The sequence below is a fragment of the Ahaetulla prasina genome, chromosome 8 (genome assembly GCF_028640845.1).
Source record: "Ahaetulla prasina isolate Xishuangbanna chromosome 8, ASM2864084v1, whole genome shotgun sequence".
NCBI lineage: Eukaryota > Metazoa > Chordata > Lepidosauria > Squamata > Colubridae > Ahaetulla > Ahaetulla prasina.
In genome coordinates this window covers 27,755,188-27,899,366 of record NC_080546.1, presented here as the reverse complement: position 1 = coordinate 27,899,366, position 144,179 = coordinate 27,755,188, and the positions used below count along the sequence as shown (strand labels likewise).

At 37.7% G+C, this 144,179-nt stretch overlaps 1 protein-coding gene and 1 pseudogene across 1 annotated transcript; one reads left to right on the top strand and one right to left on the bottom strand.

Moving 5' to 3' along the window:
* The first annotated feature begins 72,224 nt into the window (after positions 1-72,224).
* Positions 72,225-133,662, top strand: DKK2 (dickkopf WNT signaling pathway inhibitor 2). Its single transcript, XM_058193348.1, has 4 exons — positions 72,225-73,430; positions 124,495-124,645; positions 128,703-128,852; positions 130,228-133,662. Exons 1-4 carry the CDS (start codon positions 73,182-73,184, stop codon positions 130,476-130,478), a joined length of 801 nt encoding a protein of 266 aa, XP_058049331.1. The 5' UTR covers positions 72,225-73,181; the 3' UTR covers positions 130,479-133,662.
* On the bottom strand, positions 97,323-97,634 carry LOC131203299 (large ribosomal subunit protein eL36-like; annotated as a pseudogene).
* Positions 133,663-144,179: the final 10,517 nt, after the last annotated feature.

Genomic DNA, 144,179 nt, shown 5'->3' with positions numbered 1-144,179 from the left:
AAAATACAGGTCAGATATAAGCAATGGTGGGATTCAAGTAATTTAACAACCGGTTCTCTGCCCTAATGATTTCTTCCAACAACCAGTTTGCTAAACTGCTCAGAAAGTTAACAACCGGTTCTCCCGAAGTGGTGCGAACTGGCTGAATCCCACCACTGGATATATGGACACAATTCATGTCATATATATATTAGTTCTATTTGAATTTTCACTCCATGATTCTATTTGTCCATGAATACCTGTTATTTTATAAATCAGTACCCTAAATCTTACACATTGAAATTATGAATCTTGATACAAAATAAAAGTGAGAACGTGATCCGTATGGAAACTGAGTTACTATCCAGAGCCTTGAGATGGCACAGAGTATATAGAACATCTAAAATGCATGAATCTGAAAACAGTTCTAATTTAAGCTCCCTTACTTAATCAACATGTTGTTTAAATAAAAATAAAAAAGAATGAGAGTGTGAAATTACAGTTGTTCTAGAAAGAACTATTAGATTAAATAACTACACATATTTTAATGGGTAGTTTTGCCTGCCTTAATATGCCTTTGAATTAAAATCTAAGGAAATTGTTTCTTAAAATGAAGATCTCTGAAAAAGAGAAAATGTATTTAAAATTCACAGAACACTTGCTTTTAAGAAAAAAGCTGCATCCAGAATGCTTGAATTTTAAATTCTTTCTTAATGGAAGACAAATCGCCTGTAAAGTGAACAAAAAAATGGTATTAAAAAAGAGGACAATAGTTCCAAATATCAGTTTTTCCAAACATCTATTCTTGTTTTATAGTTTTACTGCAGATGCACAGTAAGAATGCCAGAAATATTTTTTTAAAATATATTTTGGAACGTTGGTTCGTTGTAACCAGTTTTACTGTAGCTTGCTGGCAGTTTTGAACTTTGAAGAAAAATATAATAACTTTTGGTCATTATAATCCCAACTTTTGGTCAAAGCTAATAAAAGGAAGATATTCTCCTGCCTTTGGGAAGTTTTCAAATTGAAAGTCCAAAAGGTACATTTTGAAAATTGTTTTTTCAAAAAATCAAAAATCAAAATCAAACAAGAAAACACACATACATACTATACAAACACACACACACACACACACACACACACCTATTGCATTTTCTTCTATCTCTTTTAGTGTTTATTTTTAAATTTGTTTATCATGGCATTTTCAGCATAGCTGTAAAGCACTTTTTTCTTTTAGCATTATTATTTTTTAATTATACTGCTACAGAGTCAGTTGTGTGGTTACAACTCAAACAAATTTTTAGTAATATTTGCTATAACACAGAACATTTGTGTTTATTTTTGTTTATTTCATAGAAAATAGAAGAATTGTGAGTAACATATAAAGGTGCATTCTTATACAACTGCAAATACTAATACAAATAAAAAGATAAAAGAATAGAAAGAAAAACTAGAAAATAAAAAAAGAAGGAAAAAAGAAAAAAAGAAAAAATATAGAAAAAAAAGGAATATATAGTAAAGGACTTTCAACCTTCATCCTATCAAGTATAAACAATTTTAGTAACTTATCACCTCATCTTAAAATATAATAAACAATCTCTTCTTCCTATCGTGCCAGGGTGGGTGGGCGAGGCCAGCCCCAGTCAGAACTACCAGTTTGCCCGAACTGGTCCGAACTGGCAGCAGTCCACCACTGTGTATGTATATGTATATATATATATTTATATGTATATATCTTCATTCAATCCTGGCATCAGCAAAAGTCTATTAAGAGATACCAGCAAAGGATTTGACCAGAAGTGCCACAGCGATACAGTCAGGAATAGAGGGGTGACAAACCACTGTTGGGGGGTCTTCAGACCAGATCTGTCCTGTAGGGATGGAGAAGAAGGAGAGGCACCTCAGACGACCAAGAGGAACAGGCAAGTTCCTCAGAGGTCGGAGGAAACTCTTCAACTTAGTGGCTGGGGCCATTGTGGCTGTCACTAAGCTGGGGAAACTGGACTAAAGTTTTGAGCAGGAGCGGTGATTTGGATAGAGTACAGGTACCGGGTGAGTGATTGGCCAGCTCACAGTAAAAAAGAAACATTTTAAAATTGCTAAAAGATGCCCCAGTGAAGAAACAGCAGCTAATGGGTGGTGGGGAATTTTAATGGAGAGACAAGAACAAAGTGGAAGGTTTTTTGTTTTTTTTTGCATTTATATCCCGCCCTTCTCCGAAGACTCAGGACGGCTTACACTATGTTAGCAATAGTCTTCATCCTATTTGTATATTTATATACAAAGTCAACTTATTGCCCCCAAAAATCTGGGTCCTCATTTTACCTACCTTATAAAGGATGGAAGGCTGACGGAAGGCTAAAATTTAAAGTGTCACAGCCGAAACAGAACTTGAATTTTGGTTTAGAATTTGTCTGGAGATATTTAAAGTATTAGAAGAAGAAACCCGAAATAGCTGTGAAAAGGATTGGAAATAACTTTAAAACTTTTGAATATTGAAGGAAGGACAAAGAAAAGTTTAAAATTAAAAGCCCTGCAACAGAGTTTTTTTAAAACTGGATTTGGATCTGGATTTTAAAATTGGAACTTGGGGAATATTAAAATAAGAAGAAGAAGATTGAAATTGGGAAATATTGGCCATGTGGATTTAATAAATAAATTGGATATTTCTTTTTAAACGTGTTGATTGGAAGTGTGGACTGGAAAGAAACATCTACAGGTAGAAAGAAACATTACAACAGTTAACTTCTATTTTGGATTTTTTTTTCTTAAACTGATAAGAGCGGTGGGAACTTTTGAGGAGGATTTTTTTGTTTGTTTAAGCTGTTTGATCTCGATATTCAAAGAAAGTGGAATATAATAAAACTTAAAAAATTGGAATAAAGACAACTCAGAAACAACAAAATGATGCAGGAACTAATTGAAATGATTAAAACGATGCGCATATCATTCAAATTGGAAATAAATGAAATTATTACAATGATGCATAGAAAACCTAAACCGGATGAACTAGAGACAGTGCTGGAACATATCCAAGTGGAAGAAACCAGTAATGAGAAGCAAGAAAGTAGAATTAAAATAAAGATATTGATTATGAAAAATTAAATGATTATGGTGGGAATAATAATGAAAAAAAGAGAGTATTTAGGAGAAAATTAATGGGAAAAAGGAAACAAATAAAAGGAAGATAAGGAAAGGGAAAAAGGTTAGAAATGGAGATGAACTTTAAAGATTACATTGGAATTAACAATGACAAAAATAGAGGGATTGGAAAGAGACAAGGAGAGAAAGAAGAGAGGAAGAGACAAAATATAAAATATTCAAATGATTACACTGGGATTAACAATGGTAAAATGAGAAAGGTGAATGGGGAAAAAGGAGGAGAGCAGTTGGAAATACAGGGCAAACTAGGAGAGCAAGAGACTTTAAAATTAGGGAAAAAAGGGAAAAAGAAGAAAATAAGAGGATGGGATAAAGGATAGTAAGATTTATAATTATAAATGAATGGTGGTAAGTTTAATAGATGTGCTTAAAATACTTGGAATGTTTTTAATTGTAATGCAATTTAGCTAAAGCATTTGAAATTATATTGTATTGAGAGAATGAAAATTGAGTTTGTTTAGTGTATAAAGAGATTAAGACATTGTTAGTAATAATTGAAATTAATTATTAGAGGAATGATGTAGAAATGAATGACTTTAAAATTAATTGTAGTTATATATTTGAATGCAATTCTTGGATAAATTGGGGAACAAAAGAAACGGAAAAGAGGGAAGGAAGTGGGTTATACATGTAAAAGGGTATGAATATTAAGATTTATAATTGGAATATTGGTATTTAGGGAAAATATGTGAACATTTATTAAAAAAGGAATGAAAATTGGGTTTATATACTTAAGTAAATTGTATATTGTATTATTTGGTTAATCTTATAAAAAAGACATGGAAAAGAGAGAAGGAAATGGGTTATATAGGTATAATTGTATGAATATTAAATATTTATAATTGGAATAATGGAATTTAGGGAAAATACTTGAAATTATATTATGGTTAAATTGGAAAAAAAGAAATGGAAAAGAGGGAAAGAAATGGGTTACACATGTAAAAGTGCACGAAAATTAAGATTTATAATTGGAATAATGGAATCTAGGGGAAATATGTGGAATTATATAAAAAAGGAATGGAAAACTGGATTGATATACATAAGCGAATTGTAGTATTGTACCATTTGGCTAAACTAAAAAAAAAAGAAATGGAAAAGAGTGATATAGGTAAAACTGTTGAATACTAAATATTTATAATTGGAATAAGGGAATATAAGCAAAATATTTGAAATTATATTATATTGTGAAAAGGGAATAATGGAAGAACATTTGAATAAGATAATTTAGAGTTAGGTTTATATTTTAGAAAAATGACTGATTTCAATTTAAAAGGTTTCAATTTGAAAAAAGTAAAGAGGGGGTTGAAAAAAGAAAAATCGATTTAAGATTAGAGATTAGGGCAAATGGTAATATTATTTATACACTAGAAGAAATAGAAGGAAAATAAATAAAAAAATTAGAGAGAAAGAATTTTATGGCAAAAAGCGAAATATATAAAATGGTGTTGGAGAAAACTAAGAGGTACAAATTTTGACTCGGCCAATATTCTGTTCAGAAAAAATGTATTGTTTGTTTGTATGTGTGTTTGAAAAAAATAAAAAACTTTTATACATATATAAAAAAGAGGTACCAACAATAACAACATATCTATTTTAATCTTGAACAAACTTTCATTGTATTTCTAACGATCTTAATCTTTAGTCCATTTAAACAATGTCATAGAACTTGATTCCTCCCTCCATTTTTTTCTTTGTCCCTTCCTTTTCGGGAGATTTTTTTAAAATTTTTTTTAGCAAGCCTCTTTTTTAAATCCAATATAGAAAATTATCCAAGTTACATATTTGGTTTATTGTTTGGGTAGCTCTTGTCACTATTAAAACAGCAGCTGGTTTCATTCTTGTAGCGTTTCATTTGTAAATCCACTTTTAACTCAACCCCTGTCTTGTCAGGCATAACACATATATCTATCTATATGTTAGATTTTTTAATGCACTTTTTTCTTTTTTAATGTCTTTTTTTATTTATATACTACTGTATTACTTTGTATTATTACTAAACCTCTCACCAGGAGGTCTCTTACAAGGAACAGCTGTCTGGAGCATTATTCGCAATCTGAAATATACGGTGAAGATTTGAAGAACCAGTCTATTTGCCATCTCCTAATTCTGCCATGCTCGTCCTTCATTTCTTTCTCTGAAAGATTGAAGTTGCTTATTTAAGCTCCTGAAATTATTTCAAATATCCATTTCTTATTCCAGGACTGCAAGTTGGCCTTTCCTGATTTAAAGGTAATTTAAAATCTTTAAACATTATACAATTTCTTCTTTATCCATTGTTGAGATAAATGTGTTGCCATGTTAACTTAACTTTTTTGTAAACTTGAAAATAAATTTACAATCTAAATTGGTATTCTAAAACAGCGAAGAACTGAATATAAAAGAACAGACTTGAATCTTACTAAGATTGGTCATTGAGAATAAGCCTGAACTTGGAGAAAATGTTGAACAAGTCATGCAAGGAGTCACGTTTTTCAGACTTCAGGTCTTCTGTTTCAGGATATCAATGTTGTTGCTCAATCCATATTTTACCTTCTGCAGCAACTGTCCAGTTATGTTTTTTTTATCAGTCAGTGTAACTTGACCTTAATTCAGACCTGAATTAAAACATGAGCCAGCAGTGTGCAGCAGCTGCCAAAAAAGCCAACATAGTTCTGGGCTGCATAAACAGAGGGAGAGAATCAAGATCACGTGAAGTGTTAATACCACTTTATAATGCCTTGGTAAGGCCACACTTGGAATACTGCATTCAGTTTTGGTCGCCATGATGTAAAAAGGATGTTGAGACTCTAGAAAGAGTGCAGAGAAGAGAAACAAAGGTGATTAGGGGACTGGAGGCTAAAACATATGAAGAACAGTTGCAGGAATTCGGTATGCCTAGTTTAATGAAAAGAAGGACTAAGGGAGACATGATAGCAGTGTTCCAATATCTCAGGGGTTGCCACAAAGAAGAGGGAGTCAAGCTATTCTCCAATGCACCTGAGGGTAGAACAAGAAACATGACGGCCGTCGCCAGGGGAGCTGTTGTGTCTTGCCCGCTCTCACCGCAGCCGGGGCCTTTTTATCTGCTTCCGAACGCTGAGGAATGTCCTAGTATGCCTCCCGGCCCCAGCCCTGGCTCCATGCCCAGACAGGCTGAGGAGGAGGAAGCACCTCCCGGCCCCAGCCCTGGCTCCATGCCCAGACAGGCTGAGGAGGAGGAAGCACCTCCCGGCCCCAGCCCTGGCTCCATGCCCAGGCAAACGGAGCAACTAGACCCCTCCCCCTCCCCCACAGCATGTGAGCCTGAGGGAGGCCAATTACCAACAGCTGCCGACTGGAGTGACCCTCGCTTCAGAAGAATTGATAGGCGGCAGCATCAGAAGGAAGGGAGGGGCAGGCCTGGATAAGTGCTGAGTCATGGAGCCACACCCCATGGCCTATATAAAGGATCTGCTTTCTGGCATTCTCTGAGTCAGGCAAAGTCGAACATATCTTGCTGAAGTCACTTTCTGGTCTCCTGCCTGCCTTGAGGACTTTGCTAGGACTTTGGCAGAGCTGCAGAGGCACACCTGATTCGGATTTCCCTGACCCGGCCGTCAGCGGAAGAGTGGGACACGACAGGAGCTTTTTATCAGGTTCGCCTGATATGCCAGGTTCGCCTGATATGCCAGTTGCGTCCCTTCCTAGACCGGGATTCCCTATGCACGGTCACTCATGCCCTTGTCACTTCCCACCTGGACTACTGCAATGCTCTCTACATGGGGCTCCCCTTGAAGAGCACCAGGAGGCTCCAGCTGGTCCAGAATGTGGCTGCGCGGGTAATAGAGGGAGCAACACGATGCTTATGTAACACCTCTCCTGCGCAAGCTGCACTGGTTGCCGGTGGTCTTCCGGGTGCAATTCAAGGTGTTGGTTATCACCTTTAAAGCGCTCCATGGCATAGGACCGGGTTATCTATGGGACCGCCTACTGCCACCAATAGCCTCCGACCTACCTGTGCGCTCCCATAGGCAGGGCCTACTCAGGGTGCCGTCAGTCAAACAATGTCGACCGGCGGCCCCCAGGGGGAGGGCCTTCTCTGTGGGAGCTCCTGCTCTTTGGAATGAGCTGCGTCCGGGGTTGCGTCAACTCCCTGACCTCCGGACCTTCAAATGCGAGCTTAAGACCTTTTTGTTCTATCGTGCGGGGCTGGCCTAACGCAATTTTAATGTGGGGGTTTTATTAGGGTTTTATGACAGTTTTAACTTATTTTGGCCAAATTAGAATCAGATTTTTAAAATGTTTTAAACTTTGTTTATATTGCTTTATTCTGGCTGTAAGCCGCCCTGAGTCCTTCGGGAGAAGGGCAGTATAGAAATTAAATAAATAAATAAATAAATAAAAATAAATAAAGCAATGGGTAGAAACTAATCAAGGAGAGAAGCAACTTTCCTGACAGTTAGAACAATTAATCAGTGGAACAACTTGCCTGAAGAAGTTGTAAATGCTCCAACACTGGAAATTTTTAAGAAAATGCTGGATAGCCATTTGTCTGAAATGGTGTAGGGTTTCCTGCCTGGGCAGGGGGCTGGACTAGAAGACCTCCAAGGTCCCTTCCAATTCTGATATTATTATTATTATTATTATTATTATTATTATTATTATTATTATTATTATTATTATTATTATTATTATTATTATTATAATATTAAAAATGAATTAAAAAATAAAAAATGAATGTCTGCCCATGTATACAAGTTCTGCATATTTAGTTGTGCCTTCAGTGCAGTGGTGGGATTCAAGTAATTTAACAACAGGTTCTCTGCCCTAATGATTTTTCCCAACAACCAGTTTATCAAACTGCTCAGAAAGTTAACAACCGGTTCTCCCAAAGTGGTGCAAACTGGCTGAATCCTACTACTGCTTCAATGTCATGATGTATTTAGAAAAACCGCCAAAACTGTTCCCAACTGGTTGTTGGGAAAAATCATTAGGGCAGAGAACCTGTTGTTAAATTACTTGATCCTCTTTTCCCCCCCACTGCAGCTCCAGGTACCACTGAGTAACAACTTTAAATGCTGAATGATTCATCCCAGTTTATTATTTTTGGCTGAATAAAGCATTTTGTAAAAAAAGAAATACAACTAAATAATAACTTTTTAGGGAAATGATGAGAGTCAGCATGCAAGTGATCATAAATTCATGGGTATGAAGAATAAAGCTAGGGCTGACGAAGACAAAGATTCTGTGTTTTCATAATAATTTTAGTTTACCTGGAAACAAGAAGCTTTACAGATTTACCATTGTGTACTTTTCACAATGAGAGATTTGGTTGAGTGTTGAGTACAGTACTTCTAATACTACACTGGCATTTTTAGAAAATATTTTCTATCTTCTATTCATGCTGTTATGGAGTCTGCTTTGTGAAAGGCAGTCAGTATAACCTTTCCTCTAGCCTACTATCCTTTCTCAACATGTCATTGTATTAGTATCATTAATATATATTTGTGGAATGGGGATTCTGAGGAGCTGTTCAAAACCTGGTTGGGGAGAATACAAATGCAAAAAGACTCCAGGAAGATGGAATTCTGATCTCTCCAGGAGGCAGGAGTGGAATTTTATTTGTACCACTTTTCATTCTGTCAGTCCTATCCCATCTGCTAGCATTTTGTCACCCAATATTAAATCATTTGTTCCTAACCACAGGCCAGGGGGATATTTTTTTGAATGACCTTGGGGGTGAAATAGTATTGGAAAGATGACATCAGCAATAGAGTTTGTTTTGTTTCTGGGGAGTTAGAAAAGACATTCAGAGACGGTATTGTTCAAAGGAACTGCTTGAAATTCTTTGGAAATATTTAGCTTCTGCTGCTGCTAATACTAGCTGCTAACATTGAAACAATTGCATTTGAAATGTAGGTAGAACAAAATTTTTCTGTCTTTTAATTGGTATTAAATAGATATGTAGGTTTGTTTGTTGTGTCCATGCAAGCCAAGTAAAGAGAATGCAAATTATTTACAGATAATTATTTTTTTACCAAATCTTTAATTCAGCTTTATTATTAAAGCTATACAACGGGTAAACTATAGAAATGCAATATTTGTATTCAGATTATTTTGAAGCTATAAATATTTAAACTAAAATTTTGAAGCACAGAATTCTGATTGGAAGGTCCTGTGACAGCATCAAAAGGATTCATCCATCCATAATCTCAACAACAGTATTTTGGTTTATAATAAGTAAATAGTTTTTTTAAAAAAACAAGAAGATCACAAGAAAGTTCTGGTAGCTTTTTTAAAAAGCAAAACACTCAGAGAACTCTGATATTCAGGGGCAAAGCAAGGTTGTAGCAAGAGTGTCAGCATTCCAGAAAAAAAACAACACCAACTTCAAGTAAAAACTCTGAAGCAAACATTTTTCAAAGTTCTATTTACTAGAATAGGTAAACTGACACATCTGGGAAAACCTGAATCTGAGAGGTCCAGGTTTTCCCTCAGTAAATTAAAACCCCCCAAACCATCCCCTCACTCCTCAGTCAATCACATGCTCCAATCAGCATCGCTCCCATCTTGAGACAGCACTCGGACTGCTCCTTCTCCAGGTGCAGAATTGGCCTGACCTTGACCAACAGAAAGAATGCTATTATGTCTAAAGACAAGCCCTCTACTAAATCCCCCCTCCTACTTTCCCACACATGAGAAAGTGGCAGCATGGAAGCTTCCGGCCTAATATGGCTTCCAAAGCTGACAAAGAGAATGAAAAGATGCCTCGTCCTTCCAAACTGGCTTCACCCAGTCCATTGTGCAGAAGACACTTCGGCTTCTGCTACTCGGATATGGTTCTTGCTTTCTCGTTGAAATGTTCTATTAAGAACAAGCAACCTGGATTTTTCCTGTGACAAATGACCTGGGCAAGTAAACAGTGAGAAGAAGTGGAAATGGCCATTAGAAGGGAGAATGGCCCAGAAACTGAGCATGTAGCATCCTTTCCTTATTTTATTTGTTCATATTAGAAAATTTAGATGGCTGCCCATCTTACATATTGAACTCTGAGAGGCTAACACCAATCAACAGCAGCAACAATATATTAAAATCAAGTACACACACAAATTAAAATAATCATAATACAATAATTAAAACACTCTTATATCAAAGCCAACTATACAAACCATGGGCTAATCTAAGATTTTGAGCCAGTTCGTGGAAAAAATCTAGATCTTCACAGCCTTCTGGAGGCCTGAGAGGATCTGGAAAACCAGGACAATCTTTGTCAACTTTTATCTTAATCTACTCTGACTAAAATTACAGAATCATGTGGAAGAAAAAGGTTTTACAGCATCAGCTCCAAAATTGTTCAGTATAAGAATCCAAAAATAGAAAATGTCTATTCAGCTTCTGGTGTGAAAAAATCAGCAAAAATAAAACCACTACCAGAAAGGTAATTTATTCCAGTCTCAAATTGCTCTTATTCTTCAAGGTCATGCCTCCAAACATTCAACAGGAACCTGCCTTCCTGAAACTAAAACCCATTATTCCCTGCCCTGCACTTTTGGATGATATAAAACAGGTCTTGATCTTCTTTTGACAACCCTTCAAAAACGTTAAAACCATTATCATATCCCCTCCCAGTCATAGTCATTTCTTCAGCTAAGCATATACAACTTCTTCTTGAAGGACTTAATTCCCAGTCCTGTTCTCATCTGTTTTTGCTCTTCCTTGGAGTTCTTCCAGTTTGTCTGAGAAGGAATTTCAATTGATCATTTATCTAAAACATGCATTAAGGTCTACTTTATAGGTGATCATTATGCAACTTTTTTGATTTGAGGGCTGCACTTGGCACTTGAGTGACCTGCCGGTATATGTTAAAAAGAACCAAACTAGCTTTCATGTATCTTAACTCAATTCTATATTAAATCACTAAGATTAAGAGATTGATATAGTTAATTACAAATTAAGACTTTACCTTTTGACCAGAGTAAAAAAATAAAAGGACAACAAGCATAAATGTGGGGCAAGAAGAGTAATGCTAACTGATTGAGTACCAGAGAAGCTAGAGTAAGAAATAAAAAACCAGCATTGAGAGGAGGCAAAAAAGAAGTATTTTACCAAGAACTGTCTGATAACAAGATTTAGAGAAGATGTAATGTTATTTTGATAATCTGGGGAGACCAGGAGGGTGGTGCTGCCTAGGGAATGGCCAAATAATGCATAGCCCACAGCTACCCAGTGGGCACAGCAATAATCTCAGGAAGGACACTGCCTCATATAAGGGATTGTAAAAATGATGGTGAGAGAATTGCACTTTCAGATTCATAAAATTATGTTAATGTAATTTTACAGTAAAGTAGAACTACATTATCTGGTCATATTTCCTGTCTCATTACCTGGTAAGGCTGGCAGAAGCTCAAAGGAATCTCTATTGGGAATCTCCTAGTTTCTTATTCTGATATTTAACAATTCTTTCTTTTTCTTTTTTTTAGAAAAATAATTTTTATTGAGTATTTTACATTTTTAAAACCAAACACACAATAACAAAAGAAAAGAGAAAACAAAGCAAAAACACATACACCAAATGCTAAACTACAATATTAACAACAGATATATAAATTTTACGACTTTCAACACCAACTTTGTCTTTACTCTTAACTTTATCTTCCTGCTCCTTCTCTTTATTTTTAAATATTCATATTTAACTTTTTTGTAAGCAGGGCCATTATTTACATTTATATCCAGTGTATTAATATCAAATTTCACTTTATATTCTTATTTCTTAATTTGATTTCTGTTTCCTAACCATGTATAAAACCTGTTCCACACTTTGTAATAATACAAATCATCTCTTTCTTTGATTTCCATCATTAATTTGTCCATTTCAGTGCATTCAAGGATTTTTTTAAATTATTATTTCTTCCGATGGTGTATTAGTCAACTTCCACATTTGCGCTAGAGTGATTCTTGCCGCCATTAGAATATGCAATATAATATAATATAGACTTTTTTCCATTTTTCTATCAATCATTACTAGGAGGAATATGTCTGGTTTAAAATCCATCCTTTGAAGTGTAATCTCTTCCAACCACCCTTTAATTTTATACCAAAATTTCCTCACCTTAGGGCACATCCATGTCCTAGTTTTTAACCACATCTCCAACATAGATGTTGGATAGATGCAATCTACATAGACTTCTGCAAAGCTTTTGACTCACACAATTTTTCCCATTTATCCAGTTCTATGGTATGTCCAAAATTCCTAGCCCAACTTATCATCATTTCCTTTACTGTTTCTTCTTCCAATTTGTATCCTAATAGGTAATTATAGATATTTGTAATCATTTTTCATCCCGGTCCTAATATTAATTTATCTAATTCCAATTGTTTCCTGTTTATGTCAAATTGTTCCTTATCTTTTTTAAATATAGTTTTGATTTGTAAATATGGCCACCATTCCAAATTTATTCCTTGTTTTTTCAGATCTTGTACTGATTTCAATTCTCCTTTTGTGTCTGATAAATCTGCGTATCTCACCATTTTATCTAGGTCTGTGGTATTTGGATATATCATTGTTTCCATTGTAGACAACCAAACTGGGACTTTCATATGATTCTTTTTAATCTTTTCCCATACTTACAGTGCATCCCTTACCTTATAATGTTGAAAATAAGTGTGTGATTTATTTTCCCCATCCCATAGAAAGCCATGCCAACCAAGTTGGAGGTCATGACTTTCTATCATTAATATCTGCTTGTTTTTAAGTTGTATCCAATCTTTAAGCCATGTTAGGGATGCCACTTGATAGTTCCCATTCTGGTAAACCGAAACCTCCTTTTTTTCTGCTCTCTTGAGGTAATTTGAATATAGTGCACAGTTTTTTCTCTGACCATATGAGTTTTGATGTTAATTTGTTCAGTTGTTCAAAAAAATTTTTTCCCTAATGTCATTGCTACTGTTTGGAATAAATATAATAACTTGGGCAATATGTTCATTTTTATCATCAAAATTCTGCCAATTAATGATATTGGTAATTTAGTCCAGTAATCCAGATCTTTTTGAATTTGTAATAGAAGTGTATTGTAATTGTCCCTCTTTATGGTAGTAAATCTTTCTAATAGCCAAATTCCTAAATATTTAATTTTCTTTGTTCTCAAAATTCCCAGCTCCTCCTCTAGTTGTTCACTCTGTCTGTTGTTTAAATTCTTAGTCAATATTTTAGTTTGTCTTTATTCATTTTAAATCCTGCTACTGCACCAAATTGGTCTATGTCTTGTAATAAAATAGGTCCAGATTCTAAAGGTTCCTCAATAATAAATGCCAAATCATCTGCAAATGCTTGGACCTTATATTCTTGTGACTTAATTTTTAATCCCTTTATTTCCAAATTATCTCTAATTTGGGACATTAATGTCTCCACAGACAGAATGAACAACAAAGGGGACAGCCGGCAGCCCTGTCTTATTCCTTATTTCAAAACTTTCTGTTTGTTACCCATTAATTATTATTTTTGTCCTCTGTGTAGTCTATAGGGCTCTAATTGTATCTACAAATTTTTCTCCAAAATTCATTCTTATTAACTGGTTTATCATAAAGTCCCAGTTTAAGTTTAACAATTCTTTCAAATATACTAACATGGCAAGAGGCACAAGATATCGGTTTTCCTAAGTTAGTACTAGTGTTAACATAGCAAAAATGATAACTATATAATTTATGGGCAGCACTGACATGATCAGAGTTGAAATCTGGTGAAATAGAGACTTCCGTTGGCGCCACCTTCTTCGCTGAGCTCCTAATTAAGGAGCTCCATACTGAACTTCGTAAAAGCCAGGAAAACGCCAGCTTTAATCTCTTTCTCTGGATGAAAGAGAAAGATAAGAGCTGCGGGGGTGTGGTAGACCTCCCCAGGAGCTTTGTTTTTAATTAAGCAGAGCCCTGTGGGTCGAGAGTCCCATAAATATTCCTGCCATAAGCTCCGACTTCAGTGCGCTCCTGCAAAAGCAGGAAAAGAAGAAAGTGTCCATCTCTGCTAATTGTCTTATCTTTATGGATCTCTTTAAGCAGACGGAATGAGTGCGAGCGAACAATTACTGGATTGCAAGTATTTTTGATTTCCTGACTTCTACCCTTTTAAAAAGAGAAACTTTTTTTTTCTTTGTTTCAACTGACTCTTTAAGATGGCGCCTGAAAGGGAGTGAAAGTGACGAATGGAATTCTAAACAGCCTGTGTAACTAAGAAGCTAAGAAATGTTATGTGTGGATTTTACTTAAAGGAATGGAAAAAATGGATTGACTATATTCAACGTAGATATCAGACTAAGAGTTATCAGACTGTTTTTGAATGATTATGATATATTATTTTTGATTGTTTTCGGGGGAAGTTAGGAATTGATGATTGTAGGGGTATAATTAAGTTGGGATGAAAAATTTTTTAGCATATGTTTGTTTTATTTTTAACTATACCTTGTGCTTGTTCCGGGAAGTCGGGGGGGAAGGGGGTTGTGAAGGGAGGGGGGAGGGGAGGTGGGGGAAAGGGGGAAAAATTTTCTGTAAAACTTTTTGAATTAAAAAAAAAAAGAAATCTGGTGAAATAGAGAGGAATAGTGTTTTATCTGAAATAAAACACTAAAACAAGACTAAGGGAGAGTATTTTAATAGAGCATCAATATACTAACTTGAAAAAAATCTTTTCTTCAGGATGATATGGCAACAGCACTATTTAAAAGTGTTATGCACTACAATTCCTTTGTTTCTCTGGACAATTGACTGTTGTGGTATAACAAATTATGACTTTTTTGAATATACAAGATGACTTTACTCTGCTGGCTACGGAAAAGTGTATGCAGCAAAATAAGTGAATACGTGGTTTAGGAAAAGTGTGCATAGTTACAGCTTTATCTAATAAAGACATTGTCTGGATATAATTTGAACAATAAAATTTGTGCATTTGTGATATTAGTCTCCTGATATTCTGACCCACAAAGCAAGGCACATTTGAATCCAAACTTTATGGTGTGTCAGCCACCTTGACTAGTATATTGTGCAAACACAATAATCTAATTATCATATAATGATGATAATTATGTGCTGAGAGTCAGTTTGGTCTAGTGGTTAAGCCATCAGGATAGAAACCAGGAAACTCTGAATTCTAGCTCTGGCTTAGGCATGAAAGCCAGCTGGGTAACTTTGGCCCAGTCACTCATCATTCATCACAGCCTACCTCATAGGGTGTGGCTGTGGGGAAAAATAGGAGGAGAAAGAAGTATTTATTGCTTTAAATTTACATATGAAGTAATAGAGGCAAGATAAAAAATTAATAAGTAATTATCATAGTTTGGGTTGTATAGATACATACTGTATTGCCCTAGTCGTATTTGGAAAAAAAATGTGAACAAAATCCTGTTTCTATCAAGGCAAAGCGGGCACATTTCTGTGACAGGGGAATAGCAGTACTGAAGCATAAATAAAATAAAACAGATTTAGCTTTATTTTCTGGAGTTTGTCCTTATTGTAAATGTCAATGGCTCCTTGCCCAGTTTAACTTCTGAACTACTTCTAAGAGTAGTACTGACGTCAATAATATATTTAATTAAAAGTAGAAAAGAGCAAAGAATTAAAAATGACTGTTAATACTTTTTCTGTCAACCAGTAGTAAAAGTCTTGCCTGAAACCCTATATAGTTAGGTAAGTGAATGAATTATCATTAATAATTGCCATTTATTTGTTGCTGGCTATGTGCTTAGTTGTGACCTAACATTTGGTATTATTTATAAACATGTCTAGTCTTACCATTTTATTACTGATCACTTCCAGTTGGGTCTAAACCAGTGGTGGAATTCAAAATTTTTACTAATGGTTCTGTGGGCGTGGCTTGGTGGGCATGGTGTGACTTGGTTGGCGTGGCTTGGTGGGCATGGCAGGGGAAGGATACTGTAAAATCTCCATTTCCACCCCGCTACAGGGGAAGGATACTGCAAAATCCCCATTTCCTCCCCACTCCTGGGGAAAGGATATTGCAAAAGCTCCATTCCCACCCCACTCTGAGACCAGCCAGAGGTGATATTAAGTGGTTCTCCAAACTACTCAAAATTTCCGCTACCAGTTCTCCAGAACCTGTCAGAACTTGTTGAATAGCACCCTTGGTCTAAACCCAGATTAGTCAATTTGGGGCTTGAGGAAACAAAAATGGACATGTCTAAACGTTTGGGCCAACTGGAATTCCATACCCTAGTCAGCCCCCCTTCCCCCCCAAAAAAGCTAGAGAGTTGTTTAGCAAAAAAGCATGCATACCTGCCTAGAAAAAAAAGTTAAAACGATCTGGGTGATAAACATTTTAGACGATTAAATGGCTGTCAGGAAATTAATTCTTCAGGTTTTTCCTGAGTAAATGACTAGCTCTATCCATCATGGCAGGAATGTAACAATATGATCTCAAAATTATAAAAGTCCTAACTGGTCCATAACAATGTTGCTCACTATTATTCATTTGCTGTATGATACTTTGATTAATACAAATGTTCAATCATGAATTAAATCTAGGGTTTTCATAGTTGGCCAAAGTTAAGTAGACTTTAGTTCAGCTCCTTGATAATGGCAAGAGATGAAACTTCAGAATGGCAGGAAATTTAACATGTGTGTGTGTGTGTGTGTGCACTGTAGCTTTTATGATGTTCAGTTACTAAGGACTTGCCGCAATCTACCTATACATAGGATTAAAAATATCTTGTCCATTAGTAGCTGATTATAATTAACATTCACTAAATGCACTACATAGGGATACAGTGGCTTAGTGGCTAAGTTGCTGAGCTTGTCAATCGAAAGGTCGGCAGTTCAGCGGTTCGAATCCCTAGTGCCACGTAATGGGGTGAGCTCCCGTTACTTGTCCCAGCTTCTGCCAACCTAGCAGTTCGAAAGCACGTAAAAAATGCAAGTAGAAAAATAGGGACCACCTTTGGTGGGAAGGTAATAGTGTTCTGTGCACCTTTGGCATTTAGTTATGCCAGCCACATGACCACAGAGATGTCTTTGGGCAACGCTGGCTCTTCGGCTTTGAATCGGAGATGACCACTGACCCCTAGAGACAGGAACAACTAGCACGTATGTGCGAGGGGAACCTTTACCTTTACCATAAATGTACTACAAAATGGTGGTAGATCAATCTTTAATACCCCAATTTCTGACCATCAGTACCATGATTTCATGGTTCTTTGTAAAATGATAGAAATGGAGTAGGCCATATATCTGTCGTAAGATTTTTTTTCTCAGACAAAAATATTTAATTGTGTTCTGTGAATATATAGCATAGTAATTCATATCAGTTATGGAATTAATAGAAGCCTACCAATTCTAGACATACTGGTGTGGACTAGACTGGATTCCTATTGGTTGTGGCTTTGTTTTAAACCTGTTATATTCATGCATGAACACATAGATCGAGAATTTATAAGAGAATGAAGAGTTACTGCGGGTCTTCTGAAAATAACTATTATTTTCAGTCCTGCATCAGTTGTTGGCTGTCTGAATTTGGTTTTTTTCTGAAGCTACGGAAGTTTTTTCAAAGTTCTACAAGTTATGGATGTTTCTTTAGTTTTATTTCAGTGTTTAGCTATCTGTCACCAGAAGTGCAATGTTTACTTAAACACTACAAGTTCAGTGTAGCAAATTAACAAGCCCTGTTGTAAATTAGAAGCTTTGGCCTTAACTGGTTGTGTTGAATGTTATAATTGAAAACAGCTCCACAAATGTTTTGCTCTTTGGGACCAGATTTGCAGAAATATCTGTTTTAAAAAACATCACTGTCCCCAAAGAAATAGTAGATGTGTACTACATTAAACCATAAGATGCATTTCCAAAAAGAATATTATTATTAGACAAAGGCAAGAAATGGTGTAAAGCTTGACATGCTTGAAAACAAAATTCAAGATTTGTTACTCTGAATTCTCTTTGGATTTTTGAGAAATAGGGCAACCTGATTATGTGATTAAACAATTAATTATTGAAAATGATAAGCATGTTCTGTATACTGAATTGGACTGTTCAGTACTGTATAGCAGGGTTTTCCAACCTTAGCAACTTTAAGACTTGTGGACTTCAACTCCCAGAGTTCCTCAGCCAGCTTAGCTTATTGATTGATTGATTAAGTGATTCTGGTGGCTTACAATAAAATAGATAAAATCAATAGCAGCTATGCTTCATAAATAGCCATTCACAAATTTGGAAGTCCAAGCCTGGACACTATGAGATGAGAATATACCCTTCTATCATTTAATATTTGGTTTAGTATCAAGTACAGTATCTAGATGTTTTTTCTCTTGCCATCCCATAATACATTTGTAATCAATAATTTAATTTGAAGTTGATGTTTTGAGCTTCAGTTTTTGAAATTTTTTGCATAGACAGTCTTCTTTTCTTTCCTGGTGGACTGCATGGGTTCAATTTACACATACATACTCCAGAGCAGGGGTCTCCAACCTTGCAACTTTAAGACTTGTGAACTTCAACTCCCAGAATTGCTTTGCTGGCTGAGGAATTCTGGGAGTTGAAGACCACAAGTCTTAAAGTTGCCAAGGTTGGAGACCCCTGCTCCAGAGAAATGAAAAGAAAGTATTTCTTCAAGTGGTGCAGATACTGCCTGGTCTCTGTGTCTCCCATGTAGATTCCTTGGAGATCCAGACAATCTCAAGGCCAGAGTGGAGAAATTGTTGGCAAAAGCCTTCTAAGCAGATGGGAAGATACCAAATACCAAGGGCTCTGCCTTTCAAAAAAGTTGTGACACAATTACTGAAATGTTTAATTGTAATCAATGCACCACATTGATGAGGTCTGCTGAGAGCACTCCATAATAGCCCAGATAGTCTTCATTATTAAGACACTCATTGTGGTCACAACTGAGTGGTACACAATATGTCTCATATTCATATACAATGAATATTAGCTTTGATGGGTTATGTATTCCATTGAAACATCTGTATTTGCAATGCAATGTCTTTGAGGGCTACTCTAGGTTTGGAAGAGATAGTCCTATAGAGCTATATTTTCTCAAAATATCATGAAAGCCTCTGCAGTTTGTGGACACGGTTGCCTTTTGATCATGTCCATTCTTACCATGCATATAAAGTACTGCTGGACTATTAGGGTTGGTTATCTGGTGAGCTGTGCTGAAACTGAAATCCTGCCTCTACGATCACTGCAAGTACAGTAAGAAAGCAAACTGGGAACTTATAGCAAACTGTAGTGACTTTCAATGACTACACTAGATTGGCACATGCTTGACTGTACGCAGGCCTTCTTCTATCCATTTATGTGTTCTGCTTCTACATAATGATTAAGACAGCTTTCTTCAACTTGGATGCCCTCCAAATGAACTCTGAAAATTCTCCAGTATGATCATTGTTGAGAGTTCTGGAAGTTGAGGTCCACACATCTGGAAGATGCCCAGGTTTGGGAAGACTGGATTAAAATTTCATAACTATTTAATTCAGGGGCAGTAAGCCTGGTGCCCTCCAGATGTTTCGGATTTCAGCTAATCAACCCTAGCAGCATGGCCAATGGCAAGACTTTATTGATGTTGTAGTTTGAAACATCTGGAGGGCACTAGATTGCCTGCCCTTCATCCAATTAACATGATTAAATCGTCAAATGTGGCTAACTGCAGGACAATATGGAGTGATTTACAGTTGCTTCCACACATGGCAAATATCAGATGTAGGCAGCTCAGTATCACTACAAGCTAATATACAATGTCAGCTTTAAATATTGTGCATATTTCATTTAAAATTTCCTTCCACAGGGTGAGTTCAGGCATTTGCCAGGGTAGATCAAAGCCACGTTTTTAGTATTTTAGCCTAGTGTTTTAGGTGGCAGCTCTTACATTTAAATGAAAGATGTATGACATAACTTTACCTTTAAGGCATAATTGTGACTAATATCTCAATTGGGAGGAAGGGAGGATTAGCAATGACATTTAGCAAACATTTACAGTACAACCAAGAGCCAATTGCATATGATATGCTTATTCCAATGGTATTTTGTCTAACTAGTTGAAAAGTTCACGCTGATGCACAAGAAATAACTGGTATTAACATAGAAGAATGTTATTAAAGATAACATATATTAACATATAATATAATATAACATATATTATAATACATAACATATAATATATATTATATGATAACAGGATGTTAAAGAATAATGGCATAAAAATTTGCTCACCTGTAAAATCTGATGAATGTCTTAAATGCAAATTTACAATTTATATGACTAATTGTGAACAAAGTACAGTTATGAAGCTTATATCAAATCATATAACTGTTCTTCATGACTGAGTATTCTCTAATTAAATTTCCCTGAAGGTACTGCTCATACCATTTGATCAGAGGGGTGAGCATGCTCCAGGCCCTCTCCCTTAAATGCTGCCATCTAGTGGGATCAAGGCACCATATTTCTTGGTAGTGACTTTTTGTCCTTTGGAACAGGGGTCTCCAATCTTGGTCCCTTTAAGACTTGTGGACTTCAACTCTGGGAGGAACTCTGGGAGTTGAAGTCCACAATCTTAAAGGGATCAAGGTTGGAGACCCCTGCTTTGGAATATTACTTGCTCTGAGATTTGACAGAGCCCTACACCCTAGTCTTCTGAAAGGCATTGAAAAACTACTGCTGAAATACATATCAATCAATCAATCAATCAATCAATCAATCAATCACAATAGAGCTGGAGGGCACCTTGGAGGTCTTCTAATCCAACCCCCTGCTCAAGCAGGTGGCCCTATACTATTTCAAACAAGTGACTGTCCAGTCTCCTCTTAAAAACCTCCAGTGATGAAGCACCTACAACTTTTGACAGCAAGCTGTATATCAACACTGGAATACACAATATTTTAGTTCATTCTAGGTTTTTTTAATGATAAGTTAAAGGATATATCTATTATGTGCCCCCGTGCTAAAATTTTTTGGCATAAGATCAGAAGATGGTTAGAAAAGATTACACTCCAAAAGACTGATTTTAAACCAGAGGTGTTTCTTCTAGGAATGATTGATAAGAAAACTGAAAAAAGTCTCTACTATATAACATTGCTCATATTAACAGCAGCCAGAATTGCTCTGGTGCAAACGTGCAAACAGATTAACACACCACCGGAAAAAATAGTAATTAAAAAAATCCTCGAATGTGCTACAATGGAAAAAATGACAATGGAGATTAAAGAAAAAGATGATTCAGATTACTACAAAGTGTGGAACTGATTCTATGTGTGCCTAGAAAATAGAAATCAAAATGAGTAATAAGAATGTAAATTTTGACTAACTGAAATCTAAGAGTATTGAATATTGGTAAGGATAAAAAACTGACTATGTCAATATACAGGATGTAAGTATATATAACAAAATTGTATATAAGAATGCTCAATATGGTTATACAAGAATAAGGGATTATTTAGAAAGACTGAATTTAATAGCAAGGAAACTGTCGATGCAGAAGGTTGTGATATATTGTATAATGTTGTTATATTTGTTTTGTATTTTAATGTTTGATGTATGTGTATGTCTTCCTCTTTCCTTTCTTTTTCTTTTTTCTTTTCTTTTTTCGGTTTTTGCCTTTTTTATTATGTTTTTGGTTTTAAAAATGTAAAATAATAAAAACTATTTTTTAAAAAAATAAAAAATAAAAGGTATATCTATTAATTATTCACTTGGAACCCTGGAATAAATAATTTGAATATCAATATTACCATATTAATATCCACATATTAATATTAATTATGCTTGGTGGTGACGGAAAACTTAATTGTACAATATGAACTTATGCCATGATACTTTTTAAAATGTAATATCCTTCCTTTCTGCCTCTCTACTTACTTACTTACTTATTTCAGATACCCATCATATCTTTGGTCAACTGCGGTTTGCATATAATTTTTTTTAATAAGGTAAAGTACAGACTTGATAACACATGCCATAATCTCTGCTAATGATGTTAGTCAGTTTAGGCACAGTTTGGACAACATGCTCCAAATGCAATGAAATTTTAGTTTTAATCCAAACAGGAACATGAGGGAAGAGAAATAAAAATGAGAGCAGGCCAAAGACATCATCAATAATGGTTGAGGAAGGCAGGGAACGGAGAAGAAGGCACTGGGAAGATTATAGAGTTGGTTTTATATGCCTTGCTGGGAGAAACTCAGGAAGGAAAGAATGAAGAGGGCAAGGCTACTATACATGCCAGGATTATCCTATTTGCCTTATTAAAATCATTCCAGGATCCATCCAAATCCCAGAGTAATCAGTGTTCCGGGTTTTATTTCAGTTGATCTGTAACTGATCTGAAAATGTTTAGCAAAATTTCTGGAACACAATGGGTTGATCTGGATTTGAAATAAAACATATTTTCTGTTTTGTGAACATCCCTAGTCAATACTTTAGAATTACAATTGTAATTGTATTACAACATCATGTTACAACCGTAAGCCACACAGAAATGCAATATAGGTTTCTGTTGATTCCATTTTCCTTACCACTGGGAACAGTTCCTGTCAAAATGCATTATTCTCCTTAATGGCTGTGAGAGAATCTTCTGTTCTTCCAGTCTGGTGTTTGATACACCTTATCATTTTTTCTAAACTTTCCCATTGTCTGCCACCCAATCGTTTCTGCATTAAAGAGAATGCTTAAAATTTTGGTATAGGTGAATTAATGCAGAGAAAAAACAACAACACATAGATGTCTAAGTTTTTGAGAAGCACATTTATCATATAAATTCTGTTGTATCATTTTTGTCAATACATTCTAGAAAATGTTATCTAACAGTCAGCATTGAAGAAATATTTTTACTAAGTTATTTTGTTCTTACAAAATGTACCAGTGGAATAATTTGTTCCATAAAGCCTATGCCAAGTGTGCAGCTTTGAATATTTGAATATCATTTTCCCACAATTTTGCTGCCAACAACTTCATCTTCTCATTTGAAGTATTTTCCAAGATGGCACTGAAGTATAACTTTCTTGGTGGTAACTATCGTTAGATGCTTCTGGATAGTGCATTAAGCTTAGCTATTAGTGCTAACTTTTAAAGGAAATTTTTAATGTTGGCACATAAAGCTGGTCTGAAGTGCCATGTACTAATTTTGCGGGTATCAAACATTTTCACAATAGCAGAAACCCCTTTTTCAGAATCTTTTCTCACCATCTTTTGATCCTGATTTTCTATGGTTTTCTTTTCCTCAGTCTTAAGCTCTTTCACCTCAAGCTCTTTCACCTGTGGAATCTGATTTTCTCTCTTATGGAATGCCAGATTCTAGCCTGAATTTTCCAGGTCTCTGTTGTTCTACAGCTAAGGTTGTTCTACAACTAGTTCATTAGATTGGAGGAATAGAAGCTATTGCAGCAAAGATAATATACAGCAGTCTTGGGTTTGGGGCTTATAGACCACATGGCCTCTCCCCTTTGTAACCCTTTTGGTTTTTTTATCAAATACATAGAAATGGATAGAAAATTTGTTTTCATTTTCTTGGGGGAACATGGAGAATCCTTCTGCTTACCATTCAAGTTGTCAATGGAGTTGGAAGACTCATTTGAATTTATGTATCTGATGGATAGGACTATGCACATAAGATTCCTGCTTTGGTCAGGGGATCAGACTAGAAGACCTTCAAGGCAGTGGTGAAATACAATTTTTCTAATACTGGTTCTGTGGGCATGGCTGGGTGGGCATGGTCTGGTGTGGTGGGTGTGGCTTGGTGGGTGTGGCAGGGGAAGGTTACTGCAAAATCCCCATTTCCTCCCCATCAGCTGGGACTTGGGAGGCAGAGAATAGATGGGGGTGAGGCCAGTCAGAATTTTTACTACCGGTTCTCCAAACTACTCAAAATTTCCGCTACCGGTTCTCCAGAAATGGTCAGAATCTGCTGAAACCCACTTCTGCCATAGTCTCGCACCGGAGGTACCTCCTTTAGTTTACTTCAAAGTAAAATTAGCTCAGATGTAGCTCCTGAATGCAGATCATGCAATTGCCTGGAGTATCATTCAGGTTTAGGAGGCTATTTTATTCAGAGACACAACTTTGTATCTTTGAATCTAAAGCATAGTACAGGCCTAATAAGCACTTTACTATTATTTATGCTATTCCTCTAAAGAAACTGTAGCAAGGCAGTGAATGGCCCAGCTATAGAACTTAAAAAAATGTACCAGACAACAAGTACCAAGCAGATAAACGATTTGTATAAAAATGACCAGCAATGCAGGACAAAATATCTTCCTGCATCACTAATTTTGCTTGTGCAGTGGAGTGGGGGGGGGAAATCACATTTTTCAGTCATTTTCATGAAAGGGACTGTGTTTTTACACATTTCCTTTGAATTCAATAAAATTTTCGTGGCAGGGCATGACATCTTTCCACATTTAATGACAAGATGGTCAAATGGCATCTTTGTTCACAGTACATTTATGGAGAGCAGCTGTACAAACCTGAGAGAAAGCTGTTGCTATAAAGAACTAAAGGCCAATTTAACATCCTTTTGCTTTTGAATCCAAAGCATTGTTCAAGCCTACTAATCCTTTTGATATAACTCATCATGAAGTCTCCCTCACTAGAGAAAAACTGATTAAAGAAGACTGACAGAGAAAAAATAATTGTGTCTATTATAGAACATGTCCCTTATGCTTATCAATACCAGCCTGATTGAAGACACTCAACAAATGAGAAACATGTTTGCTATGTTGTGATGCAAATTAAAATGTCATCCTTTGTGACTTCAAAGATAACAATCTGTTCCCACCCCACAAAAGACTTCTTAGAAAGCAGAAGTGATATATTAGGCAGCCATTTTCTTGCTTCAGAGGCCAAAACCATGGCATATAACATGGCTGCTATAAAAAAAGGCTTCTCTGCTTCTGATCTTTTGTTCACAAGCCAGTTTCAAATGACTTGTGATCCTTTTGCCATTAAGGGTGGGGATTCAACAACCTGAATGAAATTTTCACCCAGCCTAATAACCACACACAGATTTCTTGGGCCTCCCTTGGTGCTATGAATAAATTGGAAGTCTTCAATTAAACATAATTTTTGAATCAATAAACTATCAAAGCCAGTTTTTGAAGCAGTTGAAGATATAAAAACCTAATCTGAAATGTTTGTTATGTATCTGGTAACTATTAAAACTGTAAAAAGCTTGAAAGATTAATTCAGTTTAAAGGAGATTTTGATTGAATCACTCCTTTATTGAACTAAATTCTTGAATATAATCTCCAGGGTGATCTTGATTCACATTAGATGCTTTCAGTTTGCTTTGGATTAATATGGCATTTTATATATGGAAGGAGGAGGGAGGGTGAGAGAGTCCTGAGAAATGTTATGGGGTCTTTGATAACCAGTGTGATCATCATTTCCCAAATTCCATCTCCTGAAGGAGAGTTGCTTGGTCCTTGGTTTCTCATTCTTCTGCTAGAATTTGTTTAGGCAGATTATTTTGTAAATTGACAGAGAAAGAACAACATTAAGATTGATTCTGATGCAGAAATTAAAATCCATTTTTTGTATGAAGTTATACTTTTGCAATCAACCCATACTTTTTCTATCCCTATTTCTATAACCTCCTGTGCAATTCTTAAGTTATTTCAACCTCCTTTTAATTTCTTTTTTTATCATCATTTCTTTAGAATTATGTTTTTTTATTTGTGTTACTTGTTTGTCTTTGTCTTATTTCCATTCATACTGCCTGTTTCTTTGTAAATATGCAATGCAAGGTATAACTATAAATGTACAGTAAATATAATAATGTGTACAATTTGTTATAGTCTGTTAAATGCATCATAAGAATAACATATGCACTTCTTAGATATTTCATAGGTAGGTCTTTTGAGTTCTTTAAACTGGAGACCACTAAACCTTCACTGAACACAAATTGGTTTATTAATCGGTATTCAAGACTAACATAAGCCTCCGGAGAAGAGGGTAATGGTATCTTTTTATATGTTTATATAAATGTAAATGTATGCATTTAATTTTCTAATTTATTCATTGGAGAAAAGGATATGAATATTAGTTCAATAATAAAGTGAGGTAAATGGTCCAAATATAATGGCACCACTGAGCTATAGAAACCATACCTGAGACAATTATAGTCCTCAGGCCACTCTTGAAAAGTTTGGAGTTAGTGCTTTGTGTTATTCCCCAACTGCCCTACTGTTTTTTGCAGGTTAACACCTTTGCTACTGCTTGCAAATTCTTTGTGCATCAGTGTTCTCTCATCTAAGTGATTAGAGTGAATCTTACTTTTGTTTCTCCAGATGTATCTAGATTAGGTGCTCTTTAGCCCTGCATGCCAAGGATGTTTATTGGATATGTGGCCATTTATTTGGAGACTGTTTTAGAGTGAGGCTTCCACTGCATCTTGTTTATCTCTGAAGGACATGCAGATCAGGGGTGTCAAACTCAAGGCCCACAGGCCAGATCTGGCCCATGGGATGCTTAAATCTGGTCCATGGGGCCAGCCTAGAAATATCAAAGTACCTCTGCTGGCCAAAAATGGCCTATTTTCAGCTGGCAGAGTGCTGCAGGAGGCCATGGAGGTGCAGGGAAGCCATGTGCACCCCCCATGCCAGATTTGGCTGGCAGGGTGCTGCAGGAAGCATCCATCCTGCCTTCCCCTTGCCCCCGCCCTCCCACTGCTGGCCCACAGAGAACTACAATGCTGATCCAGCTCTCAAAGAAATCCAGTTTGACACCCCTGATGTAGATTATTTAGAATCTTCTGTGTCCAAATATCAAAATAAATATTTAAAACTGGAAAATGAATAATCAGTGTACAAAAGAACAATGGATTTCTAGCAATTGCCAGACTATATTTAAGAATGCATATGTGCACATATGTCTGTCTACCAACCTACCTATGAATAACCACTTGCCTCTGGAACTGAAATTAAAATTGAATAAACAGAGTAAAGGATAATTGCTTTGAAAACAACTCTGGAAAAATTAGATCACAAAAATATCAGAGTTCAATAACACTAGCAGAAGCACTGGATAATGGAAGAACTTGTGTTCTCTTTTCAGAACTTGAACATGTGTGGCAGAGTGCGGTTAGAGCTTTTAAGAAAAGCAGAGAAGTCTTTCCAAGTAATCTTTCTTTCATAAAAGACAGTCACATGACATTGATTCTGAAGAAACCCAGACATGTTGGGGTCAAACTACATGTGATATTCAGCTGCATGTAGTTCCCAGCTTCAACTCATGTTAATGCACTTTCTCCCTCCCTCCCTCTCTCTCCCTTTTTCTCTAAAATGCATTTGCAAAGGCTTCAATTTGAAAAAGAAGTAAATGCTCTGTCTGTCTGTCTGTCTGTCTGTCTGACTATCTATCTATCTATCTATCTATCTATCTATCTATCTATCTATCTATCTATCCATCCACATATCTATAAAAAGAGAGAGAGAGAAAGAGAGAGAGAAAGAGATTTGAATCACAGAATACTATATATAATATTTGAATAACAGAATAACAGAACAACAGAGCTAGAATGTTGAAGGTCTTCTAGTCCAACCACCTGCACAGGCAGGAAACTACACCATTTCAGACAAATGGTTGTCTAGTCTCTTCTTAAAAACTTCCTGTGTTAGAGCACCCAGAACTTCTAGAGGCAAGTCATTCCACTGATTAATTGTTATTGTTGTTTTGCTTTGTTTTATTCTGACCATTTTTCTTTGATCTAATTTTTCTTTAAAAAATTTTTTTACAAATAACATTTCCTTCTTCCACTCAAATATAAAAAATATATTGGCACCCATTATCTTCTCTTGATTCAGTATATGGAGCTATCAAATGGGTCAATTTCTTTTTTTACTGAAAACAATCGAACTCGTCATTCTGGAAAGCCATGAAACACGTCTTTTCGTGGAAGAATTATTGCTAGAAAACTGCCAGTACCATTGGATATGATTTGTTCAGAAGAATAAAGAAATGTTTCAGAATTCCCCAGAACATTTTACTTCCAGAATGAATCTTCTGCACATACTTATTTTCCCACCATTCTCATCTTTTTCTGAACCATTGATTATAGTGGAAAGAATTGAAAAAAACACAAAACAATTGTCCAAACTGGATACAATGAGAAGTAGTAATGGGGTCTCATGTGTAAAAGGAAAAATAACCGCAGGAGAACTTTTATTTTCCTGTGTCAGGATGAAAAATAAAATCAAAACTGTTTCCTCAATTTGTACTTCTGGAGATCTTCCATGGAGACCTTCAAGGAAAAGAAAGGATGCTGGTGCTGGTTACTACCTTTAAAGTGCTCCATGGCTTAGGACCGGCTTACTTACGGGACCGCCTACTGCCATCAACTACCTCTCACCGACCCGTGTGCTTTCACAGAGAGGGACTCCTTAGGGTGCCGTCCGCCAAACAATGTTGGTTGGCGGCCCCCAGAGGAAGGCCTTCTCTGTGGGGGCCCCCACCCTTTGGAATGAACTTTCCCCAGGACTTCACCAACTTCCTGACCTTCGAACCTTCCGTCGTGAGCTGAAGACATATTTATTCATCCGCGCAGGACTGGCATAGGGTTTTAGATTTTATTTGGTTTTAATTTTTAATCGATGTTTAAAAGCGATCACGTGCTCCGGCCCCCCAGTCCTCACTCGTTCCCCGGATGGTCAAGACCCTCAGAGCTTGGGTCTTCGGCTGATGTTCTGCAATGCCCGGTCCATGGTCAACAAGGCTCCCCTGATTTGTGACCTTATTCAGAGGGAGTCCGCGGACTTTATGGGCATTACGGAGACCTGGTTGGGCACAGAAGGGGGTGTACCCCTGGTTGAACTGTGCCCTCCGGGTTTCCGTGCATTCCATCAGCCGAGGGCCCAAGGTAGGGGTGGGGGGGTGGCGGTTGTGATCAAAGAAAGTCTGGAGCCGAGGGAGTCCACTGTTCCTCAGATAGCTGGCTGTGAATCCCTCCTTGTGAAGTGGGGCCATCGGAATCAGATGGGGCTGTTGATCACGTACCTGGCTCCTTGCTGCGTGACTACAGCCCTACCTGAGCTACTAGAGGTGCTTGCTGGCGTGGCGGTTGAGATTCCCAGACTTCTAGTCTTGGGGGATTTCAACTTGCCATCGGCCGGCTTGTCATCAACGGTGGTTCAGGAGTTCCAGGCCTCCATGACGGCCTTGGACCTGATTCAAGTAACTGATGGCCCTACACACATTGGGGGAGGCGCGCTAGACTTGATTTTTATCTCTGGTCAGTGGGTAAATGATCTGGATTTAGGAGATGTAGTGAAAGAACCGGTGTCATTTTCTTCTTCGCCTAGACTTTCGGACCACCGCTCACCACCGCAGGGAGACGGAGCCAACACGTTGGTTCCGTCCCAGGCGCCTGATGGACCCGGAGAGGTTCCTGACGGAGCTTGGGCCGTTCCCTGAGGATCTTGCCCACGGCACGACTGAAGAACTGGTTGCGGCTTGGGAACAGGCCGCGGCTGGGGCTTTGGACCGTGTCGTGCCTTTGCGGCCTCTGACCCAGCGTAGATCTCAATTGGCTCCCTGGTTCTCCGAGGAGCTAAGAGAGATGAAACGCCGGAGAAGACGCCTAGAGAGTACCTGGAGGTCCAGCCGTTCCGAGGCTGATCGGACACTAGTGAGGTCTTTTACTAAGACCTACCTAGTGGCAATGAGGGAGGCGAAACGTTCCGACATTTCCACCCTCGTTGCATTGGCAGATAACCGCCCGGCCGCCCTGTTTCGGGTGACCCGTTCCCTCCTTCATCAGGAGGGACGGGATGACCCCCTACAGGGACGGGCTGAGGAGTTTAACGGTTATCTATACGATAAAATCGGTCAGCTTCGGGATAGCTTGGACCAAGATTGCGATGATCCAGCCGAGATGGCGGAGACACGTCTTGTTGAGGTTATTTGGGATGAGTTTGACTCTGTGGCTCTCGAGGACGTGGACAGGTTGCTGGGGAGGTTGCATGCAACTACATGTTTACTGGACCCATGTCCTTCCTGGCTAGTGCTGGCTGCTCAGGAAGTGACGGGAGGCTGGCTCCAGGGGATTATAAACGCTTCTTTGGTTGAAGGGGTTTTCCCCGCCGCCTTGAAAGAGGCGGTGGTGAGATCTCTCCTGAAGAAGCCTTCCCTGGACCCAGCTATTTTGGGAAACTACCGTCCAGTCTCCAACCTTCGCTTTGTGGCGAAGGTTGTAGAGAGTGTGGTTGCATGGCAGCTCCCCCGGCACCTGGAGGAAGCTGTCTATCTAGACCCGTTCCAGTCTGGCTTCCGACCCGGTTACAGCACAGAGACGGCTTTGGTCGCGTTGGTGGATGACCTCTGGAGGGCCAGGGACAGGGGTTGTTCCTCTGCCTTGGTCCTATTAGATCTCTCAGCAGCTTTTGATACCATCGACCATGGTATCTTGCTGCGCCGGTTGGAGGGATTGGGAGTGGGAGGCACCGTTTATCGGTGGTTCTCCTCCTATCTCTCCGACCGGTCGCAGACGGTGTTGACAGGGGGGCAGAGGTCGTCCGCGAGGCGCCTCACTTGTGGGGTGCCTCAGGGGTCGATCCTCTCGCCTACCCTGTTCAACATCTATATGAAGCCGCTGGGTGAGGTCATCAGTGGTTTCGGGGTGAGTTATCATCTGTACGCTGATGATACTCAGCTGTACTTTTCCACCCCGGACCACCCCAACGAAGCAGTCGAAGTGCTGTCCCGGTGCCTGGAAGCTGTACGGGTCTGGATGGGGAGAAACAGACTCAAGCTCAATCCCTCCAAGACGGAGTGGCTGTGGATGCCGGCACCCCGGTACAGTCAGCTGCATCCGCAGCTGACTGTTGGGGGCGAGTTAGTGGCCCCAAAGGAAGTGGTTCGCAACTTGGGCGTCCTCCTGGATGGACGGCTGTCCTTTGATGAACATCTGGCGGCCGTCTCCAGGAGGGCTTTTTACCAAGTCTGCTTGGTCCGCCAGTTGCGTCCCTTCCTTGACCGGGATGCCTTATGCACAGTCACTCACGCTCTGGTTACATCTCGGTTGGATTATTGCAATGCTCTCTACATGGGGCTGCCCTTGAGGTGCACCCGGAGGCTGCAGTTAGTCCAGAATGCGGCTGCGCGAGTAGTAACGGGAGCCGCTCATGGCTCCCACGTAACACCACTGCTCCGTAGTCTTCACTGGCTTCCTGTGGTCTTTCGGGTGCGCTTCAAGATTTTGGTTACCACCTTTAAAGCGCTCCATGGCTTAGGACCCGGGTACTTACGAGACCGCCTGCTGGTACCCTATGCCTCCCACCGACCCGTATGCTCTCATAGAGAGGGTCTCCTCAGGGTGCCGTCCGCCAAACAGTGTCGGCTGGCGGCCCCCAGGGGTAGGGCCTTCTCTGTGGGAGCATCAACGCTCTGGAATGAACTCCCCCCTGGCCTACGTCAAGTGCCTGATCTTCGGACCTTCCGTCGTGAGCTAAAAACATACTTATTTATTCAAGCGGGACTGGCATAATAATTTTGATTTTAAATTGGGGTTTTATTAATATTTTTAAATATTTTAAATTTAATTTTAATCATTAGCCGTTTTGTAATTTTGTTATGTCTTAATTTGTTTTTAATTGTATATATTTTGTATTTTATTTCCGGCTGTACACCGCCCTGAGTCCTTCGGGAGAAGGGCGGTATAAAAATTCAATAAATAATAAATAATAATAATAATAAATAATAATAATAATAATTTTAGTGGATTTTATCGTTTTAAAGATATTTTAATTCGTGCCAAATTGAATAAGTTTTTTAAATATTATTTTATTCTGTATTTATATTGTTGTCTTTTTATCTGGCTGTAAACCACCCTGAGTCCTTCGGGAGAAGGGCGGTATAAAAATTTGATTAAATAAATAAAAATAAATAAATAAATAAATAAATAAGGATAGGAAACTTCTGCAAGTTTTTGGAGATGTTGAGCGTAGAGTCTGGGAACTTCACACTACTGATACATTCATGACTTTATTCACACATATGGTGATGCTGAGCCTTAAAGGAAGCCTGTGCATTACCATTAATCTGGCTTCTGGTAAATAAACTAACAGTGATTCTTAAAGTGACAAACCAGCAATAAGGCAATTAGGAATATTCCATACCCTGAACAGATAGGTTGACAAGGAAATTCTAGTTCAGCAATGCCAATAATAATAAGCTCAGATACTGTTAGATATATATGTCAATTTTAATAGTTAATCGGTAGTTCACGTATTAAAACACATATTTGTTAGTTTATTTATTCAATTTTTACAGCCGCCCATCACAGTCAATGATTCTGGGCAGCTTACAATTTTATTGTGAGCTATATATTGTAAACTTAATTTTCATTATGTCAGGTTACTCATGATTTCAAAGTTAATTTAGTGCTTCATAGCTTTTTTGCTACACAGTTATATATATATAGTATATATATATATATATATATATATATATACTATATATAGTATATAAATATATATATATATATATATATATATATATATATATATATATATATATATATATATATATATATATATATATTTGTTTTCTGAGGTTTTCACGGGTGTTTGTATATAGGTCTTTGGTTGTTCGGGTTTTCTCCCGTGTAAAATTGGAAGTGTCTTGGCGACGTTTCGACGAAGTCTCATTCGTCATCTTCAGGCTTCAGCTTTGTGCTTCTGAGTATATATATATATATATATATACTATATATATATTGAGTATATATATATATATATATACTATATATATATATATACTATATATATGTAGGTCTTTGGTTATTCGGGTTTTCTCCCGCGTAAAATTGGAAGTGTCTTGGCGACGTTTCGACGAAGTCTCATTCATCATCTTCAGGCTTCAGCTTTGTGCTTCTGGGAGCAATGTGTGATTGCAGCTGTTTCTTCCTTTTTAACTGCTAGTGGGGTTTCTTCCTTTTTAACTGCAGCTGTTTCTTCCTTTTTAACTGCTAACCCCCACTATATATATATATAGTATATATATATAGCTGTATAGCAAAAAAGCTATGAAGCACTAAGTTAACTTTGACTTGAAATCCTGGGATTAGAGAATTTAAACTCTGCCGACTCCGACAAGACCTGTGTTTAGCACACAGAATCATCTATTGCAAGGTCCTTCCTGTTAAAGACTTCTTCAGCTTCAATAGCAATAATACAAGAGCAAACAACAGATTCAAACTTAATGTCAACCACTTCAATCTTGATTGCAGAAAATATGACTCCAGTAACAGAGTTGTTAATGCTTGGAATACACTACCTGACTCTGTGGTCTCTTCTCAAATTCCCAAAAGCTTTAACAAAAACTGTCTATCATTGACCTCACCCCATTCCTAAGAGGACTATAAGGGGCGTGCATAAATGCACAAAAGTGCCTACCGTTCCTGTCCTATTGTTTCCTTTCAATATATGTTCCTGTATATAATGTTGTGACAAAATAAAAAATAAAAATATAATTCCTATGATCCCAGGAAAACATCCAGTTTCTAATCCAATATTAGGGCCAAAAGAGGGAAGAGGAAAATTTTTAGATGGTGCCAATGACACTTAATGCAAATCTTCAAATAGCCATAAATAAGAAGATTGCAAAAAGATGTTCTTAGAGATAGTGCCAACATCAGACAGCCAACAGAGCAAATGAATGCAATAACTTTGACACAAGAGCATCATGATTCACCAATCAAGGAAAAGGAAGGATAGGAAACTTCTGCAAGTTTTTGGAGACGTTCGGTGTAGAGTCTGGGAACCTCACGCTACTGACATGTTCATGACTCTTTATTCACACATATGGTGATGCTGAACCTTAAAGGAAGCCTGTGCATTACCATTAATCTGCTTCTGGTAAATAAACAAACAGTAATTCTTACAGTTTAATCCCTTTGCTGTGGTCCATGGAGGCAGGGTCAATCTAACCAACTTTTATTGGTTCAGTAATAAATGTGTGGTTTTTCCCAATCATGCTGAGCTATAAACAAGAAAACCACATTGAGGCTTACCACTAAACTTTTAACATGGTGCTTGGGACTTCCACCTCTTCAATTCCTGACCGAAAGGGATTTAGTGAAATTGGCCCCTATATAGTTGGAAAGTAGCAGATTGGGGAAGAGCAGCAAAATGCAATGTCTTACCTTAATTTTCCTCTATCACACACCGGGAAATTTGATTCTTCAGACTAAATATTTTTCCAAGAATTATGCCTACTTGGAAATCAACTAAAACATACATAATGAAAATAACATGACTTATTTTTGAAGTTATTTTTAAAGGCTTCCTTGGGGAAAGGATGTTGGCTGAAATTGCCAGCTCTCTGGCTTGCCAGGTCAGGAAAAAGATGCCATAATAGCTATTGGAATTCTACTTTATTGCTGTGGAGTAATATGACAGGATATTGAAAGAGTGACAAATCTTCTCTTTCCTCTTGTCAGAGAGAACAATGCAATCTGGAGTTCAGTTGCTCTCCTTCTTCTCTTTCAGGGCTAAGCTGCAATTTAGGTAAAGGTAAAGGTTCCCTCGTACATACCTGCTAGTCGTTGCCGACTCTAGGGGGTGGTGCTCATCTCCGTTTCAAAGCCGAAGAGCCAGCGCTGTCCAAAGACGTCTCTATGGTCATGTGGCCAGCATGACTCAATACCAAAGGCGCACGGAATGCTGTTACCTTCCCACCAAAGGTGGTCCCTATTTTTTCTACTTGCATTTTTACGTGCTTTCGAAACTGCTAGGTTGGCGGAAGCTGGGACAAGTAACGGGAGCTCACCCCGTTACACGGCAGCACTAGGGATTCGAACCGCTGAGCTGCCGACCTTTCGATCGACAAGCTCAATGTCCTAGCCCCTGAGCCACCGCATCCCTTTTAAGCTGCAATTTACATAATGGCTATTAAATATCCTCTTCAAGTTCATCTGTGTACAGAACGAGCAGGAACATTTTCAAAGGTGAAATAACAATGCTAGTTTAGTTCGTTCATAAATTGTTTCAAAAATACAGCTCTGTAGGGGGTTCTTTTTCTTTAAATTCTACTTTTGAAAGTAATTCTTTTAACAATCAGAATATTCTATACCTGGCTGATAACTGCAGCATTTTTTTTCAAACTTGTGATGAAAAGAAGGTTTGAATAAGTGATTTGTGCCATGATTTGTGGATAATCGTGGATAATCATAATTATAGGTTGTTGGAAGTTGGAAAAGTCAAGGTTGCCTGGTTCTCATGTAATACTAAACTGCAATAATGATTTACGAACTACAGCTTAGTAACTACAACTTCATAAGTTATGTTAAATTACTTACTTAAATTAGTAACAATACTGTGGTTTGGACTGAATTATGTTACCATTTAAAAAAAAAACATTCATTAAAACATCCTTACAAAACATCCCATATCAGCATATTGGACAGAAATGGATGAATAAATAAATAGAAGAGACATTATAAGACTTCATAAAACAATTGTGAACCATTATTTTAAAAAGTTGCTAGACATTAATTGTTTCATTCTAGAAAAAACTTCCCACATGTAATTTTTTCTCTAAGGCAGTTAAATGCTCTAGAAATGACATAAAGTACAAGATAAAGCTGTACCTCTGCAATCTCTTGGGATAGCAAGATGAACAAACTGTTTCCACAATGCATTCTTTATTTCTTCTAGTGGTTCCCTAAAGACCAAAATCCACCCAAGACTGCTTCTTCTAACAACTCCTTGCTTCTTGAAACCTACAGCATTCTGCTGTAAATTTGGCCAGAAGGACTTCAGAAGAAGCAACTTCAGATTCTTTTTTTTCCTGGCTAGGTCTCATATATTCTGCATTCAGTGGTTTTGTCTTTCTCTTATTTCCCTAATACTTCCATTGACCAGCATACCATTGTATTCAAACTTCTTAATAATTTGGAACTGTGAACAATGCTTTATAAATTTATAAGGATCGGTTCTGCACATGCGCAAGATGGCGGCGCCCTGAGGATCGGCGTCGGCGATTTTGCGGCTCCGTCGAGACGGCAGCGCCCCTGGTCGCCTGCTTAGCTGCCCATACCCCCAATCTGCTGTTTCTATCTTTCGGGCAGCCGTGGGAGAGGTCTTCAGATCTCTTAAGCCCCACAGTTGCCGGGAACGGATCTGGGAAGGTGAGCGGCAGATGGCGGCGGCCATGTTTGTGGCGCCAGCGGGGGTGGTGAGCCGGCCTGTTTTTACTCCGGTCGTGCTGTTTTGGGCCCTTTCCCTCGGCTGCGAATTCGAACTGCATCGGGGGGAAGTGGTGAATTGGAGCAGCAGCAGTTTTGGTGTTTTGGACAGCTTTTGCCACCTTTTCCACCTTCTGCTTCTGCCGTTTCCATCATGTGGCTTTGGCCACGAAGGTTTCTTCGACTTACCCTTCTGCGGCCTTTGTTTATCCTGGCGGCCTATTGCGGCCTATTGTGGCCTGCTACGGCCTGTTGCGGCCTCTACTCCTTCTTAGGCATCCCTGTTTCCTCCTGTCCTTCGGCCCCTCGGGGGAGGCCTGGCCTTTCTGTGAGGCCCCTTGGAGGGTTTTGGAGAGACTTGGAGAGACCTGGTCTCTGGATCGATCCGGACCCGGACATTCCAGGGGTTTGGTGGTAGAGATGGAGCGACCCCTGGCTGGCATGGACTGGACGAATTTGGAGCCGGTTATCGGAGGACTGCCTGAGGCCGGCGGAGAGTAAGACAACACTTCTATCATTCAAAACGACCTTGACCATCTAACCGCTTGGTCTAAAAATTGGCAGCTCCAAATTTCAACCAGCAAATGCTCAGTCTTACATATAGGAAAAAAGAACTCTAAAACTAAGTACATACTAGATGGACATTACCTTACAGACGACCCCCATCCCGTTAAAGACCTTGGAGTTTTCATGTCAAATGATCTAAGTGCCAAAGCCCACTGCAACTACATAGCAAAAAAAGCTCTAAGAGTTGTAAACCTAATTTTGCGTAGCTTCTTTTCCAAAAACACCACACTACTAACCAGAGCATATAAAACATTTGCTAGACCAATTCTAGAATACAGCTCACCTGTTTGGAACCCTCACCACATCTCTGACATCAATACAATTGAACGTGTCCAGAAATATTTTACAAGAAGAGTTCTCCATTCCTCTGAAAACAACAAAATACCTTATCCCACCAGACTTGAAATCCTAGGCTTAGAAAACCTGGAACTCCGTCGCCTTGGAGAAGACCTAAGTTTAACTCACAGAATCATCTATTGTAATGTCCTTCCTGTCAAAGACTACTTCAGCTTTAATTGCAATAATACAAGGGCAACCAATAGATTTAAACTTAATGTAAACCGCTTTAATCTAGATTGCAGAAAATATGACTTCTGCAACAGAATCATCAGTGCTTGGAATACTTTACCTGACTCTGTGGTCTCTTCCCATAATCCTAATAGCTTTAACCAAAAACTTTCTACTATTGACCTCACCCCATTCCTAAGAGGACCATAAGGGGCGTGCATAAGCGCACAAACGTGCCTACCGTTCCTGTCCTATTGTTTTTCTTTTCTTCTTCCTATATATGTTTATATGTGTATATACTATATAATCTTTTTGTATGATGTTGTGACAAAATAAATAAATAAATAAATAAATGGAGGTACCCTGGTCTGTTTCCGGCCTGTTCTTTTTCCTGTCACTGTGATATCATCGACAGTTTCCTGGCCTTTTGTGATTCTTATGGCCATATTTTACTCCTTTGTGGGTCATCAGGAACTGAGGGGAGACTTGTCCGGGAGACAGCAAATTACATCGATGGTGGAAACGAAACACCAACCCCACCCTTTCTCTCATCTTTAGGACTTGGCTTTGGACTCTCTTATACTATTTCATCCTGGACTTAAGAGCTCATATTCATTGGACCGAATTAAGATCTTTGTCCGGATATTGACCAGGAGATACCATCATGACTGTCCATTGTTTGTATTATTATATGCCCATCCTTAAATGAGAACTAATTTTATATTACCATTCTAGCCAATTTCGAGATGGAGCCATCGTTTCACCGATTTTTATTATGCGGTATTCCTCAATTGAACTCTTGCGCCTGCGAGGTGCCCCCGCCTCACAGGAATGGCCCCCTACATTATCGAGGGCCGGCCTCAATGACGGGTCTTGGGACCCACAGAGGTGGCATGTGCGTAGAAAGAACCTGTGGGGATTTTTAGATAGGGAATTTTTAAGGGGAGGGAGGGTAAGGGCGGGTGCTGGGGGTAGCCCGCCGAGGGAGGGGCCAGTCACTGCGCGTGCTCGCGGCAGGGTTTTAATAGGTCCAAAGGTTCTTGGGGAGGATGATGTTCCTGATGATGAGGGTGGTTCCATCTGTTTGGTTAGTGGGAGAGGCAGATATGGCGGAAGTGAGGGACTATATCGATCTTTGGGGGCGCGTGCTCGCTGTTTAAAAGCGATCAAATGCCCCAGCCTCTCAGACTTTTCCCGTTCCCCAGGCGGCCAGGATCCTCAGAGCTTGGGCCTCCGGTTGATGCTGTGCAATGAACGGTCCATGGTCAATAAAGCCCCCCTGCTTTGCGATCTTATGCAGGGGGGATCTGCGGACCTTATGGGCATTACGGAGACCTGGTTGGGCACAGAAGGGGGAACTCCCCTTGTCGAAATGTGCCCACAGGGTTTCCGAGCATTCCATCAACCGAGGGCCCAAGGTAGGGGTGGGGCGGTGGCGGTTGTGATTAAGGAAGGTCTAGAACCAAGGGAGACCACTGTACCTCAAATAGCCGGTTGTGAATCCCTCTTTGTGAAATGGGGTCATAGGGTGCAGGTGGGCTTGTTGATCATGTACCTGGCTCCTTGCTACGTGACTACAGCCCTGCCCGAGCTGCTGGAGGTGCTTGCCGGGGTGGTCGTGGAGACCCCCCAGACTTATAGTCATGGGGGACTTTAACTTACCATCAACCGGCTTGTCATCAACAGCGGCTCGGGAGTTCATGGCCTCCATGACGGCCCTGGACCTGACACAAATAGTTGATGGCCCTACTCACATTGGGGGAGGCACACTGGATCTGATTTTTATCTCTGGACAGTGGTTAAATGATCTGGATTTAGGAGATTTAATTACTGAGCCATTGTCATGGTCAGATCATTTTCTCCTTCGTCTAGACTTTCGGACCGCTGCTCAACACTGCAGGGAGACGGAACCAACACGCTGGTTCCGTCCCAGGCGCCTGATGGATCCGGAGAGGTTCCTGATGGAGCTTGGGCCACTTCCTGAGGATCTGGCCTACGGCACGGCTGAGGAGTTAGTTGCAGCCTGGGAATGGGCTGCGACTGGCGCTTTAGACTGTGTCGTGCCTTTGCAGCCTCTGACCTGGTGCAGATCTCAACCAGCCCCTTGGTTCTCTGAGGGGCTGAGGGAGATGAAACGCCGGAGAAGACGCCTAGAGAGTGCCTGGAGATCCAGCCTCAGTCCGAGGCTGACCGGACACTAGTTAGGTCCTATAGTAGGACTTATCTAGTGGCACTGAGGGAAGCAAAGTGTTCTTACATTTCCTCCCTCATTGCGTCAGCAGATAACCGCCCGGCGGCCCTGTTTCGGGTGACCCGCTCCCTCCTTCATCAGGAGGTGCGGGATGACCCCTTACAGGGCCGTGCCGAGGAGTTTAGTGGTTATCTATACGATAAAATCGTTCAGCTTCGGGACGGATTGGATCAACAGTGGGTAGATCCAGGTGAGGGGCTGGAGACACATCTTGCTGAGACTATTTGGGATGGATTTGACCCTGTGACTCCTGAGGAAATGGACAGGTTGTTGGGGCGGTTGAATGCCACCACATGTTTATTGGACCCGTGCCCCTCCTGGTTGGTGCTGGCCACACAGGAGGTGACACGAGGCTGGCTCCAGGGGATTATAAATGCTCTTTGATGGAGGGTGTTTTCCTCGCCGCCTTGAAAGAGGCGGTGGTGAGGCCCCTCCTCAAGAAGCCCTCCCTGGACCCGGCTGTTTTAGGAAATTATCATCCTGTCTCCAACTTCGCTTGTGGCGAAGGTTGTTGAGAGTGTGGTGGCACATCAATTACCCCAATACCTGGAGGAATCTGTCTATCTAGACCCGTTCCAGTCTGGCTTCCGACCCGGGTACAGTACGGAGACGGCTTTGGTCGCGTTGGTTGATGATCTCTGGAGAGCCAGGGATAGGGGTTGTTCCTCTGCCCTGGTCCTATTAGATCTCTCAGCGGCTTTTGATAAAATCGACCATGGTATCCTGCTGCACCGGTTGGGGAGTTTGGGAGTGGGAGGCACCATTTACCGGTGGTTCTCCTCCAATTTCTCTGACCGGTCGCAGGCGGTGTTGGCAGGAGGGCAGAGATCGATCGCGAGGCCCCTCACATGTGGGGTGCCGCAGGGGTCGATTCTCTCGCCTCTCCTGTTCAACATCTATGTGAAGCCGCTGGGTGAGATGATCAATGGCTTTGGGGTGAGGTACCAACTGTACACTGACGATACGCAGCTGTACTTTTCCACCCCAGGCCATCCCAACGAAGCCATCGAAGTACTGTCCCAGTGTTTGGAAGCTGTACGGGTCTGGATGGGGAGAAACAGGCTCAAACTCAATCCCTCCAAGACGGAGTGGCTGTGGATGCTGGCACCCCGGTACAGTCAGCTGCAGCCGTGGCTGACTTTTGGGGGCGAATCATTGGCCCCAGTGGAAAGGGTGTGCAACTTGGGCATCCTCCTGGATGGACGGTTGTCTTTTGAAGATCATTTGACGACAGTCGCCAGGAGGGCTTTTTACCAGGTCCGCCTGGTCCGCCAGTTGCGCCCCTTCCTTGACCGGGATGCCTTATGCACGGTCACTCATGCTCTGGTTACCTCTCGCTTGGACTACTGTAATGCTCTCTACATGGGGCTCCCCTTGAAGAGTACCCGGAGGTTCCAGTTGGTTCAGAATGCAGCTGCGCAGGTGATAGTGGGAGCCACACGTTGCTCCCATGTAACACCTCTCCTGCGCAGTCTGCACTGGCTACCTGTGGTCTTTCGGGTGCACTTCAAGGTGTTGGTGACTACCTTTAAAGCGCTCCATGGCTTAGGGCCAGGGTACTTACGGGACCGCATGCTGTTACTGAATACCTCCCACCGACCTGTATGCTTGCACAGAGAGGGACTCCTTAGGGTGCCGTCCGCCAAGCAATGTCAGCTGGCGGCCCCCAGGGAGAGGGCCTTCTCTGTGGGGGCTCCCACCCTTTGGAACGAACTTCCCCCTGGACTTCGGCAACTGCCGGACCTTCGGACTTTCCGCCGAGAGCTGAAGACCTATTTGTTTGTTCGTGCAGGACCGGCATAGGATTTTAATAGGACTTTAATTAGTTTTAATATTTTAACATTCTATAATTCGGGGTTTAAATGTTTTAATTCGGCCATTTTTATAATAAGTTTTTTAATTATGGTTTTATGTGTATATTGCTGTTGTTTTTTATTATGGCTGTAAACCGTCCTGAGTCCTTCGGGAGAAGGGCAGTATAAAAATTTAATAAATAAATAATAAATAAAACAAATAAATAAATTTAGTATCTGCAAGCTAATTTGCCTATAAAGGAGAAAGGAAAAATGGTATAATAGACATACCAAAATTTGTGGTTTTTTTTTTTAAAAAAAACAACTTTAAAACATGAATCACTAGAAAAAAAGATACCTTTGTTAATGGTAATAGTAGTTTTACTAATGACTGATAGACTACTTCAAAATACTATCATCAGTAACCTCAGTTAGAATTACTATTACTCAGAAAGTACTATTCACTTAGTACTTTATAAATCTTACGACTGCATTTTCAAAAACTTCTAACATGAAGTCTTCAAGCTCCTGAATAGTCCAACTGTATTAAAAGATCTTTGGTATTTTTATACATTTATATAAATGTACATGAATCAATTTGGACTTGTACTGGATTATCAAGCTCTCAAGAAAAATTTCCTGATCCTATAATTTCATGTCCTTTTATTGAATTAACTTCAGATGTTCAGGGCGCAAATGCAGTCATCTATAGTTGAGATATGGAACCACATGCTACTGGGCCACTATTTGGATTTTTAGATAGTATTCTACTGACAATTTGTGGGTCAAGATAGACACCAGAGGCCAAGATCTTGACTGAACTCAGAAAGCTATATAGAGGTAGTCCTTGCTTGATTGGTACAAATTAATATCTGATTAGTACTTACTAATCAGTACTAATAAGTATTTACTTATGGGAAAAAAATTAGGGTTGTATATTAGTCTGGGAATTTGAAAAACATTCTGGAGGAAGCAGTGATGAAATTATTATTTTTTACTACCGGTTTGGTGGGCGTGGCTTGGTGGGCATGGCAGGGGAAGGATACTGCAAACTCTCCATTCCTACCACACTCCAGGGAAAGGATACTGCAAAATCTTCATTCCCACCTCACTCTGGGGCCAGCCAGGGGTGGTATTTGCCAGTTCTCCGAACTACTCAAAATTTCTGCTACCAGTTCTCCAGAACCTGTCAGAACCTGCTGGATTTCACCCCAGGAGGAAGGTGAGAGCATATCATGAAACCCATCAAGAGCTGGCTGCAGGTGAGCCAGAAGTTATCTTTGTGTGCAACAAAGCAATAGATGTAAACAATAGACGAAATTTCAAATGTTAACTCAGAGCTCTTTAAGGTGCATTAAAAAGTTATAGATTTAAATTTTGTTCACTAAAAAATTGCCTTTAGGTACCTTTCTTATTGGGAAATTAGTTTACAGTAGCATGGGAAACTTGAGTCTAGGAAACATGTATTTTCTGCTGGAAATGTGATGTTTGACATGTAAAAGAAATGCACATGGAAAACAAATGTTCAAAGCCCAGACATATGCAATACTGATTATTATCATATTGGAATAGTCATCTACAGTTTGTTTGCTTTAGGGGGAAGGTACAGGGATTCAGTCACATGTTATTGTTGCATAGGGAAGCCAGAGCAGAATAAATTCAATGTGTCTAAAATTGAGTGAAAACCACATTAGCCAACAATAACAGCAGAAAAGAATTAAAATTGAGCTGAGGAAGCAGGAGAATGGAACAAATAGCTTTGCAAGTATACCTTAATTGTGACTTCATAAGAAGGGCACAGAGGTTCTAAAGGGAAAACTGTTGTGGTCTATCAGCAGCCTACAGAGCTGGCAACGGAATTGGACAGCGATGAGGCTGAAGTGAGGCCAGGGCCATCGGGAAGTGAGGTGCGGAGTCCAGAGGCTCCAGAGACTGATAGTAGTGAAGCAGAGGAACAGGAGGAGCCTGTTCCTAACGCACACATAAGAAGAGCTGCCAGAAAGCAAGAGCAGCTCAAGCAGAGAGGACAACTTGGGAGTAGGGCCAAGAGATGATTGGCCGCTCCCATAAGGCTTAGAGCAGACCAGCAATGGTGTTTGGCCTTTGCTGGAAAATAACATCGTAGCTGCGTCTTCTGCTTCGTCTTCTGCTTCGTGTACGTCTTTGTTTTTGTGGCTTCTGGACGTTTGCCAGTAAGGGCCTTTGGCAGTTTGCCTAATTGGACCAAGGTTTGCCAGTTAACTGAAGAATTTGTGTTGGGAGGCATTTGTTTTACTTTGAGTTGAACGACGCTGGGAATGAAGTAATTCCCAGCTGTTCGAATAAAGTTTTTTGTTTTTTCACGGACTGAGTTTATTACTACCTACTTGGGCCTGGGTCACAACAAAAACATCCATATAAATACAAAGGTTGGAGTCAGGAGTGGGCTGCTGGGGGTTCGCAGGGGTTCGGGAGAACCTCTAGCTAAGATTCTGTGCAGTTTGGAGAACCCCCAAATCCTACTCCTGGCTGGCACCACCCACCCTCCCCTCCCTTCCCAGGAGTCCCCACATGGCCTGTTTGGATGCAGTTAAATGCAGGGTGCGGGCAGAGGCTTGGGGAGGGCGAAAAATGGGTCTACTGGAAGTTCGGGAAAGCCTGCCTCCAGAGGGCCTCTGGAGCCTGGGGAGGCTGTGTTGCCCTCCCAGAGGCTTGAGGAAATATCCCCCCCCCTGTCATGATGCAGAAGGCTGACTAGGCCATGCCCACCATGGCCATGTCCACCTAGCAACCAGGCAGAGAACCCCTTACTAAAATTTTTGAAGCCCACCCCTGGTTTTAGTGTAGTGTATAAAGCTTCTATTTTAATATTAATAAAATATGTATTCTGCCTGACTCCCAACAACTCTCAGAGGCTAGCAATCACAAAAACAAGAAAAGTACAATAATAACTGTTATGTATTCATGTTTGTACCTTTAAATATTTGAGCGGGAAATCAGCACGTTGCTGATTGGACGAAGCCTTCAGTAGAACTGTATAAAAGGAGAGGTTTTTCCCCCAGCCTGTCGCTGGGTTCACCCTATATTAAAGAGCTGTTGTCACTACCCTGGTCTCCAGCCTCGTTACTTCCAGAACCTAACATTGGCGACGAGGATGGGATACCGAGGCTAAGGAGAACCAGAACCGAGCTGAAGCACGATAGACCCGAACCCAGCAAACCCAGGGCAGAAAAGCGGAGATGGCCAGTTACACTCCGCCCGCACCGTTTGACCCGGCTAAAGAGAAATGGGGAACGTATATGACCCGTTTCGAAAGCTTTCTAGAAGCCAACGAACTGCAAGGAGTTCCAGATAACCGAAAAAGGGCTTACTTCTTAAGCCATTGTGGTCCGGAGGTCATTGATATCGCGGAAGCCCTGGCAGAGCCAACGCCGTTGCAGTCGGTGTCGTGGCCAACTTTACAGACTTTATTAAAAAACCACTTCGCACCAACGCCGTCCAAATACGTGCGGCGGTTTGAATTCGGAGAGCGAAGGCAGATGGAGGGCGAATCCATCGGTGACTACATGGCCGCCCTAAGAAAAGCATCCAAGGACTGCGGATACCGTGACCTAGACGAGGTGCTCCTCGAGCAACTCATCCGAGGGGTCAAAGACATCCGTTTGCGGCGACGGCTGCTAGCAAAGAGCAACCTGACGCTGGCCAACGCTCTGGACGAAGCCAGAGCACATGAAATGTCCTCCCAAGCGGCAGAGACACTGCAAAAGCCGGTCCCACAGAAGGCGAGCGCGAAGGCAACTCCGGTGCACCAGGAGGAGGTTCAGACCGAATCCGACGGTGAAGATGAGGAAGGGGTCTGCCGCACCGAGAAACGCGACAAAGGGGACCGAGACGAGTGCGGAAGCTGCGGGGGTCAACACCAGCGCCAACGCTGCAAGTTTAAGGACGCGATATGTCGGCGGTGTGGGAAGAAAGGGCACCTAGCCCAAGTTTGTCGAGCGGCCCAACCTTCCCGCCGAAAATTCAAATCGGCCAATCAGAGTGCGGAATCGGCAAGGCGACCCGCGATTGGCTCAAACAAAAAAGGCGCGGATTCCAACCAAACAACGGTGGTCATAGGCCGCGCCTCGACCCAAGTGGAGAAGAAGATCTTCACTAAGCCAAAAATAGAGGGAGTACGGTGCCGGCTTGAAGTGGACACGGGATCAGCGATCACCATCATGTCCTGGGACACTTTGGCGAAGTCGCTGCCGTCCGTCGCAAAGCGCCACCTGCAAGCACAACGGCTACGAGTCCACGACTACCAGGGGAATCGCATCCCTGTTCGAGGGACCACCTCCGTCCGAGTCGAGTACGGTCCATATAAGAAGACCCTGCCCATCACGATCGTCGAAGGAACTCTGCCCAGTCTGTTGGGACTAGACTGGTTTCGTGCCCTGGGCATAGGAGTGACTGGCATCTACAAAAGTGACTGTAACCTGAAAGACATTCTCTTTAACGAGTTCGAAGATGTCTTCAAGGACTGCCTGGGCAAGTACAAGGGGACCCCTATTTCCTTCAACTTAGACCCCCAGGTAGCCCCCATTAGGCTTAAAGCGAGGAGAGTCCCTTTTGCCCTAAAACTGAAAATCGATAAGGAGCTGGACAAGCTCATAAATCAGGGGATTTTGGTGCCAGTCGATCACACAAAGTGGGAGACGCCAATCGTCACCCCAATTAAGTCGGACGGGTCAATTAGAATTTGCGCTGACTACAAGGCGACGCTTAACAAAGCCTTACAGAAAAGCGCTTACCCGGTTCCCGTGGTGCAACACTTATTGCACTCTTTGGGGCAAGGACAAGTCTTTGCGAAGTTAGACTTAGCCCAAGCCTACCAGCAACTGCCCGTAGACGCCCGCACAGCCGAAGCCCAAACGATTGTAACGCACAGGGGGGCATTCAAGTGCACCCGATTGCAATTTGGGGTCAGTGTGGCACCAGGGTTGTTCCAAAACCTAATGGAACGACTACTGCAGGGGCTCCCAGGGGTAGTTCCCTACTTTGATGACGTCCTCATTTCAGGGGAAAACATGGAGGAATTGGGGGAACGTTTAAGAAAGGTTTTGGGGATTTTCCGGACAGCCGGATTAAAAGTCAAGGCAAACAAATGCCAGATAGGGGTCGAATCCGTCGATTTCTTGGGCTACCGGATAGACAAGAAAGGAATTCACCCTACTGAGAGCAAGGTCAAGGCAATTAGGAAGACTCCAGCGCCTAAAAATAAAGCAGAGCTGCAGGCATTCCTGGGGTTGGTGAATTTCTATGCGGTCTTTTTAAAGAACAAAGCAACTGCTATGGAACCGCTGCATAGGCTCTTAGGAAAAAATACTGTTTGGTCTTGGGGAAAGACAGAAAATAGGGCTTTCGAAGCAGTAAAGAACCTGCTCTCAAGTGATAGCCTGCTCATACAATATCACAACTCATTACCCCTAGTGTTGGTTTGCGATGCCTCCCCTTATGGGGTGGGGGCTGTACTCAGCCATAGACTTCCAAACGGCACAGAAGCCCCTATAGCTTTTTACTCTAGAACGATGTCCTCCCCAGAGAGAAACTACAGCCAATTAGATAAAGAAGCACTAGCCATTGTGTCAGGGGTTAAAAAATTCCACGAATATGTCTTTGGGCGGAATTTTGAAATCGTGACTGACCACAGACCGTTACTAGGAATACTGGCTGGCGACCGCCCAACGCCTGTGGCACTTTCGCCACGCTTGACCCGATGGACTATATTCTTAGCCGCTTATTCGTACAAGCTGCAGCATCGACCAGGAAAAGAAGTGGGGCATGCAGACGCGTTAAGCCGATGCCCACTACCAGGGGCGATCAAGACCCCACTCCGGGACGCCCATCCTACTTATTGACTCTTTGGACTCTGGCCCAGTCACATCTAAGGAAGTGGCTCGGCATCATACCGACATTGTGTTAAGAACTGTACTCGGTTGGGTACAGAGAGGGTGGCCGCTGCGCCGGGCAACGGTTCAAAGAATTTGTTAAAAACGAGATGAGCTCTCGGCTCAAGGGGGTTGCCTGTTATGGGGTGATCGTGTAATAATTCCTGATAAATTAAGGGGAAAGGTATTGGACCTCCTCCACGAGGGTCACCCAGGGATCGTAAGGATGAAGGGGTTGGCTAGAAGCTATGTGTGGTGGCCACTCATGGACGCAGAGATTGCTGAGAGGGTAGGGAAATGCCAGGCTTGCCAAGAGTCCAGACCTCTACCCCCAACGGCCCCAGTCAGGGAATGGGAAAAGCCCCAAGGGCCCTGGTCAAGAATCCACATTGATTTTGCTGGCCCTTTCCACGGCCAAACGTTCCTAGTGGTTGTTGATGCATTCTCTAAATGGTTGGAGATCATACTCATGAAATCCACTACGGCCGAAGCAGTAATCGCAGCCCTGCGCCACCTATTCGCAACTCACGGGTTGCGGACACTCTGGTGTCCGACAATGAGCCGCAATTCACGGCAGCCCAGTTTGAAGAATACCTGGCAGAGGAGGGCATCCGACATGCCCTCTCTGCGCCTTTCCACCCTGCGCCGAATGGCCTTGCAGAGCGTTCCGTCCGGGCGCTAAGGAGGCATTGTCCAGGCTCAAGCCAGGTGACTGGCAAACAAAGATAGACTTTTCCTAGCCGTCCAGCACAGAACCCCAAGCACGGCCACGGAAAAGCCCAGCCGAATTACTAATGGGACGGAAACTCCGGTGCCCACTTGACCGTTTGAATCCCCATTACACACCAGAGGGTTACAAGGGGGAACTAGAAAAGACAAGGGAAATGAGCATAGGCGACCGGGTGTGGGCCCGAAACTATGGGGACGGCCCTAGTTGGTTCGCAGGCCAAATAATAAAGATAACCGGGCCAAAATCGTACGTGGTAGAGCTACCAGACAACCGAGTGTGGTGGCGCCACATAGATCAGTTAAGGAAACGAATAACTGATCAAACCGAACCAAATGAAACAAATCATGACCAATACCAATTTGAATTCACAGCTGACAATGACCCGGGGGAGGCGCAAGACTTAGCTGAGGTCCCAGAGTTCCAGCGACGCCATCAGGTTCCCGAGGGAAACATCTGGGAAAGTTTCAGAAGTAATCCAAGGCCGGATGGCCAAGAAAAAGAGTCAGCCAATAATCCAGAGCCCGTTGGCTCAGAGAAAGAGATGGGAGGAGAAAACAGCCCCTCCGACCAGCTCAAAACACCACCCAGAACTGAACCGCGCAGGTCAGAAAGAACTAGGAGACGCCCAGGTTATTTGCGTGACTACGTCGAAAAATAACATGTAAATAAATATGTAAATAGAGGCAAAGTGTTTTCTGGGAGGGGAGGAGTGTTATGTATTCATGTTTGTACCTTTAAATATTTGAGCGGGAAATCAGCACGTTGCTGATTGGACGAAGCCTTCAGTAGAACTGTATAAAAGGAGAGGTTTTTCCCCCAGCCTGTCGCTGGGTTCACCCTATATTAAAGAGCTGTTGTCACTACCCTGGTCTCCAGCCTCGTTACTTCCAGAACCTAACAATAACCAAACAGTAATAATATTTCTTTGCAGAGATGGCATTTGCTATCTGTTGCTGTCTTCTCAATTCTGAATTTATATAGGTCGTCCACCATTGGTCATTTAACAATCATTCAAAGTTATGATGGATTCACAACTTGTACAGCACTTCCGGCAATCATAAAGCCATCTGGCCTACAGTCATGTGTTCACAACCTGGATGAATGGCAGCCTGCTCACACTTACAACCTGTGATTGAGTGATTGCCATTTGCAATCTTTTCTGCTGGCTTCCCCAAAAAATCAATGGGGAAACCATCAGGAAAAGATATAATTTGCTGCTGCCTGCTGAGAGGACTCCCTCTCATTGCTAGGGCTTGCTGAAAGAGCTTCCTGGCACTCTGTGTGGAGGAGATATTGCCTTCTGCTGGAGAAATTGTTCGAGAGCAACAGGATTGCCTGCCAGGAGGGAATTTCAGGTCCATGTGGAGCTGAGTTCATCTCCCCAGAGGGGAAACTTTCAGCCTGATAAAGAATTTCCAGTCCTCTCCATCTACTGGGATGGGGGGAGCCTATATTGGGCTGAAAAAACAGAGTTAAATTACGGAAGATTTAGCTGCATTCCTGCAGTTGAGTGAAGAATTTTCCCCCAGTGAGAGATTTCCTCTTTTCTCCATCCTTTGAAGGGAAATTGGACTGCAGGGATAGAAGTAAAATGTAAAGCAGGAGATACCTCTCATTGGGCTGCTCCCCTCTCATGGCCCCTCCCAGAGCAGTGTGAGTCCAAGACAGTCACATTTCTTAACTGAGGCTCCATCTGCTTAACAACCAGGGTGATTACTGAATGACCACAACTGGAAGCTCCAGGACTGCTGTCATTGAGCAAAGTGAGCAGATGGGTTTCTTGCTTAACAACCATTTTGCTCAGTGAGCCCAATTGTGATCATAGGTTGAGGACTTTCTGTATGCATTAGCTTTATGCAGACAGAATTAGCTCCTCTGTCTCTTTCTTCAACTTTTCTGCTTTAGACATTGCCAGGTCTTGTTATCCACTTTGCCTGCTAGATTTTTTTTTGTATTGGACATGTAATACTTGGCCTTACTATGTCTATTTTTTTACTCTTCATTTAGTCTTCCTTATAAGCCAATTTCCACTCTATGGTACTCAGTAATTCTTTATGGCGTACTAGCTTCAATGTACCTAAATCAATGACCTTCAGATATTCTTCCAATGTCCTTTTTCCATTTTCAAATGTTTGGTGTGCTTGCAACATTCCATGCCCATCCAGGACCTCGACTCCTTGTTATATAGGGTTTGACAATGTTGCTGCCTGGCTGAAGCTCATGATTCATTGTCATTATTTTATTGGTTTTCCCATCCAGGGCTTTTAGTTCAGTGGACTACCTAACTAAATGCTGCAAGATCATACAGACTGACTACAAACAACAGCATGACAAAGTAGCAACAATGGTGCATTTGAATATCAACAAGACATACCATTTGCCTGCAAGCAATAATTGGTGAGATTACAAAACAGAAAAAGTAACAGAAAATAAAGAAGCTAAGAACTCTGGTATTTCATAATTCAAACAGACAAGCACTTGACACATAGCACACCCCAGAATTGATTGTCGATAAGGGGGGGGGAAGTCTGGATAGTACATGTTGCAATAGAATAGAATAGAATAGAATAGAATAGAATAGAATAGAATAGAATTTTTTTTATTGGCCAAGTGTGATTTGACACACAAGGAATTTGTAGACAGTAGAAGAGAAGAGAAAGAACTAGAGAAAATCACAAAATAGAAAGACCTGCAAATAGAAGTAGAATGACTATATCAACAGGAAACAAAAATAGGCACTATTATAATAGGCATCTTATAATAGGCATCTTGTGTGCAATCCCATAACATCTGGAGCACCATTTGAACACTGTTGGCATTGACCAAATCATTCTCATCATTTGCAAAAGACAGCTTTACTTGGAGCAGCTTACATTTTGTGACAATACCTTTAACACCACCAAACAACACAATCTGTGTATCTCAGGTCCTTGGGAAGAACTTGATAGGCAGATAAAAATACCAAATGCAAACTAATCATCTGGCCTACTGTGCAACTTGTCGTAATAACAATTTTGCAAAGATTGTGCAAAGAAGCAAAAGAAACAATAAAACATATTCAACTCATGCAGAAAAAATGCACAATCCAATTATAAAAAACAATGTAACCATCACCAAAATGATTCACTGGAATATCCATAAAAATAATCATGTGCCAATAATGAAAAATTATTGGGAACATCTGGTTGAAAAAGTAATAAAAAATGAGCAGTCAAAAATATTGTGGGATTTCCAAATTTTGGAATCATTTCAAATCATGGATCCTAAGCACTAGATATAACTGGTAGTTAGTGTAGATATAAATGTAGATAACTGGTAATACCAGGGCATATTACCGTGTTTCCCTGAAAATACAACCTACTCAAAAAGTAAGTCCTAGCTTGATTTTTACACGTGCACCCAATATAAGCCCTGTCCCCAAAATAAGCCCTAATTAAGACCCCACCCACTCCAGGGTGCACAGCTAAAAATTAAGCTAGGATGGGGATGGGGCGATGGAGCTGCCCTACTACTTACCTTTGGATAATTGCAGCCAGGCCTCGCACACCTTGGCCCATTTCTTCTGCAGCTGGCAAGGCTTTCCTGAAGGCTCCTGTAGCCGATAACAGAGTTCTGAATTGATCTGGAGCTCTGTTATTGGCTGCAGAGGCCTTCAGGAAAGCCTTGCTGCCTTTACTGGCTGAAGAAGTTCCTGAAGGCCTCTGACAGTGAAAAGGGGACTGGGGGAAACATGCGCAAGTGAGGAAATAAGACCTGGTGCCATTTATGGTGGCGAAAAAAATATAAGACAGGGTCTTATTCTCGGGGAAACATGGTAAAATAGACAAAGAATTGGAGAAGATCACAGAGTATCAAGATCTAAAAACTGAAATGGAAATATTATGACATAAACCAGCTGTTCTCAGTGGCTATTGGCACAAAATTTTTGGCTGGCACTTAGAAAATTTACACATTGATATAATTTCCATCTCTCATTTTCTAAAGGCCACACTGCTTGATCCACACATATACTGTGATGATACATTATTATATCCTGGGTTTTTGAGAAGAAATTGAAGCATATGAAGGCCAACACTAGTTAAAAAACTGGCAACTGTGGTTTCTCATTGTTGTGAGATAGTAATGAAAAAATAAAATATGGTGAATACAACAGACTTTATAAGGACAAAGTGAAGGGTCTTCTGCTCTTCCTCACCAAAGATCTGGGTAAAAAGCCAGACCTTCAAAGGCCCTTCTATACAACAGCAGGCTGAGGACCTCATTCCAAAGGTTATGTACTGCTACTTTGCCTAGGCTATGTTGTGTTCTAAATCTCTACAAAGATAGTTTCCTAGAAAAAAATATGCAATATTTTTCTCTAATCCTCATGACTTTAGAGAAACACTAAATGCATGATTTGCCATCTTCTCATATTCCTGAAGAATATCCAAACATTTTGAACGTCAGGAAACAGCTGGAGTAGCTTTACCGTCCTGGCATTTTTTCAAAAACAATTTTTTTTTCTAAAAATGAACTAAAAATGACTCAGAAAAAAATATTCCCTTGTGAAAAGGGCTGTGAGCAGTTAACACGGTGGGCTTGTTGACTGGAAGGTTGGCAATTTGAGATCTAAGTACTGCATGACGAAGTGAGCTTCTGTTACTTGCCCCCTCTCCTACCAACCAAGCAGTTCGAAAGCATGTCAATGGAAGTAGATAAACAGGTACCACTTTGGTGGGAAAGTAAGAGTGTTTCGTGAACCTTCAGCATATAGTCATGCTGGCCACACGATTGCGGGAGTGTCTTCAGATAAAGTTGGCTCTTCAGCTGTGAATCAGAGATGAGCACTGCTGCCTAGACTCAGACACAACTGGCAGGAAAAATCTGTACCTTTTTTTTTTTTTGCCTTTATTTCTTTAAGACATTGAACTGCTTGATCAATAGGTAGTGAAAGGGGTATGAGGGAGAGAACTACAGAATCTTCCCCATTACTGTGGATAAACTTTCTATAGCTCCTTTTGGTTTATTGACACTGTCTTTATGTTTTACATGGGAACTCAACTCTCCTGCTTCCCAAGATGAGCAAAGGCTTATATTTATTCATAAGATCCTACCCGTATTCATTTACTCTAATATAAACCTATGTCACAGAAATGTGACCTGTTTTCAATAATCTCCTAGGAAACTGATCATTGGATAAGCATCAACAATATAGAAAATTTTACTGCATAAGAAGTAGTATGTATATGGTAGCAATATTCTAATAAGCATATACTTATTAAATAAATGCTATTAAGTAAATTAGCATTAAGTAAATGCTATTATTTGTTTACTTAATTAATTGATTAGTACAATGGCAGATATTTCCATTTCATTATGTCTTTAATTCCTTTCTATGATGTGCACTTCTCCGGGTTAAATTTAGTTGGACTAAATTTGGCAAAGATAGCTAGTTTGGTGTACTGGTTAATGCACCAGGCTAAAAATTGGAAAACTATGAATTTTAGTACTGCCTTAGGCACAAAGCCAGCTGTGTGACCTTGGGCCAATCAGTCCGAGGAAAAAAGGAAAGGAAAACCACTTTCCAAATTTTGCCACAAATCTGTGGGACTTTTCCAGGCAGAACTGACTCAAAGGCCCCCACAAAATATACTGATAATACATTTATGATTAATATCGCATAGGACAAAATTATTGCTATGGTATCTATGAAAAGGTATGGCTTTTTTTGTAGAAGGTTCTTGTAATCTTCTTAAAAGCAAGAAAGCACTTAGTTTTCAGGATGACGTAGAGCTAAGCCAATTTTTCAGGCCAAATGAAAAGGTTCCCTAAATGCAGAAGGGCTAACTTGAGGTAAAGCTATTTGTATACCCACACATCATCATTCATGACATCATTTCACAGAAAACAAGCTAAGCTAAAATTCCAGGATATCAGCGTGGCAACATATATTATTATTGGTTTTATTATTGGGGTTTTTATTATTTTTATTTTTGGGCAATCCTACTCTTCCTCCTTCCTGAGCTTCTTCATGATACACCTTTAAAAATAATACAAACACCTAAAGCATCAGAATATTAAGGACAACAAGCAGGTACAATTTGTAATTTAAGCAACAAGAAAATTACAAAAACATAACAATTAATAAGAACACCACTACCATGTAACAACAAAACCAATTAAATGTAATCCTATACACTATTATTTAGTTAGTTATCAAATTTTAAAACCATCCATCTCCCTCAATAAAATTATGAATAAGAGATTTTAATTAAAAAAAGAATCCACAAAAACCACAACGCAATTGCTGCCAAGTTACCTTCCTACAAATGAGAATTTGCAGTATTGACTAGTCCAGGGGTCTGCAAACTTGGCTCTTTTAAGACTTGTGGACTTCAACTCCCTTCAACTCTGGGAGTTGAAGTCCACAAGTCCTAAAAGAGCCAAGTTTGCAGACCCCTGGACTAGTCTGTAGTCAATTTTTGGATTAAACTGCTGATTGATTATGTGCCAACAAGTCATTGTCAACTCATACCAACCACACATATTATCTCGATGATGATCTGTCCATAGCCTGGTCTTTCATGTCCTCTGACATTCATCATAATTGTAACAGAGTCCATCTACCTTGCTATAGATCCTCTTCTCTTTCCTTCTATCTTTCCCAGCATTATAACCTCCTCTAGACAACTAGGTCTTTGCATAAGGTGTCCAAAGCAGGATAATTGACTCAAGTCATTTGTGACTCTAGTGAGAATTCTGGATTGATTTTTTTCAATGATCCATTTGTTTCTTTTCTTGGCTGCCTATGGTATTTTCAGAACTCTCCTGCCAGACCAAAGTATTAATACTCTTTCTGTCCTCTGTCCTGCTTCCTGCTTCTCCAACACCCGCTGACTGAATTAAATCCTTCTTAAATAAGTTTTAAAAGAGAGGTTAATCTATAGCCTAAGGATCATATGCTAAAAAAAGCTTTAAACACAAAGAGATCGAGGGAAAAGGTGCTAATAGAAGTGAACGTGATGCTGCATGAGTCACCTGAAGGAGTATGCCAAAAACGAAGAGAGAAAGATAGGGTAGAGATCATTGGACTCCAGGGCCCTATAGATTAAAACCAAGCATTTCTGTTAAAGTATAGGGAGCCAGTAAAGGATCCTGCATGAAGAGCCTTTTCTGGATTAGATTAAAGAGAAAATTATCATTGAGTGAAGACTTGCCAGATGAAGAAACTTTCCAAGATGTTGAAAGAAAGGGAAAATGTACTGTTCTTTGTTTTATCACTTTATTGTTCCCTTTTAAATATAATATTCTATTTATTATTATTATTATTCTGGAGAATTGTTTTTATTAAATGACTGAAATACAAGCACATGTAAATGTTTATTAGTTCATTTATTACCTTTATATCCCCTGTTTCCAAGAGCTGAAGGCACTTTATACAGAGATCTCCCATATTATCCCCAGAGAAAAACCCCATGAGATAGGTTGAGCTGAAAGGGAGCAATTGAACCAAAGGTAATTTCCAGAGCTGAGATTGACCCTGAATCTGGGCCTCTATAGTCTTAATTCAAGATCTTACTACTTCACCACACTGACTCAGAAAATATGTGTTAACTTTTCTTCACAATGGTTTTTCATTTGTTGATTTGTTTGTTTCAATAAAATAGAATAGAATAGAATAGAATAGAATAGAATAGAATAGAATAGAATAGAATAGAATAGAATAGAATAGAATTTTTTATTGGCCAAGTGTGATTGGACACACAAGGAATTTGTCTTGGTGCATATGCTCCCAATGTACATAAAAGAAAAGATACCTTCATCAAGTTACAACACTTACAACACTTAGTGATAGTCATAAAGTACAAATTTAACACTTAATGTTACAACACTTAATGATAGACATAGGCTACAATTAAGCAATCCAGGAAACAGTCAATTACAGTATAAATTGTAAGGATACAAGCAACAAAGTTACAGTCTTTTTTTTTTTTTTTTTTTAATCAAATGCTAAGTCTTTTTATTCAAAAAGTTTTACAAAAATTTTTTCCCCCCTTTCCCCCCCTCCCCTCCCTTCGCAACCCCTCCCCCGACTTCCCGGAACGAGCACAAGGTATAGTTAAAAGTAAAACAAACATATGCTAAAAAGTTTTCGTCCCAACTTAATTATACCCCTACAATCATCAATTCCTAACTTCCCCCAAAAGCTATCAAAAATAATACATCATAATCATTCAAAAACAGTCTGATAACTCTTAGTCTGATATCTACGTTGAATATAGTCAATCCATTTTTTCCATTCCTTTAAGTATCTTTCTTGCGTATTGTCTTTCAAAAAGGCTGATATCTTCGCCATCTCAGCCAAATTGGCAACTTTCAATATCCATTCTTGTATTGTTGGTACTTCTTTTTTCTTCCAATATTGTCCTATTAGTAATCTTGCTGCAGTTATTAGATTTAAAATCAATTTAGTCTCAATTACTGTACAATCCGTAATAATTCCCAACAAGAAAAATTGCGGCAGGAACTTTATCTTCTTTTTCAGAACATTTTGTAAAATCCACCAAATTTTTATCCAAAAGGCCTTTATGTCCTTACAAGTCCACCAAATGTGAAACAAAGTTACAGTCTTAAGTGGCAGGAGATGGGTGATGGGAATGATGAGAAGATTAATAGTAGTGCGGATTTAGTAAATAGTTTAACATTGTTGAGGGAATTATTTGTTTAGCAGAGTGATGGTGTTTGGGAAAAAACTGTTATAGTTGTATAAGGTAAAGGTAAAGGTTCTTTTCACTCATATGTACTAGTCATTCCCGATTCTCGGGGACGGTGCTCATCTCCGTTTCAAAGCCAAAGAGCCAGCGGAAGGATACTTCCACTGATCCTAATTGTCTTTATTTCTTCCATCTTGAAATGCTTAAAAGGTGCTCTGTGGTCATGTGGCTGGCATGACTAAATGCCAAAGGCACACGGAACAACGTTACTTTCCCACCAAAGGTGGTCCCTATTTTTTCTACTTGCATTTTTTACATGCTTTAGAATTGCTAGGTTGGCAGAAGCTGGGACAAGTAACCGGAGCTCACCCCATTACACGGCACTAGGGCTTCGAACTGCTGAACTGCCAACCTTTCAACCAACAAGCTCAGCATCTTAGCCACTGAGCCACCACATCCCTTTTTATCCTTATAGTTGTATACTGTTACAGAAATAGAATGAGCAAATCATAATATTAGAAACTGATAAATCCTTCTATCCTTATGAGCAGCTGAACTAGTGTTACAGATTTTTGCAGAATGTAAAGAGGCTGGATAATTTTCAGTTACATGATTTCAGGTATTTTTAATTATTTATTAATGAAAGATTCTAATACTTTCCATTAGGCATGTTCTATTTGCTGGTAAATAATTTCGAACTCTTTTAAACTTAACTTCAATCTATAAATGAATACTTTTGACAAGTATATTATCCAACCCAAATCAAGTATGGCCATCTAGTGGTCAGTGGGTCATATATGTCTCCTTAAAATAATGTTTACATGGACCGTGAAGAGCCTGGTGTGTTCCTCTGAGCACAGTTATAATGTTGTGGTATGAAAATCATTTCTATTTTCTATTCTATAAGAGCTTTTTATAATCTGGTAACCTCCAAGGTTATGGAGTTCAGTTTCTATAATTCACATCCAATATAGCTGAGTGCTTTGGGAAACTATTTCCTAATTGGATTATCAACATTTAAAAGGAACTATCTATGCTGTAGTTGTCACTTATTTGAGCTTTAAATCTGAAGGCACTTGAAATAGAGTGTTAGGGAGCAGGCAGTCATAACTGTAAAGAGTTTCTCATTGCCAACCATAAACAGTATATTACATTATCATATTATCACCAAGGGAAAAAAGGAAGCAATAAAGATTCTTCAATATTGAGAAGCGATTGAGCACCGGTGCAAGGATCCTTCCACTGCTCCTAATTGTCTTTATTTCTTCCATCTTGAAATGCTTAAAAGAACTTGTGAGGAAACTCTAGCTGTCTGTGCTATTGATGGAACAAAAATCTCTTAAGTCTTACTCAACATAAAAGGAAAGAAAGAAAAGTTGGAATGGGAGGAACCAAGCATCTCCTCTTGGGTTTAATAGAAGTGGGACACATATCCAACTCTGAGAATGGAAATATCAGCCTTGACAGCTTTGCAGACCCATTGAGAAGTCCAGATAGGAGAAGAAATGCTGAAATTGACAACAACATTGCTTCTCCTACTGGAACTTCTCAACAGATTGCAAAGCTGTTAAGGCTAATGCTTTCATTACGGGTCCTGAAGACCAAAGCCTGAAGGAGTGAGATTCACCATAATATTGTCTATGTTGTCAGAACAACATTGGGCCAAGAACAGCTTTTAGACTACTGCTGTCATATTGTGAAGTGACAGAAACTGATATGGATGTTCTAGGTGGTGAAATAGAATGCATATTTATATACCACTTCATAGTGCTTTTACAGCCCTCTCTAAGTGGTTTACAGAGTCAGCATATTGCCCCCAACAACATGGGTCCTCATTTTAACCACCTCCAAAGGATGGAATGCTAAATCAACACTGAACCTGGTGAGATTTGAACTGCCAAATTGCAGGCAGCTGGCAGTCAACAGAAGTAGCCTGCAGGACTGCACTCTAACCAGTGTGCCATCGTGGCTCATTAAAATATTGAACTAGAGCGAGTTTCCAGTGACGTCACCACTCCTGCAGGGTGCTCTAACAGGGCACTCCGCGTTAAAAGATTGTAAAAGTCAGTGAAACAGTATAAATCACTGTTCACTGACCTTAGCATACCCCTTGGGCATAAGGGGGTTTATGGAGAGCTGTGGGGGAGTGGTAGATCTATCCAGGGGGTTTGCTCTTAAGAGCAAATTTTTCTGGATTTATGATCCCACCGAACTTCATTATCTCTGACTTCAAACGTGCTCCTGTTTTTTTCAGGAAAAAGGAGTAGGAGTCACTTCTGCTCAAAAGGACTTGTTAAATTGATTGATTTTCTAAGCAGACGGGAATTTCACAAGCATTCGATCTTTGAAGCAGAAACAACACGGCAAGTATACCGACTCCCCTTTTGAAATTTGAAACTTCTCTTTGTCTCTGATTAAATGACTTTTAAAATGGCGTCTGAAAGTGAAAGTGAACTTTTTTAGTACAACAATGAAGCAGTAGCCCTTTCAGTAATAAGTGACTGGTTTAATTTAACGGAGGAAAGAATATTGAACATAGAAGGTTATGACTTGTTATATGGATGGCATGCGTATTTATTTTATGGAAAAAAAGTGGATAGGGCTTTTAAGAATCATGTGTTGAGAAGTGCTCTTTTGCGGGTCTGGAAAAAATATTCTTATAAATTAGACTACAAGATTCCTATATGGGCGAGCCCCAGACATGCAATAGAGAATATAAATATAGAACAGAAACAGGAAATGATTACTTATAAAGAACTTTTGTATGCTGAAGGAGGTAGATTGCAATTAAAATCATTACAGGTATTAAATGAAGAAGGGAGGAATTATACTTGGTTTCAATATGGGCAAATAAGTGCTAGATGGAAAGAAGATCAAAAAATTGGTATAATGCAAAGGGAAGAAAATTTAATAAAGCAAATTAGAAATCAGACCCAGGAGCATATAAAGAGATTGTATAATGTGTTGCTTGAAATAGATTCGGAAAAGGATTTGGTAAAGGACTGTATGATAAAATGGGCACAGAATATTCAGGAACCAATAATGTTGGAAACATGGGAGAAAATCTGGGTTAGAAATGTTAAGTTTACACAAGCACAGAATTTAAGGGAAAATTTTTATAAGATGTTTTATAGATGGCACTTAGATCCCAAAAATTTATCATGTATGTATCCTGATATCCAAGCGAAATGTTGGAGGTGTGATTGTGATGACGCTACATATTTTCATATTTGGTGGACTTGCAAGAAAATTAAGGCCTTTTGGATAAGAATTTGGTGGATTATTCAAAATGTACTGAAGAAGAAGATAAAGTTCCTGCCACAATTTTTCCTTTTGGGAATTATAACGGATTGTACAGGGATTGAGACTAAATTGATTCTGAATTTAATAACAGCAGCAAGACTGTTGATTGGACAATACTGGAAGAAAGAAGAGGTACCTACAATAGAAGAATGGATATTGAAAGTCATTAATTTGGCTGAGATGGCTAAAATCTCAGCTTTTTTAAAAGACAATACGCAGAAAAGATATTTAATTGAATGGAAAAATGGATTGATTATCTACAAAACAGATATCAGATTAAGAAATATCAGATTGCCTTTGAATAATTAGGAAGTATTATTTTATGTAATGGGGAGGGGGTTGGGAGATGAAAAGATTTGGATGAGGTTAATTGGATTAGAAGGGAAAATTTTACTCTATGTTTGGTTTATGTATAACAATACCTTGTGATTGACCGGGAAGCCGGGGAAGGGAGGGGAAGGGGTTTTCTGGGAGGGAGGGGGGAAAAAGAGGGAAAAATGTTTTTGTTTTTTAAAACTTTTTCAATTAAAAAAAAATTGAACTAGAGCTTGCAGGATTGTGTAAAGAACCCTGAAGACTTGCCTAGAGATTATCCAGGCCAATTCAAGGGTATGAAGTATAAAATGTTCCCATTGTAGTATTTGTGGATTTTCTTTTTGGTCCTGATTTGTAATCCAGTTTTATATTTTGGTTTATCTTCCAGTACTAATTGCTTTTCAGGTCTATCTTTATGATTTCATGTTGGCTGGAACTGTGGCTTAATACACCTGGAGAATCTAGATTGGGGAAGGCTTTTTCTTCATACAACTTTACTGCACCCCAATCTTGGTCTATGTAATGGTGTATGAGAAAAATCTTTGGAGATTGGATGAAGAGATGCTGCCTTGGGAATGGTCAAATAAGAGACAGCACAGCCCACATTTGGATAATGAGCTTTACAAGAATCTCAGAAGGGATCCTTCCTAATTTCCTGGGCTGTAAAGGACAGGGTGGAAAATTGTACTTTCAGACTTGCAAGATTCTGTTACTGTGATTTTACAATAAAGTAGGATCAGTTTATTTGGTTATGTTTTCTATCTAGAGTGCCTAGTAAGACTGACATCTAGAGCTTGAACGTGATGGGCTTAGACTGAAAAAGAAGAGAAGTAAAAGTATTTGAAGGGAAGTCAAAATATATTCTGAGATAAAGGCAGTGGTAGGATTCAAATAATTTAACAACCAGTTCTCTGCCCTAATGATTTCTTCCAACCACCAGTTCACTAAACTGCTCAGAAAGTTAACAACCGGTTCTCCTGAAGTGGTGTGAACTGGCGAATCCCACCACTGGATAAAGGAGAATAGTAAAATGAGACTGGTCACTAGTTTTTTTTTTCTTACAGTCTCTTTCCCAATAAATCCAACCATAAAATATTCTTGTACAATTATATATTTTAAATGAGTCCTCTGGGAATGTTTTGGTTTAAGAGAGTATTTTTTAAAACAACACCAGAAAGCCTCTGCTTCATCTGATTTTAGTGTCTAATGAAAGCTTAAGATCTCTCTTTCTCACACACAGACACACACTAGAATGGGTGCCATCATAAAACAAAGAAATATTCAGGGTGAGGACAGGGGAGGATGCTGGAGATTGCTCCATTAATATGAAACAGTTTGGTGTACTAGATCACCCAGGCATGGCTAATTTTGAAGCCCAAACCCTTCTTCAATTCATTCTTCATTTTTATTCTTCATTTTTATTTCCTCAGCCTTCTAAAATTTTACTACATGCAAACAAAAGAAAAGAACTGGTTAATTAAAGGTTGGAAAGCACATTTAATGTTGAGAAAATCTGAAACTGGATTAAAACACAGAAGACAGGGCAAAATATGTCTTTCCCTTGAGAGTAGATGTTTATAATTGGCTGAGAAAGATACTCCAAAAATGCATGCAGTACACAATATTTAACTCCTTGATTTTTGTTCTATGCAGTATTTTTTCTGCAACTCACTTGACACCCATAGGTTCAAGGGAATAGTATTAAAATAATTCATCTGAATATGACAATATATTTTTGCTGAGTTGCTGCTCAAAAAATTTCCCTATAGTTGAGAATCCGTCTTTCTTACTGCCAGTCAAAAAGCAGCACAGTTTTATTTTATTTTATTTTCTGGTGTTGGGCATTTTCCACTTTACCTAACACACTACAGCCAATCCCTACATCCAGGTGAGAACCCAGCACACATGCTACTATTTATTAAACATCAGCAAACATTTAAAATACAAATTGGTAAAAAAAAAAGGCAAACAAAACATAAAACAATAGATGAGGGTGTTCAATTTCTAATTCAATTTCTCTATAAAAATGATCAAATTTTCCAGACCTATTGGAAACAATACTGAAGGTTGAAATGTATTTGAATATTAGTAGCACAGGTTGGTAGTTATGTTGTTGGTTTGAGCTCCGAGCTTGGCAATTTGGTTGTAGATGTTTTGTTCCCATTCAAAGAGATATTTTCAGTGTGCTTTGGATTGTGCTTGTCTGAGGGAGCACTGGCCTTTAAATATTTTGCATGTAGGTGGTTGTGATACATCTGGTCGTTGTTCTTTTTGTGGTAGTAGTTGTGTTGCTTTGCGTGTTTGTGTTGTTTGTATGTAGGCATCTCTCGATGAAGTTTCTTAGGTATCTGTTAACCAGTGGTGGAATTCAATTTTTTTTCTTTGGGCGTGGCTTGGTGGGCATGGTGTGGCTTGGTGGGAGTAGCAGGGGAAGGATGCTGCAAAATCTCCATACCCACCCTGCTCCAGGGGAAGGATACTACAAAATCCCCACTCCTGTATGTAGGAATCTCCGGATGAAGTTTTGTGGGTATCTGTTAACCAGTGGTGGAATTCAATTTTTTTTCTTTGGGCGTGGCTTGGTGGGCATGGTGTGGCTTGGTGGGAGTAGCAGGGGAAGGATGCTGCAAAATCTCCATACCCACCCTGCTCCAGGGGAAGGATACTACAAAATCCCCACTCCTGTATGTAGGAATCTCTGGATGAAGTTTTTTGGGTATCTGTTAACCAGTGGTAGAATTCAAATTTTTTTTACTACTGGTTCTGTGGGCATGGTTTGGTGGGCGTGGTGGGAGTGGCAGGGGAAGGATATTGCAAAATCTCTATTCCCACCCCACTTTGGGGCCAGCCAGCGGTGGCATTTGCCAGTTCTCTGAACTACTCAAAATTTCCTCTACCATTCTCCAAAACCTGTCAGAACCTGCTGAATAGCACCCCTGCCGTTAATGGAAGGAAATTTCTAGAAGCCTGGTTTTCCACCAATAAATCAATAAGCAAAAAAATTGACATAGGCCCAATCTACCAACCACTTAGAATGAAAGAACAACATCAACTACAACCCCAAAGGCAGCATTTAAAGAGCAATGAACAGCCATGCTGCAAACAAAGTTATACCTCAACAGATCACAAGAAATCAGACCACATCACACGCAGTCGATTAAATCAACCCGAAACCAGACCATGACATCATCAGAAGAAATCCGAACAACACCAGCACCAATTTACATCACACAGACGGTATTTAAAACCAAGGACTATGACTCAGCAACTGCAGACAGCCAAACACATAACCCAAAATCAGACCAGGATTCAGAAAGGTATTTAAAGGCCAGTGTTCCCCCCAGACGAGCACAATCCGAAGCGCACTGAAGATGTCTCCTTGAATGGGTATGAAATGTCTGCAACCAAATTGCCAAGCTCAGAGCTCAAACCAACAACACAATACTAAAGGCAATTAGCATCGACAATCCCAAAGGAAGCGGCCTTTAATAATTCCAACCTTATTTAAATTATCTACATTTCTGTAGCAGAACAGATATGAAAACAGGACATCAAGTGATACTTCTTCTATTCTTCTAAAAAAAATAATTGTGTACCCAACATTGTGCCCATTGTGATTTTTATGAGACAAAGGAAGAATAATTACATATCCTACAGCTAATGTCAATTAAAGGTAAATATAATTTGGTCCTGGCTTTAACATTTTTTGATGAATGGGTTCCAGATGATTATTTTAAAAATAAATTTTATTGTTTTTCAACCATTAAAAAGCAAAAACATAAGTTTAAAAAAAGATTCCTTGTGCATGACTGTGACCATTTACATATCACTACCAAATACAATTTACTTAAATCTAACATAACATAACATAACATAACATAACATAACATAACATAACATAACATAACATAACATAACATAACATAACATAACATAACATAACATAACATGAGTTGGAAGGGACCTTGGAGGTCTTCTAGTCCAACCCCCTGCCCAGGCAGGAAACCCTACACCATTTCAAACAAATGGCTATCCAACATTTTCTTAAAAATTTCCAGTGTTGGTGCATTCACAACTTCTGCAGGCAAGTTGTTCCACTTATTGATTGTTCTGTCAGGAAATTTCTCCTTAGTTCTAAGTTGCTTCTCTCCTTGATTAGTTTTAATTAATTAGAATTAGTTTTAATTAGAATTAGTTTTAATTAGAATCTAATTCTACTTTGTCTGAGTCTGTTTTATTTTTCTATTGTCAATCCATTTGTACCATTTTGTACCATTTCTCCCAAGACACATAATATTCCAAATCTGTCAATCTTTTCAATTCCAGTGTCAGCTTGTCCATTTCAGCGCAATCAAAAACTTTTTTAGTTATTAAATCTTCTGAGGGCTCCAGATGATTGATCAGGCTGCCCTGAAAACAACTGTGCCTCCTTTTGTCTAAGATGAAATCCTTGGGGACACTCTTCCTTTTCCTGGCATTTCAGAAGAAAATTAGTCTCAAGCCCCTGTCACCTGATACCAACATTTTTGAGAGAAAATAAATGTGAATTATCTCCATGATGATTTTTTTTAATGAAAAAAATCATTTGCAAACCTAGAGCTTTTACATTTAAATCACCACAATGTTGGATGAGATCTGATAGTTGATATACCTCTATCATACAGCACTTTGGTATATACCAAGGGTCTCCAACCTTGGTCCCTTTAAGACTTGTGGACTTCAACTCCCAGAGTTCCTCAGCCAGCTTTGCTGGCTGAGGGACTCTGGGAGTTGAAGTCCACAAGTCTTAAAGGGACCAAGGTTGGAGACTCCTAGTATATACAGTATGCTTTGATGTGGCTGGAGGGCAGTAGTTCAGACTTCTGTTGTATTTTGGATGAACAACTTAACACATCTCTTTACAAACTTAAAAATATTCAATGGATTTGACTGTGGCCCAATAACAAATAAGATCTTGGTTCCTCCCACTTAAATATTCCTCGATCAGTTGTTCTATCAACAGCAATCCTTTTTTTAAAAAAAAATCAAACAAATACCCAAACAATGTGTTATTTGATTGGATGCACATTTTGCCTATAAAGATGAATTAAATGAAAATGAAAAAAGTATTCTTATAGTTTTCCCCTTTTCTGTCTCCATTCCTCAACAGATTATTTTACTAAATGGCTTTGCTTAAAGGCTGAAGGCTGAAGAATCATGAAATTTGTTTAGAAGATTTCCAGAAGCACATCTATGTTAGTCTGTAGTAGCGAAAACTACCGACTCCCTTGGCACTTTGAAAACTAACAAATTCCTTGAGGCATCTGTTTTTTTGGACTAAAACTCTGCTGTTCAGATGCTATAAAATTCTTGTTTTAAAACATTTGATGGTAACCATTAAACATTTGTGTTTATGGTGTATCTTTCTTAAAGTTAGAAATAAATGCTTTAAAAATATTGATGAAGGCTCTTTGAAAAACACATTTCTGTTGTTTCAAGGAAATTGTTACTGTAGCTTCTTTTCAGATTTTTCAGAAATATTTATCTAAGAAGCTAATATATCAACAAAAACACTCGGCGAGGGTATATATATTTAGAGATAAAATCTGTCCTGATTAATTTTATACAGATTCCATTTTTTCCTTTCATTCAACTTGCTATGGTTCCTGTTTCATTTGGTTTTATTTGACTTCCAGCTTTTGGGAGAAAATACTATAAAACTAGTGACATTTCATTTCATTTACTGATGTAAATTGGTCCCTCTTTCTCTTCTCATATGGGTCATTTCTCCAATTAGGCAATTGAGTCAGCCTTCCCTGGTGCTCCATTCATTTGATACTTTGAGAAGACTAGGAATATTAGGAAGAAAGAAAACATGAAGAAGATATATTACAAAAATCCCAGACAAATGAAGGAAAGGCAGATCAGGTTTTAATGGAAAGGCAAGTAAGATATTACAATAGTATCGATTTTCTTCATTCCCAATTATTTCTACTTTTCATTCTTTATTTTATTGATGAAATGGTGTTAGAACATTATCCGTTGGTTTTACATATGGTGGATGCTGAAGGAGGTCATGGGTCCATATTTCAATCTACCATTTTTTTGTAACCTGAAGTATGAATTTGTTTCTCTGTGCATAAATTTTGCATAATTTTAACTTAATAGAACTCATCTGTCTTGAAATTTTTCAAAGATCTTCTTCTGAAAAAGAGGCTTCTGTTCTGGTATGTTATTATTAGTAACTTAATATAATATAATAATAATAATAATTATTATTATTATAGCTTATTTGTACCCTATGACTATCATTAAGTGTTGTACCTTATGATTCTTGATGAATGTTTCTTGTCTTTTTATGTACACTGAGACCATATGCACCAAAGACAAATTCCTTGTGTGTCCAACCACACTTGGCCAATAAAGAATTCTATGCTATTTATCTCCGATATTTATTGGTGGTGTATAGTTAATGTCGGGTATGCATCTTTCCATCACTTCAGCTGCCCTCTCTACCTTTTAATAAGAATGCCTCCCATTGGGATTTAATGGAAGTGTGGAAAAGCAGGGAGGCTGCAGAAACTGGAAAAAAGGTTATGCAGTGAGACCTGGAACAAAATACATCCTTTGGCCAGCTGTCAAATGCTAAGCAAAAGCTAGTATGTTGAATCAGCGCCTGTTGGTTCCATTGAAACAAGAGAGTAAAGAATAACACCATATGTCAGTACATTCAACAGGATTTAAAACTGATTCTATACTGGAAGATGATTTAATCAAAATAGTTGATATACCAATCACTTCAATAAGACTAGCATATTCATCGCTTGGATGAGTCACAAATACTTTCACATTAAAATTTAGAGGTTAGATATAATCATGATTAGCTGGCTTGTCAACAAAACTATACACATCTTTAACTGTTTAACAATTGCATTGTACTGAGTTGTGATGCATTAGTCAGTAGATTACTCCTTTCAGCAGAACAACATCTTGAAGTCTGCTTTTAAATCTTTGAATTGAGGTAGCCGCTATATTATCTTCAGTGTATTTGATGTATGGAATTCTTTCTTTCAATTGTATTCCTTTGCACACAAGCCAGAGATTCTTGGATTCTGTGCATGAATGCCTTATTTTTATATGTCTTTCATTCTGTCACTGTCTACAAAAGTTTGTGTAGAATTAGGAACACATTTCATTTTAAGTACAGATAATATTGAAGAGGGAGGATGTAGAGCATTTCAAAATGACTTTTCACAGTTTTTGAATTATAAACAGTTGACTTAAAAGCTTTTGAGATAGAGAGATCAACTAAAAATTGAAAACAATTAAAATGCAACTAATTGACACATGTGGAATAGTAGAATCCTGAGAGTGTCTATTTGTGTATTCTACGTTAGACACATAGGAAATATGCCATGTTTAGTGTTTCTCATGGAAAATGGGAAAATGAGTCCTTGAAAGCAGAAATCCAGCATATTAAAGTGAACAGCTGGCTAGGCAATATCATGCATTTGCACATATGGCTGGACGTCTTTTGCATAGAATTGAGAAAAAATAATAAAAACCTTATTACATAATTAGAGACCACAGTTGTTTGGCCACGTATAGTGTCTATAGTGTATACCAGCACATTTATGTGTTTTAATTGTAAGATTTGATGGAAAAAAATGCCTCTTGGTATACATGCACCAAGACAAATTCCTTGTGTGTCCAATCACACTTGGCCAATAAAAAATTATATTCTATTCTATATCTGTTCCTCTATGTGAATCCTACTGCCGTCTTCATCTTCACCTTCTAGTTTTGAAATCATTGACTAATTGTCTTGAAATACAAGTAACCTTAAAGACTTTTCAGGAGCTAAACATGATAAAATTATTCAATTTGTGTCAGATTTCAAAAACATTATCCAGATTATACTTGGATTATTTTTGAAACTGTCTCTCATATTTTGGTATGATTTAAGCTTCACAGATATCTAAAATCATTGACTTTATTTATTACAAATCCTTTATTCACATTTTCAACCTTGTGACTCCTAAGAGGCTTTTGAATTGATTTGTCAATCTCTGAACAAAATATTTACAAAACATATTTGCTCAGTTCTAAGATGGTTGTCTAATATAAACAACAGCAGAAGGGAGGTCAATAAATACCATATGTGAAATATTATTTTGGATAAGATAGAAATATATTTTGTTCTTTTTGACTTCTCTTATCCTGTTTCTCAACCATCTACTATTTATGTTTGAAAATACATTTCCTCAATTTAAGGAAAGTGAAGATTTTATTGAGTGACTTGTGAACATCCCAAATCTGCATGATAATCATTTTATAGCACAGGAGCTGTCCATGTAAGGTGAACAAGAAACATGACTCATGATTCATTTAACTTCTGAACTTCAACCATATTTTAAAAATATTAGAATCCTACATCGGTGTTAGCTAATAGTTCTAGTACTTCAACTCAAGTTCACCAAAGAGTATGCAAGACATTTTTTTACCTTACATCTGAGAAGATGGTAAATAATTAAAAGGGAAGAAAAGGAAAAATACTTACATAACTTACAAGTTAGGGCTATATAATCTTTTTTTAGTTAAGTGTTATTATTTTTCTACTATTACATTTATTTAGTGCTTAATAAACATAATGTTGTCTGTGTTATTTTGTTTGCTTAACAATACAAATTATATTCATAATCTTTACCCCCTTTTTCCAGCCATTAATAAAATAAATTCCATGTTTGATAGTATTCTGTATCTTCTTTCTGTTTGATCTTCAGTGTAAGTTTGTCCATTTCTGCACAGTCCAATATCTTCTTAATTATCTCTTTATCTAGTGGTATTTCTTCATTTTTCCAGTGCTGAGCAATTACAATCCTCACTGCTGTTAATATATGCAATATTAAAATATACACTTTGTTTATAAAATTTTTCTGATGCTATACCTAATTTTAAAAGTTCAGGTTTAAAATCTAAATGTTTTCCTAACATCTTTTCTAACCAGATGCATATTTTTTCCCAAAATTTTTTTTGCTTTAACACAAGTCTATCACAGATGATAATATGTGCCAGATTTCTGGTTACATTTCCAACATTTACTAGACATATTTTTGAACATTTGTTTGAACTATATAATCTTTAATGATTAGTAGACATGCACATTTGATTTTCTTCTATAAAGAATAGTAGATTCTTGTGAAGAATCGTAATCTTGAAAAAACACTAGATTATATTCTTAGTTAATTGTGTGTGATCAATACTTTTATGTAATGAGCTACAGTAAAAGATCAGTTCTTCACATAAATTGATAGGGTTTCAAATCTTCTGCCAGCTGCCTGAAATGCTGCTAAAATTAATATTTGCAATGAGGGATGAAAAGAGCTAGTGTTTTATCTCAATTTAAAGTTATGTTCCAGCCCAGCTTTCAAGTTAAGTTATCATATTGCTAGATTCCTAGAGCTGAATCCAACTCTTTTGAGTGGAGGAATCAAAATTGAAGGATGAAATATGAGGAATATATGAGGAACTAGGTATATGTAGTCTAATGAAGAAAAGGATCAGGGATGATTAGATCACTCTCTTTGAGGGTAGGTAGTCACAAGCAAAAGGGGGTTGACTTATTCTCCAAAGTACCTAAGGGCAGGACACGAATGGGTCACTAAAGAGAGATCCAGTCAGGAACTAAGGAGAACAATAACAACAATAAATCAATGGAATAACTTATCTCCCAGAGTTACGGGTGCACTACCACAGGAGATCTTACAGAAATGATTGGACACCTATTTGTCTGGGATGCAATAAGGTCTCCTGTCTTGGCAGGAGCTTGGGCCAGAAGACCCCCAAAATCCCTTTCAGCCCTAGGATTCTGTGAAACATTCTAAACATAACATTATTTCATGTATATACAGTCCAAGTGCATCTGGTTATACACAATTCTGGATAAATATTCTAGCCTCCTAGATGAAATTATGCCTTAAAAGCTTGTAGTATGTTTGGCTACCATCATACCCATGACTTTGCTAGATAGAGATGGTAAGAGTTGTCGGTCTAAGTGTGAATGAAATAGGTTTTAAAGGAAAAAACATCCGTCCAGAGGCAGTACTTGTTATGCTCATTTTGATCAGCTCAGTATAAGATGGTAAGAACCTGTGTTTATTAATTGTTTACTTCATCTTCATCAGCTATACCACATACATCATGTATAAAGCTTTCCTCCATTTTCTCTTCAATTCCATAAATATAAAATTGTTGTAAAGACATGACTTATGACATCTTAAAATCCAGCTTAGTTATCACTGAATGTGCAATAACAAATAAAAGTGTCAAATGTAAATTAAGTGGTTTTGGTTGTTTGTTTTTTGCTGAAAAGGACAAACTTTGCTCTTCTTTTTAAAAAGAAAACAACCCCTTCAAAACACAGAAAAAAGAAAAAAAATGGAGAACACAGTGAAGGAAAAATTTTTTATAATGGGCTTTTGTTATTTGCTCAATGGAGCTAATTTAGCATCCTAACCAGGTTTATGTAATTCAAAGTAAAGGAAAATTTTTAAGTACATGCATACTGTCAGAAGGAACATCCAAAGGACACCAAGATAGATTCTTCTAAGTGAATTTGAAAAGAAGTAGTATTACTCCTTTAGAATATAATAACGTAACTTGAAAGCTAGGTATAGAAGTAGTATTAAGCTCCTGCTTCTTCTTGAGAACTAATAAAAATCATTTAGAGGAGAATTGTGATTCTCTAACAGGAGAGTTTAAAGGAAAGCATGGCCTTTGTTCAAGTATTTGCAGTTACATTTGACAGAATCCTTGGAATGGACAAGTTTAGGTATACAGAATTTCTTACTTCATTTTCTGTTATTCTGTTATATGAATATTCAGGTTCCACATACCAAAACCAAGCAAACCGCAGCAAACCAAACCAAATCAAATATCACTACAAATTAAATTTGTACTGAACTGCAAACTGAACTCAAGGAAGTGACAATTTTTTCTTTTAAAAAACAAAACAAAACTGTGCTCAAAGATTCTTCTAGCAATACATTCCAGCTCTTTCTTCTTCTCCTAGTTCTATTCTTGTTCAGTTTGAGAGTTTACAGTTGATCTACAGCAAATCACCTTGTAGTCAGCCAAGTTCTTTTTCTGTCTTCTCCAGCTTCACAATATATTCCAATACAGAACAAGAGGTAGGCGACAACTGAAAAGGGTTCTAGGCAATAGTACACTTGGCTAATAGCATCATAATGAGTACATAACTGAATTGCACTAACTACCTTATATAATTAGCTGTGATGGTAGCCAACATTTGTTCCATTGAAACCTGAACAAATTTGTTTTTATATGTATGAGTGACGGAGAGAGAAACTGCTTCCTCCTATTTCTCTTCCTCCTCTTCCTGATCTATACAGTAGTGGCCAAAATTGTGGAAACCTTTTTGGAAAAGTGTATTTTTGAGGTTTGATGACTGATAACACCACTTTTGTTTGGTGTTTCAAGATAATCATATTCCACTGCTGGAATGGCCTGGGAATAGCCCAGACCTTTAACCCAATTGAAAATCTATGGAGCTGACTAAAGAAACTTGTTAGTCACAAGCGACCCAGCAATAAAACTCAGTTAATAGAAGCAATCATTCTAATAGCAAATCCTTCATAAAAGTTATTGCATTACATTCTTGATTAAATTATCTTTCCATTGATATATAATTTTATGGAGCTGTTCCCCAAAAAAGTGGTGTTATTAGCTAGTTTTAGAAAATACACTTTTCCCAAAAGGTTTCCACAATTTTGGCCGCTACTGTATGTACAAAACTTTCCAAGTTTTTTGTTGGGCAGAGCCCTGGACCAGGTTGAGACAATTTGCTGGGGTAACCAAGTCTAACCATCCTGAATTCATTAGACCAAGGGTGGGATCCAAACACTTAGACCCTCACAATTATTCATCCTCAGTCGCATCCATCCTTCAGGGTTTTTACCAGAAGAACTTAAACTTAAGTTCTTAAAAGCTTAAGGGAAGGCACTCCCTGCGCAAAGGCGCAATCTTCCAAGAAACCTTCAAGAGATCGGAGAGTCAGGAGGAGGGAACGAAGGTGCCGGGTGGGACGGAGGATGGTGAGGAGTGGGCTCAAGGAATGAGTCAGCTCCGCTCCCTGTCACTCTGCGGCTCCGGGGGGCGGAGGAAAAGAGAACTCCGCCGGTGAAGCTATAAAAGCGAAGGGGGCAGAAGGCGAGCAGAGGAGGCGGCTGCTGGGGACGGGCGAACTAACGAACGAACGAAAGGGGGGAGGACGGGAGGGCGGACTCCACGCCTAACAAGCCGAGCGCCCGATCTTCCGTCCCAAGCCTCTCATCTGCCTGCTGTCGGGATGCCCCGGACCAGCCAACGGAAGGTGGAAGGCTGCCTGGATTCCTAGATAGCGAGCCACCGAGCGAGCTGTCAGCCGTTGCTCTCCCGGCCAGTCCCCGCTTCGGAGCAGATCTGGGTTGAGTTTCTCCCACGGCAAAAGGCGACGCGGTGGACGCGGGAGCGGATCCAGGACTTTTTTTGTTTCCTGCCCTTAGACGTCCCAGCCGAGCTTCGCGGGTGGGAGGCTCCCTGCTCTGGGTTCAGCCACCGCCTCCCGCCCGGGACCAGGTCTCCGTCTCCTTCCTTTCCTCCGCGACTGGCTCTTCTGCTGAGAAGGAGGTGGGGGCGCGCCACCATGCCGCCCCGGAGACCTTGACTGGGAGCTCTCGCCTTTGGTCGCGCGGCTCCGACGACCCTCGCCGACGCCGGGGGGTCGTTGCTGTTGTTTTGCAGCCACTGCGCCGCCCAGCCCAGCTCCGGGAAGGAAGGAAGGAAGGAAGACGTCTAGGAAGAGGGTAGAGACGATCATGCAGAGCTGGACTAAGTTCTCCTCCCGCCCTCTCCTCTTCCTAGCCGCGCTCTTGGTGGTGGAAGGTTCCCAGCTCGACGGCACCAAGGCGAACGCCATCAAGGCCACCCTCATGGGCGAGACGCCGACCCAGGCGGCCAACAGGTCGGCCACCTTCCACCAAGGACTCCCTCTGGGGAGCGGCAAGAAAGGCAAACTCTTTGGCCAGGGTGGGAAAGGCCTCAAGCATTATCACCGGCAAGGCGAGGTAAGGTGCATTAGCGTCGCCCTTGGGCATTTTTCGCTCCTCTTTGCTTCTTTCCAGACCTGGTCCCCTTCGAGGACCGGCTCGCAGGGCGCAGATCCAAGGCTCCACGCTTTGGGGACGGGCAGTTAATCGCATCTGGACGGTTAATCGTGGAGAGGTGGCAAACAAGAAGAAGGGAAGATTAGACCGGGAAGATAGGGGTACCTCATCCAAGGGTCCTCTCAAAGTAATGGTGTCCTTCCGTCCTCCCTCCCTCCCTCTTCTTCTTGCAGCTGAACTATCAATAACCTCGGATATGTATAAATTCCTCAAAAAGGCAATCCTAACTGGTTTGGTGATTTAAGATTTGTATCTCAGTACCATTTGGAGATAGGCTAAAGCGGGTTTAGTTCTGAAAGACTTCTTGGACAGTAATGGAAGACTGAAGACTCAAGTTTTTAGTACTCTGTGGGCATATTGTTTCAGCAGTAATTGACAATGAGGATTGTAGTATGACCACCAAAGGGGTGTTTTGGTGTTTTCCTGTTTGTTTGTAAACAAACAAAGATTCACAAGAAAGTGCAAAAATGGCAATATTTCAAATGAAACCACAATATGAAACAGCAGGTTAGCTCTGGGAACATCAAAATCAGGATTTTTCAATATAGTTCTTAAACTGTGGGGATGACGGGTGGTGTTAGAATAACTGATGCTATTCCCATTATGGATGAGTGTGGAAGTAGTAAATTTAAAATCAGAGACCAGTAAGCCTTGTTCCCCAAGGAGTAGGACATTCCTCCCATCCCATGAGGAATTATTAAATGGAGTGAGATGGAACTTTTTCAATCTCTTCCAGTAATACTAGTTCCTAACCAGATTTAGCAATAGAACAGATGTAACTCCGGAGACCTGTGGCCAGATCTCCCCACAAAAACTTAGAGGCAGCTGTAAAAATGAGAAAGAGGAGAAAAGCGCTTACTATTGTTTTTCTTCTGTTGCTAGCCTGATTATAGAAATAAAAACATGCACAATGTCATTTTCATAGGGGAGCCATATTAATCTCTTCCAACAAAGAGACTTGTGGCATTTTAAAGGCAAGATCTTTAAAATAGCATAAAATATCAACTGTGATCCACTGACTTTATGGAATAAGGACGTCATTAATCCTCATGATGTCGCAATAATCTCTGCTGTTTCTTTAATGCAGAAGATATCCTGAAGATGATAACTGTGCTAATACGTCTTGTAGCCTGAAACATCTGGAGAGCCATAGAAGTTCTTATGGCCCAACACTGTGCTAAATAGCTTTAATAGATGTTAAGGTTAAGCAGGTTAAATTACATCTCCTTCAATTTGGTGCAGTCTGAGTTCAAAATCCCTCATTCTCCTCCATCTACTTTTTTTTTAAAAAAAAAATTGAGAAATCTTGCACTATTTTACATTGTTCTTTTCTTTACTTATAGTTTACTGCCTCTGAGATAAGAAAGCAGAAAATAGAAAACGGTAACTTGATAACTTATTAAGTATGGTAGTCAGAAAACTGATAGGGGCAAAGAATGCTTTAAGAATAATTCCAAATCTTATATAGGTGAATAACTGTAAAAGGTTGCTTCAAGGTCACAAAATAGGCACATAAGTCACAAATTGTCATAGAATCTTTCCCTTTCTGCCTTCTTTCCCCCCCATTCTTTTCTTCTTCTTTTGGGCTTCTCAGAAGTTGGTTAGAACCACTGCATCCTTAATTATCTTGATCTGAAGGATACTGATTACATAGGCTGTAAAAAGTTCTCTTATACCTCTTTTTCTTTATTTTGAAAGAGAGTGGAAATCCTGCATGATTGACAGTATTGAGTCACAAGTTTTCTGAACAACCAGAAACACAGTGACAACCAAAGAGCCTAGAATCAGTCAGTGCTCCAAAAGTATCAATTCTGTTCTTAACAGACATCTTTCATAAGATGATATGGGATATGTGACTGATAAGATCTTCATTTAATTTTTTTTTAAAAAGTCTAAATAATAGATTCTTAGGTGTATTTTAAAGTCTGTTGTGAAGCAAACATTTCCCAGTGTATTTCTCTGGAAGAGGTATTGCATCCATCAGCTGCTTCATTTTTGGACCATTTCCCAGTCAGTTGATCTCAAATCCATTCACTAAATGAAAAGACATTCCTTGACTTCCTGCAAAGATAGGGTAACTGATGTCTGTTTTAATAGGAAGCTATCCAATGTATATACATTCAAAAGGTGGTTCCCATTAGCAAGGTAAACAGCATAGAGTCCTCAAGCAAGGAAATGCAGAATTTTTCATTTTGAATATTCAGTTTGAATATAGGTAGCGTTAACCTGAAGATTTATAGTGGTGATGAAGTATCAAGAGTCAGGTTTTTTTTCTCATTGTGTGACTAAAGGATTGTTAGAAATTAGAGTAGAATAATTTACAATTAAAAACAGTCAGTGGAATGACTGTCGTCTGCGTTTTGCTGTCATTTATTCGTTCTGTAATCTTTAATTTTGGGACGTGATGGCTCAGTGGCTAAGATGCTGACCTTGTCGATCAAAAGGTCAGCAGTTCAGCGGTTTGAATCCCTAGTGCTGCGTAACGGGGTGAGCTCCCGTTACTTGTCCCAGCTTCTGCCAACCTAGCAGTTTGAAAGCATGTAAAAATGCTTTGTGGGAAGGTAACAGTGTTCCGTGCGCCTTTGGCGTTGAGTCATGCCAACCACCTGACCACGGAGACATCTTCAGACAGCGCTGGCCCTTTGGCTTTGAAATGGAGATGAGCACTGCCCCCTAGAGTCGGGAACAACTAGCACATATGTGCAAGGGGAACCTTTACCTTTTACCTAATCTTTAATTGATAGACTGTAAAAAAGAAAATATTTTAGTGGTTTCCTCACAACTTGTATTATTATGAAAAAACTATAACCCATTTATATTGTACAGGCATGGTTTTTATGAAAACCTAGATTTAATTTCTCTGCAATGAAAAAGGAACTTACCTGTTTGCTAGGTAAATGATGGTGGCTTTCCCAAAGGTACTTTTTCAAAAGGCAACTGGAATTCCTTTGTTTTGCTTGAAGATGTTTCGCTTCTCACCCAAGAAGCTACTTCAGCTCAACAGAAGTTGAACTGAGCTGAACCCAAGAAGTTTCTCGGGTGACAAGTAAAACACGTTCAAACAAAACAAAGAAAGTCCAGTTGCCTTTTGAAAAAGCACCTTTGGGACAACCATGACTTGGGATGACTGAGAATATCCATAGACAATGATTTATTTATTTATTTATTTATTTATTTAAATTTTTATACCGCCCTTCTCCCGAAGGACTCAGGGCGGTGTACAGCCAAGGTTAAAACAGTTAAATATACAAAATTAAAATATCAATTAAAATACATATTCAATAATAGCCAAATTAAAACCGTCAAATTGACCCAGCCTAAAATACCCCTTATAAAATTACTAAAAATTAAAAATTTGAAAAATTTAAAAATCAAGCCAGTCCCGCTGATGATGGCTTTATTTTGTTTTTCTCTTTTTCCCATCACAAATCCATGTCTTATACCATGCTGCCCTACGAGATTGAAGCAAACATTGCTATAGTCAGTAAAATAAGTTCTCTTAGTCAGCTCATCTTAGACCATGATCCATCTAGACTAATAGCATCTAGTAACATCCGGTGCACAACCATGTTCTAAGTGGAAATGTTATTCATTAGTAATGCTTTCTCTTCTGTTCTGTTTTCTAAGTGTGGCTTCTATCAAGCAACACTTAGAAGTTCTTAGAAAGTTAATTGGGACCCTGCATCTCCCTGCAATCTTCTCTAATATGTCGGTCTTTGCTTCCTAATAAGCAGTGGACTTTTTCTAACTTCTGATGTCTATGTGGTAAAGGTTATAAACCTTCTGGGCACGTTGAACATCATCTTTTGTACAGTATGTTCTGTACACAATGTACTCAACGCTAATTATCTTGTCATGATTAGAAAACTGTCCCCTGTTTCTACTCAGAGACAGTGGACTTTCTCTGTGCACTAAGAGAAAAGGAATAATTGCTCTGTACTTTCTCCTGCCCAGAAAAAGGCAAATGATCTCTTCTTCCATGAAGCATATTTTCCTGTACAGGGGAATGCTTCATCCTACTTCCTTCTGAAGGGAATAGAATGGTCCATGTGGGATGTGATATGGAATCATTGCTCATTAATTCCTCTTATTTGGAGAGATTTCTGGTTGAGAGACTGTAGTATGGAGAGGAAAGAACTCTGCCAAAATGCTATGGGCCAGTTGGGGAGCACTCACAAGATGCATCTCAACCAAAACTTTCCAAATTCTGTTTTAGAGTTTGCAGTTCGGAGAGAAAGCAACATAGCAAATGACTTCTTTTTATGCCTCCCACTGTCTATATTGCTATGCATGGGCTTGCGTTTTTGTGTGTGCACACACCAAGTGTCAAAAGTTCCATGAAAAATATCCAGTATTATGTTTTGCACAACTTGACCAAGTTCTGTAACAGTACTTGAAAACTTTGCGCTCCAGAGAGATGACAAGAGTTCTGCATCTGAATAATAATTAGTTTTTTAAAACACGGAATTTTATGTCAGCGTGAAGATAAACAAATAGGCATTAAAAAGATGGGTAAATGAAAAACGTGACCTACCATTATTAAGAGATATTTCAAGTATTTCTGTGGCTGGATTTAACTCTTAGGAATTATATTTCTTTAGATAAAGGTAAGACAGAACAAAATAATCTAGTCCATCAGGAGGGCTGTAGACAAATGTGAGAGAATTTGATTGTTTAAATTATGTAGTTCCGTTATTGTTCATAAATAGTTATTGTTATCAGCAGTTTATGAACAGTTATTTATGAACAGTTATTGTTCATAAAAATATCTCATCTAGAGGTAAATGGAATGCAACTAAACAGATAAATGATCGTAATTTTTCCATTTCTTGTTGCGACTGCTGCTTGCTTACCATACCTAGCAATGGAAGGATGTGTAGCAAAAAATAAGAATATAGGGAGTAGCACTCCTCTCCAAGTAGTAAAGTCAACTTAAAAATGCCTAGAGAAATTTGAGCGAAATTTTCAACCATCCTGTGAATAAAATAGAAAAACAGAAGCCTCCTTCTCAATAGAAGAGAACTTTTGAAGAATTGCAGAGCAGATTTTTATCACCAGCTAAAGTAAAAGCATATGGGAAAACGAAAGAAATGGCAATGGAAATCAGAACTCATTTCTTTTGTGCTGTTAATGACTTCTGCATATTGTGATTGAAAGATAGAGAGATGAATCTGTGGCAGAAAAAAAATTGGACTGGATCCCTTTCTAGACTCAGTACAGAAAGGAAAACATTAGCTTTTGGTTCTTCCAGCAATGGCTCTTATAGTTAAGACTGCAGGACCAGCAATATCAGTGATGGATGTTACAGAATCTTTTTATTTATTTATTTATTTGTTTTAAAAAAAGAGCTACTGAAATGAAATTTCTAGTGTCAGAGCATGAAATCTGTATTTAAAAATAACGGTTACATGGATTCCAGTTAATTAGTACATAACCATTTTGTTTAAAAGAAACCATTATTAGATTAGTAGTTCTTAAGTTGTTTAGACTATTGGAATTTGTTTTGAGGGATACAAGAAATTGTTTGAAAAATATCAAAGCTTTCTTGTCTCTCGCTTCCATTCTATCCATTTTTTATCCTTGATCTTTATGGCAATGATATGAATGTTTGTGGGTGGAGGTTATTTATAGTGACTAAGGCAATGCTTCCCAAACCTAGGCAAAATTACCCAATCTAATTACCCAAAATTAAATAAAAGTGGTCTTTTTAATTTTTGGATAACAACACATTTCCCAATCTTCACAGGGACATTCTGATAAGGGGTTTTGCATAATGAAGGAAAGTTTGGGACCATGGCCTTTAGCATTGGAAGCCAGAGAATGAGGCTTAGAATAGGTTGTATGAATTTGGGGTAATTATGCTTTCTTCAACCCAACCCACCACACCTGATTTTAGTTTTATAGTTGAAATATATAAATAAATGCATGTGTATTCAATGTAATGTTTTTTACTGTCAAAGACCGAAATAAAATATTTTATCTGTATAGGATGCATCTCTCTTTTTAAAATGAGAGAACTGAAGTTGAAAAAAAGTGTGGGCCATTAAATGTTGTTTAGACACAAAAGTATAGTTTTAATTGGCATTACCAAGTTCCAGACTTGATTTCCTTATATGTTAATAAAAATTATGCGGTTAGCATGATTCTGGTCTACATATTAATAATGAATACGTACACAGAAGAAAAGTCAGCATTTACTGGGATGAATTGATTTGTCTAGAAAACATTTCATACTTGGTTTAAAAATGCTATTATAAAACCACAAGGAGTGGCCTGTATTTACAGAGCATTCTGTTATCTCCTATACTTTGTATTCATATTTTGGATATGTGGGTTCATTTTGCATCCCAGGTAGTGAGATTTTCTACTGAACATATTTCTGCAGCTAATCTTGACATTTTAGTAACTGTATTATTTCAAAGTTTTAAGTATACAGTTAAGTATTTTTTTAAAAAAATACAGAGCTAAAAAGTAATAAAAAGTAGTATTATTTACCCGTGTGGAATTTTTTAAAAATTAAAGACTTCATTAGCTTAGAATATGCGCAGATTTCTTTTGCATCTCCATTTTGAAGCTAGCATTCTATTCATCTTCTTCATGAATAGGTCTTTCTTTTTTCATATTGGAAAGAATATGCAATGAACTTGCTTACTTTTTCACAATTTGACCCCCATTTCTTTTAGCAACTGTTACACTTGGCTCTTCCCTAACTTTATGCATTCTTTTTTAATAGTAATTTTTTCAAAAATTACAAGTATAGCAATTAAAAAAATGCTTATACAAACTGGAAAAAGCGTATAGAAAAGAGAATTAGAAATAATAAAAGACAAAATGTATGAATATAACAAGGAAAAATAAATAAACGACTTCCACCTTCATCGTAAGTATAAACAATTTTACTAAAATTCTCTTAAAATCCAATAAATGATCTATGCTTGTATTTTCTGTGGCCATCTCTTATCTATAAACAAATTATTAAAAACCTCATTATTTCATTCAGAACAGGAATAGTTCATTAAATTCATTATTCAAGATAACAACATATCTGTTTTAAACCTAATCAAATAAACCAAGTTTATATTTTTTCCTTTTACTTTTAACAGTCTTGGTCTTTATTCCTTTCAAATAATATCTTAAAACTTGATTACATTGTTCTCACAAAATTCTTCAAAGATTGAACAATCCATTTTTTAAAATCCATATAGGAAGTTCATCTAGGTAGCTCTCCTGCATTCTTTATTGTATATATTTTTATTGATTAATATATTAGCCAATTTCTTTTGTATGTCCAGAATAGCATTTTTCCCCATATCATTTTTGTGGCTTGTCAATTTTAATTCCACTTTCAGAACAGTCTCAGTCTTGCCCAGTAAAACTTGTTCCATTTCCATAGTATAACAGTTTATCAATATGATATGAAGTTACAATTAACTTCTGGGTCCATTGTTCAAGAATATCCTTCAATATGTGAAATGTTAAAATACTTTGCTCCATTCTGTATTAGTTAGTCAAATATAAGTGTTCTTTTCCTGTAATTGTAATCTTTAGTGTTTTCTAGTTCCTTCCTTCAGATTCCATCCTATATTTTTTAAGAATTCAAAATAAAATATTTTCCAATGGGACGGATTCTTATAATTAATTTCAAAATCATATTTCAAATTTATCTGGATCCTTACCTCAGTAGTAACTTTTTAAAATCAAAGTTATTATCAGCTTTTTGCTGCTTATCCTTCTCTCACCAAATTGTTTAAATGTTCTAACTTGTAATTAAAATTATTTCACGAAGGATTGAAGAAAACCTATTTGGTATGATCAAACTTGTCAATCCAAAGTTTTTAATAGCTGGAAAGCAGTTAACAAGCAATTTCTAAAAGTGATTAGAAAAATGCCTTTCAAAGATGCTAAGCACACTTTGAATAAGAGGGTTATTCCGTCTCCTAAAGCTGTAAACCTGCTGGAGTCTGCTAACTTGTAATCTCCTCACAAATAGCAACTGCTTGGAGTATTTATGGGTAATCTCAAGTCCTCTCCTTGTCCAGAGTGGTTTCAAAGAGCCAGTCTCACCAGCTCTTCATTTTGCTAAGGTTGCTAGCTCTGCTTTTTGTGGAACCCTATTCAATTTGACATTTCTTCCTCAGAAACCAGCTTTATGCATTCTTTACATGCATGTGACATTAGATATTTTGAGATACATCTAAGTGCAAAGAGGCACGCAAAGAACTATATAAGAACATATAGAACATTAGTATTCCTAATGTTACCCATAACATGAAACAAAAATCATTAGACCTGGGAAAGGTAAAAAGAGAACATGTATCAAAATTAGTGAATTTCCTCTGACCATGTCTGAACCATGTTTAGAAAATTTGTGTTTAAATAGGATAATAATAAAAGACCTTTATACTCAGAGTAAGAGAGAATATCAAGTATTTTAGCTCAGCCTGTTGTTCAATTCATTTAAGCCAATTTCTTTCACTCCCTTAAAATATTTGGAAGTGAAAATATACATTAAAAACTTCAATGGTACAGAATAAATTCTGATCATCAAAACAAGAACCTATTTTTCTTTTACCACATTTATTTAGAGGACTCTCACTGGTGTAAACAGTGAGATTATCTATTCCCCAAATAACTTAGTTTTCCAGGTCTGACTAATTACACAGTGGCCACTAACCTTTTGGGCATCAGGGACCAGGTCCGTGGAAAGAATGTGTTGTTTGCATCCCATGGATGGGGCTTCACTTATTTGCCCAATTTCTGGCATGCTGCAGACTCATGCCAGTCCATGGACCGGAGGTTGGGGACCCTTGCTATAGATTATTTGTCTATGTGAGCTTGAATTCACTCTCTCTGTTCTCTACTGCACTTTGCAATGACATAGGAAACATACAAAATCCTCGGGTTTAGGTAAACGTTTATCTTATTTAGTCATGTCTAACTCTAGGGTGCAGTGCTAATTTCTACTTCTTAGCCGAGGGAGTCAGCATTGTCTGAAGACATTTCTTTGTTCATGTGGCCAGCATAACTATATGACTACACAGAACACTGTTACCTTCCCATCAAAGTGGTACCTATTTATCTACTCACATTTGCATGCTTTCGAATTGCTGGGTAGGCAAGAGCTGAAACAGGAATGAGAATCATTCTATCATATGGTGCTTGGATCTCGAACCTGGCCTGTCAGCTTTCCAGCTGACAAGCTTGGTATCTTTAACCCACTGAACCATCATGCCCGCCTAGTTTAGTGTTACATAAATGCAAAGTGACTCACTTAATGGAGAGTCTTCCATACATTCTTCTAAACAATGTATTTAAATATGCAATTGGTGTTCTCTAGGAGTGGATTTGAACTCAATCAATGATATTTGGTATTTGTTTTATTGGAATAATAACAACAACAAGAATTTAGCTAAAAATAGATATCAGTACATATCAGTATATCATACACCAAGCTTCACAGCCTAAAAGTTCTCTAGTCTCTTTTCTGAATATTAGAATAGCCTATAACAATGATGACAAACCATTTGCCTTTTGGATATTCCTGGATTACAGCTCCTAGCAGTGACAACAATTGTGAGAATGGTATATCAGTTGTAATGTGTTTTAGAATAGAATTTTTTATTGGCCAAGTGTGATGGATACACAAGGAATTTGACTTGGTGCATATGCTCTCAGTGTACATAAAAGAAAATATACGTTCATCAAGAATCATAAGATACAACACTTAATGATAGTCATAGGGTACAAATAAGCAATCAGGAAACAATCAATATCAATATAAATCATAAGGATACAAGCAACAAAGTTACAGTCATACAGTCATAAGTGGAAGGAGATGGGTGATGGGAACGATGAGAAGATTAAGAGGTCTGTAAGGGGCGTGCATAAGAGCACCAGCGTGCCTACCGTCCCTGTCCTAATGTTCCCTTTAATTGTATTCATTTCACGTATTCAATTCATGCTTATACTTATATACATTATTTAATATGTACTCAACAAAATAAATAATAAATAAATTACTAGTAATGCACACTTAGTAAATAGTTTGACAGTTTGACAATAGTTTGATAGTTTGAGGGAATTATTTGTTTAGCAGAGTGATGGCGTTTGGGAAAAAACTGTTCTTGTGTCTAGTTGTTCTGGTGTGCTGTGCTCTATAGCGTTGTTTTGAGGGTAGGAGTTGAAACAGTTTATGTCCAGGATGTGAGGGTTAGGGTTAGGGTTTGTGTAGGGGAAACATCTTATATGTTTCTTTTTCTCATCTTTCTAGAGACCTTTCTGAAGAAATGAATAGGTATGAAAGATGTGTTAATATTGGGCTTTAGTTACCTTTGGCTACACGTCTCTCTTCCAGTTCTTTCTCCATCCTGCCAAGGAGTAGATGCTACTCTATATTGTAGCAGCCGCAGCAGCCGCAATAACAGCTTGAGGCCGACAGCGAGGGATTTGGATAACAACCAGAACAGGCATGTAAAAGACCAGGCAGAAGTTTCCACAGCTGCAGACTTAATCTTTGTGCTAACAGTTCTCTGGATGCAAACTGGCAATCAAGTAAGGAAAAGTATACCTTAAGCATTCTCGGCCAGGAAATAAGAATTTAGCTTATCACACCTTAGGGTTGCTAGTGGCAGATGTCTAAAGAATGATCCATCCTTCTAGCAAAATCTCTATTTTTCACCAATCTGCTTTTCAATATAATTTCTGAAATATATAAGTGATTTGTTGCTAGTCACTTCTACCAGGATAATATTGCCTGTGTTCAGAAACTAGGCACAGCTGGTTAGTATTTTGGATGAGATATTACCAGGCTATAGGTGAAAGTGAAGTTGTGATTCATTCCATTTCTATGAGTCTGCCAAGAAAACTGAGTTTGACTCAGAAGAGACTTTTCTTTTTTTATTAATATTTTACTATACATTTTTTTAAATAATACATCACGTTTCTAGTTTTGCAACGACAGTGTACTGGCTGTATCCAGTCCTTTTCAAGTATACATAGTATTATAAGGTAAAGGTAAAGGTTCCCCTCGCACATACATGCTAGTCGTTCCCGACTCTAGGGGGAGGTGCTCATCTCCGTTTCAAAGCCGAAGAGCCAGCGCTGTCCAAAGACGTTTCCGTGGTCATGTGGCCGGCATGATTCAATGCCAAAGGTGCATGGAATGCTGTTCCTTCCCACCAAAGGTGGTACCTATTTTTCTACTTGCATTTTTTAGGTGCTTTCAAACTGCTAGGTTGGCAAAAGCTGGGACAAGTAACGGGTGCTCACCCTGTTACACGGCACTATGGATTCAAACCACTGAATTGCTGACCTTTTGATCGATAAGCTCAGCGTCTTACCCACTAAGCCACCGCGTCCCTACATAGTATTATACACCCTGGTTATAACCAGTATTCTCTTAATCATACGTTATAGTCTCTTTTAAATGCATAATGTTGTACATCATAGTTACAACCATTATTCTCATAATTATACCATAACCTTCTATATATTTATCTATCTATAAATTTTAATTTATAGTCATGTACTGTCCAATATTAATATTTCTTATAGTATATATTCCTAAATTTATATATCTATATAACTGTATTTCTATTTTGTTAATCTTCTTTCGTTATTAAATTACTAATCTCTGGACCTATCTAACCATTTGTACAATAAGTCCCATGTTGAGTAATATTCTGGATCTTCTTTATTTTTAAATTCCATCGTTAACCTGTTCAATTCGGCACATTGTAGTATTTTCTTTATTACCTTTTCATCTATAGATATACTTTCATTTTTCCAATTTTGTGCATATGAGATTTTAGCTGCTGTTATTACATGTAACATTAAGTAAGTGATTCTTTTATTGTATTTTTCCGGTAGTATGCCTAATAAGAATAGTTCGGGTTTTAGATCTATTTGTTGTGCTGTCATCTATTCTAAACACTTTTTTATCTTTGTGCAATATTTTTTGGCCATTGGACAGGTCCACTACATATAATAGTAAGATCCTGGTATTTGTTTACATTTCCAGCACAAAAGAGATTTTTCTTTTAATGATGATCTGGATTGTATAGGTTGATTATCAATACTCATTTGTAGGGCCTCTTAAATTGTGGTTCCATATGACTCTGGAAGACTTTTGCCAAGGAATGGTCAGTTGTCCCCTCCTCCAAGTTGACATAAGTGAATATGTCAAAGGTCATACCCAAAAGGTGGGATCGATCGATTGATCTATCTATCTATCTATCTATCTATCTATCTATCTATCTATCTATCTATCTATCTATCTATCAACACACATACATATCTGTATTTGGCCTTCCCAAAAGGTTTTATAAAATGGAGGGAGAGTTGTATTTATCCCCAAATCTATAGTGAGGAATAATGGCTATTTTTTTGGTTTAAAAAGCTTTTTTAAAAAAATATGTTGTGTTTAAGGAAAAGATTAAACAAGAATATCCACTTTCTGCGGCAATTTTTAATAATTATTTGGAACTATTACCGTGTGCGTTTAAACTACCTGTACTTTTCCTCACAATTCACAGAAATATAAATTAGTATTATAGGATTATTATATTTTTTTTTATTTCTGTACTTCACCCTTTTTTACTCCAACTTTGGTACAATTTATTAATGTTTTTGAGTGAGTTGTGAAATACTTAGTTAATTGATCTAATGTGGCAATGATTTCATTGCCTTCATTCATGAAACTGTCCCATATTATTGCTACTTCCAAAGGGGAATTCAATTCATTTATTGATTATATATGTTTATTCCATGTGATATTTCTTAAGTAATTACATAATGTATGAATGAGATATAGAATGAAATTTCTGTGGATATTCATAGGTAGGAGCCTTTAAAGCTTGGATAGGAAAAGTTTTCTCAGAAGGTTTTTGTATTGAATCCCTGTAAAAACAGTTTCGAAAAGTCAGTACATTGTTCATTAATTTCTGTGCAATTATTCATTTTCACAGATATTCTTGAAAAACTATTCAGTTGTCAATTTAAAAAAAAGGTTGGGTTTCCAAATTTGAATTTTTGACACTTTTGACTGTTTCTAAATGATAGATGACATCATGTGGTATAAATTCTTCTTTCTAAGCATATTTGGGATATTCACATATAGTTTCTTTATTTAGTTGGACGGCTTTGCGTTAAAAATATATGACATTAGATATGTCATACTATTATATAGATTTGAAAAGTCTGATATATTTTGTTGAAAATTGCAGTTTGATGATAATCAATGTTCTGGGTTAATTCAGATTTTAAAACTTTAAAAAAAAAGCTTATATGGAAGATTTGGGTGGATACTGGGATATTTATGCTAGATCAGTTATGAAATGCTAATGATAAATTTCATCATATTCTATATTAAAGGATAAATTATCACTTGTCTTTTCATGCCCATTGGTTATAACTACAATTGCTAACATCTACTTTAAATTAATATCTTAATTTGGACAATTGGCATTTTCAGCTTCAGAAATAAATTAATAAAATTAGTCAGAGACTCCTATTATAATTAAAAAAACTTTTAAAACTAAAAATCATACAATTAGTTTTTAAAATATTTTTTGTTGCTAAACCAATTTGACATGCACACTTTAAATACTGAATAGAATAAGAAATTTGTTTTTGTCTGAGCAGTGTGGGAATATCTCTGTAAAAAATTTCAACAAATCTTAGCCCACAACAATAATATTTCAATTTATTAAACCCCATTGTGTTTATTTAAAAAAAGGGAATAAGTAAATCATGTTCTTGGAGACACAATGAGAAGAATGCTTTTCTCAAACACACATTTTCGCAACATCCTAAAATTGTTTTATATTCTGCTAAGAATATTATTAATATTAATTTAACATATTAATTTAACTTGGATAGAAGCTTTAATATTTGTTAATGTCTCTATTCTTTGAAATTCCATTTGTCCTATGAAGAAATTGATAGCTGCAAAATGTTAATGGATTCATTTTGCCATTCTTTTTTGCCATATATTTGCTTTTCAATCCCTGAAAGATAGACTTATGGTTCAAACTGTCGAGTAGTTGGAGGTCCTGATGCTATTTATGACTAATGAACCTCTTGTTTACAAGAATAACTTTTTATGGGTGATTGTATTGAAACATGGTAATCCTTTAATGAAACTTCTGTGTAAAATTGTCATTTACACATTTATGAATTATATATATATATATATATATATATATATATATATATATATATATTTCATTTCTAGCTTTATAATTGGAACAGCATTCTAATTATTGCAGTAATCAGGTTTTCCAAGTATAAAGATATTTGTCTTGTGATAAAACAGCATGGTGAAAAGGTTCTGTCTACTTTAAGGTATATCAATCCATTAAGAATATTTATATTTAAAAAAACAACCATTTTTTGGGGGGGCTTTTGGTGAGGATATATTTTAGTCTCTAGGAATTGTGGTACACCAAACCTGTTGCTGTGGAATTATTATTATTATTATTATTATTATTATTATTATTATTATTATTATTATTATTATTATTATTTTATTTACATTTATATCCCGCCCTTCTCCGAAGACTCAGGGCGGCTTACAGTGTATAAGGCAATAGTCTCATTCTATTTGTATATTTTACAAAGTCAACTTATTGCCCCCCCAACAATCTGGGTCCTCATTTTACCTACTTTATAAAGGATGGAAGGCTGAGTCAACCTCGGGCTGGGCTTGAACCTGCAGTAATTGCAGGCTGCTGTGTTCTAATAACAGGCTTCTAACAGCCTGAGCTATTACGGCCCTTTATTTATTTATTTTAATTATTATTTAAAATTATTATTTAAAATCAGGAATTTTTCAAAAGGATTAATCGAAATACAAAATTGCTGAGAACGAAAAAGTTAATTCCAGAAGGGTAGATGACATGGAAACACAGCATGGAATAATAGTATAAAAATCTTCTGCCAAATAACATAACGTAACAACAGATTCAGTTCTTTGTTATATAGCTTGAAGTTTTCCCAATTTATTCTCTTTTTTTAAAAAAAATCACTGAAATTACAAGATTCTAAGAAAGTTGTGAGGGAGAATGTAAATTCAACTAAAATGCTTTTGTTAAAAGGGTTTTTTGGACCATTTGCATATCAAGATTTCCCACATTAGAGGTTGGCATTAAAACTGAAATGGAAGAATTTTCAGAAAATAGCTAGATGAGGCTTTCCAAGATGAAATTTCCTATGAATCAAATTTGATAGCTGATCTCTTCATGGACATATTCATGGCACTTTCTTGACAACTATGGGCCAGTGCACAAATGGCTGACATTGTCTTCCAGTCTAGCATACAGGCTTGGAATTTCCTAGTGGTGTTCAAACCTAATTAGTTTTTAAAATCAGCTAAATGCTACCATCTAACTGGGGTAAAGTGCTTAATAACCAGTGAGCAATTAAAATTGCTGTAACACTGGTTATTGTTCTTAGAAGACAGACAGAACAGACAGACAGACAGACAGACAGAATAAGTCTTCACAAATGCGCTACAAGAAGAGGTTGCCAAATCATTGTTTAATTGGTTGATATCCCTTTTGTTTCCCTATTCCCTATTCTCCCCCCTTCTCCATTTGCCCTGGTCATAGAGTCTCCTTTAATTTTCTACATTTTAATAGGCTAACATGAAAAGGGGGTAGAGAAATACCATACGTACCATATTTTATTATCTCTACTGTAATAAGGACTAGCTTCAAGACTGAGCCTTGTACAAAATGCAATAGCTTCAGATGATCCTTGATTGGATATTGTACTGTAATTCAAACCAGCATTGCTGCAAAACAATCAAAGTTTGGTATAATAATATTTTCCCTTTTGGACTGGCACTGCATTTTTAGAAGAAAATGCCATGGTGGAGCAGGTAAGAAAACACACCATGATTCTGAGCTTGATTGCACAAAGTGGTTTTTCTGGAGCACCTTATAATCTCCAAGTAGGGGTGATATTTTAAATCTCCGCTTAAATCAGTCTTGAATGTAAATTTAGTGGTGGATCTATGCTTCATGCAAGGGCAGCTCTGGGACTTTTATCATTTTTTTTAATAAAATGAATTTTAAAAATGTTCACGTCAAAGAGCAGAGCAGAGGCTTCACAGTTGAAAAGGGAGAATCAGTATCATAAACCTGGTAGGAGACTTTCCCCCCAATTTATTTAAAGCTGTTAGTGAGATGGGCAGCATAAAAATTTAATAAATATATAAAATAAAAACATGGCAAAAGACCTTCCAATATATCGAAACTGCAGTTGTTTGTAATAATAACATAAAATAACTGGGAAGCCTTCCCCCATTTTTATCACAACTATTTAGTGCGTTAGATGTTTGTCAGCCAGCAAGGAGATAGTTTCAGTAATCTGTATAAAATCCTAGGTTTTAAGCGATACATGTTATAGAAATGTTGGTTATATTCTGATTTATATGCTGATTTTTTCCTTGTATATAAAAATGAATTCACAATTCTATCATGAAGAACCAAATCAGTGCAATTGCAGCAAATTTGATTTGCAGCAGATAAATTCCCCGTAGCTAAATATCCTTATTTAGTCAGATTGTGCTAAGCTTTCATTTGAATGAAAATTCACACAGAGCCCTTTTGAAGTTGCATCCTGTGTCCTCCCCCCCACTTCTAAGTGCAAAATGAAGTAGCCATATTGTTTTGCTCTACAAATGGTTTTTGAGCTCTTCATCTAGTTAGTTCCTAGGGAGAACAACTGAAAAAGCTACCAAACATGCAAACAACTACCTAGGAGCAATTGAACAGACTTCTTTGAAGGCAGACCAATAAGAAAAGAATTCCTGGGACTGCATCAAATAATGTGAGGCCTCACTGAGAAGACATGTCACATCTGCTTTAGATGTGTAGAATTCCATCATTTTCTTAAGCTGAAGCACAACTGCCTTCATAGATCTAATAATTAGTAAGTATGTAGATATGGATCCGCTAATTCCCTAAAAGGAGCAACAAAGCAACTGGCCAGATTTCTCCTTTTCTATAGTTCCCAGAGTGAAATCTAATGATGCTTTTCATTGCATGTGCATCTTGTTAAGGATAACGTGTTTCCTGAAGCACAGCAGCTGTCTGTCAAGAACTGGGATAAAAAATCACTCTATATTAAAAGTTTCATGGAATGGACTACTTTTTGAGACAGTAAAAAAAGTTTTTGCAAATTGTTGGTGAATACAGCATTTCCAAAATGCTTTTTAATATTGCTTGTAAAATTCTGGAATCATTTCCCCGCCTCTACTTTTGCTATCTTCCACAACTTCCCGTGTAAGGAAATGGCTTTTAAAGAGAAGAATCCTCTTAAATATTTTTTTTTCCAAGGGGTCCTTAACACAGCAGCTGCAATAAATTGGAACTGAACTTTAGCCTCAATTAGAGCGTTAGATATGGTTTGCCAATTAAATAAAGTTGTTATAGCCTCATGGTAATTTCTTAGGCAACTGGACCTTAAGGTTTTATGAACAAAATAGAACAAGTGGCATTATTTGTAAAACTGTTCATTATCTCTCATGTTTCAGAGAAAGTTATAAAACTATACAACACATTTAAATATGGATCACATTTGAACTTGTCCTTCTATGAGAAATTAATGTTAGAATTTCTATAATCCTTGCATTTTTCCTTAAATGCTACAGTACCTTTTAGGATAAAAGGTGTGCAAGAGAGCAGAGATGTAATAACTTGATATGTAGCATGTAGTCATGAAGGTCAATTGTAATTTGTTCCATTCCTTCATTGAGGTTGATACATGTTGGTCATAAAAAGCTACAGATTAAATAAGCAAACGAACACTCAAACCTCTCGCAATTGTGTCCACTAGGTTACATCCTGGTTAAACAAGCTAGAGAGAATTATGGGAAGAAAGAAGTCTGTAACAACCCATCTTCATACTTGGGATTTCATGTCACAGTACACATGAACACAGTACACAGTAAACAGACATGTGCAATTTGCTATGGTTGAGTGCTAAGGCAATATAGGATAGCGTGTGGATTGTGTTGGTGCTGCTGAAACTATGACTCCCCAAGACTTCTCCAAACTTCAGGATCAGTCCCAAGGATACTTAATTTGCTCAGAATTCTCCCAATGTCCCTGGGTAAGTGGTACTGAATATACTTGCTTATATAATATAATATTCAGCTCAGCTCAGCGCAGCCTAGTCCAGCCGGACAGGGAGATATAGCACTAAAGCAACCCCCGAATATAGCACTTCAGGGCAGTGGTGAAATCCAATTTTTTTTTACTACTGGTTCTGTGGGCGTGGCTTGGTGGATGTGGTGTGGCTTGGTGGGTGTGGCAGGGGAAGGATACTGCAAAATCTCCATTCCTCCCTACTCCTGGGGGAAGGATATTGCAAAATCTCCATTCCCACCCCACTCTGGGGCCAGCCAGAAGTGTTATTTGCTGGTTCTACAAACTACTCAAAATTTCTGCTACCGGTTCTCCAGAACCTGTCAGAATCTGCTGGATTTCACCCCTGCTTCAGGGCTGCTTTAGACTGGTAGATGATATGACCATTTAAAATAGAAACTGATCAATTCAAGCATTTTCCTGAAAGTATTCTTACTTTGTCTTCCCGTAATTTTGTTGAATCTCTGGCTTCAAATCAGATCAGGTTTATGGGAACTTATGTAGGAGCAATTAGACGGTTAGTAATTCACTATAAACGAGGATAGAATAGAATAGAATAGAATAGAATAGAATAGAATAGAATAGAATAGAATAGAATAGAATAGAATAGAATAGAATAACAGAGTTGGAAGGGACCTTGGAAGTTTTGGAAGAAAAATTTCCTGACAGTTAGAACAATTAATCAGTGGAACAACTTGCCTCCAGAAGTTGTAAATGCTCCAAGACTGGAAATTTTTAAGAAAATGTTGGATAGCCATTTGTCTGAAATGGTGTAGGGTTTCCTGCCTGGGCAAGGGGTTGGACTAGAAGATCTCCAAGGTCCCTTCCAACTCTGATATTATTATTATTATTATTATTATTATTATTATTATTATTATTATTATTATTATTATTATTATTATTATTATTATTATTATTATTATTATTATTATTAAGTCTTTTAGTCCAACCCTTTGCTCAGGCAGGAAACCCGACACCATTTCAGTCCAATCTTTTCTTAAAAATTTCCAGTGTTGGAGAATTCACAACTTCCTCACAGAACAAGATAACCGGATCTTGGCGTGTATTATTGGGCCAGATCATAAAGATAAAAACTTAGCAAATCCTTATCTTTATTACTTTGGATTTTGAGTACAGTTAGTCCTCATTTACAGACTGCCTTGTTCAGTAGCAGTCTGAAGTTACAATGTATGCATTGTGTTATGCCTGACCTGTTGGTTTTTTCTTTTATTTTACCCTTTGCACAGTAGAGAAATTGAAGAGGAAGGTATTAAAAGATTTTGCCTATTTATTCTCTTGTAATCTCTTCTTCTCCAGTTAATGTAAATAAAAACATTATTTCTCTTCTTGCTAATTATTTGGCAAGCATTCCAAAGGGAGTGGGAAAAAGGAAAGCAACAGTGGCAGTCATGTGATTTCCCTCTTAGCAACCAGTTTGCTTAATGAAAGAGTTGCTATTCCAATTGTGGTCATTAAAGACGGGATTATCTCTAGGTATATGGCACTTTTGAAGAGTTAAGTTCTACCATTTGTTTGTGGTTGGAGTTTCCTGAAGAAGACATGTTAAAGTAACAAGCTCTGGATGAAGGTGAACATGCTTAAATTAAAGTCAAGAAAAATGGAAATAGACAACCAAAATTTAATATTAATTTTAGACTCTTTTGGATAGGATTGTATTTTACCCCAAAGAACAGATCCACAGTGTGGAATTCAGCTTGATTTTTATTTGTGTGTGAACTTTTAGCAATGGCAAAGATCAAATTTGTACAATTACATCAACTACAACAGTTTTTAATTGCCTTAGTTTCATCATGATTAAACTGTTACACAGCACCTATCTTTTGGAAGTTGGAATTGATAAAAAATGGCAGCAAGGAAGCCAAGAAAGAATGGCACCAAGATAAATTCCTGCTAGAAGAGCAAAAATATTTGGAGTTGTTTCTAGGTACAATTTAACATGTTGGTTTTTCATCTTTAAAATTTTATATAGCTGGCTATTGAAGCACTTCATAAAGAATTTGCCTGTATTCTGGCGGAAAATGAGTTTTAGAGATGTCCATGTTTTCAGAGTCCATTTGTTTGGATAGTGAAGAGAAATAAAGATGTAAGAGCAAAAGTTATGCTATCTCTAAGTTAAGGGAAACCATGAAATCAGGAGAAAAAGTACTTTTGGAAAAATGCTATTTTTTTATTTTATTTTTGTGTGTGTGCAAAAGATGGATTGATTCTTTTCATGTAGGCAGCCTTTTTTGTCATTCCATAATCCTGTAGAAGGGGAAAATATTTGTTTCAGAGAAGGGGTAAAGTGTACCCATTACTAGAGACTTCCCATGATGGAGAGCATTCAGACTTTTACCAGCAGTAATCATAAATCTTGTAGTGAAATTCTATAATTAAAACAAACAAGGAAAACTTCTAAGTATAACTGTTTCTTACCAAATTATTCAACTGTCTTCTGCATTTACAAAGAAATTTACACCCCCCCCCCCCCCGGCCATACTCAGGTCAATTTTCAGCTTGAGTCCAATAGACAGCTTTCAGTAGCTACCCAATTTACAGCAATCTTGGATTGGTTAATTATGTGCTATGAAGTCAGAACTGACTCTTAGCAACCACATAGATAGATTTGGTTATGGATGATGACCTATCCATAACCTATCCCCCAAACCCCGCCATTTGTACCTTGAGTGACAACCGGATTGATTTGTTTGATGATCCATTTGTTTGTTTTCTTGGCTGTCCGTGATATTCTCAGCAATCTTCCAAGTTCAAAAGTGTCAGTACTCTTCTGGATGGCTGTATTCTGATCTTTGTCGATGTTGAGAAATCACAGCATCTGAATATGCTTTCCAAATGCTAGGATGTGATGTATTTATTGAACAGAACATGGATAAGCTGAAGGATAATGGATGCATTTCATCAGCTTGAAGCATCCCTTCTATGCATAATCCTTATTCTCGACTGATCTAATGTTTGCTATATAAAACTGGACAGGGATGCAAGGATGTTAGAAGCCAAGTTGTGGCTTTCAGTTCTTTAATGAATCCCTTCCTGGCCTTGCTAATGTTAAGAAGACAAACTGGTGCCTCATGTGTTCTGCAGCTGGGAGACTGGTGCCAATTCAGGCAGGCAACTCTCTGTGTCTGTTTTGACTTTAGCTTTCCAGAAGCTCCGGCACCGTGTTGTTCTCCAGAGAAGCATCTAAGTGGTTTCCCATTGACCAGGGATATGATGCTGGTTAATGGAAGCAGCATGTGAGCTGGGACTCCCCTCATACAGAATAATTTAAATCTGTTGGCTGGAGGTTTATGCAGCCCATATTCCTGGTTTCCCTTTTTGTATTTCATTGCATAGCGTCTTTATGGCTCACCTTTTAGCAGTGTTTCAGCTTGTGAACAGAAGAGCACTGGGTTAGCAGGAAAATGCGGAGTTCCCTGCATCACTTCCATAGAAAGCCACTACTGTTAGCCTGGTAGATCAACATTTTTGTCACAACTTTCATTGATGATTCATGGTTATAAGTATTATCATTTATTTAGCTGATATATATGGCCACCCAGTTTGCAGATTACAAGTCTAGGTGGCTAACATAGGATTAAAAACAAAACCAGCAATGGAAAAGAAAATATAGTGTAACTTAATGCCATCCCACAACCATTCAGCATTCCAGTTGTTACAAACAAGCCCATTCTCATTTGAATCTTGGACTTGTCACTTGTCAATAGAATTTGCATATTTCTGCAAGTGCATTTTCTTTACTCTCTACAGTACCTAATCCAATGCAAATGGATGATCTCGGTCAGTGGCTTTGTGTCAATTTAAATAGATTAAAGAGAGTGCAGACTTTAGAGGACTCTACAGCTAGATCACGTCCCCCTTTTCTCGATGACCAGAACCAGTCCTGGAAGAAGAAGGAAATCCATCACAATCCTAAACTTCTACCTACTCCCAAGCCCCCAGATCAGTCTAAGGATACCGTAAGGATGTCATAATCAATACAGATAGTTTCATTTAGCCACCGTCTCAGATAGCAGCTCTTTACAAGTATAACAACAATAAATGGTATTAAACAGTAGTAAAAAAATCTTTTACTAAGATTATTAAGTAAAAAACCAATGTACTGCACCTAGAGCAATGCATGTCAGAATGAAAGTAACCATTGCATTGCTGCATTACGGGACTATATCTGAATGGCAGCAACCATCCAGGCATCTCTCTAGCTCTTAGCATGTGGTTTGCTTAGCAACCATGCCATTTAGCCATGTCATTTTGCCGGATCCAATTGCAGTTGTTAAACGAGGAATACCTGTCGTCTCAGAGTTTGAAGAGTGCAGGGAGGAATGCCCCAGTCTTATCCTGATCTCACCAGAGATCATCAAGCTGAGTTATAAACTTGTTCATACATGCATTTTATACTATAGCTATCTTATATACATTGGTATATAAGCAGAAATGTTGGAATAAAGAGATTCTAGAGGAACAGTGATTTTAATGTCCAGTTTAATATACTGTCCCAAATAATCTCTTAATTGCAGATTTTACTATTGTCTTGGAAGACAGATCAACCATTTATGTATTTATTTATTTCATTTGTCTGTCGCTGTGAGGTGATTCTGGGTGGCTTACATCATTAAAAGCAATAAAATCATATATATATATACACACATACATACATACATATACATATAGGTCTTTGGTTATTCAGGTTTTCTCCCACGTAAAATTAGAAGTGTCTTGGCAACATTTTGACAAAGTCTCATTCGTCATCTTCAGGCTTCAGCTTCATGCTTCTAGGAGCAATGTATATATATATACATAAATATGTGTATATATATATATATATATATATATATGTTTTCTGAGGTTTCACGGGTGTTTGTATATAGGTCTTTGGTTGTTCGGGTTTTCTCCCGTGTAAAATTGGAAGTGTCTTGGCGACGTTTCGACGAAGTCTCATTCGTCATCTTCAGGCTTCAGCTTCGTGCTTCTGGGAGCAATGTATATATATATATATATATATATATATATATATATACATGTATATATATACATAAATATGTGTATATATATACATAAATATGTGTATATATATATACATAAATATGTGTATATATATATATGTATGTATGTATGTATGTATGTATGTATATATGTATATATGTATGTATATATGTATATATATATATACACATACATATATACACACATACATACATACATATACATATAGGTCTTTGGTTATTCGGGTTTTCTCCCACGTAAAATTAGAAGTGTCTTGGCGACATTTCGACGAAGTCTCGTTCATCATCTTCAGGCTTCAGCTTCATGCTTCTAGGAGCAATGTATATATATATATACATAAATATGTGTGTGTGTGAGTATATATATATATATATATATATATATATATATATATATATATATATATGTATATATGTATGTATGTATGTATGTATGTATGTATATATGTATGTATGTATATACATACGGTATATGCAAACATAATTACAATAATATATAGGTTATGATATAGAGCACAATAATTTATAGGTTATGATTAAAAGATAGGGAGGGAGCAGAATGTATAGGGAAAAGGTGCAATTTTTGGAGGGGCTTTTTACTGGGAATAAGGATGCAGAATTCAGTTCTTCTTGGCTGCTGCTTTCTTCATTGCTGACAGGGCATTGCTGAGTTCTTCCTGCTATCTCGTGGCATGAGTATAAGTTTCTACCCTTTTCTTTGTGAACTCTCTTTTCTTTGAAGACTTTAAGCAACTCCATTGCTCATCTCTCATATGATGCAAATCTACACATATTTCAGATTGTGTTCCACACAAATTTGGTGTGTTGGGTCAGCCACCCATGGTGTCCACATGATGTCATAGTTTTTACACATTCTTGGTCATTTTATGGCCTTTGTTTAGGCCAGTGGCCCTTGGATATTGGATTGGCATGATTTCAAGAGTTCTGTTGCAAAGACCACACACTGTCTTCAACAATGTGTTCAAGACAGCATGTACTGTAGGATATGAAGCAAGATTCATATCTAGAACCAGAAAGTTATTTTCACAGGTTGGCTTAGTGTTATAATAATTAGTGTTTGGGTTTGGTTTACTCTCAATGGCATATAGTCTGGCTAATTTCCATAAGGAAATAGGATGATTCAATAATATTCATTGGCTCGTTGGAACAGCAAAGAGATGAAATTACACTTTCTGCTTGTTCAGAAAGTCTTAAAAGATACACAGCAGTAATATAATGAATGAACTGGTCTAATCATCTGCTTTACTTATAGCAAAGTAGACACAGTGTAGAATGTAGGTTTTTGAACTGAATGTTTTTGCAAAAAAGGGGCTGGACATAAATTTTCTACTTGCAAGCCCTACCGTTTCTGCATCTTTAGATGTCTTCAGTTCATTTTTTTTTCTTCTAAACTAAGCAGTTTTCCCAGGTTCTGATTTCAGAATTCAGTTTGATTACTCAAAGAAACTCTTTGGGACAGTTTTTCCTGCATCACATCTCACATTCTGAGAATTAGATATGCCAAGATGTAACAATGCCACTTTGAAAAGATTAGAGATAATGACTTTTCGTACACATTATGCTAATTAATTCCCATTGTAGGACACATTATACTAATTAATACCAGCTGTTAAGGAGGTAAAGCCCTAAGGGAGTACCTAACAGGAAAAAAGTACTTATTTGTAAATTTCTTGGACGTGTTTGGTTAGCAACTATGGGAAGTGGCTGCTGGATTAGATGGATCTTTAGCTTAGTTCAGCAATACTTTTTGATGCAAGACATTACCATTCTTCCTACTCATTTATTCTCTAGAGCAGTATTTTTCAACCTTGGCAACTTTTAAGTTGTGTGGACTTCAACATGCTAACTGGAGAATTCTGGGAATTGAAATCAATCTGGATGACCCAGACCTGGAGGAAGTTGCGTAGTAATTTTTGCTATGAACCAATATCTTCACTGGATGGCTGGAATCCTCTTCCAGGATTATGATTGCATCTTATTGCTGTTTCATTGTTCTCATTACTGCTGTTATAAACAAATTTACTTAAAGCAAGCATGCAAGAAGTTTAAGAATGCTAATTATTTATTTATGTATTTATTTGATTTCTATAGTCAATCATCTCAATCAGTGACTCTGGATGGCATAGATGATAAAAATATAAAAACAATAAAACAATGCAAATAAATATATATGGTCGCCAAATCAAAAGTATTGCCATGGATGTTAATATAGTCCAGATTCAGGGCCCTTATACATACTCAGGTTCCAATGCACATAACCAGATTTTCATAGTCTTACAAAAGATGAATAGGGTCCAGATAATCTAATCTCTGAAGGGAGAATTGTGGCTACAGCACAGAAGGCACATCTCCTGGTTCCTGAAAGCCAATGTGTCTGGGTTAATGGTACCTATAATATGCCCAATTTGCCAGATTGAATTGGATAGGTAGAAACAACTGGGAGAAGACGTTCCTTAGGTAACTTGGTCTCAATCCACAAAGGGCTTTAAAGGTGATAACCAGCGCCCTGAATTGCACCCAAAATCATACTAGCACTATTTACCCATGTAGCCACATTCTGTATCAGTAGAAGCTTCCAAATGCTCTTCAAGGGCGTCCCCTTATACAGCATGTTGCAGTAATCCACAAGGGTATGAGTAACTATGAGCAGAGTTTCCCAATCCAGGAATGGGTGCAATTGGTGCACAATCTTAAAATGTGCAAAGGCCTTCCTGGCCTTGACTCCCACCTGCTCTTCTAACAGAAGCTATGAGTCCGAGAAGATACCTCAGATTGTGCAGTGGGACCACATGGGGCAGTGCCACTCCATCTAAGGAATGGTAGAACAATCTTGTCACCAGAAGACCCAAATATCCAAGCCACTCAGTCTTGCTGAGTTGAGTCAAAGCCCATTGCACCACATCCACATTCTTACAGCTTCGGGCACTGTGACAGGACATTCACAGCATCACTCAGATGGCCCAGGGTGGAGATATAAGACTGGGTATCACTGGCATATCATTGGGTATCATTGGGTATACAGAGATGCGGTGGCTCAATGGCTAAGATGCTGAGCTTGTCATCAAAAGGTCGGCAGTTCAGTGGTTCAAATCACTAGTGCTGTGTAACAGGGTGAGTCCCAGCTTCTGCCAACCTAGCAGTTCAAAAGCACGTAAAAAAAATGCAAGTAGAAAAATAGGGACCACCTTTGGTGGGAAGGTAACAGCATTCTATGCACCTTTGGCCACATGACATCTTCGGACAGCGCTGACTTTTCGGCTTTGAAATGGAGATAAGTACCGCCCCGTAGAGTCAGGAATGACTAGCAGCTATGTGCAAGGAGAACCTTTGGCATGCTGATGATATCTCACACCAAACCTTGGTTCACTTCACCTAGCATCCTCATGTAGATGTTAATAAATAGAAGATGAGAAATGCCAAGCCCTAGGGTACCATACAGTGTTGAAGCCATAGGCTGGAACTCTTCCCACACCCATCAACATGAACTAGAACAAACCCTGGATGAAGGTGGAGAACCAATGCAACACAGTAAGTGCTCCCTGTTTCATAGGGATTTCCTTGCTTCAGCTCCTTCACTCTGGGCCAGAGTTCCCCAGACTGATGCCGCATGAAGAACCCAGCCAGACATGTTTCAGAGAGAGGAATCCCCACTTCCTGTCCCAGCCAGGTCTCAGTAATGCATGCCAGGTCAGTGGCTACTTCAACCATGAAGTCCTGGGTATGAGTGCCCTTATTACAAACTGACCTGGCATTCACCAGCAGCAGCTGACAACCCACGGCCTGATGGATGGTTACTATGGATTTAAAGGGGAGCCTTGTCTACTTTGATGTCGAATCAGAAAGGTCTGGCTTCTTATGCCGATTGAAAGCAAATGCTTGCATATGGTCTGAAAAAAAATTAAACATTCTTTTCATTCCCTCCCACAGCTGCAGCTTCCTGTTACAAGCTGTGGTTTAATAAATATATTAAATAATAATAAAAAAATAATTTGCTCGTATGCCCTTCTCCTTCCAGCTGGGGCCATGATACATGCGTGTGCTAATGTGAATTCTTTTTTTTTTTAAAGAAAATAATAATTGCTGTTCCCCCTAGAATCCCTCCACACCCCCTCAGCCTCTCAGCTGCAGATTTCAGCCCAATAGCACATTTATTTCCAGCTTTTATTTACGAGGAAACTTCATCGCAAAACCCCCAAATGCTACAAGGAATTGCTTCCCAAGCAGAGATTCACTCCTTCCAGTGGTGGGATTCAGCCAGTTCGCACCACTTCAGGAGAACCGGTTGTTAACTTTCTGAGCAGTTTGGTGAACTGGTTGTTGAAAAAAAAATCATTAGGGTAGAGAACCGGCTGTTAAATTACTTGAATCCCACCACTGACTCCTTCCCTGGGTGTTGCTGGTAAGAGCGTCCCCAAAAGTCTGACATTGAGCAAGGAATAAAGGCTCCAGGATGAGCCCTTAAGGGATGCCTTTTAAAGTGGGCAGGAAACTAAGAAATGGTCCCCTGGTGAAACAGACAATAATACAGTTGCAAATTGTAACAAATGTGGCAAACCCCACATCTTCAACTGCCTTTGATTATGCTAATTCACGGTCTGAATCGCTCACTTGAACACCTCCCTCCTCCATTGCTTTGAATAATTTGAACTTAAGGGCCCTCTTTCTTTTCAGCCAATCATAGCATTCAGCACTTTAATTGAATCCAGAAGTTCCAAAGGCCACTTTCTTTTGCTATGAGCCACTTGGCAAACTGCAGAAAGAGCTTGGATAGATCACTTCGTCAACTTTTTTTTATTAAAAAGTTTTTTTATTAAATATACAATTAAAAACATTGGACATAGTGTGACTTTTCTGGGTCTAACATTTCCATCAAATTTTCCTTAATAACAACTACAATTCATATTCCATATATACCTTTGTACAATCTATCAAAATTCATCTACGTAAATCTCTTCGTCTATGGAAATTACATTAAATGCCAATACAATTCCTACCTATCACCTAATACTAACAAAATAATTTTCCAACTCTCAATTTATGCATATTTCTCTATCCTGACATTTCTCCTCCTCTCCAACCATTGATACATTTTATTCCAGATTTCATGACATTCCGTTTCACTCTTATCTTTGAGTTCCAGAGTCAGCCTGTCCATTTCTGTACAAGTCAGTAGCTTATTAATTGTCTCTTCTTCAGAGACAAAGAGACACTTCATCAACGTTTGCTGCTGTTGTCTAATAGAACATAAAAATAATATGCTTAGAATATAACTGGTTCTCCCGAAGTGGTGCGAACTGGCTGAATCCCACCACTGGTTCTATCTGATATTATGAACATACAGAAATTTTAAAAATAAAAGTTAAAAAAAAAAGCCAAATCTCACAATATTTTTTCCTTTTTACAAGTTGGATGTATAATATGAGCAATCTTTTTTTTTTACAAATATATATTTTAGCAGATTGTATTATTGTATAAAAATAGTGGTATACCATCCTCCATTTGAAATTCTCTGTTTTAACTATTCAGCGATTAAAAATGGAAGTCCTATCGCAGATATGACAATGTAATTCCTAAACAATGAACAAAACAATTTTAAAACTCTGTTGAATAAAAATTTAGATCACTATACCTTTTTATAAAATTTCTTCCTGGAGCACATTTTTTTAGTGCTAAGAAGGCTGCTCCTGCAATAGTAATCATTTTCTGGAAAGTTCTTTTTCTTTGTTCTTTCTAGCAACTGCCAATATTGGTGCCAGTGCAAGACCAATTTATTGAAAGAAATCTTTATATCTTGATTATTCTATATCTCCACATTGAATGCTTTCTGTTCACAGTTCTGTGTTATATTCTAGAATGTTTTCAATAAAGCATATGTAAGAAAGCATTTTTTTTTTACTCAGTGGTTCTATCCAGTGGTGGGATTCAAGTAATTTAACAACCGGTTCTCTGCCCTAATGATTTCTTCCAACAACCAGTTCACCAAATTGCTCAGAAAGTTAACAAATGGTTCTCCCGAAGTGGTGAGAACTGGCTGAATCCCACCACTGGTTCTATCTGATATTATGAACATACAGAAATTTTAAAAATGCCTAAAAATAAAAGTTAAAAAAAAAGCCAAATCTCACAAAATCTTTAGTGATTATACAAAGCTTACCATATGAGAGATTTAAATAAATGGGTTCCTGGATTCTATTGTACCAAATTATGCTCATGTTAGAAATCTTTGTGAATAAGGTAGGTGATTTAGAGAGTAATTTTCTGCTTGCAAAGAAGGAAATTGTAAAAACAAACTCGTTCCTTTCCCTTCTGCTAAGTTTCTTCAAAGGTAAATATCAATTCCTAAGAGCAGAAAGGCCTATTCAAGGGGTTGATAAATGTCTGGCTATCAATAGGTGGTCAATAAATAATAAAGGTTTGATTGGAAACAATTAATCTTTCTCTATAGAGCTCTATGACAGTTGTTAGCTCTAGAGTTAAGGTGGCTAGCGGAAAGATTAGTTGGATGGTCAACTGCCAAAAGGAGCAGCCTAGAGTTCTCATCATTGTTGCTTCATAATACTATTAGTTAAAGTAGCATTTATTAAATCATTTTCATGTAGCAAAAATATATAACAAAGGTTTAGAGATGAATGAACAGTTTGAAACTTCCGGAGGGATTGATGAGCTGAAAAGTCTGGGAACTCTTATTCTAAAGAAGCTTTCTCAACTTTCAATATTATCTGTAAATTCAAAGTCCTCTTTTTCCGAAAAATTAAATAAATAAAATAAAAGTCTAGATCTCCATTACAGTTCTGATCACTTGTTCTTTTCTTATACTTTAACAGATATCTTCCCATTTTGTGTATCTAAGTCAAAGATAAAAGGATGAATTGTGATTATACTATGTTTTTGAAAGTGGCAGGTGCATTTTTTAAAAATAATAGGACATTTTTCATGCAAAAAACTCTTACAATTTCATGTTGTCTACTCATAAATGAAGATATGTTAAAAATGAGTTTGTGTCCTATTTTAAGATGAACTAACTCAACTGACACTTTTTAAACTAATACAGGAACTTGGAAGTTATTCTTTTTTTCCTAGCTTTTCAGTTTGTGATTCTAGATTTTAAACCTTGTTCAAAAGGTATTAAAAAATGGTATATATTGTTGGAAATAATTTGCAAAGATATTTTTTTAAAAAACACCAAGACTGGCTTTAAAATTGTAAAACGGATTATTCCAAGAAATAACTAATATTGACTTCAATTGCATTTTCTCCCCTTATAACTCTGTAAAGATCTGTATCAATCTCTTATTAAAATCAATCAGATTTTAAAAGTAAGCATACATAGGCTTTTTGGTGCATCATTGTACTGTAAACATAGGTAGTTTATGGGCACTACTTGTACCAATGAGCTTCAAATATATTGTTATATTTTCAAAGTATAATGTTGTTTTTAGTCACGAAGTCGTGTCCAACCCATCACGACCACATAGACAACGTTCCTCTAGGCCTTCCTGTCCTCTACCATCCGTTGGAGACTATTTAAGCTCACGCTGACTGCTTCAGTGACTCCATCCAGCTACCTCATTCTTTGTCATCTCCTTCTTGTTTTGCCCTCAATCATTCCCAGTATTAGGCTCTTCTCCAGTGAGTCCTTCCTTCTCATTAAGTGGCCAAAGTATTTGAGTTTCATCTTCAGGATCTGGCCTTCAGTCAGGGTTGATCTCTTCTTATACTGACTGGTTATATATATATTCTTATACTCTTCTTATACTGACTGGTTTGATCGCCTTGCAGTCCAAGGAACTCGCAGGAGTCTTCTCCAGCACCATAGTTCAAAGACCACAATTCTTTGGTGCTCAGCCTTCCTTATGGTAAAGTATAATAGGTATAATAATAATGAAGTTTAATAAGACTAACAATGTTTTACTTGACTTGCATATTTAAGAAAAGTTAAAACAAACACTAGTTTAGACTTAATGGGTGACATGGGGTGGGACCATTCCATAGGGTGCCAGGCATCACCCAAAATCCCCATCTTGGAGCACCCACTGACCTCATTTTACCTCTCCTCACTCACTTTACCTCACCTCACATAGTCTGCATAAAAGTTACGCTTGAACTGAGGAGACTAGATGGATTGGTTCTGCCTCAGAAATCAGCATCAAATCAGCCAAACCTTCAGGGCTTCAATATTTTTGGCTCCACTTTTGTGAATTCTTGTAAATGTCCTGTTAAATGTCAACAAAATATTTTCCAAATTTTCCACATTTTAAAAGATATTCCATGATTCTTCAGACTTCTCTTTGCTGGACATGGAAAATTACTAGCTACCCCCCCCCTTTTTTTTTTCTAGCTTTTTTTTTTTAGATGACTGCAATCAACTTGTTGAATTCTATGGCAACCAATAATTCAGAATTCCTTTTTAGCTGTTGCAAATTTTCTTAGTGTCCGCTAGATGGTGTACATGCTGAGATTAACAGCGCTAACTCGAACTGCAGTAGAAGAAATGCAATCTGCAAAGAAACACCGATCATGTACTGCTTCTTTCATTGATTCTTCATCCTATTTCCTTTGTTTCTATCTATTCTTCAATTTCATTTCATAACAAGCAGAGCTTCTCCCAGAAATAAAAGGAATAAACCCATGCTAATGTATTCATATTAATTATTATTATTCCATTGTTAATATTACACTAATATAATATGTTATTTATTTAATAGTTAATATATTATACTACTGATCATATAAAGCTATGCTTGAAAATTTCAAAGCAATTTACAAAACAACTCATTCTTTTTTCCCTCCACAAATTTGCTTAAGTCTCAGTAGATATTTCCATTCAAATTGTTTTATTTCACTTCATTTCATTTCATTTCATTTTTGGGGGAGTCAACTTATGTCCAATGTGGTTGGAGTGCTAAACCACACACACACATATATATGGAGACATATAATGCGCATTAAATGTTTAGATTTTCATGCAATTTGTTTTTGGCCGTATTTGTAATAAGATACAGAAATGAGGCCAATCAGAATTTATAATTAAGTTAGTCATCCTTTCCTCAGGCTAGATAGATCTATATTAGATAATTATTTTTTATAATGAATTTTTCAATATCCAGCTTTCCCTCTTTTCACTCTGCTAACTTGGCTAATCCTGGTTCTGTAATGACTATGGAATTCTAAAGGCTGGATATTAGCCAGAACAAATAAGGATGTCCTAGAGGACAGGGTGGATATTTCAGTGATAATAAATATGGAACATAAATATGTAAAGAATATTATTTGCAAACATATGGGTAGGTCAAAATCAGGGCTTCATTTCTCTGTACACTGTAGCTTATACAAAGAAAAGGAGAAATTGGACCTGTTATATTTTTTTTAACTTCTATGAATATGCAATCAAGCTGGAATAATGTAAATAAGAAAAAATGGTTAAAAATGGTTAAAAAATGGTTAAAAACATATTAATTTTATGTGCTTTTTGGAAGCCTGCTTTGAATTCTTCAAAGAAATTGCGTAGGAGCCTGAGGAAAGCCACTGTAAAATCCATAAATACTTGCAATGGGTCATCTTGTAGGAGAGATGGGCGGCATAAAAATTTAATAAATAAATAAATAAATGACAAGACCTAAAACAAAGTTCTGGACATCTATCCTACTTTTATTGATAGTAACATTTGCCAAGTATTCCTTTTCTCAGGACAGTAAGTGAGTATTTTCTTTGCAATATGAGACAACTCATTTAATATTTCTTCCTGATTTTGTCAGCATCGTGAGTGGATCAAGGAGAGAAGGGTGCCTTCCAGTGGTGAAATCCAATTTTTTTTACTACCGGTTCTGTGGGGATGGCTTGGTGGGTGTGGCGTGGCCTGGTGGGCGTGGCTTGGTGGGTGTAACGGGAAGGATACTGCAAGATCTCCATTCCCACCCCACTCCAGGGAAGGGATGCTGCAAAATCTCCATTCCCTTCCCAGTCCTGGGGGAAAGATATTGCAAAATCTCTATTCCCACCTCACTCCAGGGGAAGGATCCTGCAAAATCTCCATTCCCACCCCACTCCAGGGGAGGGATCCTGCAAAATCTCCATTCCCTTCCCACTCTTGGGGGAAGGATATTGCAAAATCTCCATTCCCACCCTACTCCAGGAAAGGGATACTGCAAAATCTCCATTCCCTTCCCAGTCCTGGGGGAAAGATATTGCAAAATCTCCATTCCCACCCCACTCTGGGGCCAGCCAGAGATGGTATTTGCCAGTTCTCCAAACTACTCAAAATTTCACTGCCGGTTCTCCGAACTGCTCATAATTTCCGCCATCGGTTCTCCAGAACCTATCAGAACCTGCTGGATTTCATTCCTGGTGCTTTCTAGCTATGACGTGTTGTAATTAGCACTTTCTGGACAATAGCTGTATATTAAAAACCACCCTTGTCAGTTGCAATCTTTAGAACTTCTCCAATGTTTTCTTTCATAAACGCCTGAATATTTGATTTATTACTACCTGTCAATTTGGATTTATTACTATGATTTATTATTATTTGTCAATTTGGCCACACTTGGAATACTGCATCCATGATGTAAAAAAGATATTAAAAAAGATGTGGAGACTCTAGAAAGACTGCAGAGAAGAGCAACAAAGATGATTAGGGGACTGGAGGCTAAAACATATGAAGAACGGTTGCAGGAACTGGGTATGTCTAGTTTAATGAAAAGAAGGACTAGGGGTGACATGATAGCAGTGTTCCAATATCTCAGGGGCTGCCACAAAGAAGAAGAAGTCAAGCTATTCTCCAAAGCACCTGAGGGCAGGACAAGAAGCAATGGGTGGAAACTAATGAAAGACAGAAGCAACTTAGAACTAAGGAGAAATTTCCTGACAATGAGAACAATTAATCAATGGAACAACTTGCCTCCAGAAGTTGTGAATGCTCCAACACTGGAAGTTTTTAAGAAGAGGTTGGATAACCATGTGTCTGAAGTGGTGTAGGGTTTCCTACCTAAGCAAGGGTTGGACTAGAAGACCTCCACGGTCATTTCCAACTCTGTTATTCTGTTCTATTCTAATTGGCAAAACAAATTTATAGCAGAGGAGAGGTAGAAAATTACCATTTCACCCTGTTTCTTAAACAATTAAATCAATTTATAGCACTGCTAGTGAGTCTTGTGGCTGCTGATTTCTTCCTCCTTAGAGGCCAATAGAAAGTAGGAGATGAAACCAGATGTCAGAATCTACTTTTCATGGCTAAAGTCTAGGGAAATTGCAAAATGAAAGACTGCTCTGGAATATAATATGAAGATTTGATCTTCAGAAATCTGGGATACAATCAAATAAATAAATAAATAATTGCAATATGTCCCTGAAGACTTTTATAGCCTTTTGTAAAAATCCTAAATGTTGGTGTCTTTTTAAAAAAAAATAATTTGACATATTGAACTAAGCTAAAGGAATTGTTTATGAAAAAATTTAGGCCAGCAATTATATTCATTCCGATGTCTGTATATGTATATGTGTATTCGCTATCCGCTTTTAACGATGGATAATTTGTAGATTAACATCAGGACTATAATTTAACATAATCTTTTCTTTACTAACCTTCAAATATTTGTTGAAATTGTGGGTTTGAAGTTTATAACGCTTGACTTAGAAAAATATCCATTTGATATTGTACTATAAACTGAAGAACAAGGGACACAAACTCTTTTGACTGTCTGGATTTTGGTTCATTCCACAAAAAATAACCCGCAGAAATTCCAGTTAACATTGGTTGGACAAAAGGTTTTTCTGACTTCAGTGCTTCAGAGAAAGGTTTATCTTAGTGACAAAATGTCTGCCCTGAGCATGAAAGTTCTCCTGTTTAAATAAACAGAGATAGACAGTAAAAGGGAACAACTTTTGTAAAATCTCTCCAGGACTATTCAGTTCAGGGGAGACAAAATTTCTCCAGCCTTTGACTCAGATCATCTCAGATCTTGCAATGGAGAAAGTTATTTAATTGGGTAAGGCTCATATAGATCACATGGGTCTAGATATGAAAATAGCCTTTCTATGTTCTTAATTTAGCTTTTTATGTTAACATTAAATTGTATAGTAAACAATAAACTAGAATATGTAGGTTTTTGTAGCATCTTCAGCATATATATGCACAGAATTATATTTATTTGGATAATTCTATGATTTGGAATATCGTGGTCATGTAACTCTAGCATGATAGCAATAGCAATATCCTTGTTACACTGTGTAGCACTGTGTAGCACAGCATCAGGAGTGAAATACAGCCGGACCTATCCGACTCTGCTCACCCACCGAGATGTCATTACATTATGTTTTTGATCCCCTGCGCATGCGCAGAAGACTCTGAGCATGCGCAGAAGAGGTGTACACATGCGTAGTGCATGCACATTCCCATGCGCTCCCATTTCCAAACCGGTAGCGAAAGTAAGTGGATTTCACCGCTGAGACCAATACTAAACATTTTATGGGAGTCCATGATATAATTCAAGAGGGAAATAAAACTGGGAATTATCTATTAATACGGTTTTTAAAATAAAATAACCTCACAAAATTAGCAAAAGTGGTAGGCTGCTGTATGCTTACTTCGTTTCAAGTAGTTCATTTAATGTATATTTTGTTTGCTGAGGTAAGGAATTATATTAGGGTTTTTTTGCCCTACTTTGAAGACAATTGTTTTAAAATAGCCTATGCATCTTGAGAAAATAACCCGCACTACACTACAACTGCTTTCTTCAGTGTAGAATATTTCAAATGAATAATTCCAGAGGTTGTAATACAAGATTTTGTGGCTAACTTTTACAAAGATTGCACAAAAAGATTATGAAATGATAGCGATAATACTGTTGATGAGGAAGCCTAAAAGAGGGACTGATGTGCCATGAAATCTCAGAGGAGTAAAAGGAGTAAAAATATTGCTACTTTTATTACTGGGTTTCTCTACTTGTAGGAAGAGGAAAATATGTAGAAAAAATGTAAGAGGGGAGGACATCAGACCAGAATATTGAGAGGGGAGAATGGAATGGAAACTTACAAACTGCAATCAAGTGACAAAAATATGATGGTGATAATTACAAAGTTAGGAAGTGTAATTTCAATACAAAAGTAATACATCAATATAGTGATGAAATCTGTGGACTGGTACCTGTGTGTTAAACTTGTTGAAGAAAATATCTATATGCCAATGTTTTTCTTTAGGTGTCTTTGCCTTGAAGTTCATTTGGATCGGACAATTCTTCAAATAAAGAATAAATTTAAATATAATTTAAACAGAAATTCTCAACCCTCTAGTGAGACAGGTCGCAATTTAAAAAAGTTTCTTGCTGAGAGAGCCAGAAAATTTAGAGAGAGAAGGGTTTGTTTGGTTTGGTCATGCCCTAAATCCTTACTTGTAATTAGATTGGGAATTAATAATTTTTCAGGTTCTGAATGTCCTTTCCGAAGTTACAGACACCAAAATTTTAAATGAAAAATGATTGAAACTTTACAAGATCATAGTCGCAAACATGGATGCTAAACTCCCACATGATTTTACGTGAGAACATTGAGCTAAGAATCAGAGGGATTGGGAGGTGGAAGACATAGATTTTAATCACGATCAACAACTTGTTTGGTCTTAATTTAAGATCAAACTGGTACACTAGTTCTATTATATTGTGAACTCCATAAATTGGTTCATAACACAGTTTTAGGGGATTCTCAGCAGAAAAAAAACACTTTCTAATAGGCTGGTTCCTGTATTAGTTGGTCTCTAGCCATCGACTTGCCTGCAGCTGTAGTAGCAGTTGAATTCGAGCTATCATCTTACCTTACATTTCCCACAGAACTTTAGATGCTTTGCCAAAGGCCTTGGAGAAAGTTTTTTTTTAAAGTACTCGAATACCCGGCCACCCATTACGGAGATTCCATAGCACATATTCACATTACTACTCTTGTGCCTGAAATAGTGTCTCTTTTAAAGCTGTCTTCTTCTGTTGGGAAAAAGAGCATGTGTAGACTTCTTATGCTAGATTGATTGATGATAATATTTGAACATCCCTATCCCCAAACTCCTGTCCCAAGGCTCTTCTCTTGATAAATGTCAGATTCCCCGTCTCCCCTAATAGTTAAAAACTGACAGAATTGACAGGTTAGCATACTGCAAAGTATCGGGCTTCTGTATCAACTCATTATTTCACCTTCCAGGAATTTGGCCAAAAATCATGTTTCAAATATCAGTCTTTCATCATTTGGAAAGTAGACCCAACTTCTACCTTGAATGTAGATTATCGGATGTAAATGTCTTTTATTTTAAACTCACTAGTTTTCCTATTGGTAAAAAGGCAGTTTTGGATCGTACCATTGTCCTTGTAATAATAATTTGGGGGATGGAATTCTTTATTATTATTATTATTATTATTATTTTTGACAAAATTTTTAATATTTTTGTAAAACATAAAACAATAATTTTGAACAGAGTATCTGTCAGATACATCTTTAAACAAATCAAATTTCACCCCATTACATTAAATCCAATATATTTCCTTTTCCCTTATAAAATTATTTTTATTTGCACGAATTTTCCCCAAAATTCTATTCTAGGGGATGGAATTCTTAATTGTTTTGTGAAAACAATCACGAAAGTCTGAATTTCAAAGGTATTAACATCTCTGGGGAGAAAGTAAGGATTTGGAGAGATTTGATTTGTTTTGCAATTTTTTTCTATTTACTATTACTATCACATAGCCCAGCTTTCTTAGAGGCAGTCTATTTAATTCGCTTTCATATAAGCAGTGGGGATTTCTCTGAGAATATTAAAGTTCATCACTGGAAGAAGCTAAAATACGTGTTTGAGTAATTCCTCTCCAAAAAGTTAGTAGCCTGATTCTTCTGCATATCTAAAAGCCAAGTTAATTTGGGGTAGAGAAGGAAGCCCTGACCTTTAACAGGATGGCTTTAAACTCCTTTTTACCAGTCAACTGGCTTTTTGCTCTTTCACCTGATTTTTTTTTTGAAGGGGGTTTGTGTATGGAATGCATTCTGGAACATACTTGTTCCTGAGCTCTTCTGACAGCTTTTAGAAATTGCTGGCAAGTCCCAAAAGATATGTAATTTTAGAAACAGCAGCCTGATGCTAAACATCTCCACCTGTTCTCCATTATCTCCCTTCAAACGAAAACAATGTTTGGCTAAAGTTACAAACTAATGGAACCCATTTTCACTAAATAGGTACATTTGGTCATATGTAATTTGGTAGCTCATAAAAGGCAAAAAGAAATACAGAAAATGGCTTCGAACAGAGAGAAGGAAATGAAATGAATTCCCCCCACCCCACAGGCTGTGATTCTCACCCCACTTATATGAAAGAACCATACCCATTGAAGTCAATGGGAATTGCCTCCAAATACATATGTTTTGGATGATGATGAAATCAAGCCTAATCTCTATTTAATATATAGAGCAAGAATGGAAAAAGGATTTATCCAGGGGTCATGTGGCTTTTCAAGCCATAAATAATTGAATGTTCCCCAATTCTCTTTTACATAAGCTCTTTCTAATGCAGGAAACCACCATGACCTCTTTTTTCCTTGAAAACTTGAAAAAGTATGCTGCAATGAAGAATGAAAGAGACATTTCCTTGTTTCCTATACAATATGAATTTGTCCTAAGAAAGTTAATTCCTTATTGGGCAACAAGGCTATAGGTCTAAGTGTTACAACCAAGATAAAAATAAATAAATTAGATATTGCCATTTATTTAATGCTGCACTAAACATAGCCACTAAATACTCATTTTGTAGCAGTTGAAATTTTCAAGATAGTTGCTAAAATTTAGTGGCAAGCTTCATCCATCCATCCATCCATCCATCCATCCATTCATCCATCAATTCATTCATTCATTCATTTTTTAAATTTGATACAATCCCACTTTAAACCAACAAATGTGGATACCTAATATGGCATCAAAACAAGAACATAAAATCAAGAAAACCACCAAGCCATGACATGATTTTGCTCCAATTTGGAATGGGGAAAATTTGTTGTAAAAGGGCCAATTTACAACTTGACTGGGGGCATTTTAACAATGAAATTAATTATCTAAGAAAGATCCTTTTACTGGATATGTCCAAGCAGAGGCATTTGTGTTTTAATGTAGATTTCTGCATTCAGGACTTTGAGCTCACTGGTGCTTTCAAACCTACAGTATGACTCAAATTAAAAAGCAAATATATAAAAGAACATAAAACCAGGAAGCTTCAAGGATTTAAGTAAAGGTTGAATATTGGGATAGGCTTTATTATTAGACAGAATGCCATTGTTTCAAGATGTAGATGCTCAAAGTTGGTAGCAAAGTTTTATGGACCACTGTACTTGCCCTTCAGTCCTTGAACTGGTTTACGGCCATAGAGAATGCTGACCCATTTCCAATGTAAAGATAGAGTCATTTGCCAGCTGCTAGATAGCTTTGTACACAAAAGAGGAAGTACTAACATCTTGTTTTAGCTTGAGATCAACTCCACCCAGTATCAGAGATGACATGAATAGGAGTTTTGTTTTTTTTTATGGGTGCATTACTTGGAAAGCTGACATCGTATTTGCAGAATGGCCATAATAAAACAAGATTGTATTCTTTAACAAGTCAGGTAGGCAGCCAAATACAGCCTCAAGTCTAATTTCAAAGCTGTTTTGAATGAAAAGAGTTTAGTATTCTAGCCTCTTCTAGCACCAAAGAAGAGAAGGAGAAGGATGAGAATTAAAAAGAGAAAGAATGCCCCACTCCCCAATATTTGGTTTAGTTCTAGGCATCATTGACATATTCAGTATTGTGGTTCCTTCTTGTGAGGTTGTTGTCCTCAAAAACAAATAACAAAATATTGCCTTTTTCCTTTTTACGTCATGGATTAAGTCCTTCTTCCCTGTGTATCCTATGACCAGAGGACATCTGAAGTGGAAAACTGGCAATTTGCCCTCCAAGCACTTTCTACTTCTGCCCTCCATATTTGCAGTCCAGTAGGAACTCGCAGATTTCTTTTATACGAAGAGGATACTCAGTCTCATGGACTCTTCAAGTTTGAACACTAAGCATTAAAAAATGTTCGTTGTTCCATAGGGACCATTTTTAAACATGCTTTTTATTCTTGACCAGAAGCTCAGAAAACTTGGACAATATAAAACAACTTAAAAATAGATGTTGGATTGTAGCATGAAGAAAGCTTCAAAGAAGATGCCTAATTTTAATGCTGTTGATGGTATTGTCAGATATGGTTTGTATCCCATTAAAATTTCCTTGCAAGCCTGACATGTGAATGGAATTACAGCACAATGACCCCTTTCCCCCGTCCCCACAAAGTTGTAAAGAAAACAGCAAAGAAACGTGCTGCCAAATTCTTGGAGGCATCTTTGAGGGTCGAACACACAATGAGCTGCATGGACAATAAGGCCACCCGCTTGACAAGAAGGAAAGGATGACCAGTGTGGAAAAAAAAAACAACCTTATAAGGAATATTTATTCTACAAAGAAGCAGCTTTTAGTCTGATGTTATGCCAAACCCAGAGGATTTAGTGTTTTAAAACAAAAGGAACAAAAAAAGGAAAAGATCTAACTAGTGACTACATTTTAAGACATCCAAGTGGAAGGATGAGGTTCCTACATGAGAATTTTTTAAAATAATGTTTTTTTTCAAAAAAGTCAGGATATTGAAGCAGATCAAAGGACTGTTGTAAAATAAGACAAGGCAGATGCTAAAGTATATTGAAAAGGCCATTGCAGTGGAGGTCGTAATGTCTCATCTACTGTGTGCAAACATTTTTTGCTTCTAATTTCATTGAATGGATTTGAACTGTCTACCTTACGACTTCTTAAGAATTAGCAATAAAAAAACTAAAACAATATCATAATAAAAATTTTAAAAATCTGCTTATTTGAATGAAATATTTAATTTACTGTAATAATTTCATAATAATTATGTCATGCCTTCTTTTAATTAATACAATTATATTTCATAATGGTGAGCAAGCTCCTGATATCCTTCAGGCAAACATTTATGGAAATCTATGGAAGATTGCAATTCCAAACATATTTAAAGTTTAAAGCAGGCTACTGTTTATAACTCTGGGACACAACAAGAAATTGACATTAGAAACAAGAAATTGACAAGCCTAAAGTCCAGGAGTCTGAACTTAGATCTAGTTTTCAGTCATTAGAGTCAGTAAAATGCCATCAAATTTGGTTTTATTTCTCATAAATGTATAAATATAGGGATACTATAACTTGTAGGTCTTCTAGGGATTTTCAAATAATCTTTTGATCCCCTCTATTCACCTTATCCACTCCCTTTTCCTTCAATTTACACTGGACTATTGTTTTCTTTCATATGCTGATATCATAGGTCCAAAGTATGTGAGTCTTTTTCTTTCTAGGAATCAGTCAATCTGTTTGGTCCAGGTTGGTTGAAAGATAGATGGATATGAATGTTCATATATTGATTATAGTTATATTTGGCAGAGTAATGGAACCAAATTTTCCACGTTGTACATAACTCATGAGAAAGTAGATGAATTAATGTACCTTGGTGTGAAAAGATTACAAATTAGAAAGAATATTGTACAAATGCTAGGTAAAAATGGTGTATGTAAAATGTAGTCTGTTACAAAGAAAATTGCTGTGCACAACTTTGTGCTTCTATACACTATTCTATAGAAAATAGTTTGTTCAGAGCATTGTTTCTTGATCTTGGCAACTTTAAGATATGTGGATATGTGGATGCTGGCTGAGGAATTCTGGGAATTGGAGTCCATGTATCTTAAAGTTGTCAAGATTGAGAAACACTGCTCTGTAGAAACATAGAATTAGAATCAAATACAGTGGAAATGGGATATGTAAGAATTGGTAAAGCAAGAAAAGAAAAGAAAAGTTAAATAAATATAGAATGAATATAAGCATGATTTTTTCCCTATAATCCCTTTTATCGGGGTAGAATTGGGGAAACTGAATGGAGCTGAGCATATACTGGCTGGATGCCCTTCCTAACACCTACATGGAGTTCACAGCAGATGTTTTCTCTTTGTACTCTGATAAAGAAACATTTGTCACTGCCTAGGATTGAACTCTCAACCTTCCAATTGTCAAGTGAGCATCTTTACTTCTAGGCCACTGCGCCATTTGAATCCAAACATGAATGACCAGTACAAAAAGAATTATGTTGCAGTGAATTGGTTATATAGAATGACTGAATGCTGAGTAAACTGCATGAATGAGTGAGTGAATGGCCAAGGATAGTGGGAAGATTGAGAAAGTGATGCTTGAACAAAGGTCCTTCTTGGGATAAACCGAAGCTAGGCAGGAAAGAACATGGATTGTAACTAAGCTTTTATTGTAATGAAGGAGAGAAAATTCTTACAATAAATTGATAGGCTCAGAGTAGGAAAGATGGTATCAAATTTGTATTCAATTTATTTTCAGATCACGGGGACTTTTTCTGCATGCCTTTTTCTCTATACACATAGATTGGGCTCCCTGTTTGCATGTTCACTCAACCCAATCGCAGACGTCAGTTGCATATTTACATTTTCTGCATTTCTGCATCCTGTAATCATTTTACGCTGTAGTTGGAACTGTGACAGATACAGTGAAGAATATTAACGTAAACGGCGTATACAGTAGTTGGGTTTTCTTTTCTTTTTTTCTTTTCTTTTCTTTTTTTCTTTTCTTTTTTTCTTTTCTTTTTTATCGCAGGATGCAGAAATGCTGAAAATACCTCTTAATTTTTTGGCTTATTACTTCTTACCTTTTTCTGTGTATTAGTTTAGACCTCAAATCTTTAATGTTGAAAGGTTTAAAAATGTGTTAAGGTGTTTAAAAATGTGCACACTTATTTTTTTTCGCATAGGGAATAAGTGCAAACATTGTGCAATCTTCCAAATCAGATAAGATCAGCAACTTACGAGCAGGTGTAAAAATTCAGAGTAATATCCTTAATTACATAAGGGCCGGTTAGCTCAGGCTGGTAATAGCCTGTTATTAAGAACACCGAAGCCTGCAATTATTGCAGGTTCGAGCCCGGCCCAAGGTTGACTCAGCCTTCCATCCTTTATAAGGTAGGTAAAATGAGGACCCAGATTGTTGGGGGGGCAATAAGTTGACTTTGTAAAAATATACAAATAGAATGAGACTATTGCCTTATACACTGTAAGCCGCCCTGAGTCTTCAGAGAAGGGCGGGGTATAAATGTAAACAAACAAAAAAAAAATAGAGATAAAGCAATTCTTTCACCACTAGGGAAATTCTTTTCGCTAGGAAATAATAGGAAGCAGTTAGATGGACCTTGGATGCAAAAGTGTTCTGGAGTGAGAAGAGGTTGTGTGATCAAAGAAAATAGATGTTTGCATTAAGAAGGCACCAATAAAGTGCAACAGTGAGTTTTGGAATGAGCATGAGCACACTATCAGTGCCTCCTCAAACGGGGATTTTTCGTTTCCTGCAGGGAAAAAGCAGCTTCTTAAGGAGGTAGAGTGCAAGCTATATCCATTCTGAATCACTTTTTTAGCTTTAAAACTGAAGTTCTATTACCATATAAAGAAAACACCACTGTTGTCTTCCACCAGACAACATACCATGACACTACACATTTTCTGCACAAGCCCCTGCTTGAAAACAACTTATGCCCACAAGAAGTTGATTGTTCCAATTTAATTGTGACTCATTCCCAGAATTACCCATAGATGGTCTGTGACTTCTATATGAAAAGAAACAAAGAGGTACTGGTTGACCCTTTGGCCAATTAAGTATTGGGGGGTGTAGGAGAGCTAGAAGATCATTTAAGAAAAAAGGACTTCATAGCCTTTCAATATGATCTTTCCTTACTGCTGAGATAAAATGCTCTCCACTTGAATCATCAAAAATCTATATCAACATACAATTGGCTGCCCCCATTACTAACCATATTCTGCTCTGTTTCAAGTCAATGACTTCCTTTAAGATTTTCTATACCATTTAACTATCACTTGAGACCCAAGCACTGAGCAATGGGGTGAACTCCTGTTACTTGCTCCAGCTCCTACCCACCTAGCAGTTTGAAAGCATGCAAATGTGAGAAGATAAATAGGCATCACTTCAGTGAAAAGGCAACAGAATTCTGTGCATTTTGGCACATAATCATGCTGGCCACAGAACCATGGAAATGTCTTTGAATGATCCTGTTTCCCTCAGCTAAGTAACGGAGATGAGCACCATCCCCCAAGAGTCAGACCTAACTCTTTAACACCCTACAGCTAGAAAAAAAAAGCTACATCACTGTCTGTAGATGAGATGAAGACAATATAATGGAGACAATTGAAAAAATAGCAATTCTCAAAAACATTACCCAAATGAAAAGATCTAGTTACATCTGATTCCATTGAGCAATGATCAGGACCTTGGATAGATCCCAATGGGTTCTGCTAGCTTAAACTATACAAAGATGTCTCACTGAAGAACCAAAATCCTCTTAAGGGTTGAAAAAGGCCAACAGAGATTGACTTGCCACTGGCTCCACCCATGTCTTAAAAACTATCTGTGGCTAATTTATATTTTAGAAGAAAAGATGCTGCAAGAAATACTACTAATCATAAGACAGCCATGCCTTCAGACTATAAAAAGAGGTTCTATAGATTTTGACCATCCGCAAATTGTCTGAAGCTAGAAGAGCTGGGCAGGAGCTGAATACAAAGAATATGAGTTCTAGTTTGCTAGTTTTTGATATCCGGTTGAATATAGTAATCTCTAATTTGCCTTTTCTCTTGTTTTTCTTTTGCTTATCCTTTGGAGTTAGATTTTGAAAACACATACAGGCAAAATAATTTTCAGATACTTTTAATAGAGTTAAGTGATCCATAATAATTTCCATTCAGTACTGACTCACAAAAAAATGTTATTTCCATATAATAAAAGCAGGAAATAACTGCAGATCATCAGGAGGAGCAATGAAATCTTATGACTGGAATAGATATCCACTAGAGGCAAAACTGAGATCATCAGGATCATTTTCACTGAATTAATATATTAACTTATGTCCCCAGGGGTCTTTACTTTTTACAATGCACTAGCTCTTTGTGATTATTTTTTATCTTATAAAACAAATTAACTGTTCATGTGTATATAACATAACAGTGTAAAGATTTGAATAAAGATATGCAGAAGGAATACTTTGAACTGGGATGAAGTATTATCTACTAAAGATAAATAGCAGAACCTCTCAAAGCTCTTTCTCATGGATTATAATAAAGATTAAAATATTTCTATGCGGCTTTAAAGCTGAATTTGGCAATTTGGAATCAATTATACTAACTGAATGAACACATATATTTGCTTAATATTATGTCATTTTGCTTTTATTCGTTGTGGAGAAGAATTAAATACCATGAAAACCGCTCTGCCTCTCTTCTATAAACTATATTCCTTCTAACTTCTACGTATAATAGAGATACTTAAAAGTATCCTAATAGTATAGGATCCTATCCTTGTTACAATGCCATTATATGTTGCACTTTAATAGTTGCTACTTTAAATGGGGAAAGTAACACAGTGTCACTTTTTTGCATTCTTACATTTTCTGCATAGATATTTTACAAATATTCATCTAATTTAGTAGCACCTTAAAATAGCCTTATTTTCCACATACTATAATTGTAAGCAAAATACACATATTTTTATTACCATATTATTTATTTAATACATATTTATTAACACACATTTTTGTTTGTGAAATATATATTATAGAGTACAAATAAGTTGTAGGGTACTAATATGGAACCCAGCAATTTGCAAAAATTATGCCATGCAATTATGCAGAGAGGGTCTGAATGTAGTATTTAAAAAAGCCACTAATTAATAGCAGCATCCTTAGCAAGGATAACTGGTAAATCAATCAAACGGAATAATATAATAATGAATGTAGTACATTAATGCTGGAACTGGTACCATCATTTTAAGGCTTAACATCAAATATAGATTCATGTACCTATGTAATTTACTTCAGTGTAACTTTTAAATCCTGTTCATGGTTATAAAATTTTAAGTTCTGAGGAGGCACAGAAATGCTTAATTTTTCTGGGAGATATGGGAGTATGATCCAAGTATCTCTACAAGCTATTTCATTTCATGACAGTCTCAGTGGAAATGTATATACATGTATTCTTACTTCATACTTAAGTGGTCAATAGAGGGGACATGCATAAGTGCACCAACGTGCTTATCGTCCCTGTCATTGTATTTTTATTCTCTTATTCTTGTTCCCGTTTTTGTTTGACAAATTCCAATAAATAATAAATAATAAATGAATGAATGAATGAATGAATGAATGAATGAATGAATGAATGAATGAACGTACAAACATGCTGAGAAAGTGCCAGGACAAGTATATGAAACTAACAAAAAATAAGGCTGCTTTCATGTTTGAAAAAGAGTTGCTTCATTTGCACTAATTTGTAAAGCATCTCTTTTGAATGTTTATTTATTTTTATTTATTTTGTCACAACAGTATATATAAGCATAAGCATGAAAGTAACTATATAATATATAAGCATATATATAAGCATAAGTATGTAATAACTACATTAATTGGATATAATGAAAGGAAACAATAGGACAGGAATGATAGGCACGTTTGTGCTCTTAGGCACAACTCTGTTTTGCACAACTCTGTTAGAAGTTTGTGTGTCTTGTCTTTTTACCTTGCAGTAGTTAGAGGGGATAGTGGTATGAGTTCACTGTTTTATAAATGTTGTAGAAAAAGCCTGAAATCCAGGATGCCGACACCAGCTTGTCTAGTTTAGTTTATCACTTTGAAATGCTAGTAATAAATGTGGATCATTGAAAAAGAGTTTCGTGGGGCTCAAAAGATTTAGGTGTTCCCACCAACAGAACGTGTTACAGAATTGGCTCACTAACTCTTGCATAGAAAAATATTTTTATGATTAGAAATCTGTCTTTCTATAATTATTTTCAAAGTTGTACTGTCAAATAGAAAGGTTTTGGTGACTATCTTCAAAGCGCTCCATGGCATAGGGCCGGGATACTTACGGGACCGTCTGCTGCTACCAAATACCTCTCACCGACCCGTGCGCTCTCACAGAGAGGGACTCCTCAGGGTGCCGTCGGCGAGACAGTGCCGGCTGGCGACACCCAGGGGAAGGGCCTTCTCTGTGGGGGCTCCCACTCTCTGGAACGAGCTTCCCCCAGGACTTCGCCAACTTCCCGACCTCCGAACCTTTCGCTGCGAGCTTAAGACACATCTATTTATTTGCGCAGGACTGGACTAGATTTTAAATTCAAATTGGTTTTAATGGGGATTTTATTATTTTTATTATTATTTTTATTTTAATTATTTTAATTATTCGACCAATTATAATAAGTTTTTTAATGGATGTTTTATTTGTATTTATATGTATGTTTTTATCTGGTTGTGAACCGCCCTGAGTCCCTAGGGAGATAGGGCGGTATAAAAATATGAAAAATAAATAAAAAATAAAAAAAATAAAAGGGGGGAAAGAAGAAAAATCTACCAAGTATGCCTCCTGTTTGATTATATAATACTGTTGCCATGTCAACCTATTTTTAACTTACATATATTAAGCATTTTTCTAGAATTATGAAATCACATGATATATATGCATGGTAAATTTCCTGCCAAAAAGTATATCAATAATAATAAAATCACCATCGGTCAATTGCAAAAGGCAGCTTTACTTATAATGGCTTACATATTGCGACAATATCTTTAGCCCTATCAAATAACAATACCTGCCTATAACAGGTCCTTGGGAATGACTCAATAGGTGGATAAAAATACCAATTCTAGTCTAAACATCTGGCTGGCTATGTGATCAACCATAATATATGATGATTGCCCACTCCAAAAGATTCTCATAATGTAATAGAATCTGTATTCTTAGACTCCGTAAGTTTCTGTGATGTAACATGGTCAACAGTGATGTGCTTGAAAATTGCAATGTTGATTTTAATATGTCAAAGATACATAGGGGAGGGAGAAGAAAACATCAGTGGGCAGATGTGAAATGAATAGAATTAACTTACTAACACTGTCAATTTCAAAGCTAGTTTGACCCCAGAAATGGAATGGCTTTATTTTTTCAACTGTTTAATTCAGTATATAGAATAGAATAGAATAGAATAGAATAGAATAGAATAGAATAGAATAGAATAGAATAGAATAGAATAGAATAACAGAGTTGGAAGGGACCTTGGAGGTCTTCCCCTGCTCAGGCAGGAAACCCTATACCATTTCAGACAAATGGTTGTCCAATCTTTTCTTTAAAACTTCCAGTGTTGGAGAATTCACAACTTCTGGAGGCAAGTTGTTCCACTGGTCAATTGTTCTAACTGTCAGGAAATTTCTTCTTAGTTGTAGGTTGCTTCTCTCCTTGATTAGCTTCCACCTGTTGCTTCTTGTCCTGTTCTCAGGTGCTTTGGAGAATATTTTGACTCCCTCTTCTTTGTGGCAGCCCCTGAGATATCAGAACATTGCTATCATGTCACCTCAGTCCTTCTTTTCATTAACTAGCTATACCCTATTCCAGCAACCATTCTTTATATATTTTAGCCTCCAGTCCCCATATCACATATTTATATCTACATAGGTTCATTCATGGAGTTATGAATTATGATATTTTACTAGCTCTTGTGTTATATACGTGAGTAAAATATTACTCACAGAAGGCAAACTTATCACATTCCTCTATTCACCTTCCACACCAAATCCTGTCATTCCAGAAAGGCCCTTAAGCCCAAGAAGGTATCTTATAAAGAAACAAGTTAACCATGGTTAAAAATGTTCAGGATTTTGTTTTTTTAGAAACTAGATTGCTTTCTTGGTTTTTTGACATCAACCCAGGTTGGCCAATAGGCTCTTGGCATTGTAAAAAGGACTTTGCACTTTGCCATAGTTTACTGTAAGCAGGGGGTGTCCAAACTTGGCACTTTAAGACTTGTGGACTTCAATTTCAGCAAAGCTAGCTGAGGAATTCTGTGAGTTGAAGTCCACAAGTCTTAAAGTTGCCAAGTTTGGACACCCCTGCTGTAAAGGATTTAGGGAGGTAACATGATACTTTTGGATGATTTAACATTTCATGAAAAAGCAGTGGATTTACCATGAGACTGGTACCATACTGAGAAAATGAAGTATAACAGAATATATAACTCTTGATGCCAGTAGGACATTCGCTCAACAACTTTCCTAAGGAAGGGGAAGTTGAAGATAGGTGCTTCCTTATCAAACAATTTATGGTCTGTACTTATGTAAAGATACAAAAAAAATCTCAGGAATTAATTTATTCAAAGTAGTTTAAAACAGCCCCAAATAGCAGCTGATTCAATTAAATTCAGCATCAAAGGACAGATATTTGGAACATGGACAAAATCCACCCAATCTAGATAAGGCACATAAAAAATTTTAGAATTGAAAGATAAGATTTTTCTTGAGGCTTTCTTTTTGCCTCATAACATTTTTTTTAAAAAAACCCTAATCTACAGAGAGATATGTCTATTTATCCGCAATATTTCTATCTTTTACACTCCCTAGTAATTTTTCTGCTTACATTAAGAAGTGCCCTAGTGGGATTTTGAAAGCAAAATGGCTCTCATGCCAAATTTGGATCAAAGATCAAAGGAAATGCAATAAATTTCCTTGACTGTTTTAACTGTAGGGATTTATTTTTTTTGAGCCAAATGATGGATTCGTAGAGAAGGAAAGGATTATGGAGGAGTATTGATATGCATTTTTCTCTTCAGATTCCCAAAGAAAGTAAATCTGCAGCTTAATTAATGATGAAATAGAGATTCACTTTTAACCAAAGGAACCATTTATGGATATAGTATCATGTGAATTTCTCCTATTTTGCTATGGGAAAATTTTACTTTTGTTCTGTTTGTTTGATTGTTTCAGTTGGAGAAACTATTATCAATATCTTAATAGTATTCCTGTAAATTTCAATAATCTGCTCATCTAAATCTTAAAAGGAAAGATTCACATGATGCCTATCATAGAAAATGATCCATCTAAACTTACTTCTTGATCTTACCTCTGTGATAGTTCTTAATACACAAGACAATCAATTTATGTGCTATCACAATGATGGCGAAACTATGGCAAGCATGCCGCAGGTGGCACGCAGAGCCCTCTCTACGGGCACGTGACCTGTCTCCCCAGCTCAGCTCCACAACACATGTGCGCATGCCTCCCACCAGCCAGCTGATTTTTGGGTCTCTGTTGCACATGTGTGGGGGGCGGGGCACATGCAGGAGATATGCACAGGGGGTGGGGGGTTTCACACGCATGTGGGGAGGGTGTGGGGGAGTGCAGGGGCAAGTGCCCCCCCATGGCCCATTTTTAGTCCCAGGAGGATGCAGGAAGGCCTGCTAGGCCCAAGTGCATGTGCAGGGAGGTGGGGGAGATCATGGGGGAGTCACACGTGCATGCGTGGGGTGGGGGTCATGTGGGAGGGTCATGTGCACCTGCATGGGAGGGCAGGGCATGTGGGGGAGGTATCACATGTGCATTGCATTATGGGTACCGGCACACACATGCTTTCGGCACGTGGCAACAAAAAGTTAGCCATTCCTGTGCTATCAGTCATGACAAATAATGTTTGGAAAAACCATAAATCTGAGTATTTTAATATCACTGAATACTGAAAGTATGAAAAACCTTTAAGTTGTGAAAAATATGCCTGCATTATCACTTTGTTTTGAGTTTTACGGTGTTGTTGACTCATTATGACAACTTGTATTTATAACTACCCACAGGCTTATCCTTGCACTAATGATAAAGAATGTGAAGTTGGGAAGTACTGCCATAGTCCCCATCAAGCTACGTCTGCCTGCATGGTTTGTAGAAGGAAGAAGAAACGTTGCCACAGAGATGGCATGTGTTGTCCTGGAAACCGCTGTAACAATGGTATTTGCCTGACTTTTAATTTTTTTAAAAAAAAAAAACATGAATAGTGTAAAATATTTTAGTGGTTGATTTTCATATTTGTTCTTCAAGATTTGCCAAGCAGGAAGAAGATTCATTTTGGGGGTATCAATGGTCATTCTAGAATGAGAGAAAGAGATAGCAATAGCAATTGCACTTAGACTTATATACCGCTTCATAGTGCTTTTTTTACAGCCCTCTCTAAACGGTTTACCGAGTTAGCGTATTGCCCCCAACAATCTGGGTCCTCATTTTACCCACCTCTGAAGGATGGAAGGCTGAGTCAACCTTGAGTCAGTGAGATTTGAACTGCCAAATTGCAGGCAGCCAGCAGTCAGCAGAAGTAGCCTGCTGTACTGCACTCTAACCACTGCGCCACCTCTTATTGATGGAGAAACAGTTGATCTCTTGAATTCATGGATTATCAAAATTGCCACAAAATGTTTTTTCTCATGAGTTAGACCCATTTCTTCTTAATCCATTACTCCACTGTTTCTCAGCAGCGAATCCCTTCCCCCCCCCCCCCGTTTTCTGGTTTTTATCATACTACATTTTCCTTTTCCTTTCAAACTTTTTATCATACTACATTTTCCTTTCCTTTCCTTTTATGTACACTGAGAGCATATGCGCCAAGACAAATTCCTTGTGTGTCCAATCACACTTGGCCAATAAAAATTCTATTCTATTCTATTCAAATGAGGAGCAACCTTATCTGGAGGAATGAGGCTTCCTGACAAAGTTCTGACCATCTCACAACCTACTCTAGGGAAAAATAAAAGAGAGGAGGAATGGATGAAATGTTACTGAGTAAAGGGAGGGTGTTGTAAACACCAAAACACTAGATTGGAAAGGAATGAAACTGCTGTTTGTTATCACAATATGGCTATACTGGGAGAAAAGTACAACAAGTAACTTAAGAGCCTCTATTAAGTCTGTTTTGCAGACCTCCATATTACTTTGATGAGTAAGAATGATTATCTTCAAAGATGAAACTCCAGATTTCAGGAGTTATATCAAGTTTTTACAGCTTTAACCAAAATCTATCCACTGTTGACCTCACCCCATTCCTATGAGGACTTTAAGGGGCGTGCATAAGAGCACAAATGTGCCTACCATTCCTGTCCTATTGTTTCTTTCTATATATATATATATATATATATATATATATATATATATATATATATATATATATATATATATATGTCTTTGGTTGTTCGGGTTTTCTCCCGTTTTGAATGAGTTCTTGTGTTCTTCAATGCGTGCACTTATTCTTCTGTTGGTTTGTCCAATGTATGTGGTGGGGCAGGCGGTGCATGGGATTTCATATACTCCTTGATTTTCTAACTCAATTTTGTCTTTGGGGTTTCTTAGGATGGTGGATATTTTTCTGTTTGTGCAGAATGCTGTCTTGATGTTGTGTTTGTGGAGGATCTTGCTGATTCTGTCTGTGGTGCCTTTTATATATGGGAGGAGGGCTGTGCCGTTTTCTTGTTCTCTGTCTTGGATTTTAGTGGGGGGTTCTTTTTGGATTAGCTTGGTAATCTTATTTCTTTGGAATCCATTGGATGTTAGAACAACCAAAGACCTATATACAAACACCCGTGAAAACCTCAGAAAACAAATATATATATATATATATATATATATATATATATATATATATATATATGTGTGTGTGTGTGTGTGTGTGTGTGTGTGTGTGTGTGTGTGTGTAGGTCTTTGGTTATTCGGGTTTTCTCCCGCGTAAAATTGGAAGTGTCTTGGCGACGTTTCGACGAAGTCTCATTCGTCATCTTCAGGCTTCAGCTTCGTGCTTCTGGGAGCAATGTGATTGCAGCTGTTTCTTCCTTTCACACATTGCTCCCAGAAGCACGAAGCTGAAGCCTGAAGATGACGAATGAGACTTCGTCGAAACGTCGCCAAGACACTTCCAATTTTACGCGGGAGAAAACCCGAATAACCAAAGACAGATATACAAACACCCGCAAAAACCTCAGAAAACAAATTTTATATATATATATATATATATATATATATATATATATATATATATATATATATATATATATATATATATATGTGCTTATACTTCCTTGTTTCTCCTCATATATATGTTTATATATTATATAATCTTTTTGTGTTATGCTTGTGTATATTGTTATGACAAAATTAAATAAATAAAATAAAATAAAAAGTTATATCATCCTTCCTATTAAAGATACAGTTTAAATTTTATTAGGGATTTCTTTATTTCTAATTTTTAGTAACCTTGCAAGGTTATTTCATTGGTTTGGCTGATATATAGCTTAAAATTTAATTATTAAAAGTAAGTGGTAAATCTTTTTCTTGTTCATTAAAATTGTTCATTTTATTCACTGGGGTCATGCACCTTGCCATTTGAAGGGGTCATGCTATTACAGAACATGGGAGCCATTGCATTACTTCAATGAAAGGGACTTCTGTCCTACTGTAACATTGGACATAGTGTTTTGCCTAATCTACAGACATCTGTGGTAGTGTCAGTCTCTTCAGGAAAGAAATCTACTCAAGCATAGGCTTCCATAGGCCCCATAAATTGAATGCTCAATCCAATTTATGGTGAGTGAAATGAAAGACAGCATTCTCTCTCCCGCTCATTCAGACATGCACACATTCTTTAGCTATCTTGCAATTAAATAAGTACAAGACCTAATTTTGATAATCTCCTTTGAAATAATTTCTAAAGTAATTTCTTTTTCACCAAATGGAATCAGTGCTACAAGAAAAAATATATAAGGAAATTGTTTTACCTGGGATCATCATTATTTGAATACCAGCATTATTGGATATTTGATAGAGAATCCTGTCTAAAAATAATCACTTTTACTTTGTAGATCCGAAATCAGAAATATTGAATTTCCATGGAAAACTCTAAAATGTTATCATTATCAATATCACGAAGTAGTTTATTTTAATTGCACCAAATCTTTTATCACAATTCTTCCACAAAATAGCATGAGAATTCTATATTTGCAAATGTTGAGTGGAGATGCCTCAAGCATAAAAAAACAACACCATGAACTGTTGCACATGAACAGGTTATACCTGGAGACTAGCTAGAAAGCACATTAAAACTCATTATATACTTTTATATTATAGTCCAATCCCCTGATCACACAGGAAACCTATACTAGGGATTCGAACTGCCAAACTTTCTGATCGACAAGTTCAGCAACTTAGCCACTGAGCCACCTTGTCTAAGGATAAAGGGATGGGATCCAATTTGTAATAGCATACTACCTTCTCAAAAATATTCATGAATTGGGCTTCATAGTTTGAAACATCTTGATATTAGTATATACACAGTATACACATACATATACATACTGTATGTATATGTACACATATTCATATGTATACATATACACACATACATGCATACATATAAAATAAGGTGAGAAGAATAACAAAGTATATATAGTTAATATATTAACTATTGTCAATCATTCATATTTAGCAATATTTAATTTCCTATGGAATGGTTTCTACTGAAATTTGGATTTAATCTAATTAAATATATAAGACAGAATTGCTTTTTAAAGTAACACTGGCAGGCCATAAACTGGTGTCTTGAAATATGGTTAGAACTTTCATTTTGTCCTTTTGCTTTCCAAACAAAAAAATGGGCTCAACGTTGCAATTATACCAGTTGCATGAGTGCCCTGGGCACTGCAGAATGAGACTGGACAGATGCATGAGCCTGTAGGTTGTCAAATCTTAGTTTCAAATTGTACTTTCTCAGCTTAATGACTGATGGACATATTAAATCCAAACACTATATTGGTTGGGAACTGGAATTCTGCTAAAGACCAGCCTGTCAGCTTCAGTACCCCAGCTGCAGTTTGCTGATAATAAAATTAATAGATTGGACAGCCATGGAAGACATCAAACATGTATAAATTTGAGTATTCACTTTCTTTATGAAAATTAATAGATTCTTCGTTTGTGGCATTCCAATTGTAGTATTTCCAGTTCTAACTTGTTTCATTCATTGATTTAGGTATTTGTATACCAGTGACTGAGAGCATTCTCACACCCCATATTCCAGCTCTAGAAGTGCCTCGCAATAAAAAAAATAATCACTATCCCACCAAGGATTTGGGCTGGCAAAATCTTGGAAAAGGACAGTCTAAGCTGACACACGCAAAAGGTAGGATAGCTTGATTTATAAACAGTCTGTAATGGTTTCCTGAGAACGGAAGAACACATTTTTGAAAAAGCAGTAAATTCATGTATTAACATTTTGATTCTCTTCAATGACAGGCTTCTGTGGGGTGAGGAACAGGAGACCCTTAGAAAAATGACACGTCTTTGAATGCTGATGATGCCTATTTCTATATCCTCAAAGGTGGTCCTGTGCCCAACTATGTATAAGATCATCTTTGAAGGCATCCTTTCATATTTTTAAATATTGGGGAACTTTTTCCCAATAAGTACCATATTCCTCAGGAATAATTAATTTGAGCTTTGTGTGATCAAAATTCTATATTGATGATTATTTCAGATACAAGCTTCTTAGTCTTAAACACACTTATTTAATAGTTCTTATGTAAGTGTTTATAATTGAGATACATATGGAATAAATTATTTTCTGGTTCATTTATTTAATAGTTGTTACTCACCATAATGTAGATTTGTGGTCTACACAAGAGATTTCACATTTCTTCCTTGTTACAGAATAAACAGGAGTTCATTATGTATAGGATGAACTAATTCCTTCTTATAAAAGTGTGTTCTGGAAGTCCCCAAGTCCCTGAAACAGATCTTAGGGATATACAAAGTATGAAAGATGTATTAAGAATGGCATCTTTGGATCCTTCGCTTAATATGTAACTAGTGGCTAATAGTTATGTCAATGAGCCCAAAGAAATTAGTGAACATTGTCTTACTATTTCCCATGACTTGGATAAAACTGAAAAAGAAAAAAATATGAAAGACATTTCTACATGTTTAGTAGATTTTAGCTCAAGATGCCAGTGAAATTATGTGATGACCTTCCCACATAATTCATAGGGATAGTTTGTAAAGGCTGCAGTCCCACGTAGTAATAGCTCTCATTATCAGGAATTCTTTTTCCATTGGCTGCTTTGGTTTAGGCCAGGGGTCTCCAACCTTGGCAACTTTAAGACTTGTGAACGTCAACTCCCAGAATTCTGGGAGTTGAAGTTCACAAGTCTTAAAGTTGCCAAGGTTGGAGCCCCCTGGTTTAGGCTGCTGAGTTTAGCAACATCTGGAAGGACATGTGCCTTTTGCTCCTACCTTACAGATTATTGTATGTTGGAAAAGGGCATGATTGGTTTCCAAAAGTCTTATATAGGAATAGAATATATTCTGTTAAAGGGAAAAGATTGTTGCCATTCAATTTCAACTTCTCTAACCATAAATAAAATGTTCTCTTTAAATGGTCTGGAAGATATATTTAAACAAATATATATTTATCAGAATATATTTGAAACATGGCCTAATTGCTTTAGTTGCCCTTCCTTAGGATTACTAACTAATCAAGTGGTTTGTTTTTTTTAAAGGTCATGAAGGAGACCCTTGCTTAAGATCCTCTGATTGCACAGAAGGGTTTTGTTGTGCTCGTCATTTTTGGACCAAAATTTGCAAGCCTGTGCTACATCAAGGAGAGGTTTGCACCAAACAGCGGAAGAAAGGTTCCCATGGCTTGGAGATTTTCCAGCGATGTGACTGTGCCAAAGGCTTATCGTGTAAAATCTGGAAAGATGCCACTTATTCTTCAAAAGCAAGACTTCATATGTGTCAGAAGATCTGAGACGGGATTTGAAAATTGTCACCGGCAGGCCTTGACAAGTGTCTACTGCATAGACTATGGTGGGGGAAAAATTGTAAATAAAAAATGACTGGCCCAAATATTCTTGGGCCAGAAAAAGGCCCAAATGACTGGCCCAGTAAAAGAAAGAACATCATCTCCACATGTGTTATAATTCTGCTTGGAAGTACAGCTGACAGCAGATGGATGTCCTTTTTAGTGTGATGCCATTCGACAGTGGGGCCAAAGATTTGCGACAAAGCTTCTACTGATAATCTTGTGACTTCTCCGTATTAGTTGTAGGTAGTTTATCCCACTCTGATGGTAAAATAGGATATATTTACAATACAGAGCAGGACTTTGCCAAAATATATTTCTATCAACACATACTTGTATACTGAATAATAACTACAAAATGTTCCCAGCAAACTAAAGGTGTTGGAAATAAAAGAGGAAGTTACTGCATGTGTAATTATGGACTTTATTGTTTTACAATCCAGGGCCCTCACTTGCATAGGGATTTTTAATCTCTGTCAAAATATATGAAAAGAGGCAGTTAAACTAGGGTAATAATCTAGATTCGTATTTCTCAAATTTAGCAATTTAGCTATACTGGTTGGGGAATTCTGGGTTTTGAGGTCCAGATATCTTAAATTGCCAACAGTAAAAAAACCTGATTTAGATTCATGTAAATGATATAAACAGTTAGACTTCATAACGCAAACTGATACTTCTTCGTTTATTGTAGCTAATGACTCCCATCAACTTGGCTTACTGGTTTATTGATAGCCACATGGACTTACAATGAAAACAGACTATTCATTGCCACAACCAAAATAGAATGATATACTAAGATGCTGGTTGTAAAAACTAGGAAATGGGGGTTTGCATTATGAATTAGTCTTTGTTTTTCCCCTTAAAGTGGGGCTTTCAGGATCATTAAACCTTTTTTGCTAAATAATATGTCACAAGAGTTTTAGATCAGAACATAAACCATAATATGTCAGTGACAAAAATAAAAGTTAATAGCATTGAAAGTACTGAGATTAACATGTGTCATAAGAATATGGTGAATATGTTCTGAATGCACTTTAGGAATGTGTTTGGCATTGGCACTAATGGATTGCTCTACGTATTTCAATGGATGCCAGTGGAGTTCACTTCAGCGGTATTAACGGGCTAGTAAAATGGACACCAATTTCTTCTCTTTTCTTCCCCATTTGGCATCCTTATCAGAGGTGGGTTTCAGCAGGTTCTGACCCGTTCTGGAGAACCGGTAGCGGAAATTTTGAGTAGTTTGGAGAACCGGTAGTAAAAATTCTGACTGGCCCCACCCCCATCTATTCTCTGCCTCCTGAGTCCCAGCTGATCAGGAGGAAATGGGGATTTTGCAATAACCTTTCCCTAGATTGGGGAGGGTATGGAGATTTTACAATATCCTTCCCATGCCACCAAGCCCACCAAGCCATACCCACAGAACCAGTAGTAAAAAATTTTGAAACCCACCGCTGATCCTTATATGTTCTTTCACAGTGCTGATATCCCCATGCTATGATCTATGTCAGGGGTCTCCAACCTTGGTCCCTTTAAGACTTGTGGACTTCAACTCCCAGAGTTCGTCAGCCAGCTTTGCTGGGAGTTGAAGTCCACAAGTCTTAAAGGGACCAAGGTTGGAGACCCTTGATCTATGTTAACTTTAGGAGACTGATGGTTCCTCTTTGCTTAAAAGGAGGAAAGAATTGTGTGTTTGTGTGTGTTTCTAATTCTGTTCATTTTGTTTTATTTTGGGGTCTTCTTCATGTGAGTTTAATATGCTGAGGGAATATGTCATTTGTAATATCTGTTAAAAACTGAGCAATCAAAGGTAACCAACAATAGCAGCAAAGTGTTTTGTAGCTAGCAAGTTTTTTTCCTGACTTTCTGAAGCCATGGAATGACTAAGTTTTGCAAAAATTAAAGTTTATCTGTAATTAATTTATATTTCAAAAGCCATGAATAAATATCAGCCAAATGCTACATGTTTTTCATGTCTATTAAAAAAATACTTTCAAACCATTTTCCATTTCAGTGCCAACTGCAACTTCAGAAAGTACCTAAATTAATCTAAACGCATATGGTAGTGGTAAAGTAATTTGCAGCCTGTCCTTCATTGTTTATACACACACAAAAAGCCAAGAAAGTGGATTTTGGCAGAGGTGTTTATAATTCTCTAAGTTTTTGTTTTAAAATCAGAATTCCACAAACCTTTGATGGGAATTCAGAGTAAGCCATGAAACTATGCTAGCAGTACAGTTGGTAGACTCCTTAGACCAGTATTAATAGGATGTTGTATGTTCTAATTCTCTCCCATACTATTTGTGTAGTTTATTTTAATGTACATGATCCAGGAGGAAAAATGGATATTACATGCAAATTTGTTTTATGAATTTTAGACAGTATTGCTTAAAATTAAAAAAAAGTAGCTTTGACAGATAGTAGAGACACAATGCAGTTTTAGTTTTCTCTGGCTTAATTGTTCTACTTAAAATATCCCAAGACATTGCTCCATTCATTTATGTTTCAGATATGTGTCTCCTTTGGCACTTCTCACTGGAACTTCATTTAGGAAAAGCAGCTTGAGCAAGAAATTAGAAAACTTTTTTTTATGTCAATTGTTTCTGCTACCAACAGATTATTAGCTCTGAAGCACCAGACTGAATATTTAATTTTTTTTTGTCAGTAATAAGATACTTATATAGAAGCTTATTTAAAGTTTAGGAAGTTCAAATTATTTGGGAGTTTAATACAGGAAGCTCTATTCAGTTTACTTCAATACAATGAAAATGGGATGGAGATGATGGACAAAGTGTATCAGTTCCTTTGCTTAAATAATGGAAGCAGGTAACTGACATCCTTTTGCATTAACAAGGTTATAAGAAAGAGTCCTTGCCCTCTCAGCCCAGCTAACGGTAACAAAGTTACATCCCTGACTCATTGAAATGTTATCTGCATGCCCTTCCCCACTTTATTTTCCCCCATATCTAGTATTTGAAATAATTTATTTACAGGAAATGCTTAATGAGATGTATTTTCTTATAGAAGAGATTTCCTACAGAAAGCATTGTAGCAAAAGTATACTTGCAATTTGTTGACTTTGTAATTTAGAAAGAAATGTATAATAAGATTAAATATATTAAAATGGTTTTTTTTTCACACTTTGTCATCGTATTCTTTCTCCATCTCCTAAAGGGGAGTGCAGAAGAGAGAGCTCTCTAAGAAAGGTAACACATCACATTCAGATTCATTGCAATTAGTAAGCAATATTCTATTGTTGGTCAAGTCACCTGGGTTTCTCTTTCTGCTTCCATGACACCGTTTTCCATATTGAGATAATGATTATGCCTACCTTTGATTTATGTTCTTCATCCTAAATATACCTGACTGAGTGGTACGGTGGCCTAGAGGGGGAGCTCTCACCTCACAATCAGGAGGCTGTGAGTTCAATTCTAGGTAGAGGCAGATATTTCTCTCTCTGGGCACAATGAGAATATATCTGCTGAACAAAACTCTGCATTGGCAACAGGAAGGCCATCCAGCCAGTAAACATTCTGCTAGCTCCAGTCAGTTGCCCAGACTCCACCCTGCAAGGGATCATGGGGCTGTTAAAAGGAGATGTTGATACTAAATATACCTGACTCTCAATAATTTCTCATCTACTTAGCATTAGAGAAAACATCAAGACAAAGGTGAATTAAGAGTTCCTTTCTCTTTTCTTTCAACAATTAACTGGTCTTAAAAGTCTTTTCCTGGATCCCTCTTTTGCATTTGGTATGCTGCCAAAAACCATTACATTTTGCTTAGCATTAGTATTACACTCCTGATCTCAGCCTTTTGTGAACTGAACCTCTTGAAAGATGGCCAATTCTTCATTGTTGTTTTTTAATTTAATGGATTTTTTTTTCAGAATGTACAGAATTTATGGGAAGGGCCTACTTTCATAGACCGTGGAAAATAGGTCATATTTTTATAAAAAGGTAAAAGTTCCCCTCGCACATATGTGCTAGTCATTCCCAACTCTAGGGTACTCATCTCGGTTTCAAAGCCAAAGAGCCAGCGCTGTCCAAAGACATCTCCGTGGTCATGTGGCTGGCATGACTAAATGCCAAAGGCCCACAGAATGCTGTTACCTTCCCACCAAATGTGGTCGCTATTTTTCTACTTGCATTTTTTACGTGCTTTCGAACTGCTAGGTTGGCAGAAGCTGGGACAAATAACGGGAGCTTACCCGTTACGAGGCACTAGGGATTTGAACCGCTGAACATATTTTTATAGGACTATTACATTTTCAGAAATAGAGAACTCAGTTATTGTGAGTTCTTTATTCATCCCTATAGATCACTGTCTGAATGTCTCTTCACTTCTCTCAAAATTCTGACCATGCATTCTTTATACTTTTCGTATAAACAACCAAATTCCTTATCCATGTTAAACCTTTAGCTCTCTGATTTCATATAATCTTATCTGATTGTTGAGGTCAAAAGTTTGTTCACATTCTTTATTCCTATGGCCTTGCTGTGCATTTCAGAATTTTCATACAGTCCATATGAGTTAAGTTGTTTTGTTTTTAAAATATTGTCATGTTTTCATAAACATCTGAACTTATAAACTAATTGTAGAGAAAACTGAATTTTGCATTCCTATGATAATTTCACAATGATTTGAAACTTTGAGGGATTGATACTTTTTTGAATGCTTAGTAAAGAATGACTACCTTATAAAAGTCCAGTGTGAAAACTCATTTCTGTGTGGGAAAATTAAACAAATCCTGCATTTATGTCATTATTTATGGCAATCATATATACACATATAATACTGCAGGTGCACACAGTGATCTGCAACTATGTTAAACATGATCTGCATGTGGGAATTTATGCACATACGTAATATTTGTCATGTTTGAAGACTACACTCTGAGAAGCATATTTATTTTAAACCATCACGGATCCGCTGTTAGACCCCTTGCAATTTGCATACCGAGCAAATAGATCAACAGATGATGCTGTTAATATGGCTCTGCACTACATCCTACAACATCTTGAGTCTCCAAAGACCTATGCAAGGGTCCTTTTTGTGAACTGAACCTCTTGAAAGATGGCCAATTCTTCATTGTTGTTTTTTAATTTAATGGAATTTTTTTTCAGAATGTACAGAATTTATGGGAAGGGCCTACTTTCATAGACCCTGGAAAATAGGTCATATTTTTATAAAAAGGTAAAAGTTCCCCTCGCACATATGTGCTAGTCATTCCCAACTCTAGGGTACTCATCTCGGTTTCAAAGCCAAAGAGCCAGCGCTGTCCAAAGACATCTCCGTGATCATGTGGCTGGCATGACTAAATGCCAAAGGCCCACAGAATGCTGTTACCTTCCCACCAAATGTGGTCGCTATTTTTCTACTTGCATTTTTTACGTGCTTTCGAACTGCTAGGTTGACAGAAGCTGGGACAAATAACGGGAGCTTACCCGTTACGAGGCACTAGGGATTTGAACCGCTGAACATATTTTTATAGGACTAACAAACATTTTCAGAAATAGAGAACTCAGTTATTGTGAGTTCTTTATTCATCCCTATAGATCACTGTCTGAATGTCTCTTCACTTCTCTCAAAATTCTGACCATGCATTCTTTATACTTTTCGTATAAACAACCAAATTCCTTATCCATGTTAAACCTTTAGCTCTCTGATTTCATATAATCTTATCTGATTGTTGAGGTCAAAAGTTTGTTCACATTCTTTATTCCTATGGCCTTGCTGTGCATTTCAGAATTTTCATACAGTCCATATGAGTTAAGTTGTTTTGTTTTTAAAATATTGTCATGTTTTCATAAACATCTGAACTTATAAACTAATTGTAGAGAAAACTGAATTTTGCATTCCTATGATAATTTCACAATGATTTGAAACTTTGAGGGATTGATACTTTTTTGAATGCTTAGTAAAGAATGACTACCTTATAAAAGTCCAGTGTGAAAACTCATTTCTGTGTGGGAAAATTAAACAAATCCTGCATTTATGTCATTATTTATGGCAATCATATATACACATATAATACTGCAGGTGCACACAGTGATCTGCAACTATGTTAAACATGATCTGCATGTGGGAATTTATGCACATACGTAATATTTGTCATGTTTGAAGACTACACTCTGAGAAGTATATTTATTTTAAACCATCACGGATCCGCTGTTAGACCCCTTGCAATTTGCATACCGAGCAAATAGATCAACAGATGATGCTGTTAATATGGCTCTGCACTACATCCTACAACATCTTGAGTCTCCAAAGACCTATGCAAGGGTCCTTTTTGTAGACTTTAGTTCAGCATTCAATACCATCATTCCAGACATTCTCCTAACTAAGCTAAACCAGCTACAGGTACCGGAACAGGCTTGTAAGTGGATCACAAGCCTCCTAACAAACAGGAAGCAGCAGGTGAAGCTAAGCAAGATCACATCAAATACCTGTACAATTAGCACAGGGGCCCCCCAAGGCTGTGTGCTCTCCCCACTTCTCTTCTCTCTGTATACCAATGACTGCATCTCTAATGATCCATCTGTTAAGCTACTGAAGTTCGCAGATGACACAACAGTGATTGGTCTCATTCGAGACAATGACGAATCCACATATAGACGAGAGGTCGGACGATTAGCCTTGTGGTGCAACCAAAACAATCTGGAACTGAACACACTCAAAACCGTAGAAATGGTGGTAGACTTTAGGAAAAACCCTTCCATACTTCCACCTCTCACAATACTTGACAACACAGTATCAACAGTAGAAACCTTCAAATTTCTATCATATCACAAGATCTCAAATGGACAGCTAACATCAAAAACATCATTAAAAAAGGACAACAAAGAATGTTCTTTCTGCGCCAACTCAGTAAGCTCAAACTGCCCAAGGAGCTGCTGATCCAATTCTACAGAGGAATTATTGAGTCTGTCATTTGCACCTCTATAACTGTCTGGTTCGGTTCTGCAACCCAACAAGAAAAACACAGACTTCAGAGGATAATTAGAACTGCAGAAAAAATAATTGCTACCAACCTGCCTTCCATTGAGGACCTGTATACTGCACGAATCAAGAAGAGGGCCGTGAAAATATTTGCAGATCCCTCGCATCCTGGACATAAACTGTTTCAACTCCTACCCTCAAAACGACGCTATAGAGCACTGCACACCAGAACAACTAGACACAAGAACAGTTTTTTCCCGAAGGCCATCACTCTGCTAAACAAATAATTCCCTCAACACTGTCAGACTATTTACTGAATCTGCACTACTATTAATCGTTTCATAGTTCCCATCACCAATCTCTTTCCACTTATGACTGTATGACTATAACTTGTTGCTGGCAATCCTTATGATTTACATTGATATATTGATCATCAATTGTGTTGTAAATGTTGTACCTTGATGAACGTATCTTTTCTTTTATGTACACTGAGAGCATATGCACCAAGACAAATTCCTTGTGTGTCCAATCACACTTGGCCAATAAAAATTCTATTCTATTCTATTCTATTCTATTCTATTCTATTCTATTCTATTCTATTCTATTTAAATTATTCACTACAATTATTTGCATTTTCTTGGTAATGTAAATCTAATGAAAGCATAAAGTTGCATGTTACAGCTTAAAATTTGGGAATTCATTTAAACAAATCCAGAAGGATTGTAGAAGGGAACCAAGTAAAATCAATTATATTTAAGCAAAACATGAGTAAAACTTCAGTTCTTCAGATAATCAGTAATATGAACCACTGAATACAAGGGAAGTAATTTTAAGTAACCATGCACAGGATTGCAGTGGAAATTTGCAACCTATCATAGAAGTCAATTTTTGTGAAATGACTGGGTTTTCATATTAATAAAAAAAATACGCAAAATTAAAAAAAAAGTTTCTGGATCCAATCTGAGTTAGTTACCGAGACCAAAGGTTTATTCTTCCAAGCTCTCAGGGTCATGCTGGAACCCAACTTCAGGGAACTTCTCTGTCTCTTCTACGCATTATATTTTTATGCTTCCTGGCTGTAAGTGTAGCTTTTAGTTGTTATTTGGGGTGTTGATGGCTGGCTATTAAGTTGTTAATTGTAATTTTCAATAGCACAAGGAAATGACAATTAATGACTTAATGGTCGGCCATCACAGTGAATAAGCCACAGTGGCGCAGTGGTTAGAGTGCAGTACTGCAGGCTACTTCTGCTGCCTGCTGGCTGCCTGCAATTTGTTAGTTCAAATCTCACCAGGCTCAAGGTTGACTCAACCTTCCATCTTTCCGAGGTGGGTAAAATGAGGACCCAAATTGTTGAGGGCAATATACTGACTCTGTAAACCACTTAGAGAGGGCTATAAAGTACTGTGAAGCTGTATCTAAGTCTAAGTGCTATTGCGATCACCACCCCAATTAACAAGTAAAAGGGAACCGTATTTATACAACATGTAGAATATCCTGATGCACATATTCTAGAGAGAAGTTACCTGAGGATGAGTTCCAGCATGAGCCTGAAAGTTTGGAGGAATATATCTTTGGAGGAATATACCAGATCCTGGTGACAGATTCACACTGGATCCTGCAACTTTCCATGGAACAATGTTTCTGTTTTAGTGCTAAGTCTTAATTTGTTAGTCCATTTTCTCCAGATGAAGTACCATTCACATTCATCCTCATAAATCATACTGGTGCATCTTACTTACTGTACTTACTGTACTTACTATAACTTACCTACTCACCTAGTTAAAAGAAGGATGAAACCCTTTCAAATTATTTTGAAATAAGAAATTTTCTTTCACATCCAAAAGAGAATTGCCAATGCTTTCTTTGAATGAAACTACTTCTCAGCTTCTAAATTGGTGAATTCAATATTCTAGTCTAACTAGAAAATTGAACCTAGGAAATAACAGTGAAGCCAGGTTATACAGATAGGGTGTGCAAGCTTTTGTTTAAAGATAAGGCCCAATGTTAAGAAGAATTCTATTCACTCATCTAGATTTCATTTCTTCCTAAATTGCTTGAAGTTTGCTAGTGCGGGAGAAGCAGTCTGAATTGTTTTGTTAATAAACAAATATATCTAGCCTTTATAAATGAATTTACTGTGACATCTGCATACATGCAAAAAAGCATAAACAAAGGAGCATGGATTAAAAAAACAAAAAAAACAAACATTATAAAACACAAAAGCATACATAGATAAACATCATAATCTCTTTGTAGTTTTCACTCATGGAAAGAACACAAGCCTTTTGAGCAAACTCACATTCTGCTAAAAACTGGATTTGCTTCAGCAGGAACCAATTTTAGTTTCATTGACTCTTATCACTTTCATCTCTCAAGTTCTCTTCCAATTTAATAACTACAACGTCCATCAACATAGCCTCTTCTATCATGATGCTGCTTCCCAGTTTTGTACTTACATCTTCCATGTGCATAATTCCTTTCTCCTCTGTTTATTTGTAAGATTTATACTCCACAAGGAGCTTGAAAAGACACACATAGCACCAGTGATGAAATCCAATTTTTTTACTACCAGTTCTGTGGGTGTGGCTTGGTGGGTGTGGTGTGGCTTGGTGGGCATGGCAGGAAAAGGATACTGCAAAATCTCCATTCCCTCCCCACTCCTGGGGAAAGGACATTGCAAAATCTCCATTCCCACTCCACTCCGGGAATGAGGTGGAGTGGGAACCGGCAAATGCCAGCCAGATGTGGCATTTGCTGGTTCCCTGAACAACTCAAAATTTCTGCTACCGGTTCTCCAGAACCTGTCAGAACCTGCTGACTTCACCCCTGCATAGCACTCTCTCTTGCAATTTTCACACAGTCCTATGTGGCAAGTTTGAGAGCAAGAGAGCACAACTTCTGTAAAATAGTGAGTTCCTATGGTGGAGGATTGACTTGTATCTAAGTCTCTCTGATGCTGAGTTCAACAGCTTCACCATACAGACTTTATCCAGGAAATATTAAAGTAGTACATGACCTCTTCCCATTAATCTCCACCCTGATTTTTTCCAGAAAAGAATCATTTTTTTGCCAAGAGACATTATAGTATCTGGCATTTTGTGGTGCAACACTTTGTTCCACAAAGGCCACAGTTAGCCTTTCAATGACTTCTTAAGGGACATGCTTTTTAAAACATTACACTTGAATAATATTAACTGTAATTAATGTGGTATTGCATTATTGTAGGTGGTTTCTCTTTTCTGAAAGGATAATTTCACAGAAATCTTTGGAAGAGTTCCGGTGACTACACTCTAATTTGATCAGCCACATGGACTTTGAATCTATGATCCAGCGAAATTATGTAATTCAGTCGCATGTCATAAAGTGCAAGTCAACTACAATGTAAGTTGGTCTAGGGACCTGAGTTAGAGAAAATGGGCAGTATTTTGTGTAAAGGGAGGGGTTTTTATTGGAAATATATCACAGACTGAAACATTAGGCAGGTGTTCCTCAGAATGACTGCTCTGTATCACAGTAATCCCCTTCCCTCTGCTATACTCATAAGCTGAAGAATGGAATGTAGGAATGCTTATGAAGGCTTTATTCGGGACCTGGGAATGACTGTCTACCTCAAACTGCAAAGCAGAGACTGACATCCACTCACAATTCTTTCTTTCTCCATCAGGTGAGGGAAATTAATTTGAACAATATAGTATCTTATGCATTTTCCTTCCTTGCTATTTTCAATTTTGCATAAAAAGTAATCTCTTTATTAATTCTGTAAGAAAGAGAGAAGCTGACAGTAATAGAATTTGGGATGCTATTGGGATCCAAAAGATTGAATTCAAACACATTATTTTCTGAAATCTATTTACATAGATATATTCTTTGTTTAGGGACACGGTGGCTCAGTGGCTAAGACGCTGAGCTTGTCAATCAGCAGGTCAGCAGTTCAGCAGTTCAAATCCCTAGTGCTGCGTAACAGAGTGAGCTCCCGTTATTTGTCCAGCTTCTGACAACCTAGCAGTTTGAAAGCACGTAAAAAATGCAAGTAGAAAAATAGGGACCACTTTTGTGGGAAGGTAACAGCGCTCCGTGCTCCTTCAGTGTTTAGTCATGCTGGCCACATGACCATGGAGACATCTTCGGACAGTGCTGGCTCTTCGGCTTAGAAACGGAGATGAGCACTGCTTTTTAGAGCTGGAAACTACTAGTACACATGTGCAGGGGAAACTTTACCTTTACCTTATTGTTTGTTTGTTTGTTTTTCATGTCACCTTGCATTCATTAGGGAAGAGGAATGGCTTCTCTCCCAAACAAGCTTGTTTTTCAGAGTACAGAAGAGGTGATGGTGTTTTCTATTCTTCTATTTCACACAGAGAAAAATAATAATGACAGGCCTTTGTGTGCATAACATAGAGAAATCCAATTTTTTTACTACCAGTTCTGTGGGTGTGGCTTGGTGGGTGTGGCGTGGCTTGGTGGGCATGGCAGGGAAAGGATACTGCAAAATCTCCATTCCCTCCCCACTCCTGGGGAAAGGACATTGCAAAATCTCCATTCCCACTCCACTCCGGGAATGAGGTGGAGTGGGAACCGGCAAATGCCAGCCAGATGTGGCAGTTGCTGGTTCCCCGAACAACTCAAAATTTCTGCTACCGGTTCTCTAGAACCTGTCAGAACCTGCTGACTTCACCCCTGCATAGCACTCTCTCTTGCAATTTTCACACAGTCCTATGTGGCAAGTTTGAGAGCAAGAGAGCACAACTTCTGTAAAATAGTGAGTTTCTATGGTGGAGGATTGACTTGTATCTAAGTCTCTCTGATGCTGAGTTCAACAGCTTCACCATACAGACTTTATCCAGGAAATATTAAAGTAGTACATGACCTCTTCCCATTAATCTCCACCCTGATTTTTTCCAGAAAAGAATCATTTTTTTGCCAAGAGACATTATAGTATCTGGCATTTTGTGGTGCAACACTTCGTTCCACAAAGGCCACAGTTAGCCTTTCAATGACTTCTTAAGGGACATGCTTTTTAAAACATTACACTTGAATAATATTAACTGTAATTAATGTGGTATTGCATTATTGTAGATGGGTTCTCTTTTCTGAAAGGATAATTTCACAGAAATCTTTGGAAGAGTTCTGGTGACTACACTCTAATTTGATCAGCCACATGGACTTTGAATCTATGATCCAGCGAAATTATGTAATTCAGTCTCATGTCATAAAGTGCAAGTCAACTACAATGTAAGTTGGTCTAGGGACCTGAGTTAGAGAAAATGGGCAGTATTTTGTGGAAAGGGAGGGGTTTTTATTGGAAATATATCACAGACTGAAACATTAGGCAAGTGTTCCTCAGAATGACTGCTCTGTATCACAGTAATCCCCTTCCCTCTGCTACACTCATAAGCTGAAGAATGGAATGTAGGAATGCTTATGAAGGCTTTATTCGGGACCTGGGAATGACTGTCTACCTCAAACTGCAAAGCAGAGACTGACATCCACTCACAATTCTTTCTTTCTCCATCAGGTGAGGGAAATTTATTTGAACAATATAGTATCTTATGCATTTTCCTTCCTTGCTATTTTCAATTTTGCATAAAAAGTAATCTCTTTATTAATTCTGTAAGAAAGAGAGAAGCTGACACTAATAGAATTTGGGATGCTATTGGGATCCAAAAGATTGAATTCAAACACATTATTTTCTGAAATCTATTTACATAGATATATTCTTTGTTCAGGGACACGGTGGCTCAGTGGCTAAGATGCTGAGCTTGTCAATCAGCAGGTCGGCAGTTCAGCAGTTCAAATCCCTAGTGCTGCGTAACAGAGTGAGCTCCCGTTATTTGTCCCAGCTTCTGACAACCTAGCAGTTTGAAAGCACGTAAAAAATGCAAGTAGAAAAATAGGGACCACTTTTGTGGGAAGATAACAGCACTCCGTGCTCCTTCAGTGTTTAGTCATGCTGGCCACATGACCATGGAGACATCTTCGGACAGTGCTGGCTCTTCGGCTTAGAAACGGAGATGAGCACTGCTTTTTAGAGCTGGAAACTACTAGCACACATGTGCAGGGGAAACTTTACCTTTACCTTATTGTTTGTTTGTTTGTTTTTCATGTCACCTTGCATTCATTAGGGAAGAGGAATGGCTTCTCTCCCAAACAAGCTTGTTTTTCAGAGTACAGAAAAGGTGATGGTGTTTTCTGTTCTTCTATTTCACACAGAGAAAAATAATAATGACAGGCCTTTGTGTGCATAACATAGAGAACCATGAATTATTTTTATCAAGGATTCTTTTATTTCACTGCACTTCAGAGTTTTTCATTCAAGCCAAGGTTGTAGAACTGCCAGAAGAGCTCTGGGAAAGCTTGTCTCTTCATAGCATTTCCATTTGGACAGAAAGACAAATGGAAAGGTGAATCTTAGGAAAAATCATCAAGGGTAGCTTAGATCTGGGATAGACAGAGGGATCAATCTTTGTCCAGTTTGTGTTTGTTCATAAATCTATTCCATTCAGATTTCACATTAATCAATGGTTATTTTAAAAAAATACTAGCATGAAAACTCTCATACATCATGATCAATCAATTGGTATTTTTTAAAAGATGATTTTGCATATGGAAACTGAGCTGACTGAAAGATTTAGCTTGGGCCAGATTTGGGATTTTAGAAAATAAACAAACTCAACTTGGACCGAAACCAATTTGGGTCCTAAATCT

Coding starts and splice junctions, on each gene's coding strand:
- DKK2 (XM_058193348.1), top strand. CDS start 73,182: ATGCAGAGCTGGACTAAGTTCTCCTCCCGCCCTCTCCTCTTCCTAGCC. Junction 124,646..128,702: donor TGGAAACCGCTGTAACAATG/GTATTTGCCTGA, acceptor TCATTGATTTAG/GTATTTGTATACCAGTGACT. Junction 128,853..130,227: donor TAAGCTGACACACGCAAAAG/GTAGGATAGCTT, acceptor TTTTTTTTAAAG/GTCATGAAGGAGACCCTTGC.